This window comes from Eschrichtius robustus, chromosome 7, assembly GCF_028021215.1.
Source record: "Eschrichtius robustus isolate mEscRob2 chromosome 7, mEscRob2.pri, whole genome shotgun sequence".
NCBI lineage: Eukaryota > Metazoa > Chordata > Mammalia > Artiodactyla > Eschrichtiidae > Eschrichtius > Eschrichtius robustus.
The window spans coordinates 75,777,552-75,883,436 of NC_090830.1; the positions used below are offsets into that span (position 1 = coordinate 75,777,552).

The following is a 105,885-nucleotide window of genomic DNA, read 5'->3' on the forward strand; positions in this document are numbered from 1 at the left end:
CCATTTCACAGACGAGGAAACCGAGGCTCAGAGCTAGGATTTCAATCAGGTCTGGCTGACTGTAAAGCCAGGGCTCTCGGCTCACCTTGCTCAGCCCTGCTCTTGACTAAGACACAGATCAGTCACTGCACTTGGGGGCCCAGGGTGCTGTAGTCTGCAAAATGGGTAGATCCAAGGGGCGGAAGATTACTGGGGGCATCAAGACCATCAGGAGAGAAAGGAGACACTCTCTTGGGGCGGGGGTTGGGGGTGGGGGTGGGGGTGGTGCTCACCATCTCCCCATCCAAAGGCAGTGGGACATCCCATCGGCCCAGGAGCTCTGGAAACTGGGCCCTGCAGTCAAGTAAAGGGGGGTGGGGCGGAGGAGCCTAGGAAAGTAAGGGCCATCACTCCTGGGGAGCCCATGAGCCTGAGGGGACACTCGCCCAGGGCGCCCGAAGCCCCAGCTCGGGCTCCGCGTGGCACTTCCGATCCGCGCCCTGCGCCCCGCCCACGGGCGCTCTGCGCCCCCAGCTCCGACCCGCGCCCGGCCCCGCCCCGCCAGTGTGCCCACCCCCGGCCCGCCCCGCGGTCCACTTGCCCGGCTCACGCAGCGTCCCGGAGCGTCAAGGCGCTGGCGGACTGACCCGCCAGCAGTTGGCACTGGGGGCGCTGGCGCGTCGGCCGCTCCGCTCTCCCGCCGGCAACCTCGGGCTCCCGGAGCCAGCGGTCCAGACGGCGACGCCGCGCGTGGGGCCGGGATCGGGCGGCTGGAGGCTGCGAGGCGGGAGGCGGCGGAGGAGGCGAAGGCCGGCCGGAGCCCCGAGCGCGCCCCAGCCTCGCTCGCAGCCCGGAGCTCGGGGCTCGGCGCCCTCCCGGCCCGCGTGCCCGCGCGGCCACATGGCTCCTCTCCGCGCGCGGCTGTCCTTCCTGCTGCTCTTGCACTGTGCGCTCTGCGCCAACGCGGGCAGCAGGACCCCAGGTGCGTGCGGGAAGGGCGCGCAGGGGCGCGCGGGGTCCGGGGTGCACGCGGGTCAGGGTGGCCCGAGGGTGCCCGAGGAGCCTGGCAGCTTTCGAGGGGGTGGGAGGCTGTGCGCACGCTGGGTCCGAGCTCTCTTTTCTTACCCCAGTGCCACCGATGCTGTCCGGGGATTTCTCTCCCTTTCTGGCACAAGACTAGGGAGAGACCCCAGGAGAGCACTTGAGGATAGGAGCCTTTTCTTAGAAGCTGTGTATCTGTCTCTTGGTCTCTGTGTTTCTCTCTCACTCTCTGTCTTCGCTCCTGTGTGTCTTTCTCTCAGTGTCTTCTCTGTCTCCAGCTTGTACGCATGTGTGCACATATGTGTGTACATGTGTGCAAGTATCTGTCACACACAAAGAATCAGGCTGGCAGGTGGCTGCCCCACCCCCCAGTGAACACCGGGCACTCACACTCCTGCACAGAAACACACATGCATCCCTCTCCCCCAGCATTCTCACACTCTGTGCTGTGCAGACAGCCTCTCACACGCAGATCACACACCCTCCACCCTCACTTTGCAGTGTGAGGTGCCCTCCTGGTGGCTCTCAGCATGGGGAGGGGGATCTGGTCATTTCCAGGCAGGGTGCCTGCTTGTCTTTGAGCTCTGTTCATGGACCAAACAGGATCCCCCTAGCTAAAGTCTTGGGGGTGTTCTGCTGCAAAGGGTAAAACCAGAGGAAAGTTCGTCATCTCCCTCCCCGCCCTCCAATAACTGCCTTGGGCAGGAGGGATTTTCAGGGCACATCATTTTCTAGGTTTTATCAGTGCCGTGAAGGGGGCTGGGGACACAAGAGATAGAGCTGTGTGGAAATGAAAATTCCTCCCTAACTCCTATCCATGAATCACTAGGCCTAGAAGCCAGGGAGCTGTCATTCCTGCCCGGCCTGGCTGGGCTTAGCGAGAGCTGTGTGAGGACGGGCTGCTGGCATGCAGCCTGGAGCATGGGGCCATGACCTCACACTTAATTCAGTCCGAGTGGGCAGGTCACCCCTGCGTCTCCTTTTATTTTTGAAGATCTATATTTACCCAGCTTGGGGCTGGGCCATGTTGAAATCTCGGCAGCCACTGTGCTGCTTAAAAAAGTTTTCTTTCTAAACTTGGAAAAATGTAGAACCTGTATTCCCTCCCTTCCCTCTCCAGCTCCTCTTTTCTCCTTGACACGTGCCCAGGAGGCCCTGAGTTTCTAGGTGTGTTTGTTTTGCCAGCTGTGTTCCAGGAGCTTGGTGACGAGGGCCCTACCCCGGGGTGGGCTGGTGACTTCAGGGCACTGGGGAGTTTGGGCACATCCAGCCATCCCTCTTTGCCCTGGGGGCTTTCGGGGAATTTCCACTGTAGTGCCCAAGCTTGGAAGGTTTGTTGCTAGAGTGACAGGACTCTGTTTGGCATCATTTGTTTTCCTCCGCTAGCTGTAACAAGGGCCTGGGGACTATGGGGTGCAATGTGTGTCTAGCAGTTTACAAACTTGAACACCGATCATCCAAGTGCAGAGATCCAGGGGCTCTGGAAGCACTGGATGAGAAATAGATGAACTTGGGCTAAGGGGTTCCTCCAAGGTGACGATCAAGGTTGCAGAGCCCTTCCTGCCCCCATGGGATTTCCAGCTTCCCCAGCTTAGCTCTGCCCAGATGGCACCGAAGTAACTCTTTCTTTATTTCCAACAGAGTTGCGCTTCTCAAGAAAGCTCAGTGACTATGGTGTGACAGTGCCCTGCAGCACAGATTCTCAGGGACGCTTCCTCTCCCACGTGGTATCTGGGCCACCAGCAGCCTCCTCAGGGAGTACAGAGGTGGACGGACCACCGGCACCACTGTCACACTCTGGTCACCTGCGGGTGGCTCGAAGCCCACTGCGCCCCAAAGGAGTGACCTTGCAGCCTGGCAGGGGGGGACGCTCCTCCCTCTACTTCAACGTCACTGTTTCTGGGGAGGAACTGCACTTACACCTGCGGCCCAACCGGCGGCTGGTGGTGCCCGGAGCCTCGGTGGAGTGGCAGGAGGATTTTCGGGAGCTGTTCCGTCAGCCCTTGCAGAGGGAGTGTGTCTACACCGGGGGTGTCACGGGCATGCCAGGGGCAGCTGTCGCCATCAGCAACTGCGACGGATTGGTAAGGGACAAGGCTTTCATCAAGCAGCACCCCCCATCCTCCCCCTTTCCTCCCCGTCGCCCTCACCGAGCCAGACCGACATGGTTTTCTCCTTGGCTCCTGTGTGTTTGGGATTCCTGTGGGCACAGCCTGCAGTCTGGGCCAAGTCAGGGGCTGCGCCGCTTTCCAGAGAGAGCCCCGCGTGCCCCTTTGGCCACCAGGTTCATACTGTGCCAGCTGTAAAGTGGCTGAGATAGGATGATACCTTATCCTGTTCATCCCCTCACCATCTACTGACACACCGGGACCACAGCTCACCTGTCAGGGGTCTGAGTGCAGACACACGCAGGCGTGAGGAGGGCAGGCTCTGCTGGGGTTGAGTCCTGGCTGTGCCGCTTGCTGGCCATGTCACTTTGGATAAGTTACTTGCCCTCTTGTGGTCCTTTCCCTTACCCATGAAGTGGGATTTATTCATTCTGCACGTATTTACTGTGCGCGCTCCACGTGCCAGTCGGGTGCTGGGGCTACGGCAGTGCCTGAGACAGACACAGTCCCCTGCCCTCCTGGAGCTGGTGTGCTGGTGATGAAAATATGACCTACCTCACCAGGCAGCACGGCCAGTGGTTGGCACCTGCTTGGCACATGGTCAGGGCTGTCGGTATCAGCTGCTGTTATTATTTTTACTGCTGTGTCCTTCCTCGTGCCCCACTGTCTCTGGTCCCGAAGCCAGCCTGCTCTTCCGTGGCTCTCTGATCTGAGTTCCCTTTCTCAGGACCTGCTCCCTCCTCCCAGGCACAGGGAACCCCCTGCCATGTTGCAAACCAGAAAGCCACAGGTGGCTTCTCTCCTTCTTGTGCTCAACTCAGGCTGGATCCCACTCCCCTTGCTGCCCCGTCTGCTGTGTATCAGGCCCTTGTGAGCCTGCGTGGCAGCTCCAGGGCCTTGATGGGCACTGTTTTCATGGTCTCTGCTTTGCCAGGCACGAGCTGATATGTCCAGGAAAGGACCTGCTTGCTCCTCTGCCTTTGAGCTTTAAGAGAGGGATGAGTCAGATGGGGGGATGGTAAGGGGAGGGGTCCTTCCTTACTGGCAGGGCTGGGAACACTTCTTACCATCTTCCCATCCTTACGAGGTGTCTTCCTGCTGAATGTCATGGCTGCCTTTGTCTAGACCAGGGTTTCTCAATCTATTTTTCGTTATCATCCCCCTGGGGAGCCTTTTAGACATTTTTTTCTCTAATTGCTCCCCAATGAAACCTTAATACCACAGCTATACTGAATATCTGTTTTTAAACTCTATGTATATCTGTGCTTTATATATGAAAAGAGTAAATTTTTTGCCTCCCGAAGAACCAATTTTTGCCCCATTGGAGGCACTAGAGCCCCCATTGAGAGGCATGGTCTAGGCAGTGGTTGGTTTTCAGAGTTGAGTGTGCACCAGAATCACCTGGAATGCGAGGGTTCTGTGGAGCGGACTTTGAGGAACCCAGATTGTAAGGATAGCTGGAGAAGGCTGAGACCTTGTCCTGGTGCCAGGGTGAGCCTTGGCCGCCATCCTGCCCTGGCTCAGCAGTCCTGGGACTCTCCTCAGCCTGTGACTAGCGCTATGCTGTAGCCACAAGTTTTGGTTGAAAATCCAAAGTGACGTGAGGAATCACCTAGAGATCCAGTGTCTGTGCAGACAGAGAGATAGAAAGCACCAGTGCACATCAGTGGCTTGGGCTGAATGACATGGTGACCTGAAGTCATCAGCCAAATGGGCTGTAAGCTGTTCAGTGACAGAGCTGTTCTCCCGTTTCCTTGACTACCTCCATAAATGTCCACGGGGACCTAAACAAAGGCATGAGTGGATGATCATCGCCATGAATATGTAACTGCCCACACCCTTTGCACCCGGGAAACCTTCTTATCATTGAACCAGCTCAGCAGCCATTGACAAGTGGTCACTGGATGCTCAGCTGACGTTGCTGACTTTCGGTGGCCTCTGAGTAAACGTTCTCATCGGCTGTGTGACCTGGGCAAGTCACTTCCCCTCTCTGGGCTTTACTCTTCTCATTTGTCCAAAGAGGGGCTGCACTCACTCCTCCCTGGCAGACAGAAATCGATTCTACGTGTCATTTGCAGAAGCTGGGTCAGGTCTCGGAGGCTCCATGGATGAGCTTCTGGAAGCCTGTTCTGCAGTGGAACTGAGGCTCCGGGAGTGGCTTGCCTGGTCCCTGCGTTTGGTGAGAGGCAGAATTGGACCTCCTGGGCTGGGCCCCTTCTTGTGCCCTGGGCTCCAGAGTCCAGTCCCTAAGGCCAGTTCTCAGGGGTCTCCCTGACCTGGTCCCTGACAGGGACCACAGCCCAGCACAGAGGCTCTCTGTCCAGGGCAGGGATTTCCTCACTTCCAGCCCACTCCAGAAAACTGCCCTGTGTCCCGTGAGAGCAAGGGCTGTTCACTGTCACCCAGCTGAGCCACCTTTGGATTCAAAGGCCACAGTGTAGCCCTTCTGATGATAAGATTTAACTCTGCATCTTTATGTGGACTCTGAGTTTTAACCCCATCTTCTTCCATGTCTCAAATGCTGAAGTCATTCAGTCCAAAAAAATACGTACTGAGCACTGGCCATGGGCAAGGTCTCCACAGGGAGATGTAAGCAAGTGAAAGTGACACAAATAATAACAGCAACAGTCACGAGCCATAGCCATAGCCCAGGCACAGCACACATACTGTCATGTGCATTCATTAACTTCATCCATCGTGTAAGTGGGGAAACTGAGTCATGGGGAGGAGATGTGAAGATAATATCAATACATATAGCTTCTGTTGGCACAGGACTTTATAGTTTATAAAGCCCTTCAGTTGTATGAGTGCGTACACAGATATTGTTGTAACCCTGCTTTGCAGAGAGTCAGGTCTCTGTCCTCAAGGAACTTGGGTGCTAAGCAGGGGGTACCCCACAAATAGTTTCAACAGTAACTTTTTGGTTTTCCGTAGCACAGCAGGGATGGCTACTTGGTAAATGGGAGTGATTATTATCTTTGTCTTAGAGAAGATAATATTTGAACTGGGTCTTGAAGGATGAATAGAAGTTTGTTGGGGCCAGAGGGTGGGTAGGGCGTTCTGGGCAGAAGAAAGAGCTTGCCAGTGAGGGAGCACCATGCTGGACGGGGCCGGGGAGGTGATCCTAGAAGACACTGGGCAGGTGGGCCTTGGTCTGCCCTTGAAGGAAGGGCAGGATAGGAGACGGGGCCCAGGGCAGGGAAGCAGCAGCCTGTTATCTGAGAAGAGTCTGGGCTGGGAGTTGGGAGCCATGACTGTGTGACCCTGGGCAAGGTGCCCTCCTTCTCTGGGCCTCCCTTGCCTCCTGGGTGTATCATGGAGCCTGTAATGGATGAGCTCAGAGCACCTTCTAGCTCTGGCATTGGTACTTTGTGACACAGGGCAGGCCTTGCTGGAGGAGCTTGAAGCCAGGCCACTGTAAATCTGTAGTTGACTGCCCCTTCCTGGCGGGTCCTGGGTCTGCTCCTGCCAGGCCTGGGCGGGGCTGCAGGTGCAGAGAGGAAAGACACCAATCCTGAGCTTGGCCCTCATGGCTTAGCAGACCTTCCAGTTGGAAGACGGTCTGAACAAACCCTCTTCTGTGTGGACAGACTTGCAGCCGTTTGGACTTTAGCTGCTCTGGTGAGAAGTGCTGTGTCTAAACTGAGGACTCGATCCTCCTTTCCAGCTGGAACCTGCAGTGGGAGCAGTGACCATGATCTCTTCCACTTCTCCTGCCATCCCACAGAGTCAGTCACCGCGGGCACCGGGACAGACACTGGGCGGGTTCTGTGCACGGTGGTTAATTCATGCCTGACACTGAGGAATGGGCACTTTATCTCACTTCCCACCTGCTCTGCTGGAAGGCCTGGTGTGTCGTAGTCGGGGAGGGGGTCGGGGGGTGGGTGGGAACCAGGAATGAGGAAGCCAGGACCCCTGCCCTAGATGAGTCTGGAGGATAATGGGAAACCAGACATAAAAGCAGACAGATTACAATCCTGTGTGAGGCAGCATCGGGAGGACCCGTTTGTTTTGGTTAGGGCATCAGGGAAGGCTCCTGGAGGAGGTGGCATTGGCTCAAAATTGTTCAGACATTATAAACATGAAAGAAAGTGCCAGGCCCTTCGCCAGCAGAGAGAACTACTGACCCAGAGCAGGCTTGTGGGTGTTTGGGGGAAGGAAATAGGCGATGTGGGGAGGCCCAGTCGTACCTGCAGAGTGTTTCCTCTGGGGTTGGGGGCAGCTGTCAGACACTGGGGTCCCAGATTGGGAATGCACCCAGGCAGCAGTGGCAGCCTGCTGGTCTACTCTGCAGAGCCTCCCTTGGGGATCCCGGCCGATCAACGTGGCAGTCCCCGCAATGTTCCTGTGACCTGAAACCTCAGGGCCTGCGGGCAGGGAGGGCCTGGGTCATCTCAGGTCCCCTGGCTGGGGCCAGGAGCAGAACAGACTCTCTGCTAGCAGTTGTGGTTTGAAGTCCTGAGAGGCACATGGAGGCCTGGGCTGGGAGGGCACTACTTTGTGGGTCCTGGAGGGGTTGTGGGGTGCAGGAATGAGATCAGCAGTGTGGGACCCCTGCATACCATCAGGAGCCCAGGCTGCCAGCCTCCTGAAGGCCACTTGCCCCGCTTCTACCTCTGTCTCCCGGGCTCCTGGGCCTCGCTGCCCCTGCACTGGGGTCACGGGGGCTGGGAGGCGTCACGTCCCCCCCTCTTTGCCCTCAGTGCCTCTGTGAGTCACGGGCCTGGCGTGGAAGTAGCCGCACGTGTAAGATTTGTCACCATCTGGTTCTGTTTTCCACCCTCTGCAGAACGTGCATTTTGAACGGGTTACGGAGTAGACCCCTGGCAGGCGGTATGGGGAGAGGGCAGGGGAGGCTGCGTCCCAGCTCAGCTTCCTAGCCTCTGCCCAATGGTGTGCAAGTCCCAGCGGCTCTCTGAGCCTCAGTCCTTTTGTCTTTAAAATGGAATTAAGATGCCAGGTGGCGGGCGTGTGTGTTGGGGACTGACAGTTTAAATGGCCCGGGGTTTCTCTGTGGGGTGATGAAACGTCCTAAAGTTGATTGCGGTGGTGGTTGCACAGCTTTATGCAGAGACAAAAAGCCATTACATTCTGCACTTTATTTTTTTTTTAATTTAAAAAAGAAATCTTTTTATTGGAGTAGAGTTGATTTACAATGTTGTGTTTCAGGTGTACAGCAAAGTGAATCAGTTATACATATACATATACAAACATTCTGCACTTTAAATGGGTGAATTGTATGGTACATGAATTATGTTTCAGTAAAGCTGTTACCAGTAGGGCCTGGCCCATAGAAAGCCCCGTGACAGGCATTTTTAGTCATAATTAGGAAACAGTCTAGGCTGGCAGAAATTGTGGAGTCTCTCTACTCTAGTACAGAGTAGCTGTGTGACCTTGAATAAGTTTCTAAATCTCTCTGTGCTTGGGATTCCTCATCTGTAAGGAGGAGAGGAGAACAACCATCTATGGGGCTGTTCAGAGGATTAAATAAGAAAATGTAAAAAAGTGAAGGGTCTGGTATATGGTGGGGCCTTAAAAAATGGGGATTATTAATAGTAATATTTATTACTTTTTTATAGTAATTACTATAGTAATTACAGTTATCATTAATGGTGAGAAATACTAAAAGTATTGCTGGAGTCCCTTGTACTGCAACAGTACGTAGATTATCAGTGCTCTCTGATGTGAGCCCGAGGCCACCTCTGGTTCCCGGGTTGGCCAGGCCCTGCCCCCCCCTCTGCTTTGGCAGCTTTCTCTGCAGAATGGGCCAAATGGTGCTTGCTCAGTGCACGGGAGTGTATTACGACTGGTCTGTAATAACCCCACATTCCTTCCAGGGCAGGAGGGTACTGAGAGGTGCCAAATGGAGCATTCTGTTAACAATCTGTGGGCACCTTCCCCCAGCCAGGCCCTTGACCAGCTCCTGGGGATGCAGGGTTGAAACTCACCCCTCTCTCCCTGTGCTCCAGAACCCACGGTTTAAAGAAGGCCGGTATGCACAGTAGACAGCATGAAACAAGACTGATCACACTAAATGTCAGTGTTGTGTAGGAATGCAGGGAAGCATAATGCACTTGGTAGGTGGCCTGGAGGTGCGTACTGAGAAGGAGAGGTGCTCAGGGAAGGCTTCCCAGCGGAGAGGACATTTGGGCTGGGTATAAAAGCATCAATAGGAGGTTTTAAAGCCAAGAGGTAGGAATTTTAGGCATTCACAGGGAAGGATATCCTATGTCTTTGCAGGATTCAGGAAATGGCAAATCATCTCAGCTCTCCACGGGAAAGGGGGGCGATGAAAATGTAGTTTGGAGAAGCTCTGCCTCACTGTGGACTTAGATTTGCCCCTGTGGCCATAGGGAGCCATGGGAGGTTTGTAAGCAGGAGTCACTTTAGTATTTGGGGAAGATGCTAATCCTTCCAGCTGCATGCTGGCGCAGTGCTATTGTAGCAGATTTGTCTGGGGCTCATCGGTGTCTTTGTGCCAATATCTGTCCTTGCCCCGGGGTTGCTCCGTGATGTCTAGGGAGCGAGTGGGCTTTCCTGGCAGCTCCTTGGCAAGCACCCGGCTCTGCCTTGCTGTCTGTGCCTGCCCTGGGATGTGGAGTGTGAGGCCTGGAGTTTCAGAAGTGCCCTCACCCAACTGCCCGGCAGGCCTGTCCCCATACATCATGGACTGCGGGCTGCCTGCCCTTACACATCTGTGCCGACAACCCTGGGAGGGGCGGGGGATGTCTGGCCCCGCATTGGTGCAGAGCTCGTCTCCTTGCTCCACCTGCCTCTTCAGCCTCAATGGTGGATCCTGCCCTGCAGACCCTTACCCCTCCCCAGCCAGCCTGGTGTGTTTGCACCTCACTTTGCAGCCCATGCCTTTGCTCATGCTGTTCACACCTCCCACGGTGCCTTCCCTTCCCTCTGCTTGAGGCATCCCCCATCTTGGCCACCCAGTTCCCAGAAGTCAGGAACTGTCTTAAATTTTTGCATTTCTCTGCATGCCTAGCACAGGGCTGGGTTCGCGGTACACAGGAGGTCGGGACTTCAGCTGCCTCTAGGAGCAGGGATTAGCTCAAGGGAAGAGGGCCAGGTACTAGGGGAGAGGTGGGACAGCGGCAAATTCCTGTTTAAAGGGACTGCCAATCTGGTATCGCATTTGAGAATTTTAAGAGAGAAATCAGAAATATGGATTTTTAAGCAAAGTGTTCTATTTTTTAAGACAGTGTGTGGGCCCAAAGCAGCAGGGCTCTTAGCTGGAGGCCTTAGCTTGCCAGTGAGCAGTGCAGGGGATGAGAGCATGACCCCTGCAACCAGACTGCCTGGGTTGAAATCCCAGCCTTGGCTTTTTCATGCTGTGTGGCCTTGGGCAATTACTAAGCCTCTCTGTGCTTCAGTTTCCTCATCTGTAAAGTGGGGATAATATCAGTCACTTCATAAGAGTTGTTATGTGTGCAAAGGGCTTTATTAGCACAGTACCCGATATGCTTCAACCGTCGCTATTAAATGGTGTGGATTTATTGGTTGAGTCCACTGGGTCTGAGGGGATGGGAGCGGGAAAGAAGAGGAGAGGAAGTCAAGAGCACACCAGCTTTCTGCTTTACAATCCCAGAGGGGTCTCTGGGCCTTTAGCTGGGCAGGCAGAGCCCATTCCTCCCAACCTCCTCCAGGCCTGTTCATTTTTTTCTCAGGCTGCAACTTGCTTCTCACCCCCGTTTGCATTCTTCCCCTGGAACATTCCCATTGGGCTCTCAAAGGGCAGGATCTGAGCTTAGTCACCTGTGTGTCTCTATGACCCCGGCACCTGCCACAGGGCAGGCCCTCAGTGGATGTTGGGTGAGCTGACGGACCGGGAGAGGGAACGTGGAGGGCTCCCTTTCAGAGGCGGCATAAAGCTCACGTTTGCATCTTCTCACCTCTGTCAGATGGGGAGGGACAGCGGGCCTGTCCTTCTCTCTGTGGCTGTCTGTCTGCTCCTAGGCCAGCGATGGATGACACATGGCACTCGCAGTGCCACTTGGCCTCCTGCACGCCCGGCAAGCCCTGCAGGTCAGCTGCGCACGCTGCCCCCGAGTGCGTGTCCCAGTGTGTGCTCCAGGCACCCATGCCCCGTGGGCCTGAGCCGGTGGGTGAGGCGAGACTGTTTGCTTTCCTGCCCTCAGTGTGCCCTTTACTGGCGAGTTTCTGTCTCCAGAGCTCGCGTCCTCTGCGAGGGTGCAACCAGCTTCATCACGTTTGCTATTCAGGTAACCCAGTTCCCTGAGAAGCCCTCAGTCCTTTGTAGAATTTATGTTCCTATAACGAAAACAAGAAATTGTCTTTTTGGAGAAAAAGGGAGCTTCTGACCTGCCACACCAGGGTGACTGTGGGTCTTCAGGTAGAAAGTGGCCTGCAGCCCTTCTTACACTTCATAGAGTATGTCCTCCGTGGTCACTTCCTGCTTGTGGGGCTGCGGTCTGGGGGCTGCAGGCAGGGGCAGCAGTCAGCACGGGGTGCCTTGACCCCAACCAGATCCCAGGAGGCGGGAGCACAGGTTTTCCTGGGGAGATAGGCAGTGTGGGGAAACTGAGTGACTGTATCAGTTATCCACATCTGTGAAACAGACCAGCCTAAAACTGCTGAACTTAAAACAACAGCATATTTTTTCCACAATTCTGTTGGTTGGCTGGGTGATTCCTCTGCCGGTTGCTCCCTGGACAGTTGGCGAGGCTGGAAGGTACAGGCTAACCTCATTCACACATCCGGCATTGGTGCTGGCTGTTGGCTGGGCAGCCTCAGTTCTCCTGTCTGTGGCCTCACATCCTCCAGTAGGTAAGACCAGCTTCTTTTACGGCAGTCTCAGGGTAGCATTCCAAGAGGGTAAAAGTGGGAGCTGCAAGATCTCGTAAGGAAGATCTTCTAGTCTTGGAAGTTGCATAATGTTGCTTCTGTGCATTCTATTGGTCAAAGCGAGACACAAGGCCAGACTAGATTTTCCAAGAGTGGAGGAATGGACCCTACCTCATTTCAAAGAGGCATGGGAGCAGAGACAGGAGGAATTGTTGCAGCCATCTTTGCAATCGTTCTCCCATACTGACCCTAGGCAAGTGGCTCGACCTCTCTGAGCCTCAGTTTCTGTATCTGTAAAGTGGGTGTTCCTACCTTGTAGTTTTGTTGATTAGAAATCAGGCACTTAAAAGTGCTGCCACAGTGTCCAGAACAATAAATGGTAGCATTTGCTGTTATTATTGTTATCTCTTGGAATAAATATAGAAACTGAGGCAGGTTCCACAGTGGGTTTGTTTCCAGACCCCTGGACACCCATTCTAGTGCTCTTGCTTCCCAGAAGGCCCCATCGCATCAGGGCCTCAGTCTGAGTGGCCCAGGGTCTGGATCCTGGGTGGTTTTCCAGTCTTCGAGGCGGTCTGATCTTGCAGTTTCACTTCCCTAGTTTCCCCACGGCTGTGCCTTGCTGTCTGCTCTGGGTTAATAACTTATTTATGATATGGAATAGAAGCCAGACATCACCTCACTGCTGCTCCCTCCGAGCAGAGCCGGCCTCCCATTCCAGGGAGGGCTGGTCTAGGAGCTGGTTTTAGTTTACTTCCCTGGCATCTTCGGGCTGGCTGGAGGGAGGGTGGCCTCTGGGCTGCTCCGTGGGCTGGTGAGTGGGGTGGGGGCTGTGCTTGCCTTCCACCTGCCTTCCAGCCTCAGTGCGGTCCAGGGCTGGGGGTGGGCTTTTGGTGAGGACCTGGGGAATTTCCACATTCCCCGGACCTTGCAGTGGAAAGTTCCCAAATCATCCGCCAGGCCCTGCCTTCTGTTTTCAGCATGTGGGCCTTTTCCTGCCTTTAAAGCCTTAGAAACAACAAGAACAACAATAAGAAGAACAACAGCAGCAGTACTATTGATAGGCTGCCTCATCCCTGGCAGCGCCAGGGAGCTCCGTATCAGCACAAATAACCCTCCTGTTATGAACACCTCCGGCGGTGAATCTCAGCTCAGCATCACTGCCAAAGTTCACCCTAACTCAGCTATGACTGGAAGAGGTTTTGGGGGCCTCTCCGTCCCCTTCTCACTTTCCAGACAAGGAAGCTGAGGCTCACGGAAGGGAAAAGACTCACCCAGGGTCACACAGTGGGCGACTGTCAGGGCCAGTGGGGTCCAGGTCCCTGACTCCCAGTCCAGTGCTCCCCCCACAATCCCGTGCAGCTTCTCCTGAGTTACTAGACGGGAATCGTTCCTCGAGGTCATAAACCCTGTAACGGCCAGGGCCTCGGTGGCCATGGCAACGACTTCAGAGCACAAACACTGAAGGGATTGGTCCATCAGTTGCCTCGTTAGGGGCATCCTGGGAGTCCTTGGGCCTGGGTGCCGAGTGGAGGTGTTTACGAGGCTGGACAGCTCAACTTCTGCGTGTCGATGTCCTCCTGAAGACTGGGAAACCTGGAAAGAGAAAACAAATGCCAGCCTCCCAGTGAGCAGGATTTGAAGCTCAAATGAAACCTTCTGGTGCTTCTCAGCTCCAAGTCACCATTGCTGCTGTTTTATCCATTTTCAGAATTTTGCAGGGCAGTGGGTTGCCGTTATGCACACATCACTTGACATGGAACATTAAAACCCTGCACTCTCCTTTTCTTCTGCTTTCCATGACACAGCTGAGGGGGCAGTAGATCAGGCCCTTTTAGAGAAACCTCTGAATGTGGGAGTGTTTGTTAGGACCTGGGCGCTCTGAATGCAAACCCTGTTCCCAACGGGTTGCTTGAAGCCCTTTGTCAGTTTTTGCTTTTAAGCCAGCCAAATATTTATACCTTTGATGTGTCCAGAAAACATTCGTACCCCCAGGCCACCACGCCCCACAGCAGAAGTTAATTTCCGCCCCTTGCTGTTGGCAGGAGCCCACACTCTGAATTCGCTCCTCCAGCCCAAAGAGGGCTTGTTGAGTGCTTGATATTTTGTCACCTCATAAGTCACAGTCCCGAGGCTGTCCCCTAAGCCACAGCAGTGTTTTGTGGGAGAGGACTCTCATTAAGGGTGGTATGCCCAAGGGGGTTCATTTTGGACACTTGGACCTGAGGATGTTGGCCGAAGGTGCTTTTGTTCCGAAGTTGGTCCTGTGTTGTGGATCGGTACTTGTCCTCTTGTGGAGAAGCTCGCATCTGGAAGAGGGACAGACAGACATATGTGAGCGGGATAGAGCACCCGCCAGAACCACTGGGGGCGTGGAGGAGGGGGCGGTGATGGGGTGACATTTGAGCTGGGCTGGAAGGGCATCCCGCAGAGCTCTCCGCAGGGCAAAGGCGTGGAGGCCCGCGTGCACAGGTGTGGCTTTCCAGCCAATGTGGTTTTGTCCACTTGTCCCCAGTGTGCAGAGGAGGGCAGCGATGCCTGGAGGGATATGTGTTGTCAGGACCCCCATGTGGGGTTAAACCTGGGCCCGGCACAGGGGTTCAGGCGTCTAGGTCCACTCATCTTTCCATTCTCCTGTGCTCACCTGCCTTCTGCAGGGCCCTCTGGGGGCAGGCTGATGTCAGGATGGATCAGAGGGGAGCCCTGGCTGGGACAATGGACCTGCTGGGGGCCAGCCCTCCGCTGCAGGCAGGACTGGCCTCACCCTTTCCTGGAGCCACCCCACTGTCCTCTGGCTTGCTTCTGAGCTGTAGGGTTCAGGCCTTGAGGCGGGGAACCGTTCCCCAGCTCGGGGCCTGGCAGCTACACCGCCTCCTGGCGTTTGAGGGCTGCTTCCTGTCTCCTTGTCTTGAAGCCTCCGCTGCTGCCAGGACTTTGGGCCAAGCAGGGAGCCAGGTGGAGCTCCCAGCCCAAGCTTGGTGGGCCGTCCGTGGTGGTGACTGAGGGGGGAAGCCTCAGAGCCACTTGGCTCCTGGGCGTGGGGAATGGAAATTAATGGTGGCTGCCAGCCTGGCAAGGTCTGCCCTTGACTCTGGCTGGGCTCCAGGGTGGGGGCTGGCGGCACAGGGGGACTCTCTGAGCACCTGCATGTGAGGCCCCGCCCTGCCGCTGGGCCAGGACCCCTGCCACTGGGCAGGGAGGGGTGTCATAAAAAGCAAGCACCCTTCCTTTAAGAACATTTGCCAAGCCTGAAGAAGGGCTGCGGGAAGACCTAAGCAGCTCTGTTCCCCGCAGAGCCAGAGGACAGACTCGCTCGCCGCCTGCAGCAGCCGCAGCGTAGAGGTGTCGCTCTAAATTGTCCTCACTCTCTGCACGGTGGGCTCCCAGCTGGGAGGGCTGTGACATCATTGCCCACTGGCCGCCCAGTAGATCACAGCCTCCCTCCCCACCTCTCGGACCCACCCAGCTCAGGGCAATTTTGGCGAATTCCTCTTCACTCACAGTGGAGTGGCACCTTAAGGGCAGGGGGTGGCTAGGTTCTAAGATAGCACCTAAGATAGCACAAATCACGTGTGGTCCGGGTGATCCTTGGTCATGCTCAGCCCGGGGAGATGCTCACAGTGTAAGAGGTGTGCAGTCACCTGGCCTGTCCGGACTCCCCTTCCCCACCCCCGCGGCCCCTTGGTCAGGGTGTGTACTCACTGTCCCCTTGTCCCCTCTCTGTCTTTCTTGCCCATTTCCTGTATTATGACAGACTAATTCTGGTCGAACACCCGATGCTGATACTTCTGTCTTTGTGAAACATGGATGATCACTTAAACATTCCATTTAGTACCATTACACCATTTGGAAGCTTCTAGAATTGAGACCAGGGATTCCTAGCCCTGGATGCACATGAGAATCACCCGGGCAGCTTTGAGACAATACTGATGCTCACTCCGCCCCCGCCGCCCCATCTCCCTGGATGTGATTCATTTGTCTGGGGTGTGGCCTGGGCGTCAGTCGGTCTGCAGATTCCCCAGGTGATCCTAATGGACATCTAGGGGTAAGACCCACTGCTGTAGCCTCCTGGAAAAGTCTACTTTGTGTTTGACGGAAAAGTTGGGGGACCAGGAGAGCCAGTCCGAAGAAAGAAAGGAAAAGGCCACACACCTGCTGTGGGCCAGGCCTCAGCAGGGGGCATTTCCCCTTCATTATGTAATTTCATTTCGTTTCAGGCACGGAAACTGAGGCTTGGAGAGTGTCACCCAGCTGGGAAGGGTCCAGGCTGGGACAGAGCCCCAGGTATTTCACTCCCAAGTGTAGCTGCTACATCACTTTGCAGGGAGGTTGGATGACAGAAAAGGAGGGTTACATTGGGTTTGTTTCCTTCTTTTAAACTTTGTCTTAAAATCATTGTTATACAATTTTTTCTTGCTCATTGTAGCAGGCAGACATTCTGTGCAGAATCAGGTTTCCTTTTCAGATAGGGGAATCATAGAGAAGTTAGAAAACACCTAAATGCTTAAAGAGAAGGAAGTTGCCTACAAGTTCACACCCAGGTGGTGCATTTCCACCAGCCTTTGGTTTGCCCGTGTTCTTTCTCACATTGACAATTCCTGTGAATCAGTCTTTTCTTGGTAAGGACTTTTCCCCTTAAGGATGCTTAACCACTGGTACTTTTTTCTCAGGGATTTCTTCCCGAGTACAGACAGGGGATCTGAGCAGGTCAAAGCCAGGTTGCAGTGGAGCCAGGACTTAGGGGCAAACCATCCATGGTTCCAGAATGTTGCTCCCAGCACTCCCTTCGTGAGCCACTGGCACACTTTGAATTTTGGTCGTGATAATCACGGCAGCAAACTCAGACACTTACACAGCGCTTGCTGCCAGCTCTCGGTGCTCTGTGTATGTTTCTCCGAGCAACCCACAAGATCAGTACCCTTATAACCTGAAGCACAGGGATGTTTAGTAACTTGTCCAAGATTCCATGGTTTGAGAGTAGCAGGACCCAGGGATTCTGGCTTTAGGGTCTCTGCATTTACCCAACACACGCCCCATGCTGCTTCTCCCCTGAGAAGGATCTTTGCTACAAAGGGCCCCCACCAAAGCCCCAGTAGCCTTTCACCCAGTACCTCCCAGGGTGTGGGGCCTGCAGAGGTCATGACCCTGGGAAGTGGGCTGAGCCAGCAAGCATTCATCCCAGGTAACTGCCTCCAGCTGGTGGAGGCTCTCCACTTCCCGTGCTGCTTCTGAGCCTCAGGGCCTTCTGGGATTTCTGCTGCGCCCGTGTGGGGTGTCTGTTGCCCTTTGAGGACAAACCTGGCGGTTCTCGGCTCCGTCCTCCGAGGGCTCCTTCCTCCTGCCGGTCCCCAAGGCTGCAGCTCGGCATGAATCAGCTTTCGGACTCTCCTTGGCTTGGGCCCAGGCCTTGGCAGCCCAGCCTCCAGCAGAGCTCCTGTGGCTTGGGGCTTCCACATCAGGTTTGAATTATGTGGAATCTCAGCGTCCGCAGGCTTTCATCCCAGCCGTGCTGACTCACGCTTCCATGGTAGCGGGCAGCCTGTGCGCCTCATGCGTGTGTGTCGTCTGAGTGCATGTGTGTTGTCTGCCTGCTTGTGTGTTGTCTGTGTGTGTGTCATCCCTTTGTGTGTCATCTGGGTGCATGTGTGTCTCTTGTTCCTGTGCATATGTGCCATCTCCGTGCCTATCTCTTATCTCCCTGGGTGTGTGTCATCTAACAGCTTTATTGAGATTCACATACCATGGAAGTCACCCATTTAGAGTGTGCGATTCAGTGGATTTTTATTATATGCCCAGAGTTGTGTAATTATCACCATGTTCAATTTTAGAACATTTTCACTCTCTCAGAAAGAAGCTCTGTGTCCTTTAGCTATCGCCGCCGCCTCTCTCCGCCCCCTCTCTCCACCCCCTCTCGCCATCCCCCAGCTGGGATCCATTACTCCAGCCCCCGGCAACCGCTAATCTATCTTCTGTCTCTATAAATTGCCCTATTCTAGAGTTTCAAATGAATGGAATTGTATAATATGTGGCCTTTTGTGACTGGCTTCTTTCACTTAGCATAATGTTTTCAAGATTCACCTATGTTGTAGTATTTTTCAGCCTTTCTTTCTTTTTTATGGCTAAATAACGTTCCACTGTATGGATACACCACATTTTGTTTATCCATTCATCTGCTGATGGGCATTTGGGTTGTTTCCACTTCTTGGCTGCTGTAAGTAATGCTGCAGTGAACATTTGTGTAAAGGTTTTTGTGTAGACTTATGTTTTCATTTCTCTTGAGTTTATACAAAGTGGAATTGCTGGCTCATATGGAAACTCTGTTTAATATTTTGTGGAACTGCCAGACTGTTTTCCTAAGTAGCTGCATCATTTTACATTCCCACCAGCAATGTATGAGGGTTCCAATTTCTCCACATCCCTGTCAACACTTGTTAGTGTCTGACTCTTTGATTCTAGCCATCCTTGTGGGTATGAGGGATATCTCATTGTGGTTTTGATTTGCATTTCCCTAATGACTAATGATGTTGAGCACCTTTTCATGTGCTTATTGGCCATTTGTATATCTTCCTTGGAGAAATGTGTACTCAGATTCTTTCCCCATTTTTAACTTGGGTTGTCTTCTTCTTATTGAGCAGTGAGAGTTCTTTACCTATATTAGATGCAAGTCCCTCACTAGGAGAGCAGAGGCTGGTTTCATATCTTTTTGCACCCCCCTCCCCCAAGCCCAGCACGCAGTAGATGCTTCGTAAAGACCTACTGAGAGAGGGAACGATGGTCTCAGGCTATGGGGGTGTGTGGGGTGGCGCTGGCCCCCTCACGTTCGTCGTGAATCAGAGGCAATGGCCCACGATGATCCCTCAGAGGGTCTGGTCCCTGCAGGTTATGTTGGGTGTGTCTTTCAGTTGAACTGACTTAACCACTGGGGAGGTGGAAGGACTTGAAAAAAACCTAATCCCTGGGCCCACCCCTCCCCTTGATTTTTGGCTTGAGTAACTGGGAAAAAGATAGTGTCATTTGCTGAGATGGGGGAGCATGGGGAGGAGGAGCAAGTCTGCTTTAAAGTTTGTGTTGCCCAGCAGAAGCCCAGGGTCTCTATCAAGGAGGCTGTTGGACAGTCTTACGTGGAATTTCGGGAGGGGTCAGAGCTGAGGATGTAATTTTGGAGTTACCTGCAAATACATAGTCCCCATAGGATTGGGAGAAATCCCCAGGGAGCATGGGTGTGGCTGGAGGAGCTGAGTGAGACCAGGACAAAGAAGTGATTTCTGGCTCTGGCCACATGAGTTCACAGGTGACTGTGATGAGAGCAGTTTCCAGGAAGTGGTGGTTCTAGAAGCCCCTGTGGTGTGGATAGAGGCGAGGCATGGAGGTGCAGGCGGTGAGTGTGGACAACTCTTTCTGCTGTGGAGGGAAGCAGAGACCCTGGCAGTAGCTGGACAGGGCTGGGAGGGAATTTCACAGATGGGAGATCCTCAAGTGCACTTATCAATACATGTCAAGGAGACTGAACCAGGAGAGAGGGAGGGCCTGGTGATGCCAGAAAGAGGGATGCTAATTGCAGGAGTTAAGTCTTGAGGCGGTGAGAAGGGGGTGGCCCTGAGCACAGGGCACGGCTATGGGAGTTCATGTGGTGGTGGGAGAGCCTGCCTGATGGTGGCTGTTTTCTCCTTGAAAACAGGAGAGGGTGGGGGCGGGACCAGTGTTAGATGTCCAAGCCAATGGGAAAACGGGAACACAGGTGTAACGGGGCAGTGCTGCAGAATCCGCTGCCTGCATCGTGCTCACGTGAGAGCTCTGGACACTGATTCCAAGGGAGACCAGTGGGCACCGTGTGCATTTTCTCCATCAGTGTGCAGACGTGGAGTGGGTGGCGGCTTGGGTTGAACCAGGGCAGAGGCTTATCTGGGAGAGTAGGATGCAGGGAAAGGCAGGAGAGAGTTATGGGTGTTTGCACAAGAACTATTATGTGTCTGGATCGAGAAGTCCAAGGTGGTGAGAGGAGAAGTGAGGACTTGGAGGGGGGATTGACAGTGCTGGAGTGGTGGGGCCATGTGTTGGAGGTCTTGATGAAGTTTAATCGTAGCTGGAGCCAGCGTGCTAGAGTTAGGTGAGCAGGATGGTGGGGGGAGAGAAGGAGACACCCGCAGTCAAGGTTTCTGAGGTTGTAGCAGGTGATGTGATCTCGGGGGCAGCCTGGCTGGCAGTGGCTGGGGATAGAAGTAGGTGGCCCTGTTGGGGGCGAGCCTAGTGGAAGCCACTTGTGACTCTCATGCCATTCCCAGTGTGTGCATCACCCAGCCTCCACTTGCTGGGTTTACTTTTGTTTCCTCCAGTGGAGCAGTTTCCATCTGAATTTGCTGGAAGCCTAGAACCTGAGACAGCACAGCTGGCAGTAAAACCCTCGTAATGGAATTTCCAGAACAAGTTCAGGCCCGAGAATGCACTCTCCTTGGGAGGTGGCAGGATGGTAGGGTTGGCGGTGGCCTGCTCTGCTTCTTTCCCTGCTGGGGAGGCCCCACATAGGCCGGCCTTGGAAGGAGAAGGAAGGGGAGACCTGGCCCACATCTCAGCTGGCTCCACTGCAGCCGCCATCTTGAAATGGGCCCTCCTTCTGGGCATTTGACAAAGGTTGGCCAATCTGAGGGGGCAGCAAGGGGGCTCGGGATTCCCCTTTCCCAGAGGGCCTGCAGCTGTCCCCTCAGAACCAAACCGTTGGCCCCGCGGGGACCCCAGGCTGGGTCCTTGCTCATTGTCTCTGCACCTGACTCAACACAGATGGACCCCTGCCCTTGTCCAAGTCTGGACTTCTGCACTGTCCAAGGTGTCCTTTGGAATCTCGATCTCTGGCCTCCCTGGAGATCTGTTTGTTGGCTCATTTTACCTGTGCCTCCCAGTTTACATGCAAGTACATGCAATTTTAGAATAAACACGTTTATATATACACACACTCCCACATACATACGAATTTCAAAATAGTATGACCTCAGTTATCTGCTGAAATATTTGGGACCTCACCCTGATGACAGACAGCTGCTGGTAACCAACTGAACTCTTCGATTATGACCCACGGCAGGACACAGGTGATTTCTAAGGCAGCAGTCACCTACCCTGTCCTCACCTGTCTCCTTCAGGTGCCCTGGAATTACACTCTGGATTTGGGGTTTTTGCCTGAGGGGAAGCTGGACTGGAAAAGCTTAGTTAGCATGGCCTGAAGGCCTGTGGATGAAGACGCAGAAGAAGCTGTCACCTTTGCAACCAAAACAGTGTCACAGCCATGTTGGAAAATTCAAACAGGCCCCTCCCTCAGCCACACACCTTCCAGGAAGGAGCCCTCAGGAGCAGCCGCATTAAAGGGTCTAGAGCAGGGCTGAGGGGGCCAGGCTTGCCCACTGGTGGGTTTCCATTCGGAGAAATTGCCTGAAGGCCTATATAGTCTGTGGCTCAATTGGATATAATCAGCTGTTTGTTGTTGTTTTTATCGCACGAAGGATCTTTCTGGAATATATTTCCTACTTATTTACTGTTTCCAGAAGAATAAGTTATGGGTGAAAACAGACACAGCTGACGTTTATTTTCCATTCCACCAGAACTTATTTTCTCCCCCTTTCTTGATTTCTTATACAGAAATTTGATTTGATTTTAGTGCTTAAAATTAGCCACCACTTGTCAGAAATATAAACATCTCATAAACTGAGAGACGGGAGTAATTTGGTGAGGAGGCAGAGAGCCAGAAGGTTCCCGTTGCCAGTGTGTCTGCCCTGAGCGGTGCCTGGTTTCCTGGCCAGGGCAGCGCTGGAGGGGAGCATGGGCCAAACCTCTCCTGGTGCAGACGGGGAAACGGAGGGCCGCGGGGAGGAACTGGCCGGGCCTGCCTTGCCATGCCTTCTCCAGGAGGAGGGTCTCGGAGGCCAAGAGGGAGCCCAGACGTGGCCCAGAGCTGCCAAGGCCTGGACATGATGCCCTAAATAGATGAGGATGATCACTAGGGAGGTTCTGATCTGGATGCCAGTGGGGGGCGGTGGAGAGGGTGGAGGTGGGGCTGGTGGGATCTGCAGTTACAAAGAGGTTTGAAACTTATTTCCTAGTTTTGAAACTTATTTCCTAGCCCTTGCATATGACAGGGCTTGGGTCTTTGCCCTAAACAGTTCACTGGGTGGAAAAATAGGGGTTCTTTTAACTCTTCCCTGGGGAGAGGGCTGAGGGTATGGGGGCTAGACCAGTCCCAGGAATCCCAGGGCTTCCAGGTCTGGCGGAGGAGAGCCGGTGTGTGCGGTGTGCGGTGAGAATCCTTTCAGGTGTGTGCGTGGAGGGTGGTCAGCAGGCAGTGGGAGGGGTCTCCTCCTAAGGCCGTGTGCTGAAGTTTCTCCTCATCCTCACGTCGGTGGTGGGAGGTGGACCGGCTTCCATCGAACGTTTTCGTCCAGAGGTGGGAAATGAATATCCTGCTTGCTCTGCAAGGCCAGACCAGGAGGCCCAGGGACTTGCAGTCGGGACTACGAAAGAATGTTTCCTTTGAAACATTCCTATGAAAGAATGCTTCAAGTGGGCCCCCAGGGCAGGAGCAGGGCCCGAGTGGCCTGAGGTAATAGAGCCTAGTGGTTCTAGGCTGGGCAGAGCCTAGAGCTGGGCTGGGCTGTTGTTCTAGTGCTGTCCCTTACTTGCTGGGTGACTCTGGGCAAGTTACTTAACCATTCTGAACCTCTGTTTCCTCATTCATGAGATGAGTCTAATATTAGTGCCTATCTCATAGGGTTGTCGTAAAGGTGAATTAAGATGTGTAAATGTAAGTGGCAGGTACTGTTATTAATAGCAGTGGTAATAAGACTGTTCATAAAGGGCGGAATGTAGAGAAGTGGGTTTCAACTCAGTAAGCCATTACGAGTGTCCCCACACAGAATAGGTTACATCTTGGGAAAGGGAGCTCCCTGTCACTGGAGGCATCCAAGCAAATGTCAGAGGTCCCCTGACTGGGGATGTTGTCAGGGTATTGAAGCCTCAGACTGGGGCAGGCATGGCCATCTTGAAAGGGAGGGGTGGGCTGGAAGGTAGTGCCTTGCAGCCCAGCGCTATGCTGTGCGCATCATTCTGGAACCTGCATCCCTCATATGAGGCACTGAGGCCTGGCGGCCACAGGGACCCAGTGGGTGATGAGGCAGGGAATGCGAGATTCTGAAGAATCCTCCTGTGTAGTGGGTTAACCAAGTCCCAGAACGGGGGAGGCTGTGATCAAGTGACCCAGTGTCGGGGGCGGGGGGCGGTAGCTGAATGGAGTCTCCTGCCCCCTGGTCTGGAGAATTCTCTGCCAGGCTGTTTCCAGAGGTGTGATGGGCAGAGAGAAACAGAGCAGCTACAGCCCTCAGTGAGCCTGGGTTTGTGTGCGTTTGGCCTGGGTGAAGCACAGGTTGTCTGACTTGTGCTGTGAGGGTCTCTTGCTTTGCTTGGTCCAGGGGGGCTTCGGTGGGGGTGGCAACAGTGCCCTTGGGTATCAGACAGGGGTACAGAAGTTGGGATGGGATGGATGGGCGTGGGGCTTGGCAGAGAGTCTCTCTTGGCAGCCGAGCTGCAGTAGCTTTGGGGGGAATGCCCTGGGCCCTCCCATCCTGCAGCCCTGTGCACCCTGGAAGACGGCTTCCTTCGGGGGGCTCTGCGGGTCCACAGTGGCAGAGGCCCTTCGACTTGACCATCACTTATGCAGGTTTGGCTCAGCCTCTGCCCATGAGCCTGAATGCGTCCCCAGCCCCACACTGCCCTTCCTGCTTGCACACCTGTGCCCGGGTCCCCTACCTGCTGTGCCCTTTCCAGCTCACGTAGGTTTCTTTTGCCACCCTGTCACTTTCTCCCTTCTTCTGATGCACTGATTACCCTTCCGCTGGCCATGGAGGTCGAGCGGAGACTGCCAGTCCCAGGGTGACCCTGTGACTCAGGCCGGACCAACCACAGTCTCCCTTGGGCTGTTCCAGATGGGACTATGCCAGGAAAGCCTGCTTGTCTGTGGTGTCAGAGCAGAGATGTGCCTCTAAGAACATAGCCTTGTCCGGGAGAATGAAGCTGATGCAGAGCGGCCCATGAGGAGGGTGGAGAGGGAGCCGAGGGCACTGGGCCCCTCCCTTCCAGTGCCTGCACCTGCCATGGTTTGTCCAGGGGCCAACACGCTCCCCTTTGGTCCAAGGGGGTTCAAGTTGAATTTCTGCCCCTTACAACCGAGAGCCTGATGGATACCTGTCCCTCGGGTATATCCGCCAGTGCGCCGAGCCCAAAAATTTGGTCACCCTCTGCTCCTCTGTGGGCCCCTCCATCCAGACAATGAGCCACTCACAGCCAAAGGCTGGGCCTTATTTATCTGTTTCTCCCTGCCCTGGGCACATGGCAGGTGCAAAAGTAAAAAAAGGAAAAGCGCTTTAAATGAAAGGACGTGTGCTTAATATAGAGTTTGACATTGTCATTTTAGTAAGCAGACCAGAACTTTTGCAGACAATTGAGTGTCACCTGATAAAATGGTTACCTTGGGAAGCCCCAAACTTATTCGGGTAATGCTGGCTATTTTCCCTAGAATGTTTTTTGGCCTCCTGATTGGAGCAGAAGTCCATCTTGGATTTGATCCAAAATGGTGTTTGCAGTTTGATGGAGAGACATAGCAGGAAGGGACGGAAGAAGATGGGCTGCTGCTGGGAGTTCGGTGTTGTGTGCTCAGGACGCCTTGAAGGGGGTTCCCTAAGAAGCCAGCTCAAAACAGGTTGAGGTGGGACAATTGGTGGAATTTTGTTGCGCACAGTAGTGGCTACTTTAAAAAGAGGCAGCTCCTATTCAAATGGGAAGGTTTATAAAAATGGTTCCTTCATTCCCTGTTTTGTGTTCACAGCTGCGTTCCCAGTGTCTGGCGCAGGGCTGGTATGTAGTAGGCACTCCGTAGGTATTTGTTGAATGAGTGAAGGAATTCAACAAGTATATATTTTTTAAGGTTTGCCTCCTATTTTCCAGGCACCATGATGGGTGTCTCTTACTGCTTTATAGAGCTGATGTGTGGGTGGTAGGTAGGGGACCTGTACCACGTCTATTCACACACATCCAGTTACATGTTTCATTGGCCCCTGTGAATATTGCCTTCATTGGGACCTAATAGTTGGCTGGGCTTGGCCAAGGTTATATTTTTATGTTTTTATTTCTAAGGCCAACACTTCATTTTTTTTTTTAGGGACCTGTTTTGATGCAGGCGAAAAATTAGAGTAAAAACAGAGCACACACTCCTGGGGCACTGTCCTGGCTCATTTATCGTCAGCAAACACGAGCTGCCCTCCCTGGTGTGTATGCACACATGCTTTAAATCTGAAATAACAGCGCTTTGTACTGGAGTTGGGGTCCAGTGCCCACCTTAGGTAGGGATAATTAACCTTTACTGATAGGACTTTCCCTTCTTGTCTGTCTGTAGATAAAGGCAAATCCGCAGGATAGTGATAGCACTTTGGGGTGCTTTGGTGTGTGTACCTAGTCCCTGTGACAGTGACCTGCCATTTTAAGCCCTGGAACCCTTTGTTTAAATGAAATGTTACGTGGAACCCCGTGAGTGTACAACACAGTGGAAGTGGATCTGCTCTGCTTGCAATGGGCATGTTGCAATGGGCACCCCCTCCCATGTCCCTGCTGGCATCCCAGGGCCCCCCAAGCCCCTAGAGGAAGAGTCTGTACTCGTGTAGTCACACTCGTTTGCGGTCACACACGCTCACCCGTTCTGCCGTGTGTTCACATCTCTTCTCTCTCCCCCTCTTTCCTCCTGCGCGCTGTGCCCCTGGTTCAGGCGGGCCTCATCCGCACAGACAGCACTGACTACTTCATTGAGCCCCTGGAGCGGGGGCAGCAGGAGACGGAGGCCGGCGGGAGGATGCACGTGGTGTACCGCCGGGAAGTCATCCAGCAGGCGTGGACAGAGCCTCTCGGGGACCTTCACAATGAAGGTAGGCTGTGGGCGGGGCCCCCAGCTCTACCTCCGTCCACACCTCGGGGGTGTTTTTAGGTAACTTCTGGCCTGAACTTCTCAACTCCTGGCCTCAGTCTTCTCAGCTGTGTAATGGGACTGGGCCATGTAGACCTACTGCACCGACAGAGAAATGCCACTGGGTTTTAGGGGCTACCATAACAGGCTGGAGTTGGGGGCCAGAAGGGTACTTGAGTCCCCTGAACTGTAGTCCTTGGGACTCCAGAGTCTCTGAGGGGCTCAGTGTTGCTTTGCAAGGCTGTTTCTCTGCCAAGGCAGAAGGTGGAATGAGTGTGGTTAGCTCTTCCCCCTGAAAATCATCTCAGCCCCTGGGAACCACGGGAAGGAGGTTCTTAGGGCACTTGTAGGGAGACTGCCTGGGGTCAGGCCACCAGGATCAGCTCTGTGTCCAGCAGACCATTTAAAAATCCTACCTCCAACACTGTCTACTGTGTGACCCCAACAAGTTACTTAACATCTCTGAGCCTCTTTTTTCTAGTCTGTAAAGTGGGGGCGATCATTGTTACCTCTAAGGCTGTGTGTATTATAGTGTGTATAGAAATCCCAGCATGGAGCTTAGCATGTAGTAGGTGTTTGATGAATGGTTGCTCTTATCACAGTCTTGTTATTAAGGTAACTGCTGCCATGTTAGGGTGAGAGCCCTGAGAGGGGCATCTCTGCACCCCAGTGATCAGCACCGGAGCCTGCATACCGGCCTGCACACCTACTCAGGACGCGTGGTTGAGCGAATGAAGCAGTGGATGCGACCTGTGCTGGTCCTGGGCCCGTGCCGACTTCATAGTCTGACTGAGCTTTGTCTCGAAGCCCCTTTGGCCACTAGGACATGAGACCCTGGGTGGAATCTGGCCATGAGTCACCACACCCTCCTTCCTGGGCCCTGGCGGGGTTGGGCCCAGTGTGAAGGAATGCCTGGAAACCAGTTGTCCCCACGTATAATGCCTCCTCTGAAGCCCCAGCTGCTCTCCCCCTGTTGCTCATAAGTGATGCTGCACGTATGTTGCGAGGTGGAGGGCTCTGCAGGCCTGGGGGGCGGGAGGGGGGAGCTGAGGGACTGGGCGGAGCCTCGGGGGCTGGGGAGGGTTTCAGGAGCAGGTGGTGACCATTCCCACCACCATGGCTGGGAGGAATGACAAGTCTCCCTGGGGCTCCATTTTACCTGAGGCCGTTCGGAATCAAAAAACCATAAATCCTCCCTTCTGGGGAGAGACCTTGGGGAAGTCCTACTCCAGGGCTGTGAGCCTGGAACTGACCACACAGTCCACCACCACGGTCATTGGCTGGGAGGCCGAGACCGCTGAGCTCAGGGTGGGATTCAGGCCCCGAATGCTGCTTTGACTCCCTTTCATCAGGCTGCCCGGCTGAACCTCCTGTGGGCCTGTGGGTGGCGTCATGCCCTTGGCCCATGTGGGTCCTCCCTTAGAAAGACAAGGGTGATAGGGGACTTTCTTGAAAACCTGTGACTCACTCACTCTGTTAATTTAAGGCCAGCATTGCATCTGAGCCCAGTTTGTGAAGTGTTTCTGGATGCGGCTGTCTCCATTTAACATCTCGGTTAAGATGAAAGGTTTGACCTTGGAGGCTGTGCCCTGGACGTTCCCATGCTCCTAATGCTGTCCTTTCCTCAGTCCTGCTCTGTAGCCCCCTTCCGACCCTCAGTCCTGCTCTGTAGCCGCCTTCCCACCATCCAGGTCCCTGGGGCCTGGATGCCAACAGGCCATATGTGCCTGTTGCCAGAGTTCTGGCTCCTCGGCTGGGGGCCAGGGCTGCCAGACGCCAGGGCAGCTTATCCCCTGGCCAGGCTGGGGCTTAAGGCTGCTGCTGCTTTTTTTTAATCGAGAGAAAATCCATCATAACATATACAATTCAGTTTGGGTTTTTTTTTTTTTTTTTTTTTTTTTTTTTTTTACTATATTCACAATTTTGTGGGACCATCACCATTATCTAATTCTAGAACACCTCCATCACTCCCATAAAAAACCTGATACCCATGAATTAGCTGTCACTCCCGTTTTCCTCTCCTCAACCCCCTGGCAACCACCAATCGATCTTCTCTCTCTGGAGATTTGTCTCTTCTAGACATCCCCTATAGATGGAATCATAAGGTCTGTGGCCTTTGTGACTGGCTTTCTTTCGCTTAGCGTGTAGGGTTCATCTGTGCTGGAGCATGTATCAGTACTTCACTCCTTTTTATGGCAGGGTAATAGTCCATCCTGTGGAGAGACCACATTTTGTTTATCTGTTCATCTGTCGGTGGACATTTGGGTTGTTTCCATTTTTTGGCTATTATGATAATGCTGCTATGAACATTCTTGTACAAGGTTTTGTGTGAACATATGTTTTCAGTTCTTTTGCATATATACCTAAGAGTGGATTGCTAGGTCCTATGACTACACTGTGTTTAACTTTTGGGGGAACTGCCAAACTGTTTTTCAAAGCAGCTGCACCACTTTACATTCTCATGGGGCTTCTTGGGTGGGCTCATTGAAAGTTCCCAGTGACCTGCTGCCCTCACCCCTCCTCGCTTTGAGGATTCCCTATGTCTGGCCCGAAGGATGAGAGACACATAAAAGAGGGTGTGACTGGAACATCTCCAAGGTCTATAGCTGATGTCAGCAGGCCCTCCCCAATGCCCCTTGCTGTTTTTGTTGAGAGAGAAACCTGGGTGGACCCAGTTAGGGTGTGATAATGGGGAGTGGCAGGTCTGGGTTTACATTCTGGCCTTTTGCCATGAACTTGCTGTATGACCTGAGATGAGTCAGGTAACCTCTCTGAGCCTCCCTTTGACAGGCCTGGCAGGGAGAGTTGTGAGGGGTCCAGTTCCCCGTTTCACTTGCAGTGCTGAAATCTCCAGGCACTGCTCGTGTGTTGGAAGTGGCTGTTATATTCTACTCACTCCATGGAGAGAGCCCTTGCCCCTCCTCCTCCCCTTCTGGGGGTCTTCTCCCCTCCCAGGAATTTGTCTCTGGGCTGCTGCACTCACTGTTGGACTCAGACAGCAGGGCCACCAGGAGCTCTGGTGCAGTGTCACCTGCAGGGAGAGAGGCATTGGCCTCAGGGGCAGTGAGGGTGGGCACCAGCCTGAGCCCTGCTCACCAGGCTGTGCATTGTTCAGAGGGCCGGCTGCCCACTTCTGGTTCTCCACTAGGCCAGTGGCCATTCATTTTCCCAACTCTTTTTTTTTTTTTCCCATAAATTTATTTATTTATTTATTTTTGGCTGCGTTTGGGTCTTCGTTGCTGCGCGCGGGCTTTCTCTAGTTGCAGCGAGCAGGGTCTACTCTTTGTTGTGGTGCACGGGCTTCTCATTGCGGTGGCTTCTCTTGTTGAGGAGCACGGGCTCTAGGCACATGTGCTCAGTAGTTGTGGCGCACGGGCTTAGTTGCTCCACGGCATGTGTGATCTTCCCGGACCAGGGCTTGAACCTGTGTCTCCTGCATTGGCAGGCAGATTCTTAACCACTGCACCACCAGGGAAGCCCGGCATGCGGACTCTTAGTTGTGGCATGCAGACTCTTAGTTGTGGCATGCGTGTGGGATCTAGTTCCCCAACCAGGGATTGAACCCGGGCCCCCTGTATTGGGAGCGCAGAGTCTTACCCACTGGACCACCAGGGAGGTCCCCATTTTCCCAACTCTTAAATCTAGTGCTTTCCTTCCTTTGCACGATAGCACTACTAACCAAAGGGAAAACAGAAACAGTAACATGGAGCCCTGTGGTTCCCTGTTGCCCTGTGCTCAGATTTCAGTCCCTGAAGTACCCATGTGCATGGAGGCTTAGAGGCAGAACTTGGGTGTCCGTTGATTCATTCCTGAGGGTCACCCGCACTGTGGGCGGTGTCTCCTTATACTCGCAATAGATCCTGCAGGTGCAGCTCCCTCTGCTCGGGGCCCTGTGTTCCCCGTGCTCCAGCAGGTTGTCTCCTGCTCCCCGCCAGCCAGCTCAGCTGTGCCCTTCTCCAGAAGCCTTCCCCAGCTCCCCAGTCCCGGTTTGGGTCTCGGTGTGGAAGCCTGCCCTAGTCAGTCCTACTATAGCCCTTGACGTTACTCTATTGATACCATCTGGTTTCTTATCTGTCATCTGCACTAGGCAGGGGGACTCAAGGACAGGGCCCTGACTTCATCACCCACCCACCCTCCCTCAACCCTTCTAGTAAGTGTGGGGACCCTCCTGCAGCCACACCTCTGGATACATGCTGGGATTGTAGTGGTGGCATCTTTACAGCCTCAGCCCCTGGCCCAGTCTTGGGGGTGGGGGGGGTTCTCAAATAACAGTGGATAAATGAATAGTCTTAGAAATCAGTGCACAAGTATCAGAGCTTCAGGGTAGGATGGCAGGAAAGTCATTAAATTCAGTTGAAGCTTTCTCGAGGGACCCCAGCCTCCTGTCCTGCTTTCATAGCTTTCCCTATGGTGTCCTCATGCACCCTCACTCCACTGCCCCAACAGATATTGCTCCAGTCCTTATTCAGGCTATGGTGTAAATGACTGATAACTGCTTGAGGTGTTACCTTTCTAAGTAGCAGTATGTTTCAAAGCAAGGCCTTTGGATTCAGACAGACATGGACACACTACTTTGAACCTTAGTTTGTTTGCCTGTATAATGGGGTCGATAACCTGACAGAGTTGCTGTAAGGACTGGATTGGATTGGATTGGATTAGATTAAGGGTCAGAAACTAAGGTCCATGGGCCAAATGTGGCCTACCACTTGTTTTTGTAAATAAAGTTTTATTGGGACCTAGATAGACTCATTTGTTTACGTATTGACTGTAGCTGCTTTTATGCTCCAACAGTCGAATTGAAGGGCTGAGACAGAGACCAGAAGGCCCACAAAACCTAAAATATTTACTATCTGATCCTTTACAGAAGAAGTTCGACAACTCCTAGATAACATCATACAAGTTAATAAATGCTGGTTAAAGAAATAAATATTTTGCTTTTAGCCAAAAGGCCAAAGCTGTGATGGTGAAATTTGGAGTTGCTGGCGGTGATTGGGAGGGATTTGAGGGGCACAGGGCATGCTCCAGGGGTCCTTAAAATGCCCCGCATAGGCCACGGTAACATCACAATTTTTTTCCTTTATTAAGATGTTTACACCCAGTGCCACCTTTGATTTTTACAGCAAGCTTGTGGGGCAAGAGATCAAGGATTATCCCTCCCCATGTCACAGCAGGGGAGGGGAGCCTGGAGCAGCGGCGGGGCTTGGGCTAGGATGCACAGGGTGATGAGACCCAGTAGGAACTGGAACCCGGGCCAGTTCTCGCCTCTCTGCTCTTCATTGCCTCACGGTGTCCTCACGCCAGGGAAAGGGCTCATGCCCCCCAGTTACCTGGTATGGCACAAACCCTCATGCTGCCTTGGCTTTCAGAGGCAGGGAAAGGAGCACACGTGACGGGGGCCGCGTCATGGTGACAGTCCCTTATATGGGTTTGACCTCGGTTTCTTCCCGTCCCGGTTCCAGCTTTTGGCCTGGGTGACCTTCCCAACCTGCTGGGCCTGGTGGGGGACCGGCTGGGAGAAGCAGAGCGGAAGCGGCGACATGCCAAGCCGGGCAGCTACAGCATGGAGGTGCTGCTGGCGGTGGACGACTCGGTGGTGCGCTTCCACGGGAAGGAGCACGTGCAGAACTACGTCCTCACCCTCATGAACATCGTGAGTGTCCCCGAGTCCCAGGGCTGGGGGCAGGGGCTGGGGTGGGGGCCACCGGCGCTGGTCAGATGGACAGTTTCTCCTGGGCCTGGTGTTTTCTGGGCAGACCCGGGGAAGTCACTGCCTGCTCCTTAGTCCAGAGGGACAGCGGTTTCCGTGGTGAGATGGGCCTGAGCAGGCACGACGTCCATCCCAGGCCGCAGCGTGGTCTCAGCTGTGCATGCCTGTGCTGAGGTGCCTACAGGCAAACCAGAGCCCGTGGCCAGTGGCTTCTGGGCTTGGACACATTCAGAGCCTGGGTCGGGCATGGCCGGGGGCCTCACTTGCCTTAGAGTTGAAGGGACTTCCCTGAGATTCATCATCTGGAGAAAATGCCCAATCCCAGGCTGGGGAGACTGGCTAGTGAGCTGTCAATCTGCTAGGGGGGATCCGAGGCCCCCAGTATGGGCCTTGGGTGTTCACAGAGATCAGACGGGCAGGGAAAATGAGGGTCATGGGCAAATTTTGAGACTGTGAAGCAGAGAGGCCATGCACTGTCCAAAGTGGGTGGTCACTGCTCAGCTGCCACGGGAGGCTCTCATGCCGAGATGCAGGGCTCTCGTCACAGAAAGGCCAGTTTTTTAAAGAAAAGTCAGAAATGCAGACAGTTTTGTTTTTTTAAAAAACTTTTTATATGGAAAATTTAAATTGAGGTATCTAAGTGAAACACCCAATTTTTAAAAATGCTAAAATAAAAAAACCCACTGAGAATGCTGAATAAAACCTATTTACACACCACATTTGGCCTGTGGGCTACAGTTGGGCACCTCTGACCTAAAGGGGCAGAGACGAGGGAGACCAGGGGAAAGGAGGGTGAAAGCGTCAGGGGTGGGCTTGCACTGTTTCTCTTCCAGCAAGAGGCCTTTGTCAGAGGCGCCTGCGGCTGTGGCTCTGGGAGGATGGGGACCGGTCTAGGCGCAAGTGGGACCTACGGTGGAAACTGCTCAGGCCTCTGCCAGATGCTGGGGAGACGGGGCAGGACCTCAGGCCCTCCTTTATGAAGCCAGGTGGAGGGGTGACGTGGGGGTCAGGCCCCAGCTCAGAATACTAGGGTGCTGTGGAGTTCAGGCAGGAGGAGGCAAGCACCCCATCAACAGGAAACAACAGGGCAGGGCCTTCACCTTGGAGTCTGCAGGGGACCCAGCTCGACGGCTCATCATAAACATTTATCCGGAATGTAAGAGCTGAGAAGGAAAACATACATACATGGTGGGACCTCTTTATTTTTTATTTTATTTAAAAAAATTTTTTATTGGAGTATAGTTGATTTACAATGTTGTGTTAGTTTCAGGTGTACAGCAAAGTGAATCAGTTATACGTGTACATATATCCACTGTTTTTTAGATTCTTTTCCCACATAGGCCATCACAGAGTATTGAGTAGAGTTCCCTGTGCTATACAGTAGGTCCTTATTAGTTATCTATTTTATATATAGTAGTGTGTATATGTCAATCCCATTCTCCCAATTTATCCCTCCCTCCCCCTTCCCCCCTGGTAACCATAAGTTTGTTTTCTACATCTGTGACTCAATTTCTGTTTTGTAAATAAGTTCATTTGTACCAGGTGGGGCCTCTTTAGAAAGCCAAAGTTTCTAGCCCCTGCATGGGCCTCCACTGGCCTTAAGGTTAGGGTCCTCTCACCTGAGGCCTGTAAGAAAGTTGGCTGGCTGCATTCTCATGTAGACCAAAAGGTGACTGCAGGGGGGCCAGGGCTGCGATAGGATCAACTTAGACTCAGTCTAACATGGAAGGTTCTTGGAGGCTGTGACGGACGTGCAGCCAATCACAATGATCACAGTACTGCATGGGGAGGAACGTTAGTGGATTGGCCAAGAACGTGGGCTTTGAAATCAACCAGTCTGGCTCTGCCCCTTCCTGTCTTTTGACCTTCGGGGCAAGTCAAAACCCCAAAACACCAACCCTCTCGAGTGTCCCTTTTTTGGGGGCTTCAGGTCTTATTTGCGGCATGTGGGTTCTTTCATTGCGGCGCGTGGACTTCTGTCTAGTTGTGGCGCGTGGGCTCTAGAGCGCATGGGGTCTGTAGTTTGCGGCACGCGGGCTCTCTAGTTGATGCGCACGGGCTTAGTTGCCCCGTGGCATGTGGGATCTTAGTTCCCCGACCAGGGGTTGAACCTGTGTCCCCTGCATTGGAAGGTGGATTCTTTACCACTGGACCACCAGGGAAGTCCCTCCCCACTTTTAAAACAGCATTACCTGGGGACTTCCCTGGCGGTCCAGTGGTTGGGACTTCACTTTCCAGTGCAGGTGGTGTGGGTTCTATCCCTGGTCAGGGAGCTAAGATCCCACATGACTCGTGGGCAAAAAACCAAAATGTAAAACAGAAGCAATATTGTAACAAACTCAATAAAGACTTTAAAAATGGTCCACGTTAAAAACAAAAACAAAAAACCAAAAAAACAAAATAAAACAAAAAAACCCCAGCACTACCAATACTTACTACGCAAGGGTTTGGGGAGATTAAATGAGGCGCATAGCACATAGCATGATACCTCGCATGGCATAAGCTCCCAGTAAGTGGTTGGTAATAATAATATGGCTTTCATGAGGGAAGTGGTAACACATTTCTGGGAACTAAACAGTTGATGAGCAGAAGTGTCAACTCCATGGTCATGCCAATCCCCCTGGCAACATTTGTGGGAAAATAAAATGCTGCCTGTGCTGTCTGGGGTCCATAATCCAGCCACACGGCAGGCGAGGTGGCTCTTAGGAGGGCATGCAGCCAGCCCCTTGTAAGCTGTGTGACCTTAGGCAAGGGACCTGTATTCTTCGGAATGTGTAGCTTGTAAGTGATGGAAAATGAATTCAAGCTAGGTTAAGAAAAACAGGCCTAAAAGAAATAGGCCAGGTTGTGGAAGGGACGGGATGGAGCTGGCTATAAGTGTAATTGATACTAGAGGCTTACATGGACTCTGTTTTTAGGTTCCCTTCTCTCTGTGTGACATCCTAATTCTCTTTGACCAACAACTCTATAAGACAGATTCTGGCTATTAGCATCATGAAGCTCTTTTTTTTTTTTTTTTTTTTTCAGTGTTTTTATTAAAGTATAGTTGATTTACAATGTTGTGTTAATTTCTGCTGTACAGCATAGTGATTCAGTTATACATATATGTACATTTTTTTAAAAATATTCTTTTCCATTGTGATTTATCATAGAATATTGAATATAGTTATCTGTGCTAGACAGTAAGACCTTATTGTTTATCCATTCTAGATATAAAAGCTTACATCTGCTCACCCCAACCTCCCACTCCATCCCTCCCCCAGCCCCCTCCCCCTTGGCAACCACCAGTCTGTTCTCTATGTCCGTGATTCTGTTTCTGTTTCATAGATAGGTTCATTTGTGCCATATTTTACATTCCACATAGAGGTGATATCATATGGTATTTGTCTTTCTCTTTCTGACTTACTTCACTTAGTATGATCATCTCTAGTTGTATCCATGTTGCTGCAAATGGCATTATTTCGTTCTTTTTTATGGCTGAGTAGTATTCCATTGTATATATGTACCACATCTTCTTTATCCATTCATCTATCCATGGACATTTAGGTTGTTTCCATGTCTTGGCTATTGTGAATAGTGCTGGTATAAACATAGGGGTACCTGTATCTTTTTGAATTAGAGTTTTGTCTGGCTATATGCCCAGGAGTGGGATTGCTGGATCATATGGTAATTCTATTTTTAGTTTTCTGAGGAACCTCCATACTGTTTTCCACAGTGGCTGCACCAACTTACATTCCCACCAACAGTGTAGGAGGGTTCCCTTTTCTCCACACCCTCTCCAGCATTTATTGTTTTGTAGACTTTTAAAAAAATTTTATTTATTTTATTTTATTTATTTTTGGCTGCATTGGGTCTTCGTTGCTGCACTCAGGCTTTCTCTAGTTGCGGCGAGCGGGGGCTACTCTTCGTTGCCGTGCACGGGCTTCTCATTGTGGTGGCTTCTCCTGTCGTGGACCACGGGCTCTAGGCGCGCGGGCTTCAGTAGTTGTGGCTCACGGGCTTTAGGGCGCAGGCTCAGTAGTTGTGGCGCACAGGCCTAGCTGTTCCACAGCATGTGGGATCTTCCCGGGCCAGAGATTGAACCCATGTCCCCTGCATTGGCAGGTGGATTCCTAACCACTGCGCCACCAGGAAAGCCCTGTAGACTTTTTAATCATGGCCATTCTGACCAGTGTAAGGTGGTGCCTCATGGTAGTTTTGATTTGCATTTCTCTAATAATTAGTGATGTTGAGCATCTTTTCAGTGAAGCTGACTCTTATTTTGCCATAGCTCCCTGGCCAGAGACAAAAGAAGTTTCCCCTGGAGTTCCCAGGCAAAAGTTCCTGGGGCTGGACTCTGATTGGTCTAAGTCTGGGTCACATGACCACACTTTGGACCAATCACTATATGTTGGAGAAGGAGATAGAGTTTCCCAAAGGAGGAGAGGGACTGGACATAGGCATGGCCACTGGAGAAATTGTTCTGAGCTCACCAGACACCCCAATCTGTGTCTGTTATACTATTTAATCCCTGAGAGCCTCCGTTTTTCAAAATAGTGTCTGCTCTTGGGTTGAATATGTGTAAAGTATTTAGCACATACCTGGTACATAGAGAGTACTCAAGCAATGTGTTCTGCGTTCTTATAGCTGTATTGTCTTTGTGTGTGTGTATATGTGGTTCTTTGTCTAAGTCTCTGAAGGTGGGGTCCTTGAGGGTGAGAACTTTGACTTAGGCTTTTTTGAAACCCAACAGCACACACCATAGGTGTCTAGTACAACACCAGATAGGTGATCGGTAAATGTGGAAGTGAATGGTGTCTATGGGAGAAGCAGGGAGCCAGCATGGGAAAAGGGGAAAACAGCGGATTTCTGTCTACAATGCCAGCATTAAGAGAAGGGCAGGGGTAGAAATCAGCTCCAACTACAGGAGCCCCAGGGAGGGGACGGGTGCCAGAAAGTCTGCCCCTTGCCACCTCTTTGTTTGGATACTAATTCTTTTATCCCTGAAGTAGCATGTGGTTTGCCACTCAAAAAGCAAAGGCTACCATGTGCAGCCATTTGAGAAAGAGAGGGAGGGCGGGAGGGAGGGAGGGTGGGTGACTCTGCCTATGAACACACCCACCTCACTGGAGCACTTGACCACCCACCCAGACTCTATAAATTGCTAGCCCAACCTAAGACCACACAGCTGAGTACTAATCCCGTTAATGGCAGAGCCAGGTTGGCCCCTGGAGCCAGCAGGTGGAGAACAGGAGGGAGAGCGGGAGGGGGGCAGGGGGCAGGGGAGACCTTAGGAAGCGCTCGGTGCTGGGACCCTCGGTCCTGGATCCTGAAGACCCCAGGAGTGTGAGCTGGGCTCTATTCACAGCCCCAGAGTGTGCTAAAAGATAATTCTCAGAAAAAGGTAAAATCATGACTCTTCACACAGAAATAAAAGCAGGCGTTGTGTTAAAGGTTTTACTCTACTCACTGATCAGTGAGGGAACCAGACAGATGTTACAAGCCATTCAAAAGAGAACCCAAAGAACAGAGACATTTATAGATCAGGAATTTTGAAATGAAAACGTGCAAATAGAGACAAAATTGGCTTTTTCACAGGGTGGAAGGGAAGACAGAATTTACATGTCTGCAGACAAGAGTTTTGCATTGCTATCAGTTAACCTAACACTGCTGTCAGTTGTAAAGTAGCTTCTGTAGCATCAGATTCAGATAAGGCCAATAGGTGTGCTGTGGACAGTGCATAGTTTTCATGGAAGTACACATTTTTATTCCCTGAGTTTGCGGCCTGGACTGGGTCGCAGGTAGAGAGCCCTTTCCATGGACGGCGGGGAGTCTGGTGGCGCATCTGAGTTATGAGCTGCATCCTCCCTCCTGGAGCTAGAGGAGTGGCAGATTCCCTCAGGACACAAGGGCACACCCTGGATTCTGGCTGTGTGACAGGACTAAGCAACCAAATGGTGGGACCTTCCCCCCCCATACCTCCCTAAGAGCTGACCTGCCAACGCCCCTCCCTTTCTGGATTCCGGTTGGGAAGTAGGGTGTGGAGAGAAGGCCTAGAGTTAGGAGTGCTTGAGAGTGGGTAGTCTGAGGAAGACCATAGAGCTCTCTTTTCCTGGGCCACGTGCTCCGTTCTCTCTCGCATCTCTCAGAGAAAGCTTCCTGTCTGGGCCCCTGCATTAAGGATTGTGTTGCTCGGCTTCTCTTTAAATGTCTCTTGGTTGAACTGAAGTGTGAGCACGGCAGCAGGTCCTGGAAGGGTAGAACAGACTTGCTGGAGCCCCACTCCCCAGCTGGCCTCAACCCCAGTCTGAGCTGTCATTCATTCATTTGTTCAGAGCCAGGTGCTACGCCGCCTCAGTGGGCCTCCCCTATGCTAGGCATTTGGCAAGATGGGGGTGGGTGTGATCTGGGCCTTTATGGTCATAAGTGACAGAAACCCAGCTCACACTAGCTTAAGCCAAAGAAGGGATTTATGGGACAGGGCAGCTCCAGGGACTCGGGCCTCAGGTCCATTAGGATGCTATCTCCTCCCTCTCCTCCCTGCTTGTCTGCTTGGTGATATAAGCCAGCAGGAGCCAGGCTTTCTCTCTGTGGCAGGAAGGAGGACCACTGGCAACCCCAGATTCTCACACTTCCTGCTCTTAGGACCCTAAGGCAAAGGGATCCTTTCTGCCCTCCTAGGGAGGATTAGCCTGGGTTGGGTCACATGGTCATCCCGGACTAATTGCGGTGATTGGAGCGTTGGCTTGGGCCCCCAGGTCTACTGCTGCGAATGCAGTCAGGTGGAGCAGTATATCTTCCTAGAAATCAAGCAGTGAAGCCTGCATGAGAGAAGAACAGCTTCCACAGTGGAGGGCTCAGATAGAGTGGAAAATGTATGTAGTCCCTTCCCTCAGAGCACGTAAACTGTTGTATGTCCACAAACAATGGCCAATTGGGGACTTTCCTGGTGGTCCAGTGGTTAGGACTCCACACTTCCACTGCAGGGGGCCCAGGTTCGATCCCTGGTCGGGGAACTAAGATCCTGCATGCTGTACGGCACGGCCAAAAAGAATAAATTAAGAATAAAAATAAATAAATAAGACACCATAGTGAAAGCCTTCATTTATTCATTAAAAATACATTAAAAAGACAATTGCAAATTACATAATTTTAGAAGTCATTAGAATCATTTTTGAGCAACCACCGGGAGCCAGGCTCTTTATAAACGTGACCTCGTTTACTCAGGTCTCCCAATAACCCTGTGAGAGGTCTGAGTATCCCTGATGTCCTTACACGGAAACCGAGGCGCAGAGAGCTGGCTGTAACCTTTTGGTCTCCCATCTGGTTGGGTACGGGGCTGAGATCTGAGTGACTCTCTGTCGACTTCAGAGCCACCCTCTTCCCACGGCCTCTGCAGAGGTCTGTAGCCTCAGCCAAGTGGTGCTGTCCATGGCTGGTGACCCAGATGTCAGGGAAGAAACAACTTTTCCTCTACCCTCTTAGGTTCAGTACCTGGAGACATGCAATTTGAACTGACAAAAGACAGATTAGCAAGAGAAAAAGAAAGTTTGTTTACGTGTGCAACGTGCATGTCCGTGCAAGTGCTCAGTGATGAGTAACTCACAAAAGGGTGGTTAGAATTTGGGGCTTATATGCCTAACTTAATAAATGGACGAGAGGGGAGAAGAGGCTCTATGGGAAGGGCAAATAGGTTTCTTTAGGAAAGATAAATGGGCTTTAGGAGAACAACTGGGAAATAAGAAAGTTTGTGATAATATATGTTTATGCAGGTGCAAGTGGGCTTTCTGCCTTTTTTTTTTTTTTTTTTTAATGACCATGAAATTCCCCTGGGGAGGGGATTTATAGTAGCTCATTTTCCCAGAAGTTGCTGCTTTGTCAGAGGAGGGAATTTCTGAGATGGTTTCTTTCTGCATCTGTTGAATCTCAAATGTCTTCAGCTTAAAATAATATTTATACCAACTCTGCAGTTCTGAGTGGGTCCCCACCCAGGCCAGGAGTGGGACCCCGGGAGTGACCCCAGGAAGTGAGTGATTATATGTGTGTGTGTCCTGGAGGGACCAGGGCCCTGTGCCAGTCCCTGAGGTCCCCGCTTAGGGTAGAAACCCACATGTTGTGGGTTCTGCGCCACTGTGTGCCCTTGGCAAGGCCCCTACGGGACACACACCACTGAAGACCGTGCCAGGAGGGCCTGCTTTGGAGGCCTATTTCCATAGTCTTGGTTCTACCTTCCTTCTCACAACCTACCAGAAAGTAGGTGAGGAGGAGAGTAAATGTCTTCTCAGAGGTTCTGGAGGGCTGTTTGAGGCTGGTTCCTTGCTCACTGCTGCCTTGCCCTTGTGGGTGTGGGAACAGAGGTGTGCAGCTGAGACAGAGCTTCCCTCGAGGGCCTGTTCCTCTGGGGAAGAGAGGCTCACAGCGCTGAGATGGGCCACGCCTAAGGAGCTGCTGCCTTGCAAACCTGCGGCTGCCCCAGGGGGAAAGTGAGGTTTTGGGGTTCTGACTTTCCCAGGTGCAGTGGACAGCCAGCCAGAGTTCCTCCTGTGGCAGTGAGTGGAGGGGCTGCCGACAACCTCTCCCTCCCAGGGGACCAGCAGCACATCCTGTCCATTGTGTGGGAACCTGTATTTGGCTGGAATGCTTGAAGCGCTAATTCCCTTAGGGATTTCATGAAACCGGTAAAAAGGGTGTCCCTTTGCTCTTCCCTCGCGGCACCTGCCTGCCTGTGACCGTTTCTGATCCTGGTTTCCAGGGCCAGGGCTGGCCTGGTGGGATCAGAGAGAGATCTGGTTCCCAGGATGGATGGTCTCATTGTGCTAACCCAGGGAGGAGGGGACAAAGCCCTTAGAGGAACTCGGAATGATCTGATCAGGCCATCAGGCCCCAGTCACTGCAGCTCTCAGGGGCATCTTGCCTCTCACTTTACTTTTGCATTAACCTGGGCATGTGCTATAAATATTCATGCAGCTCCAGATGGTGGGCAAGGACTCCTCCTCAGCTCTCCCTCACATGCTGCTGGGCCCTAGATGGACTTGGCTTTCCAAGCTGTTCCTCGCTTTACCCATCTGTAGTGGGTCTCTTTCCTTAAGGCTCCTTCAAATCTCAGGGCAAGGGAACCATTTAAAAAAAAATTTTATTGGAGTATAGTTGATTTACAATGTTGTGTTAGTTCCAGGTGTACAGCAAAGTGAATCAGTTATACATATACATATATTCATTCTTTTTCAGACTCTTTTCCCATATAGGTTATTACAGAATATTGAGTAGAGTTCCCTGTGCTATACAGTAGGTCCTTGTTGGTTATCTATTTCATATATAGTAGTGTGTGTATGTTAATCCCAAGCTCCTAATTTATCCCTCCACTCCATGTTTCCCCTTTGGTAACCATAAGTTTGTTTTTGAAATCTGTGAGTCTGTTTCTATTTTATAAATAAGTTCATATACATCATTTTTTAAAACTAGATTCCACATGAGTGATATCATATGATATTTGTCTTTCTCTTTCTGACTTCACTTAGTATGATAATCTCTGGGTCCATCCATGTTGCTGCAAATAGCATTTTTTCATTCTTTTTTATGGTTGAGTAATATTTCATTGTATATATGTACCACATCTTCTGTATCCATTTCTCTGTCAGTGGACATTTAGGTTGCTTCCATGACCTGGCTATTGTACATAGTGCTGCAATGAACATTGGGGTGCATGTATCTTTTTGAATTATGGTTTTCTTCAGACATATGCCCAGGAGTGGGATTGCTGGGTCATATGGTAGTTCATATGGTAGTTTAAGGAGCCTCCATACTGTTCTCCATAGTAGTTGTACCACTTTACATTCCCACCAACAGTATAAGAGGGTTCCCTTTTCTCCACACCCTCTCCAGCATTTATTGTTTGTAGACTTTTTGATGATAGCCATTCTGACCTATGTGAGGTGATACCTCATTGTAGTTTTGATTTGCATTTCTCTGATAATTAGTGATGTTGAACTTCTTTTCATGTGCTTTTTGGCCATCTGTATGTCTTCTTTGGAGAAATGTCTATTTACATATTTATTTATTTATTTATTTTTTTTTGGCCACACTGCACGGCTTGCAAGACCTTAGTTCCCCGACCAGGGAATGAACCTGTAGCCCCTGCAGTGGAAGTACGGAGTCCTAACCACTGAACCACCAGGGAATTCCCAAGGAATGTCTATTTTGATCTTCTGCCCATTTTTTGATTGGGTTGTTTGTTTTTTTCTGACATAGAGCTGCATGAGCTGTTTGTATATTTTGAAGATTAATCCCTTGTCGGTTGCTTTGTTTACAAATATTTTCTCCCATTCTGTGGGTTGTCTTTTTGTTTAGTTTATGGTTTCCTTGCTGTGCAAAAGCTTTTAAGTTAAATTAGGTCCCATTTGTTTATTTTTATTTTTATTTTCATTACTGTAGGAGGTGGATCAAAAAAGATATTGCTGTGATTTATGTCAAAGAGTGTTCTGCCTATGTTTTCCTCTAAGAGTTTTATAGTGTCTGGCCTTATATTTAGGTCTTTGATCCATTTTGAGTTTATTTTTGTGTATGGTGTTAGAGAATGTTCTTTTTTTTTTTTTTTTAATTTAATTAATTTATTTTTGGCTGTGTTGGGTCCTCGTTGCTGCACGCGGGCCCCCTCCACTTGTGGTGAGTGGGGGCCACTCCTCGTCACGGTGCGCGGGCTTCTCATTGTGGTGGCCTCTCCTGTTGTGGAGCATGGGCTCCAGGAGTATCGGCTTCAATAGTTGTGGCTTGTGGGCTCCAGGGCGCAGGCCCAGCAGCTGTGGCGCACGGGCTCAGCTGCTCTGAGGCATGTGGGATCCTCCCGGACCAGGGATCGAACCTGTGTCCCCTGCATTGGCAGGCAGACTCCAAACTACTGCACCACCAGGGAAACCCAGAGAATGTTCTAATTTCATTCTTTTACATGTATCTGTCCAGTTTTCCCAGCACCACTTATTGAAAAGACTGTCTTTTCTCCATTGTATATCCTTGCTTCCTTTGTCATAGATTAATTGACCTTAGGTGTGTGTGTTTATTTCTGGGTTTTCTATCCTGTTCCATTGATCTATATTTCTGTTTTTGCGCCACTACCATACTGTTTTGATGACTGTAGCTTTGTAGTATAGTCTGAAGTCAGGGAGCCAGATTCCTCCAGCTCCCTTTTTCTTTCTCAGGATTGCTTTGACCAAGGGAAACATTTGAAACATAAGGGGCAATCTTCAGCATTTAGTGAGTGCCTGGTGTGTACCTAGTATGACAGACAAACTCCTGTTCTAGGGGACCTTTGAGGGCAGTGCTGAAGGAGGTGGTATCCCTGTGGACTCGGAGAGAGAGGAGAGCTTTCTGGATGAGGTTGGTGCTGAGCTAACCTTGGTGGGGAGGGGTCTGGCAAGGTGAAGAGCATACAGGCCAAGTGTGGTGGCAGCCGGGCAGCACAGCCCTGGTGTGCAAGGGAGGTGACAGAGGCCTGAAGAGAACTCTCGGTAGTATAGCTGTGGCAGGATGGTCCATCAGGCAGTAGCGTGGGCTCTTGAGTGGAGAGAATGCATGAAGAACATTGCCTGATGGTGGCACCCAGGTGGATCGAGGGCAGGAGAGGATGGATGCCAGAGGCCAGCTGAGGCTGTGATGGAGCAGCAGAAAGACCCAGGTTGCAGGGACTCCGAACTATCCTGAATATCTCAAATATCACAGTGTCATTCCAGTACCTACCGCATATCAGGCACAGAGCTGAGGACTTTACAGGCAGGCTCCTTGAATCCTCACTGCTGCCTTATGCAGGCAACGTTCTGCGGTTCTGAGAAGCTAAGTGGCTTGCTCAGAATCTACACAGCTAACAAGTGGCAGAGCTGGGATTCGAACTCATACCTGTCTGATTCCAAAGTTTGCACTTTCCTTCCACTACTGCTGTGGCAGAACTTGAGGAGGGAGAAGCAGGGTCGCCGGACTCCCGGCCCAGGAGGTGGGAAGAACGTTGCCCCTTTGCAGAAGGAGCCTCTTCCTGAGATGGGTCTCCCTAGCAGAGTCAGGATCCTGAAGCTTCACCCTGGGGCACGTTTCCTGCTCTTGGCTCCTGGTTGTGGCCAGGCCTGCTGGTGCCGGCAGGAGCCCTCTCCTTGCCTGGGGTGACGCACCGAATCTTCTCTGGGATGAAGAATCCCTTTGATGTGAGGATATGGGGATCCTCCTCAGGCCTGGAGCCAGGGCAGAGGGAGGTGAGAAGAGCAAAGAGGCCCTTTCATTGGTCCTCACCAAGCCAGCCTGCAGCCAGACCCCTCTTGGCATCCCACCTGTCTGGGTGGTAGACCCTTTGCCCACCCTGCTCCTTACCTGCCCCACTCGGCTGACACTACGAAGGTGTTGAGCACCTCTTAGATGGCCTGCTAGGAAAAGCTTGACTCCCCTTCTAGATCCAGGAGGTTTGGCTGTCAGACCTGGACCTTGGTGGCCTCAGCCTGGGAGCGTGGCTTTCTGTTGTCACTAAACGTGTTAGCTATTCATCATAACAGCTGGTTTGGAACACCACGAAAACTGCTTTCCTGCTGACAGAGTGTTGCTTTGCCAGATTTCTTCCTTTCGGGGATATGTGAGCAGTTCAGCCTCCCTGCTCATTGGAAGGATGCAAATCCCCCTCCTCCCTCTCCTTTTGGTCCTTTCTCTTTTTTTTTGTCTCTCCCCTGGAAACTTTCCACTGCTTTCATGACACTCAGAGGCCACCCCCCAAAAAGGAAAAGCAAAAATTCATTTACTTTAAGGTAGTGTTTCTTAACCGGGGGCAATTTTGCTCCCCAGGGGACACTTGGGAAGGTTTGGGGATATATCTTGGTTGTCACAGCTGGAGGGGCTGGGGTGCTTCTGGCGTCTAATGGGCAGGGCTCAGGGATGCTGCCAAACACCTTCCAGGGCACAGGACGCCCCCACGAGAGAGAATCGTCAGTGTCAAAGCGTCCCTCGTGACCACGTGTGACCCCCGCCCTAAGGTATAAGCTCCTGAGTTCCCTGGCAGTCCAGTGGTTAGGACTCAGTGCTTTCACTGCCAAGGGCCCGGGTTCAATCCCTGGTCGGGGCACTAAGATCCCGTAAGCCACGTGGCACGGGCCAAACAAAAAAAAAGGTATAAGCTCCTGTTGCCCCACGCAGGCGAGCCCGCCGGGAAGAGAACAGGCCCGGTGCTGGGGTTCCCGGCAGACATTCCTGGCAGGAGAGCCGTGGTAACAAGCAGCACCCTTCGGGGGTGAAGACAGCCTGACGACTCACCAAGGGCTCTCGTATCCGGCTTCTCCCTCGCAGGCGTGGAGGTCAGACTCCTGACTGCTTCTAGGGTGATCTCATGGGCCGCTCCTCAGCCGCCACAGTGGGAGGTATAAGTTTTAAACCAACTAGCCATTGCTCTTGGTTGAGCGCAGGCCGTGTACCAGGCCCTGTTCCAAACGCTTGACCTCTGCCTCGCCTGCTGTCCCCAGGCCTCCACAGGCTCAGAGGAGGGTCGGCGCAGGGTGAGATCACGTGCAGAGCGCGGGTCTTTCCAGGCCTCCTCACTGCCTCTCTTCACACACAAGCAGGCTGACCTGGGCTGTAACTGCTCCTGCATTTTGGAAATAGGTCACGGGGGATAAATGCTGACTATTGTGGACTCATGAAAGGAACTCTGTTGGGCTGGGAGGCCTGGCCCTGAGCACTCTGGAACCAGGCTGCACGAACAGCCTGGGTGTGAGGTGGGCTGAGTGGCCAGGCCCAGGAGGACGGCACAGGCCAGCCTGCAGGCTCTGGGAGCCCCGGGGACAGCCGCACCTGAAGATGTGTGCTGCTTAGAGGCCGCTTAAGTGCTGGCCTGTAGCCCACACCAGCCCGTGACTGAACTCGCGGGGAGGGGACGGAGTAGCTGAGCCTGTGGCAGCTGAGAAAGGAACCGGGAGATTCAGCGTCCTCCTCGCACCACCCAGAGAGCAGCCTCATATTCAAGATCTCACTGGTGACCTCAACGGCAGGGCCTGCCAACGTGGCATATAAGTCAGCATGACTCCCTGGTGAGGCCTCAGTGTCCCAGCCCAGGGGACAGCAGGGCCCAGCTCTGGCTCCTGCGTGGGTCAGCGCCCAGGGCCTGGGGAGAGCAGGGACCCCAGGCTGTAGGCAGCAGTATTTTGCTGACATACATCCGCACGTGTGCATGCAGGCATGTGTACAGTACATGTGTTTACACACGTGCATCTACATATGCCCACATCTATCTGTGTGACATGGATACATGCACATGTGCACACACAGATGAGTTCAGACGTGTGTGAACACATATTTACCACATTTCATGAAATCTAAGACCCCATCAATCGTCAGATGCTCTGTTATTTCACGGACTTGAGAAAGAGAAAAAATGCTACCGATTAAATTCTGATATGATGTTTTCTTATCACTTAGCATTTGTATTTGTACTTATTGGAAGAGCTCTTTAGCCTTGTTTAGGCTTAGATTTTGATCATATATTACTCTTGTATGTACACAGATGTGACAAAGTGGGGAACTAAGGTATTCCCATAACTTCCTCACATTCAGAGTATTACTTGTCCAAATCACTTTCAGCACAGAGTCATCAAAATCTGTGCTTTTCCACACAGTATTGTCCCCTGTGCCATCAGGAGCCTGGGTGATGATGCAGGAACGCTCCTCTCTTCCTCTGGGGTGTCATCCAATCCACGGACACCCATTCTGCAAGCTCACATGCGGTGCCTTCTTGATCCTTCCTGAAGGTGGCAGTGGAGGTTTTTAGACACCCATGATTCACATTCCTTCCTCAGATAGTTCCTAAACGGTTCACTGCCTGAAATGTTGAGGGATTGCGGTATCCTGTGAAGCCACCAGGAATAACAAGAGGGTCTTGCTTGCACAGGCAGCGGCAACACACCTGAACTGCCACCTGGCCTCCTGCAATCATAAACAAGGGGAAGGAAGAGCGTCCTGGCCTCATGAGATGCAGGGTGCATTGGAGCGCCTGGTCTGCAGAGTCGCCGTGTCCCATGTTGCTAGAAGGGTCAGGGATTGGAGACAGTAGGACTGGCCCCAGAGCCCAGTATTGAGAAAGGGCTGGAGAAGTCATTGTAGCCATTCCCCGACCTTCAAGCAATGCTGCCCGCATTCTGTTCAGGTTCAGAGGCACTGAGTGACCAGGGAAGGCACATGAGCGGAGGCTGCGCTTGAACGCCAGCTGTGGTTGCTGTCTCTAGATGAGCGCTTCCATCACTTTGGGCCAGCTTTTCTGGCCGTGAAAACAGAGGTAACATACCATGCTCCTTGGAGCTCCTTAGAGGAGTGGCTGACTGTAGAGCTGGCGCAGGGAATGCCCAAGATGAGCGTCTTGTAATGTCAGAAAGTAAGGAAGTACCCCCCCAAGACCCCCAAGCCAAAAACGATGGGAGTGTGTTAAAAGGACAGGAGCCAACTGAAAGAGCTAAAGCTGGGACAGTTTGAGCAATAAAATAAATAATGAGGTATTGGATTATGACCCAGAGTATAAAATAAATATCCACGAGTCCATACTGATAAATGAATGATTGAATACATAAATAAATGGGGAAGAAGAAACAAATCTCTGCAGAAGAATTTCAAATAAATGACGTAGGTCCTTGGCCCTCAAGGAGGTGGATTTTAACTCCCCACTCCTGAAGTGGGGGGCTGTGCATAGTGACATCCTTCTAAAGAGCAGAGCATGGAAGCCAGGGCCGGGTGGCGGGGGGAGGTGGTAACTTTACAGTGGAGGAAACTGGCAGGCAGCCTCTCTTGCAGGTGATCAAGGTCAACATCACCAGTGATGTGATGTTGGTAGCACGCACTCCTTTTTTTTTTTGTTTTTTTTGGCCACGCCGCATGGCATGCGGAATCTTAGTTCCCTGACCAGGGGTCGAACCCGCACCCCCTGCAGTGGAAGCGCGGAGTCTTAACCCCTGGACCGCCAGGGAAGTCCCACAGCACGCACTCTTGACATGATGTGATGAAGGCGCTCACCTCTGTGTTCTTCCTCCCTAAACCCGTAACCTCAGTCTAACCATGAGGAAAACAACAGACATACCCAAATTGAAGGACGGCCTGCAAAATACTTAACCAGTATTCCTCGAAACTGTTTAGGTCATCAAAACCCAGGAAAGTCTGAGGGCCATCGGAGAGGATAAACAGCCTGGAGCAGTCGAAGGAGATAGGATAACTAAATGTAATGTGCTGACCCAGATGCGATCCCGTAGCCAAAAAATGGGACAATACCCCTACATTAAGGAAATCTGAAAAAATATGGACTTTAGTAAGTACTAATGTGTCCGTATTGGTTCATGCATTGTGACAAATGTACCATGGTAATGGCAGATATTAATAACAGGGACCTCTGTACTATCCTGGCTGCTTTTCTGAAAATCTAAAGCTAAAATTGAAAGTATATTGATTAAAAAGGAAAGAAGGGCAATGACTTCCTTGCGAGCAGGTTGCTGGGAGGATTCTGTGAGGTGCTGCTGGGAGGTGTGGGCTGTGCCAGCCCTTAGGTGGCAGTGAGTACCCTCTCCTGTTTGAGTGAGGGGCGGGCTTAAGACCCCAGGGTCTGGCTTCCTCCGCACTGCCCCTCCCTGTGGAGCCCTGCTGAACCCGGCTGGACATTCTGCTCCGTAGCCCCTCAGAAGCAACATTCCCTAGGGAGTGAGGGAAGTTGGGGTTGGTGGGGGACCATTCTCTGCTGGAAGCAAGAAGGAGAAGCCAATCTTGGCTTGGTCCAGAAGGGAAGGCTGCCAGCTGCCCTCGCATGGGCTCCCTGGGGCCTAGCTCTCCCCCCGCCAGCCGTGGGCTGAAGCCTGGGCATTGCTGCTGCAGGTGCCCAGATTCTGACCCTCCTTTGGGCAGGAGAACAGATTCAGAGCTCCCACCCCAGTAGACCCCCTTTCCCTTCTTCCTCTCCCTGGGCTTGACCACAAGGCCCCCGGGAGGCCTGGCCACACAGGGTTACAGGAGAAGAGGGAAAGCGTTCTTATAACAATCCCTAACTGGCCGAGTTGCTGTTCACTGGACATGGAATCCCACTCCCCTCATCTTCTCTTCCAGGCCAGAGAAAGCCCACCCCAGCCAGCCTGCCACAGAAGCTGGTTCTGGAGAGCAGCTGTGTGTAGTGGCTAAGACTCACGGAGATCTGAGTTCAAATCCCAGCCCTCCCACTTTCCAGCTGGGTAGCCTTGGGCAAGTTACTTAACCTCTCTGAGCCTCGGATTTCTCACATATGAAACAGGAATAGGTCCTCCCTCCATAAGGTTGCGTGAGGTTGCATCAAAGCCCTCAGCACAGTGCCTGGTACGTTGTAGGTGTTCAGTGACTAGCAGTCACCCTCCAACACTAGTGCTCTCTAGCCATCCTCTCGCTTCTGCTGTTTTGTCTCCCCTTGGCCAGAGGGAGTCCTGACCTGTGCTTGTTTTTCTGGTACACATCCAAGAGCCATCCCAGGCCAATATGTTATGTGGAACTCCAACCTGGTCTTGAACTTGGCTGAGGTTGGGAGAGTAGGGAGACCAGACACAGTGTTCTTTTCTGCCCCGTGGGTGTGTCTTGCAGCAATCATGCTTTTGCCCACAACCATGGGAAGTGATTCTTGATCTCCCCTGAGCTGGTGAGCTGGCCTCACCTCTGGCATTTGGGTGACAGCCGTGGGGGGCAGAGGCTGACAGAGCCAGGCTTTGAGTGCACAGCCAGGCTGGAGCCTGTCAGGGAGCAGCTCTGTGTTTATTCCAGAGGGCTGGGGTCCTGGGTCTCTCAGGCAGCCTCACCTCCTTGCTGGGGCACCAGTTCAGGGCTGTGGGTGGAACCCATGTGCCCACGGCCTCTGTGGTTCTGTTGGACACGGCAGCCCTGTCCAGCCCCCTCCTTGGCCTGTGCAGAGTGTCAGGGTAGCTCCAGCTGAATCAAAGCCACTGAGGTCCCCACTCAAGGGCTAATAGGGGTGTGTACAGATGAGCCAGGGCCCCAGAGACAGACCAGACCCCTGGAGTGGCAGGGCCAACCCTACTTTTGCGGGGGCGGAATATGGGAGAAAATTTAACTACTTCATTTTCATTATCCTTATTTAATATAAGAAGAGACCAGACTATCTCATTGTGGAACCCTGCTCCTATCACAGCCTCAAAACTATTCATCCATTCTCGTATTTAGGCTGCCTTCCATCTTCTTTACCTGCAGATCCTTTAGTGGGTCCGTGTGCCTGTCGCAGTTTTCTTTCACTCAATAATGTCTTTATTTCATTATGGTTCTTAAAAGATGGTTTGCTGGGTCCAGGATTCTAGGTTGATGGTTTCTTTGTCATGGTGCTTTAATGGTGTTACTTCAGGGTCTCCCTTGTTACTGTTGAAAACCTACTCCCAACGCAATGGTCCTTCCTTGGTGAGTGATCTGTCTTCTGTCTTGCTGCCTGTAAGACGTTCTCTTTGACTGATGTGAGCTTAGAGAGAAGTCCCTGGGAGTCAGTGGTGACCATCTGTCTCCAGGAATGGAGCCGATGCGCTCGATGAAACTTCAAGAGGGAGACTTGAGGCCAGTGGGGGAGGTGGGCAGGAAGGCCGAATGGGGCTCATGGCACAGAGAGCTTTCTAATGGCCAAGAGTGCCCTGTTGCTGGAGGTGTGCGGGCATGGGCTGGGAAGAAACTCCCCGTCACATGGGGATTGGCCTCAGTTACCTTGATTGCCAGTGACCTTGGGGCTCTCTTGGTGGCTCCACATGGTTCCCGCATTCCTCTCTCCTGCATCAAGCCTCTGCCCGTCTCCAAAGGGTCAATGACCTTCTAAGTCAAGGATCATTCTGGCTCCTCCAGTAAGACCTGCCTGACCCTCCTTCCCACAAGCACCCTCTTTCTCTCCCCTGACCCCTGGGGTGGGGCACGAGGGGTCTGCGCCACAGAGATTGATACACCAGTGACCGGAAGCCTTTGGTGTCCAGATTATTTCAGAGCGCTGAGTGGTCTCTCCAGATGGTATGTCCCTTTCTGCTTGCTCAGTATTTGCGTTTAGGCCCGTTACCTGGGAGTGGGAGTTGGTGTCAGGAGGCCCCACTCAACCCCCTACCTGTATTGGACACTCAGGCTCTGATTCTTCCTCCTGCTCAGAGAGCAGCAGCCCCTGTTCCAGTTCTGTGAGGACCTCCCAGTGACCCGGCCTGGAGATGCAGTGCGGAGCAGGGGTCACTGCAGCCCTTGAAGAGTGGGTTTGGCCTGCAGAGTGTGGGACAGAAATGAGTAATGCGGCAGGATTCTGGCAGCAATCTGCCTGCTCCACTTTGGAGAGCGAGGAGGGCAGGAAGGCCATGGCCTGGGTACTCTAGATGGCCAGAGGCCCTGCAGACGCCCCACCCGTGTACCCAGTGACCACTCCCTTCCCCTGCCCTGGGGTCACTGGTGGGTTTACACATGTATACAAGGTGCACAGATGTGGCTGTGTGGAGCATGCATTGCTTGTGACCCCATCCTTGGTCTGCACTCTTATAGGGCACCATCAGGGAGGTCTGAGACACTGGCCACACCCTTGTGTAGAAGGAAGGCCACGTACTGGTGTTGGAGGGGCTGAGATGTTGGGCTTATTTGAGTCATCCTACTGCAGATCAAGTGTCGTTTCAGTGGGTCAGCAAAGAGTACTCAGGTTGGAATTCTGTGAGGGAGAAAATGTGTGCGTGTTCTCCTAGGATGAGTCGGGGCAGGCGGGTGGAGAAGGACATCATCTATTTATGCATTTGGCCACTTTGCTCCCATGATGTCTTTGCTCCTGCAGGAGACGGGAGGAGGGTGGAGGGAGGTGCCCCCACCCATCGGACTTTCCACTGTTATGTGTGATGGGGTTTGTGGGGCCTGCTGTCCCCTAGCAGGCACTGGTCTCTGGTCTCAGTTGGGGTCAGACATGGGTGCCAGGCAGGCCCTTGGGGGAAGCCTGGTGCTGGCTGCTCTGGAGTCTGCACGCTCACGGGTTGGGGCAACTGCCAGGTGTGGGAGAGTAGGCTGGGGCTCTGTTCTTGTGTCCCAGGAGGGGTGCGTCAGCACAGGAGCAGACCTCTGGTCCCCCTGCTGGCCTTCCCCTCCCCATGGGACTCTCATATGTAGGGTTGGCCACACTGTCCCTCTCCATCGGGTAGACAGCAGTCCCTTTGTGGGTTGTAGGCTGGTTCCTTTGCTCATGAGCTGAAGGGCTTGGAGAGGTAAAATGGTGAGAACAGGGTCATGCACGAATCTGCATCCCCGCTCCCGGGAAGCCATGTGGGCAGGAGTCAGAGGCTGGTTCCACTTCTGCCTCCATCACTGACCGTGCCCGTGGGCCTCTCTGCCTGTGGGGCTCACTCATAATCCCCAGATGTTGAGTTGGCATGAGAATCCACGTGCCAGCCCCACGACAGCCATTATGATCCCCAGTCTACAGAAACAGAGGTTCTGAGGAGCTACCTGTTGTGCCCCAAGCCACCCAGCTCTTAAGAGGCAATGCTGGGGTTTGAACCCAGGACTCTGGCTCCTGGCAGCTACACTGCTGTGTACTGACACTGACTTGCTGACCACGTCGTTTCTCCTCCTGGACAAGTCACTTCTCCTAGGGGAGTAGTTATGTAAGTGACGGCCCATCACGTGTAGACATGAGAGGTGATGCTTTTAAATCCACAGAATGATGTTTCAGGAAATAAGAAAAATACAAACAGTATATTCAGCATGATTCCAATTTTGTAAAATCACACACACACACACACACACACACACACAGACACGTACACGGCAGGAAGCTGTGTTAACCATGGTTATTATATATCTGGCTAATATATAATAGGAGACAACTTTTTTTTCTTTTTTCTTTTCATAACTTGGGAGCTTTTTTTTTTTAATTGAAGTGTAGTTGATTTACAATGTTGTGTTAATTTCTGCTGTTCAGCAAAGTGATTCAGTTATACATATATACATTCATTTTTAATATTCTTTCCCATTATGGTTTCTCATAGGATACTCAGTATAGTTCTCTGTGCTATGCAGTAGGACCTTGTTGTTTATCCATTCCATATTATAATAGCTTACATCTGCTAACACCAACCTCCCAGTTCATCCCTCCCCCAACCCCCTCCCCCTTGGCAACTACAAGTCTGTTCTCTGTATCTGTGAGTCTGTTTCTGTTTTGTAGATAGGTTCATTTGTGTCATATTTTAGATTCCATATATAAGTGATATCATATGGTATTTGTCTTTCTCTTTCTGACGTACCTCACTTAGTATGGTAATCTCTAGTTGCATTCATGTTGCTGCAAATGGCATTATTTTGTTCTTTTTTATAGCTGAGTAGTATTCCATTGTATATATGTACCACATCTTCTTTATCCATTCATGTGTCGATGGACATTTAGTTGTTTCCACATCTTGGCTATTGTGAATAGTGCCTCTGTGAACATAAGGGTGCATGTATCTTTTTGGATTAGAGTCTTGTCTGGATATATGCCAAGGAGTGAGATTGCTGGATCATATGTAATTCTATTTTTAGTTTTCTGAGGAACCTCCATACTGTTTTCCACAGTGGCTGCACCAACTTACATTCCTACCAACAGTGTAGGAGGGTTCCCTTTTCTCCACACCCTCTCCAACATTTATTGTTTCTAGACTTTTTAATGATGGCCATTCTGACTGGTGTGAAGTGGTACCTCACTGTAGTTTTGAACTGCATTTCTCTAATAATTAGCTATGTTGAGCATGTTTTCATGTGCCTATTGGCTATTTGTATTTCTTCTTTGGAGAAATGTCTATTTAGGTCTTCTGCCCATATTTCTATTGGGTTGTTTGTTTTTTTGTTGTTGAGTTGTATGAGCTGTTGGTGTATTTTGGAAATTAAGCCGTGTCGGTCATATTGTTTGCAAATATTTTCTCCCATTCTGTAGGTTGTCTTTTTATTTTTTTATGGTTTCCTTTGCTGTGCAAAAGCTTTAAGTATGACTAGGTCCCATTTGTTTATTTTTGTTTTTATTTGTATTGCCTTGGGAGACTGACCTAAGGAAACATTGCTATGATTTATGTTAGAGAATGTTTTGCCTAGGATCTCTTCTAGGAGTTTTATGGCGTCATGTCTTATGTTTAAATCTTTGAGCCATTTTGAGTTTATTTTTGTGTATGGTGTGAGGGTGTGTTCTAACTTCATTGATTTACATGCAGCTGTCCAGCTTTCCCAACTCCACTTGCTGAAGAGACTCTTTTTCCCATTGTATATTCTGGCCTCCTTTGTTGAAGATTAATTGACCATAGGTGTGTGGGTTTATTTCTGGGTTCTCTGTTCTGTTCCACTGATCCATATGTCTGTTTTTGTGCCAATACCATGCTGTTTTGATTACTGTAGCTTTGTAGTATTGTCTGGAGTCTGGGAGGGTTATGCCTTCTGCTTTGTTCTTTTTCTCCAGGATTGCTTTGGCAATTTTGGGTCTTTTATGGTTCCATATAAGTTTTAAGATTATTTGTTCTAGTTCTGTGAAAAATGTCTTGTGTAATTTGATAGAGATTGCATTAAAAATCTGTAGATTGCTTTGGGTAGTATGGCCATTTTAACAATATTAATTCTTCTTATACAAGAGCATGGATGTCTTTCCGTTTCTTTGAATCATCTTCAGTTTCCTTTATTAATGATTTATAGTTGTCAGCATATAAGTCTTTCACCTCCTTGGTCAGGTTTATTCCTAAGTATTTTATTTTGGGGGTTGTGATTTTGAAAGGTATTGTTTTTTTACATTCCTTTTCTGATATTTCATTGTTAGTGTAAAGAAATGGAACCAATTTCTGTATGTTAATCTTGTATCCTGCTACCTTGCTGAATTCATTTATCAGTTCTAGTAGTTTTTGTGTGGAGTCTTTAGGGTTGTCTATATATAGAATCACGTCATCTGCCTATAATGACAATTTTACCTCTTCCCTTCCAATTTGGATACCTTTTATTTCTTTTTCTTGTCTGATTGCTGTGGCTAGGATTTCCAATACTATGTTGAATAGAAGAGGTGAGAGTGGGCATCCTTGTCTTGTTCCAGATTTTAGTGGGAAGGCTATCAGCTTGTCACCATTGAGTATTATATTGGCTGTGGGTTTGTCACAAATAGCTTTTATTATGTTGAGATATGTTCCGTCTGTAACCACTTTGGTAAGAATTTTTATCATAAATGGATGTTGAATTTTGTCAAATGCTTTTTCTTCATCTATTGAGATGATCATGTGGTTTTTGTCTTTTCTTTTGTTTATGTGACGTATCACATTGACTGATTTGCATATGTTGAACCATCCTTGTGAACTTGGGATGAATCACACTTGGTCGTGGTGTGTGATTATTTTTATGTGTTGTTGGATTCAGTTTGCTAATATTTTGTTGAGACTTTTTGCATCTATATTCACCAATAATATTGGCCTGTAATTTTCTTTTTTGGTGGTGTCTTTGTCTGGTTTTGGTATCAGGGTGATGGTGGCTTCATAGAATGTCTTTGGGAGTGTTCCCTCCTCTTCAATTTTTTGGAAGAGTTTGAGAAGGATCAGTATAAATTCTTTTTTGTATGTTTGGAAGAATTCGCCTATGAAGCCATCTAGTCCTGGACTTTTATTTGTAGGGAGTTTTTAAATTACAGATTCTATTTCAGCTCTAGTGATTGGTCTGTTCAAATTATCTGTTTCTTCTTGATTCAGTTTTGGTGGGCTGTATGTTTCTAGATCCTTGTCCATTTCTTCTAGGTTGTCAAATTTGTTGGCATATAAATTTTTGTAGTATTCCCTTATGGTTTTTTGTATTTCTGTGGTATTCATTGTTATGTCTCCTTTTTCATTTCTTATTTTATTTATTTGGGTTCTCTCTCTTTTCTTCTTGGTGAACCTGGCCAGAGGTTTGGCAGTCTTCTTTACCCTTTCAAAGAACCAGCTCTTGACTTTATTGATTTTTTCTATTTAAAAAAAAAATATTTATTTATTTACTTGTGCTGCGTCTTAGTTGCAGCAGGTGGGTTCCTTAGTTGTGGCTCGCAGGCTCCTTAGTTGCGGCTCGTGGGCTCCTTAGTTGGGGCATGCGTGTGAGATCTAGTTTCCTGACCAGGGATTGAACCTGGACCCCCTGCACTGGGAGCGCGGAGTCTTAACCACTGCACCACCAGGGAAGTCCCTCTATTGTTTTTTAAATCTATTTTATTTTTTTCCCCTCTGATCTTTATTATTTCCTTCCTTCTGCTGACTTTAGGTTTTGTTTGTTCTTATCCTTCTAATTCTTTTTTTGTTTGTTTATAAATTTATTTATTTTTGGCTGAGTTGGGTCTTTGTTGCTGCGCGCGGGCTTTCAGTAGTTGCGGTGAGCGGGGTCTACTCTTCGTTTCGGCGCTCAGGCTTCTCATTACGGTGGCTTCTCTTGCTGTGGAGCACGGGCTCTAGGTACGTGGGCTTCAGTAGTTGTGGCTCGCGGGCTCTAGAGCGCAGGCTCAGTAGTCGTGGTGCCCTGGCTTATTTGCTCCGTGGCATGTGGGATCTTCCCAGACCAGGGCTTGAACCCGTGTCCCCTGCATTGGCAGGCGGATTCTTAACTACTGCGCCACCAGGGAAGCCCTCGTTCTAATTCTTTTAAGTGGTAGGTTAGGTTGTTTATTTGAGATTTTTCTTGTTTTTTGAGGAAGGCCTGTATCGCTATGAACTTCCCTCTAAGAACTACTTTTGCAGCATCCCATAGATTTTGCATGGTTGTGTTTTCATTGTCATTTGTCTCAAGGTGTTTTTTAATTTCCTCTTTGATTTCATTGTTGACCCATTGGTTTTTTAGTAGCATGTTGTTTAGTTTCCATGTAATTGTTTTTTTCTCATTTCTTTTTTTGTAGTTGATTTCTAGTTTCATGCTGTTGTGGTCAGAAAAGATGCTTGAGATAATTTCCATATTCTTAAATTTGTTGAGGCTTGTTTTATGCCCTAGTATATGGTCAATCCTAGAGAATGTTCCATGTGCACTTGAAAAGAATGTGTATTCTGGTTATTTTGGATGTAATGTCCTGAAAATATCAATTAAGTCTTAACTGTTCTGTCGTATCATTTAGGATCTCTGTTGCCTTATAGATTGTCTAGAAGATCTGTCCATTGATGTGAGTGTGGTGTTAAAGTCTCCTACTATTATTGCATTCTTGTCAGTTTCTCCCTTAATGTCTATTAGTATTTGTTTTATTTATTTGGGTGCTCCTACATTAGGTGCATTAATGCTGACAAGTGTAAAATCCTCTTCTTGTATTAATCCTTTTATCATTATATAGTGTCCTTCTTTACCTTTCTTTATGGCCTGTGTTTTAAAGTCTATTTTGGCTGATATGAGTACTGTGACCCCCACTTTCTCTTCATTTCTGTTTGCATGAAATATCTTTTTCCATCCCCTCACTTTCAATCTATGTGTGTCTTTTGCCCTAAAGTGGGTCTTTTGTAGGTAACATATTGTAGGCTCTTGTTTTTTTTGTTTTTTTTTTTATCCAATCTGCCACTCTGTGTCTTTCGATTGGAGCATTTAGTCCATTGACATTTAAGGTACTTATTAATAGATATGTATTTATTGCCATTTTAACCTTGTTTTCCTGTTGATTTTATATTTCTTCTCTGTCTCTTTCTTTTTCTTTTTGTTTTTCCTTTTGTTGTTTGATGATTTTCTTTTGTGTTATGCTTATGTTCTCTTCTTTTTGGTTTTTGTGAATCTCTTGTATGTTTTTGATTTGTGGTTACCCTATTTTTCAAGTATGTTAACCCCATCCTGTTTCTACTTGCCTTAGACTGGTAATCGTATAGACTCAAACACATTCTAGGAAATGAAAAAAAAATCTACATTTTCCTACTCTCCTCCCCTGCTCTTTATGATTTTGATGTCCTTTTACATCTTTGTGTTCATCCTTTTGCTGTTCATTGTGGTTATCACTTTCACAGAAATTTTTTGATTTTTTTTTTAATCTGTGGACTGGCTTATTTAGGTGATTTGCTTTCCAATTGTGATTTTCTCTTTCCTATATATTCTTACTTCTTTTCTATTTAGAGATGACCTTTCAACATTTCCTTCAGGATAGGTTTTATATTTCTGTATTCTTTTAGTTTTTGCTTGTCTGAGAAATACTTTCTCTCTCCTTCTATTCTAAATGATAATCTTGCTGGTTAGAGTATCCTAGGTTGCAGATTTTTCCCTTTCAGGACTTTGAATATATCTTGCCACTCTTTTCTGGCCTGCAATGTTTCTGTAGAGAAATCAGCTGATACCCTTATGGGGGTTCCCTTATAATTAACTCTTTGTTTTTCTCTTGCTGCCTTTAGAACCCTCTCTTTAACTTTTGTCATTTTTATTATAATATGTCTTGGTGTACGTGTGTTTGGGTTTATCTTGTTTGGAACCCTCTGTGCTTCCTGTACCTGGATATCTGTTTCCTTCTTTAAGTTTGGGAAGTTTTCAGTCATAATTTCTTCAAATACATTTTCGATCCCCTTTTGTCTTTCTTCCCCTTCTGGAATCCCTATTATGCATAGATTGGCACACTTTATAATATCCCATAGGATATGATATTATCCCATAGGATATTATCGCATATCCCATATGCGTAGATTGGCACACTTTATATAATTCCTTTATATTATCCCATAGGCACACTTTATATCATCCCATTGGCACACTTTATATTATCCCATAGGTGGATTGGCACACTTTATATTATCCTATAATATATTATCCCATATAATATATTATCTTATATTGCTTTCATTTTTTTTTCATTTGACTTTCTGTCTGCTATCCTGATTGGGTGATTTCCATTGTTCTATCTTCCAGGGCACTTATTCATTCTTCTGCATAATTTATTCTGCTATTTATTGCCTTTAGTTGCCTTTTCGTCTTGGCAAATGAGTTTTCTAATTTTTCTTGGTTCCCCTTTATAGTTTCTAGTTCCTTTTTACAGTACTCTGCATTTCTGTAGACAGCCTTTCTTAATTCCTCCAGTATTTTCATTATCTCCTGTTTGAAATCGGTGTCTATTAGAGTGAAGAGGTCTGTTTCATTGTTTGTTCTTTCAGGGGAATTCCCTTGGTCTTTCAACTGGGAGTGGTTCCTCTGCTTCTTCATTTTACTTATATTTCTCTTAATTCTGTGAGTTTAGGAGAAACAATTATCTACTGTGGTCTTGAAGGGCTATTTATATGTGGGAGTGTCCCTGTGTAGCTTGTGTGTGTTTAATATTTTTGGTGCGAGGGCTGTTTTTAGTATGGATGCATGTCGCCTCTTTCCTCAGCGTGTGCTGGCCGTTATCCCCTTGATATAGGGTGTGCCGATGCAGCGGCTGGTGCCTAGTCGTGGGGTTTTTGGCAGCGGTGGCAGCTCACGCGCACCCTTGGAGCACGCCGTGGGAGCAGAGGCAGCTCGCGACCGCTCTTGGATCCCGTGTAGGCAGTGCCCTGCTGCCTGAGAGCTCACACAGGGAAAAAGGCTGGAATAGCAGGTCCTGCCCCTGCCCGCACACACCACCCACGCAGTGGTGCTTGGCCTCTAAGGCGGCCCAGGCTTCCTCTGTGTACACCCCCAGTTGTGGTCGCACCAGACTCCAGCCCCTCAGGGTGTTTCCACGCAGCCCACCCCAGTCCTCTCCCCGGTCTGATCTCTGAAGCCCAAGCTTCCACACCCAGCCCCCGTCCACACTGGTGGCCACGTGTCTCAGGCTGGGGAGTGCAGAGCGATGGCACTGACCATCTGTGCAGGTTTCTCTGCATTCTAGCTGCTGCAGACCCGTTGCTGAGTTCTCCTCCGAGGCTCTGAAGCCCCACTCTGTCCCTGCTGATCTCCCCACCAGTGAGGGGACTCCCCAGGGTGCAGGAACATTTCCTCTTTGACAGCTCCCTCCCAGGGGCACAGGTCCTGTTCTGATTCCTTTTTCACTTGCCTTTTTTCTTTTGTCCTACCCAGTTATATGGAGATTTTCTTGCCCTTTCAGAGCTCTGAGCTCTTCTGCCGGCGTTCAGTAGATATTCTATGAGAATCATTCCACGTGTAGATGTATTTTTGATGTATTTGTGGGAGGAGGTGAGCTTCACGTCTTACTATTCCGCCATCTTGATCACCTCTGACATTTTTCTTTTACTTTTTTGGGGTATTTTTCAGAGTTTTTAGAGTGAAATATTTTATATCCAGGAATAAAAGTTGTTTAAAACAAAAAAAGATGGACTTGTCCAGTGGGACCACTCAGGAGATAGGCGTCTTCAGGAGCGGGTGAACTGCCTGTCCTTGGGGGTGGGCAGGCAGAGGCGGTGTCCATCTGTTATGGACACAGTTCCGGGACTTCCTGAACAGGGGAGTGGCTGGGGGCTGTGTTCTTCGATGAACTGTGCCATGACTGCCCCAAAGGTCCCTGAGCCTGTGGGAGAAGGGAATAATCCAATGCACTGCTCCTCTCCTTGAACTTGACCGTGCCTGAGAATCACTGGGGATCCCGTTCTAACTCAGACTCTGACTCAGGAGGCGGGCCCAAGACTCTGCATTTTTAACGAGCTCCAAGTGATGGTGGTGCTGCTGCTGGTCCGAGGCCCTAGAGCCACTTTCCTCCTGGATTTGCCCTGGAGGAGTGCCCAGGCACTGCAGAGCAGACGGATGGTTCCAGAGGCAATTGGAAAGGTACACAGGGCTGTGAGGATGAGTGACCTGAGCTGGGTGACATTTCTGGAAGGACTCTTCAGAGATATAAAAAGACAAGATTCCATCCGAGTTGTTGGGTTTGAGACCAGGTCCCCTCATGCTTTGGCTTCGTGGAAAGAGCTGAGTGTTGGAATTTGGTGGGCCAGGATTTGAAAACCAGTTGTGCAGCTTGTTAGCTGTGTGTCCTTGGGCAAGTCATCTCGCCTCCCTCTGCCTCAGTTTCTTCCTCTGAGGATAGGAATGCCTGCCAGAGAAGGCCGTGGTGAGGATGAAGTCTGATAAGGTGTCAGATACCTGGCATGCAGTGGGCCTTTAATGAACTCTTGCTTCCCCTAACACCACACGCTCTTCTCTTCTTGAAGGTGGATGAGATTTACCACGATGAGTCCCTGGGGGTCCACATAAACATCGCCCTTGTCCGCTTGATCGTGGTTGGCTACCGACAGGTAAACCCCCGTGTCAACAGGCAGTGTTTGGAGGGAGAAGGGGTGGGGGGCCAGAGCATCAGACCAGCTGAGGTATCGGGGAGGGACAACAGCATCTAGGAAACATTTTGTTTCCAAAACTAGAACCCCAAAACCATTAGAATTGAGGTTTCAGTGGCAGAGGCATCTGGGGTTGGTAAGCGGGGACTTATGAATTCCCTCCAATCAGGTAAATGGACAGACCTCAACCCCTACAGCTGGAGGTCCTGCTCCATGAATCGGTGGGGAAAGTGGGGCTTAGAGGGGGGACAGTGACCGAGACAAGTCCTGCTAGGGTTGTGGCCGGGGTTTCTGGGCTCCGTTGCTTGTTTTCCCCCATACGGCAGTAAAAACAGAACTCTCCTCCGGGGGCTGTTGTGGAGATCGATGACAATGAATGCATAGAGGAGATGCTCAGCACAGCACCTGCCTGTGGGTTACTTGAGGAATTAGCAACAATGTGAGTTCTCAGCAGACAGGTGCCCCAGCACAGGGCTTGGCACAGGAACGTTCCCTAAAACGGAACGGGGCTGTGTGCCGGTGGCAGCCGGAGCCGGGACAGCGGTGACCTTGGGGTAGGCCCTGCCGTCCTGTGGGCCTCGGTGTCCCCTGCTGCCGGGAGCACAGCGCTGGGTGCCTCCTGCAGTCCGTGGGCTCCGACCGGCACTCTGCTCTCTGGCCCCCCAGTCCCTGAGCCTGATCGAGCGCGGGAACCCTTCTCGCAGCCTGGAGCAGGTGTGTCGCTGGGCGCACTCTCAGCAGCGCCAGGACCCCGGCCACGCGGAGCACCACGACCACGTCGTCTTCCTCACCCGGCAGGACTTTGGGCCCTCAGGTACGCAAGGTACTGTATTTGCCGTGGCCAGGTGTGTGCGGCTGCAGGGCGGAGGCCAAGGCTGTCTCTGGCGCCAGGTCTTCTGGCAACAAAAAGATCCTTGGGACTTTGGAGACAGGACCTGGCCGGACAGGTAGGCGAGCTTTGGAATGGTTTCTCGGGAGCCAGGGGAAGTGAAGGGGCCCCGCTCTGGTCCCTGCTGCCTTGGTTGAGCCTGCAGGTCGCTGTGAGTCAGGCCCTAGGCCCTGTGATCACCATCCCGGAGCCTGGCTGCTCGAAGACCTCAGTGATCTTCAAGATGCTTCTGCCCACATTGTATCCTTCTGTCCTCACTGCAGGCCGTGGGGCACCTAGGGCGGGGCTGGTGTGGACTTCAGAAAGGAAGGCCCTGCTCTACCCGCAGATCCATGCCTCTCCAGCCTAGTGATCCAAACTCATTCATCTCCTGAGATTCTCCCAACTGTGGAATGGGAGAAACAGTAGTATTTGCCTTCCTCCATTCCCGGGCTGCTAAAAGGGCTGAGGGATGCATCCAATGTCTGTGACAGAGGATGGCTGAAAGCGCTCTGCAGACACAGGAAGCTTTGATCACCCCCAGGTTTCTGTATGGGGAAACCGAGGCACAGAGTGGCAACGAGGCTGGCCTAGGCCTCACAGCAGAGAGGAGACAAAGCTGAAACTCAGACTGGATCTCCAGGCTCCAAGTTGAGGGCTTTGTAGTGTTTTCTGGTTTGATGCTAAAAGAGAGTCGGCCTCTACCAAAAGGACTGCTTGTCTGAATCCCTGAAGCCCCAAAGGCAGGCTTGTACACACACAAACAGATTTACACACATACACACATACAGACACACACGTGTACAGACACATGCATACTCATGCACAGACACACATGTACAGACACACAGACACACGTACACGTGTGTACTTGCATGCCCTGTAGAGCACATCCAGACCTCCAGGACAATCGGGACCCAAGAAGCCTTCTCACCACAGCTTCTCGTTACACCCCCAAAGCCATCTCAAATAAGAGAGGATTTCAGCAATTCCGAAGACAGGGAATAGCTATCTGGTCATGGTTGGCTGAAAGCCCGAGGCAGGGAGTGCTCTCTACCATCTCCCCCTCCTCAGATGTCTTCCCCAGCCCAGGCTGCCCTCCCAGCTGATTACGGGCCCTGGGGAGGCGGGGAAGCAGCCCCCGTAGATCACGGGCCTCGCACACAAAGCTGCTCACTCAGTGCCACGCGCCAGCCCCCTGCACTGCCCGCGGCTCCTGAGGCCTGCGCAGCTGTGTCTGCACCTTGCCCGTGCCCTCCCCTCCACCTGCCCGCCCCCCACCTCCCCAGAGTCTCCCCAGAGTGCTCCAGGCCCAGCTCTAGGCCCCCATAAGTCATTCCCCGGTCCCACTCAACCCCTCGGTCAGAGCCATTCCCTTCCAGCCACCCTGCACACCCCTCTGTGCTCCTTGAACTCCGGCACAGCACAGCACGAGGTCACCTGACCTCGTGACCCCTAGTCTCCCTGCTAAGCCATCTGCCCCTCCAGTGTGTGGGTGTGCTGGGGGGCTGCGGGCTCGCGCCTGATTCCTGTTTTCCCCGTAGTCTCTAACACGGTGCCAACTGCTACCCCACGTAGACACATTTGGAGCTTGTTTGTTGACTCACCAGCCGACTGACTCCCTGGCGGGATGCAGCTCGGAAGTCGGCCGTATGCAGGCTCGGGGCCGACAGGCACAGAGAGCTGCAGGCCAGGAGGGAGGGCGGCAAGCCTTAGGATGTGGGGGCAGCTTGGCCCAGGAGCTGTACCGCGGGTGCATACACATGGGGGGCGCGTTGGAAGGATCCTTCTTCCTCCAGGGACCCTCCGGTGGTGACCAGGTCCAGACGTCCCTGCGGTGGCTGGCTCGGCACAGACCTCGTCGAGTCCTACCTCACCTGCACGTGACCTCTCTCTCTGCCCTCTCTCCCTCTCCCTGGCAGGGTATGCGCCTGTTACTGGCATGTGCCACCCCCTGAGAAGCTGTGCCCTTAACCACGAAGATGGCTTCTCCTCGGCCTTCGTGGTGGCCCACGAGACCGGCCACGTGTAAGTGGCACCGAGGGGCGAGCTGTGCCTTGAGCTCTGAGGAGGTCTGCGGGTGTGGGAGGCTTCGCCCCAGTTTGGACTCCCTTCCCAGTGTCCAGGGAGATGCCAGAGGAGCTGCCCCGACGGGGAGGGAGCCCTGGGGCCCAGACAGCAATTCTGGGCCTGCTTTGGGCCCAGCCCCAAATCCAGGGCCTTGGGAGGCCAGATGTGGCCCTGCCTTTGGCAGGTCAGTAGCAGTGTTGCCTTATAGGCAGTGCTCTGCTCTCTGGGTGGCCTCTATTCCTCCATCTCAGCCACACCTCAGGGCCCTCCCAGTGCTCTGCGATGGAGCCCTGGCCTGAGTCCATCGTAAACAGGGGCACTTAGACCCAGGCCTCGGGCCAAGCGGGTGGCGGGCTTGTGTGATCCTCGGGCCCGGATTTGGTTGAGAGCATGTTCATTCATTCATTCAACCAGTATTTCTTGAGCACCTGCGGTGTGCCAGACCCTGTTCTAGAACCAGGGCTGCAGTGGAGAATGGGACAGAAAAGCACGCAGGAAGCCACGTGCTGGGAGAAAACAAATAATCCACCATCCAGTGTCTGGTGGTGACATAGACCTGTCACAGTCACGTCTCCTGGCCTTGTCTGTCCACAAGGGCAGAGCTACAGGACCCGCCCCCAGCTTGCCCGCCCCCAGCCCACACGCAGAGTGAGGACTGTTTTCTGCAGCTGGAAGGACATGGGCAGGAGAGCAGTGGGCCAGTCCCGAGGGCGAGCCTGCCATCCGTGGTTGGCCATGCCCCTCTCTGCATCTGCCTGCCCCTGCGATTTCATCCCAGCCTTGCCCCTCACTGGGTGGGTAGCACCTCCTCTCTGGGGCCTCCGTTTCCTCATCTGCAACACGGAGGCTGACACCAGGGAAACCTCTGAGGGCCCTTCCTGCCCTGGCAGCAAAGCTTCCACATATTCTGGAGCTAGGAGTTTGTCTTCCTGTATGTGCGGGGCAGGGCGTGTCCACTTTTCACTCACAGAGCCCCTCCCTATGGAGAGACAAGGTCAAGCTTAGAGGCCCATGTGTCTCTCTAGTGGTCAAGGCCAGATGCAGACACCTGGGAGTGTTTAAGAATTTAGAACCTTTGGGCTTTGGTGTTAAATACTAACTATAAAGAGCAAACTTCTACATTTAAACTATCATCATGGCAGGTAGGTACCACACACAAAGCTCTGTGCTGGGTACCGCGGGGTCTAGGAGAAGCTAAAGAGGCTGGCACCCAGGGAGGGCGCAGTAAGGGAGATCGAACTGAACAGAATGAAACTGGTCCTTGCACGTGAGACCTTGGGTCTGGAGGGAAGACAGTGCATGGCGTGTGAGTTGTTAACGGTGGTACAGGCGTTCCCTGCTGTGGGAGGGCAGCGCACAGGTAGGGCGGCCAGGAAAGGTGTCCTGGGGCCAGAGTGGGGCTGGAGCTGACCTCGGAAACTGTGAGGACGTGGGTAGGGTTTGAGGAGGGGGCAGGAGGGCAGAATGAGTCCAGCCCCATTGGGGGGCCAGGCGGGGTCTCAGCTTCCATCCAGAGGGGTGGCCCTCTCCACTGCATGGTGGGGAAACTGAGGCCAAAAGTCACAGTCTGAAGCCTGGTCAGGGCAGGGTCTCAGGCCCACCTGCTCACCTTCCCAGGGGTGGGCTCCCTGGGCACGACTGAGGGCTCCCCTCTGTCCTCCCCCACCCTCTAGGCTCGGCATGGAGCACGATGGTCAGGGGAACGGCTGCGCGGATGAGACCAGCCTGGGCAGCGTCATGGCGCCCCTGGTGCAGGCTGCCTTCCACCGCTTCCACTGGTCCCACTGCAGCAAGCTGGAACTCAGCCGCTACCTCCCGTAGGTCACCTCCACCCTCTGGGCCGGGATGGGGAGCAAGCGGCCTGCCACTCTGTCTCCCCCAAGTCATCTCCCCTCCTAACACCATCCTACTCCTGACACATGCTCAATTCTGGGTTTGCTGGTCAGCTCCTGGGGCTCCGGGGACGTGGAGGCCCAGGACGAGCATTAGACTCAGGAGCTCAAGGCCGAGAATGGGCGCAGAGTGGATTTGGGTGGGACGGCTGCCGGCAGAGATACTGTCACTAACCTCATGCAGCAGCCGGCCGGCGCCCAGTGTACGTCCTGCACGGCGGGCTGACTTGTCTTCTTCTCTCAGTGCAGTGAGCCCTCAAATTGTCCACAAACCAACCCTTAATCTGGGCCATGATGTGTCTCTGTAATGCGGGCAAAACAGGCCCCATAAGAAAGCCACAAGCTGAGTGCCTAACCGCAGTCCTGGGTGCCCTTGCCCTGGAGGTCCCAGACATGGTCGTGGGTGGAAGCGAGGGGAGGGCAGGGCAGCCCGTCCTCCCTGGACAACACAGCTCCTGGCACAGGGCAGCGGGGGCTGATTCCTGCAGGCCTTCCTTGCTTGCTTAACACCCCCTCCTCTGGGAAGGGAGAGCTTGGGCATTCCTGTCCCCACCGTGCTCACCTCCCTGCCTCTGCCGGCAGCTCCTATGACTGCCTCCTTGATGATCCCTTTGCGCCTGCCTGGCCCCGGCCCCCGGAGCTGCCCGGCATTGACTACTCCATGGACGAGCAATGCCGCTTTGACTTCGGCACTGGGTACCACACCTGCTCAGCGGTGAGTTCCCACGGCCTCTGCCAGCTGGATGCCAGGTCAGGTCCTCCTGGGATGCAGGCTGGTCATTCACAGAGCACCTTAGCCCAGGCAGGGTGACCAGGGCCCAGGCCCTGCCACTTTTTGCCATATCCCCGCCCCACGCAGTCCCACTGAGGGGTGGGGGGCCAGAGTGTGTGGTGGCTGGAGAATGCCTGGAAAGATGGGAACAGAGAGAACAGAGAGGGTGGGCCACCGCTGGGATCCTGGCTGGGCTGGTCACTGGGGGAGTTTATCTGTCAGGTGGCCCATGTGTCAGATCAGGTGCTGGGCTCTGGCCCGGTGGAGAAATACTTGCCACCCTCTGCTCTTTGGGCATTTGGCGGGATGTTTTGGGCAGACTTCCCACACTGGTAAAGTTCTCCTGTGCCCCATATAACCTCTCTCCAAGGGGTCAATTGCATGCTTCCCCAGCCCTCCCCCACCCCCATCCCGTACTTGAGGAGATAGATACAAGGGAGCAGAGAGCCCTGTCCCTACTCTGCAGGACAGGGCAGGGGAGAGCCTGGAGCCTGGCGATCAGCTAGAGCCACCTAGGAGAGAATTGAACAGCTGCTAACCAGGGCCCAGGCGGAGGCTCAGAGACGCGGACATCCCAGGGCAGGGGGCTCTCTGAGGGGTCAGGCCTTGGTGCCTCGAGTACCTCAAACCACCCCCATCCAGGAACGCAGCCGCCTCCTCAGCTCTGCAGGACCAGAAGGCCCTGTGTGTGGCCACCTTGCCCACTGCCCAGGCCACACTGGAACACCTGGTCTCTGCTTTGGGAGTGGAGAAACATCTGGGATATGGGATTTCAGTGCCCAGATGCTGTGTTTGTAGGACATTAGTCTGGCCAGCAGGGGATGATAGGAGAGAAAAGGAAATTGGGGCTTTCCTGGATAGTCTGAAACAGAAGGGTGCCAACCTCTGGTGTGGCTGGGTGAGATCAGAGGGAGGTGGGAGTCCTGACCTTGCCTGGGTGCTGCAGGGCCTGGGCTAGACTGGCAGCCCTCTCAAAGCCCCCCACAGGCACTGAGCTCAGTGGGTATCAGTGGACCCAGCCTCCCCAGAGCCTCAAGCCCTGGTCCCTGCTCAGTCACAGAGTGGCCTCTGCAAAGGCAGGGAGGGAGGCCTGCGGAGGGAGACCAGAGGCGTGTGGGCTGTGGCTGGTGCCTTCTCCTCGGTGCCCTGTTGGAGAGAGGAGGGGTCGCCGAGGCCAGTGGCGCTTGGGGTGGGGTCGAGCTTCTGTGCGCACGGGGCTCTGGCTGGACGGGCCCCTCCTGCCTCCCTCGCAGTGTTCTGGCCCCAATGCCCACCACACCCTCCCCTCTCTCTGTCACTGTCCTTTGCCCCCTGGACAACTCGTCAGAGCTGGGGAGCTAGGCCGGCCCAGTGACCCCGTTGCCCTTGCCGCGCAGTTCAGGACCTTCGAGGCCTGCAAGCAGCTGTGGTGCAGCCACCCTGACAACCCTTACTTCTGCAAGACCAAGAAGGGGCCCCCGCTGGACGGGACGGAGTGCGCGCCAGGCAAGGTACCTGCGGGCCGGGGGCTGCAGCAGGAGCGCCTTCCCGGGGCGCAGGCCCCACGGGAGACCCGCCTCGCCGCTGAGTGTGGTTATGAATGCGTGGCGGGGGGCTGGGGGAGGGCTGAGGACAGGAGCCAGCCTCGCGTGCGGGCAGATGGGCAGGGAGTCCTCGCGAGAACTCACACACACGCCCTCTCCTCTCCGGCACCGCAGTCCTTGGCTTCTACAGCAGCAGAGTTTGTCCTTGTCTCCCAGCCCATCGGCAGGAATGCTTACTGCCATTTGAGGAGAATGCAGCCCAGGCAGGTTAGGGAACTTGTGGAGGTCAGACAGAGGGTGATTGGCTGAGAAGGGGTGAAGGGAAGATTCCAGGTGTTCTGCCTCCTCCCCCCGCCCACCATGCTGTTTCTTGCCCCTCCCCCCCAAACCTGCCCTTTCATGTACTTCCTGGGGTGTGTTTGCACCCTCTTGTGTGTGTGGGTGTCAGGAGGACCCCGGATCTGAGAGCCCTGAGCTGAGGTCTGATGCCCACCTCTGCTCTATCGCTGGCCCTGCCCCCCCCCCATCTCTGTGTGGTGACCTTGGACCATTCACTGACCCCTGCTGAGCCCTGACCAAACATCCTTCCCACTCCTCAGGTTGTTGTGAAGTTGTGAGTCACGTCAAAGCAAATGCGAGGGCTTGGAAGAAGCAGGGTGCTGCCCCCAGCAGCCTGTCCTCTGCCCTCCACCCTCTGCCCTCATCTGCTCTTCCCATTCTCATCTATAAATGGTCTGTCCCTTCACAGATGTGTGGGGCTTCCCATGGCCTTGTACAGGCCCTGTGGGCTCCAAACCTGGAGGGCTATTATCCTGGAGCCTCGGGTCTACCTGCTCCAGGTGTGTTCGAGTTTCCAGGCCCTCTCCTATCACAATTTCACATAAGAGTTAATCAGTGGCTCTCAGTTTTGTCTGCATATTAGAACCATCTGGGGAGCTTTAAAATCCCCCACACCCCAGAACAGGGAGTGACTGCAAATGGGCACAAGATATCTCTTACGATGGTGGAAATGTTCCAAAATTGGATTGTGGTGATGGTTGCCAAATGCTGTAAATTTATGAAAAGTCATTGAATTGTACACTTGAAATGAGTGAAGTTTATGGCCTGTAAATTTCAGTTGACCCTTGAATAACACAGGTTAGGACTGCATGGATCTGCTTATATGCGGATTTTTTTTTTCAACGGTAAATACCACAATACTACCAATCTGTGGTTGGTTGAATCTGTGGATGCAGAACCATGGATATGGAGGACCGACTATAAGCTATATGTAGATTTTCAGCTGCAGAGGGCAGGCACCCCTAACCCCTGAGTTGTTCAATGGTCAACTGTATAGTGCTTCTTCTAAAAATTGCCACTTCTTTTAAAAATCCCTACCTCTAGAGAGTCTGACTCAGTCTGGGGTGAAGCTGAGGCATCCAGAGTTCTTAAATGTTCCCCAAGTGACTCCAAGGCTGAGAACTACTGAGTTATCTCTTGAAAAAGACCCAGAGCTTTGCTGTATTTCTTACCTATGGCCCTACAGGAAAAGGGAAGGGGGTTAACTTTGGTTGAGCCCTCCTTTGTGCCTGGGCTTGTGCTGAGGGCTTTGTAAGTGTTGCTGCTTTCAGTTCTTAGAACAGTCCCATTTAACAGGCAAGTACACTGAGGCTCAGCAAGGTGAAGCTATGCCAAAACCACACATAGCTAGTAGTGGCCGAGCTGGGATTCAAACCCAGGCCTCTTGGACTTGAGGCATATGCTCCCTCCACTGCATGGATGGACCTCCCGGGTGGCTGGCTTCCCTCCCATGAACGTACCTGCCTGGGGCCCCTGGATGGTGATTTCAAGGTACAGAGCCAAGATCAACTCTAGATTGTGTGGGAAGATTGTGTCTTCTCTCCTTTATCAGCCCTTTGTTTCTCTGGGGGTGGTAAACCAAATAATTCCACAGTTACTGTCATCATTAATAATACCATCTGCCGTTTTTGGAGGGCTGTGTGTGCCAGGTGTTATCTCATTGAATGCTCACAGCAGCCCTGTGGGCAGGTGCTGTTATCGCCATGGTACAGTTGAGGAATAGGATTAGAAAGGGGAGCCCTTTGTTGAAGGTCCCTCAGCGCACGGTAGGGGTGGGATTCTGTGTGACCCTGAGGCTCGTGCTCTTAACCTTCCTTTTTCTGGGCTCACCCGTGGTGCCTGCCAGCTGTGCCGTGTGCCCGGTTGGGCACTTTCTATGGCAGGCTAGGCAGCGGTGGCCCTAGGGTGACCTCGCACCCTCTGCTCCATCCCAGTGGTGCTTCAAAGGTCACTGCATCTGGAAGTCGCCGGAGCAGACTTATGGCCAGGATGGAGGCTGGAGCTCCTGGACTAAGTTCGGGTCATGTTCACGGTCGTGTGGGGGCGGGGTTCGATCCCGTAGCCGGAGCTGTGACAATCCCCCGTGAGTGCACTTGGCTGAGGTGGGCAGGGCAGGGGCCCGAGGGGGTTGGAGAGGGAGTCTCTGGGGGGCAGGGCACAAGAAAGAAGGTCCCCTGCAGGTGGCTGTGTTTGTAGATGACGGCCCAGAATTGCTGGGGGCGCCAAATCACTTCCACCTGGGTCTGACATCTCCCTTTGTGTCTGACTGACATCTGAGAATGGGTCCGAACCAGTGATTCTCAGATTCTCGTCTGCGGAGAATCTGGGTGGGCCCAAGGCTTGGCCAGTTTAACAAGCCCTCCTGTGACCCTGATCCTCCAGCTAAACTTTGAGAAAACACTGATCTAAATGTTCACTAGCCATGTCTTGGGAGGATAAATTCCCCAAGTTTGTTTCCTACTACATGAAGCAAAACTTCCTTCAATTTTTCTTAACTTATCTCTTTCTGACATCAAGTGCCCCCCTCACTACCCCCTACCCATATGTCAGCATTCTGGGGGAATAATCTATTTCTCCCATTTACCCCCTCTGTGGGGATCCCCTCCCATGGTTTTGGAACCGATGAGCACCAGCTTTTTATGGCTTTCGTCTCCCAAGCTGAAGCAGCCTGCTTAGAACAGCTTCATGAGAGATGGGGGCTGGCTGGGGCCGGCTGTGTGGGTCAGCTGTCTCCACGTTCAGTGATTGTGAACCTCTGTGGGGCAGGGCCGGTCCCCCCCCCCCCCCCGCCCCTCACAGTGCTGAGTGATGCGATGGGGACCTCAGAACGGCAGGGTCCTAGGATCACAGAGGCTCGGTGGTGGTCACCCTCCCTCCAGCGTCCTCGGGAGTGGTCCTTCGTACTCTGCTGTGTACCTCCAGGGACGGGACGCTCAGTGCCCCCTGGAGCAGCGTATTCCTGTGACTGACCCTTTACAAATATGAGCCAAAATGGACAGCCTTGTAACTTCAACCTGTTGGGGGTATGAAAGCCAGGTTAAAGAAAGGCACGGTGATGCCCACTCTGGATAAACCACCTCCCAGTCATGACAGATAGTTATCCCCTTGATCAAAGCTCCCATTTATTGAACTCGTCTATGATAATAACTATTTTTATTTTATGAGGCTTAAATGAAGTATAATCTGTGCACTGTCAACACCATGCCCAGCACAGATTAATAGACAGCTGCTGTTATAATTACTCCAGTGTATGGAGCACTTGCTCTGTGCCAGGTGGGGTGCTAAGCACTTCCATGCGTAAACCCACGTAATCCTCCCAGCACCTCTGAGCAGAGTTCCAGTAACCTTGTTCACTTGGGTACTTTGTATCCATAATCTTACCGCGAATCCTTTTAATTTAATGGGGAAGAGAGTACAGATTTAAATACACTTTTTAAAATTTATTCTTCACAGACACACCAGGAGGTAGGTAAAATAAGAGGCGTTGCGGTCCCTCCTTTAAAGCAGAAATTAAGGCACAGCAAGACTTGGGGTTAGATCTAGCCAGGTCTTCTTACTCCAAATCCAAGTCTCTTTTACCACTCCTCAGTTTATTATGATATTAAATGGAAGTGGATGCAAATAGGAGCAGTTGAGTCATTTATTGAGGGCCTACCATATGTCAGGAGCTGTGTAATGGTTGGAAGAATATACAAAGATGAATCAGATTGATTTCTCTTCTAGCCCAGTTGGAGGGGGTTAGTCGTTCCCGCCTGTCTTCCTCCCTCTCCCTCCCCCCATCTTTTGCCCCCTTTCTTTTGCTCATTCTCTCCTCTCCCCCATCACACACACACACAATAGGTGGCACATGCCTGAAGGGACCAAAAGGCTCTGAGCTCAGCAGTGCTCACAGTGGGAGTTCCTCTCTAGTTTGTTAAGTTAGTGGAGCCCCTTTTTATGTTACTCCAAAAGGCTGGGCTACCCCAGGTCACCATGTGGGAAGCCTGGCCCCATCTCCAGCCTTTCCAGCCAGCACGGTCTCTCTGCGCTTGCCCCAGCCCAGCCTATGGAGGCCGCCTGTGCTCGGGGCCCATGTTCCAGTACCAGGTCTGCAACGGCGAGGAGTGTCCGGGGCCCTACGAGGACTTCCGGGCCCAGCAGTGCGCCAAGCGCAACTCCTATTACGTCCACCAGAACGCCAAGCACAGCTGGATCCCCTACGAGCCAGACGACGGTGAGTGGAGCCCTGCTCCCCACGCCCACCCCATGGCCTTGGGCATCTGCTGGGCCCATGTCTTCCCAGGCAGGGCTTCCCATGCCTGGCCCACCAGTGAAGGTGGAGGGACAGTGGTGGCACCAAAAGGGATATTGCAGTCAGCAAGTTTGCCATACGCCTTTGTGCAGGCCTTTGCACCGTGTGCGTTGGGGGAGCCACAATCCTCATCACAACCATCCTTGGTTTGTATGCTTATGCTGACCGTTTTCTGTCAGATGCAAGGACAATGTCTTGAGCAAGGGTTACTTGGCCCAGAGGTACCGGCTGGCAGCAGTGCTGGCTGTCGGGGTTGGTGCCTTTTGGACATGTCCTTACCTGTGCGGAAGGCCCGGTACAGGTGCGGGTGCCCCTCGCTTTGCATAACCGGCTTCCTGAGAAACTTTGTCCTGTTACATACCATGTTTTTAGGTTTTACTGATTGTGCTACTGTTTCAGTAGTTAATGAAAATGATTTGAAAGTCAGGCCAATGAGAGTCTGTGGGATCCTCCTACTGACCCCCTACAGGCTACCCTGGACACAGGTCTCAGGACTCACGCGGAGGGTCTGAGTTTTGGGGCCAAGCCAGTGCCTATCTGTTTTGGAGCATTTCTAGTGATGGCTCTCGTAGCAGCAGAGAGAACCCAGTGAAGGGCTGGATTAATGCCCTCAGGCTGGAAGGGCCTTTAACAGTCCTCTCAGTCTACTTTCCCCTGCCGGCCTCTCCATGGTCCTTCCATAGCCTGATGCTTACCCCCTACCATGTAGCCCTCGGCATCAGATGGCGCCGATCAGAATGGCCTTTCCTGAGCCCAGGGCCACCTCTTCGTAGCCCTGGTTCCAGAGTATCAATTGCAAGACCCTCCATCTTCAGCTCCCATTTAGAATGACAGTCTTCAAGTTGGAAGGGACCTTGGAGGCCTGTGTATTGCCTGCCAGTGCACAGACCCCTCCAGAACATGCTTGTAGGGAGTGTCTTCTCCCTGCTTAGACTCCTCCTAGTCTGGGGAGCTCACCACTCCCGTGCCACTGTCGGCTGGCTTCCAGGGCTGCCCAGAAACCCACCTGCCTGGGGTGCACTGGTCAGGGTCCTGCCTGTCTTCGGGAGGGATGCAGCCCCCCACCCCTTAGCCCCTGGCCCAGGTCCCACCAGGAATATGACTCCCCCTCTGCATGAAATCCAAAGTAGTATTGGATGTTGTGGCTCTGGACTTGAGTCCTGGGTGCTGGGGCAAGATGTCACCAGGTATCCTGGGAGCCCAGGCATGAGGAGCAGGGAGCCAGATGGTTCCTTACAGATTTTGCTTTGGAAGCCTTGCACATCCATCCAGACACACACAAGCTGCTGCAACACGTGGTGGAGAAGGGCTGCAAGGCCACTGGGGCATCTGGACTTTGGGTTTTCCCAGGACTTTTAGACAAATTCCAGGAAGTTAGCTAAGCCCCAACCTCCCTTTTTCTAAGAAACACAGCAAGTGTTTATATGTTCTCCGGAACCTACTTTTGTAGGACGTTAGTAGCCTTGATTTGATTGTTAGAACTAGAAAGGATCTCCCTCCTTCCCTCACTGCTGCTCTGTTTTGTAAACCCAAACACAGACCACTGTTCTGCCTTACTTTCATGCAGCCTTCTAATGTTCACAAGCATGGTAAGATTCACCATCATATGTGTGACTGGTGATGTGTATGTAGAGGTCAGAGCAGGACTCAAGCCAGACTGCCTGGGTTAGAATCCTGGCTCTGCCACTTACTGGGTGGCCGTATGGCCTTGAGCAAATTCCTTAACCTCTCTGGTCCTTGGTTTCCTCCTCTGTAATGCTACTTCCTTGGGGGTATTGAGAGGCTTAACTAAGTTAATTCACGAAAAGCATTTAAAGTTGTACAGTAAGGATGTAAAAAGGTTTTAGAAGTCTGGCACATAGTAAGCTTTCATTAAGTGTTGGCTTATTATTATTGTTATTATTATTTTATCACTTGGTGTTTCTTAACAACGTGATGTGGCATTTTACTGATCAGGCGTAATAAATAAGGAACTGAGGCTCAGAGAGGTCAGATCATTTGCCCAAGGTCACATGGCTCATAAGTGACACAGCAAGGATTTTAAGCCCAGCTCCACACCTAGCTCTCCCCCCCATTGCCCAGAGCTGGCCCCTGGAACTTCCTGTTCAGGCCAAGCGTTAATGTCGGTCTAGGCCAACCCACTTTCTCCGAGCCCAGCGGGCTCAGTGTGGTCCCTTTCCCCACAGACGCCCAGAAGTGTGAGCTGATCTGCCAGTCAGAGGACACAGGGGACGTGGTCTTCATGAACCAGGTGGTCCACGACGGGACTCGCTGCAGCTACCGGGACCCGTACAGCGTCTGTGCCCGCGGCGAGTGTGTGGTAGGTGCCCCCCTCCTGGCCGCCCACCCTCTGCCTGCCCCGGGAGAATGGGGGGGGCTGCACTGCCTCCTCCTGCTCCCTGGGAAGACAGGCTTCGCCTCCCCTTCCTCACCCATGACACCCCTTGGTCCTCAATATGACCCTGGGATGCTGGAAAGGGGTTACTGCCCAGCCCCATTCGAGGGGAGAGGCGTGGCCAGGTCTAAGACCTTAACCGTGTCACGCGACGAGTCCAAGAACACCTCTCGGTCCAGGGTCCTCTCCTGTCAGGGCCTGGGGACTGAGGAGGAGGCCAGGGGCTGCCGACCCGGGGGTGGTGGTGGGGCACGGAAGCCTCTTCCCGCTGACCCCATGTCTGGCTTCAGCCCGTCGGCTGTGACAAGGAGGTGGGGTCCATGAAGGCAGATGACAAGTGTGGGGTCTGTGGCGGCGACAACTCCCACTGCAGGACTGTGAAGGGGACTCTGGGCAAGGCCTCCAAGCAGGCAGGTGAGCAGGTTAGGGCTGGGGGACCACCGGGAGGGGCTGGGGTTCTGGCCCAGCTAGCGTCCCTAGAGCCCGAACCATCCCTTAGGTGGGCCCTCCCTCCTTGAGCCGGGCCACAGTTCAGGGTGGGGAGGGGGGGGCCCTGGAGTCTGTCTCAGACCACAGCTGCCCCCGGCTGTGGTCCCTCATCTTCCAGGCGTGCTGCGCCTGCGCTTGGGCTCAGGAGCTCAGAAGCATTTCCTGCTTGGCACTGTGTTGTCCTAGGAGCTCAGCCATCTCTTTGGCCTGGAGCTGTTAGTGGGAGTGAGGGTCCAGACAGGAATGTAGATGAGGCCCAGGCTGGACTGGTAATTTCCTTTTCGCTCTTCTCTCTCACTTTTTTTTTTTTTTTTTTTTTTTTTTTTTAACTGAAGTGCTTCCTGCTTTGAACTCTTGGTACCTTAGAGTTCCTTGACTTCCCTCCCCACCTCCAATCTGGACACACTTGCTGTTGAAAAGGGCCAGATATTAGTCCTTTACACTTTAGTATGAACTAGATTTATTTCCCCTTGGGGCGTGTTTCAGCTTTGCCATGCCTCTCCTTGTTGGGGGAAAGTTGATTGCTCTGAGAAAGGTTAGTTTTCAGGCCTCGGATTGGGAGGATCATGGGGGCCCCCCCATGCTGGATCTTCATGGCCTATTTCATCTAAATCTCTACAGTGGCTTAAAGTGTGAGAAGAAAGAGGGGAGGGAAAGTCAGGAGAGAAAAGGAGGGTCAAGAAAGTGGCAAATAATAGGAACTAACACACACACAGAGCCCAGTAGTATTTACAGAGCGTTTTAAGCTGTATGAACTGTGGTCCTCTCGGCACCTTATGGAGAAGGGCCCATTCCTATTTTACAGACAAGGAAACTGAGGTTCCTGGGTATCTGTGAGGAGAGGGGGTGATGGGGGATGCTGGGCAGTGGGGCCACCAGCTCAGGATGCTCATGGTTTTTCTGGATCCTCCTCTGTGGCAGGAGCTCTCAAGCTGGTGCAGATCCCAGCAGGTGCCAGGCACATCCAGGTTGAGGAGCTGGAGAAGGTCCCCCACCACATTGGTGAGCGCTGGGGTGCCAGGAGATGGGCAGCCAGGCCCCGGGACCTGCCCTCGGGTGTGGGGGAGCTGGGAGGGCAGGGGAGAGGATTCTAATGCAGAGGGCGTTCCGTGAGTTCGAATGATGGGAGAGAACCCTTTTTTATTGATTGATTGATTTCTATTCATGTTGAAATGGCAACCTGCTCCACGTTCAAATATCAGAAGGTATGAAAGGAGATCCAGTGAAGATTCCCTCCCAGCCCACAGACCCCATGGTCAGTTTCCTTCCAGGGGCAACCACTGGTAATTTCTTGTGCACATAGGCACGTAGGTACCCTTTAAGGGTAAACCATTTCCATAGAATGTATTAGTTAAGTTTTGCTGTATAACGGTATAACATAGCATCCCCAAACTTAGCAGTTGCACACGGCAAGTGCTTGTTTGTTTATTTATTATTTATTTATTTATTTTTGGCTCCACTGGGTCTTCGTAGCTGCGCCCGGGCTTTCTCTAGTCGCGGCGAGCGGGGGCTACTCTTCGTTGCAGTGTGCGGGCTTCTCATTGCGGTGACTTCTCTTGTTGTCACGGGCTCTCGGCGCATGGGCTTCAGTAGTTGTGGCATGAGGGTAATTGTGTCATTGTGGCTCACGTGCCCTAGAGCACAGGCTCAGTAGCTGGGGCTCATGGGCTTAGCTGCTCCACGGCACGTGGGATCTTCCCGGGCCAGGGCTTGAACCCGTGTCCCCTGCATTGGCAGGCAGACTCTTAACCACTGTGCCACCAAGGAAGTCTGACACAGCAAGTGTTTATTAGCTCCAGGTCTGTGGGCCACCAGTCTGAGCTGGGCTCAGCTAGGTGCTTCTTCATACTCATCTGCCTGGACTCACTCATGCAAATGCAGTCAGCTGGTGGGTCTGTAGGGACCTGGTTGGTCCTGGCTGTCAGCTGGGTTCACAGGGGTGATAGTCTGTCACATGGTCCTCAGGAGTAGCAAGAGCGGGCAAACGCTGGTGTGCAAGCACTTTGCAAGTCTCTGCTTATGTCCTGCTTTCTCATGTCCCAATGGCCCAAACAAGTCTCTTGGCCAAGCCTAGACTCGAGAGGTAGAAACAGACTGTCTCTTGATGGGAAATGTGGTATGTCACAGTGCAAAGAGGTGAGCATACAGGAATAGGAGGAATTTGTAGCCATTTTTGCAGTCTACCACAGGGACCCTTCAACTATTCTTATTGTAATGATACTTGAGCATGTAGTCTCTAAGCTAGATGCCTACCCGTTATACATATAGCAGTTATATAGTTATAAAGCCAAGACATTAAACATGAGAGCCCCCAAATCAATCAATAGTGTTCAAATTAAGAACATAAATATAATGGGGGAGATTTTTGTGTGCTTCTTTGCTCTGTTGTGTTTTTGCTGAAACTAAACTGGCCCTCAAAAAATGAACATGTCCAGAATAGGCGAATCCATTGAGACAGAAAGTAGATTAATGGTTGTCAGGGGCTGGAGGGAGAGGGAAATGGGAGTGACTGCAAACGGGTCTCAGATTTCTTTCGGGGGTGACGAAAATGTTCTGGAATTAGACAGTGGTGGTGATTGCACAGTCACTGAATTGCATACTTTGAAAGGCAGAATGGTTTGGTATGTGAGCTATATCTCAATTTAAAACACGTGAGCATGGTTTGGAGGAGGCTCCTGGCGAGCAGGTGGGCAGAAGGCCGCTGCCCGCACGTTGGGCTGTGGCTGGGTTCCCCCACACTCGTCTGTGCTCAGGCTCCTTACCGAGGGCATGTGGGCTGTGATGTCACTGGGCCTCGGCATGTCCCAGAGGCCGCTCTTACCCACTGTGCCCACCAAGTCACCCTGCTTGTCACCAGCTCGTCATAAACACGAACCCAAAACCTGACATCTCTGGGCAAGCTTGTATATTACAGAAGTGCTGACTTTTCATATTTTTAGGTTATTATTAAAATAATACAAAACATTTTTAAAGTCTCCTGGAGAACTTGCACTCCCTGGAGAATACATCTGCATTAGCACAGCTGTAAAAATTCCTAACCTGCTCTGGAGGGCACCTGAGTGTAGCCCAAGCAGGCATAAGGCACAAGGGGAAACTGATGCCCAGAGTGGCTTGTGGGCCCTCTGTGCGCCCTCATTCACTTGCGGGGTGAGCCAGTCTGGGCCTGGGTCTCCCATCTTCTAGCCTCGTGCCCCTGCCAGCTGCACCTCTGCACGGGGGGTGTGAGACGGGAGGGCTTTGGCTTGGCCGCCTCCCTGCCCACTTGCCTGTCTGGCTGTGAGAATTACGCCTGCACAGGGGCAAGGAGAGAAGGTCATTTACCCCTGGAAGAGGGTGGTTGCTTACAGACACTGCTACTGCACCCCTACAGATGATTCCATAATGTCAGCAGCCCCTTGGGCCCCTGGCCAGCCCCTTCCACCCACGGCCCCCCCCCACCCCGCTCATATGTCCAGCCCTTCCAAGGAGCTAGATGGGCTTGTAGGCAGCAGATGGGCTTCCGTGGAGGTCGGGGCAGAGGCTCCTAGCACCTGCGGCAGGCTCTGGGCGGGCACACTTGCTGTGTGTTTATGGGGTGAGGGTTAGAGCTCTCCAGGAGCCCGGCGGGGAGGGAAGCAGAACTGAGACCTGTCATCGTCACAGGTTGTGTGATTATACGTGTGTGAGATCCGCAGCGGCCCTGGTGTAAATGTGCAGAATACGTATGTGGGCGTGAGTGTGTGTGTGACCGTGTGTGTGCACACGCGCGCTAACAGGGTATGTACTCTCTGGAGAAGCCCGGGACAGGTGGCAGCCTTGGCAGTGAAGGCCAAGGCCCTGTCCAAATGTGTCAGGCGCTCCTGGAATTTGGGGGCATGGACTCTGAAAGGAAGTGAAGGGAAGAGAAGCCGTGCTGTTAATATCCACCGTGTGTGGGGCTTTGAGCTGGCACTTTTCATTCGTTATCTCGTTGGAGCCTCACGATAACCCTCTTGTTATCCCATTTTGCAGTTGAGGAAATTGAGGCTCCGAGAAATTAAGAGAGTTGCTGGAGGTACCGAGTGGGTCAGTGGTAGGATCTGGGCTCAGAGCTGGTAGGAGGTGGTGGAGATTCCAGCCCGCCAACCCCAGGAAGGCGGGGTGTACATCCAGGGACCAGGGACAGCAGTGGTCGTGAGCTGTGGAGGCAGACAAGGGCCTGAGGAGATGCTCAGCTCTAGCGGGGAGGGTCTGGTGATTCTGGGGGCTGACAGAGATCAGGTCGCGGGAAGGGAGGGGGCGTCTCTCCTCCCACTCAGCAGGGAGGCTGGCCCTCCGGAGAGCTGGGCTACCGGCCTCTGTGTGTCCAGGACAAACCCTTGCCCCTCTCAGGGCCTCTGATTCCCCATCTGGATTAATAACAGCACCAACCTCAGGATGCGCGTGAGGATCCCACTGAGGAGGGAGCAGAGTGACCGGCATGTGGTTCATGCCCTGGATCCTTAGCTCTTATGTTATAATGACACCAGGTGGGGACACCCCGGGGCTCCAGAGCCTTTGCCATCCCCACCTGGCTGGGGGCTCGGGTCCCAGGGTGCAGCCATCCTCTGACCCCTGATGCCTCCAGGTGAATGAGGCTGTGACTCGGGGGCCTTTGCTGGGGTGTCTGCACTGCACACCTTCCGCCCGCCGGTCACCCAGCGCCTTTCAGTTACAACTTGTGAGTCACTCGCTGACTGGGACTTTAAGGGGGAAAAATGGACAGATATTTTTTATACTCCCGCTCTGTGCCAGGCCCTGTGCTGGGCCAAGGACACTGAGATGGAGGAGATACACTGACAGGCTATGGGAGAGACAGGATGTCTGTAATTGCAACAGTGCTAAAAGTCAGGTGCTGATTTGATGACAGTAATAGTGCCTACCATTTATTAAGTGCCAACTGCATGCCATGCACTCTGCCTAGTTCTTTATATATATGAACTCCTTTAATTGTCCCAAGAGCCCCATGGCAGGGTAGGTGGGCAAGGGATACTGCGATTATCCTCATGGGGCAGCAGCCCTATGAGCTAGGTAGAATTATCATTCCCATTTTACAGATGGTAAAACTGAGGCAACACAGGGAGGCTAAGTAACTTTCCCAGATCAATCTGGCTCCAGAGCCTGTACTCTCAGCCTCTATGCTCTGCTGTCGAAGTTGTAGGGAGGGCAAATCCCTGAGGACTGGACAATCAAAGAAGGCTTCCTGGAGGAGGGGAGAATTGTGCTGAGCCTTAAGTGTGGGTGGAGATTAGTCAGGCAGGAAGAAGGGGAGACAAGGTGAGAGGAATGGTGTGCGCCAGGGTCCAGAGGCAGGGGTGCTATGTGGGGGCAGTGGGATGACCCATCCGACGGGGGAAAGGCTCAGGTGGGAAGGAGTGACAGGTGGGCAGGGAGCCCCTAGGGGCCCACTGGGACGGCCTTGAAACCCCTGAGGTGTGGCTGGTGCTCCTGTGGAGGGGAATAGAAATCTGTGTGACCCTCTCCCCACGGCCAGCGGTGAAGAACCAGGTCACAGGCAGCTTCATCCTCAACCCCAAGGGCAAGGAAGCCACGAGCCGGACCTTCACTGCAATGGGCCTGGAGTGGGAGTACGTGGTGGAGGACGCCAAGGAGAGCCTCAAGACCAGTGGGCCCCTGCCGGAAGCCATTGCCGTCCTGGTGAGTCCCCACCCTGCATGGTGGCCCCTGCCCACCCCCGCTTGCTGCCCCAGCCCAATCCCCTAGCTCACCGTCTCTGCTGCTGAGCCAGTGCAGGCCTGGTGGAAATCCTCCTGTTCTGGTGTCTTCAGGAGCCTGGGCAAGGCCAAGATGCCCTCTGTGCTTCGAGGCTGGCAGGATGGCAAGTGAGGAGGAAAAAAGAAATGGTTGTCTCACTGTCTGATCAGAGATGCCCCACACAGGGAGTCTGTTCTCCTTAACACAGGGTCAGAAATAGGGCCCAGGAGGAGCTGGAGGGACCTGGGTTGGTTCCCCCATCGTTCTGCCATCATCCAGTATCCAGTTGCATTATGGCTTTGCCAGCAAGTGAGTCCAGGAGTCCAGTGGCCTGTGGCCCAGGGGTGGTGTCTGGCACAGCCAGCCTCCTGAGAGGGGGATGGGGCCACTGTCCCAGCTGAGGCCCACCTCTGCCCACACCCCCCCTTCCTAGACTATAAGCCAGGGCTTACGGAGCAGGGATTGTTAACTCAGGAGACCAGACCGGGAGGGGCTCTGTTGGCACTGGCTGGTGGCAGGGAGACCTTCTACAGGCTTTGTTCCTGGTGCTACCCTCGTTAGTCAGGGAGGCCCCTAGAGGGCAGGGTCTGAAGCCTATTGATGTCAGCATATTAATTCAATCCAGCACGTGCTTTCTACTCACCCTATATTTGTTGTCCACCCATACACCCATGGCTGATTAATTTTCAACGAGAGTACCAAGACCGTTCAGTGGGAAAAGAGGAATCTCTTCAACTAATGGTGCTGGGACAACTGGATATGCACATGCAGAAGAATGAAGTTGAAGCCCTGCCTCACACCATATACCAAAATCAGCTCAAGATAGAGCAAAGCCCCAAGTACAAGAGCTAAAAACCATAGAACTCTTGGAGAAAAGAGAGGGATAAATCTCGTGATCTTGGATTCTTAGATATGATACCAAAAGCATGAGCAACAAAAGAAAAAAAGAGATAAATTGGTCTTCATGGAAATTGAAAGCTTTTGTACATCAAAAAAGACGTTTTTAAGAAAGTGAGAAGATAACCTGAACAGACTGGGAGAAAATATTGGCAATCCTATATCTGATAAGAGTCTCTATTGTAGACCATCTTCCAGAGTCAGGCAGTGTGGGTGCTCTGGTGAGTAGGACAGACCAGCAGACATGGTTCCTGCCTTCATTGGAACTTAGGTGTGTGGGAAGGAGAATCACCAATGGACACACAGGCTGTTCTCAGGCCTGGCACACAGTAGCTGCTTAGCTTGAGTTTTTTTTTGTTGTTGTTAAACATCTTTATTAGAGTATAATTGCTTTACAATGTTGTGTCAGTTTCTGCTTTATAACAAAGTGAATCAGTTATACATATACATATGTTCGCATATCTCTTCCCTCTTGCACCTCCCTCCCTCCCACCCTCCCTATCCCACCCCTCTAGGTGGTCACAAAGCACCGAGCTGATCTCTGTGCTATGTGGCTGCTTCCCACTAGCTATCTATTTTACGTTTGGTAGCGTATATATGTCCATGCCACTCTCTCACTTTGTCCCAGCTTACCCTTCCCCCTCCCTGTATCCTCAAGTCCATTCTCTAGTAGGTCTGCATCTTTATTCCCGTCTTGCCCCTAGGTTCTTCTGACCATTTTCTTTTCTTTTTTTTTTTTTTTAAAGATTCCATATATATGTGTTAGCATACGGTATTTGTTTTTCTCTTTCTGACTTACTTCACTCTGTATGACAGTCTCTAGGTCCATCCACCTCACTACAAATAACTCAGTTTCATTCCTTTTTATGGCTGAGTAATTATTCCACTGTATATATGTGCCACATCTTCTTTATCCATTCATCTGTTGATGGACGCTTAGGTTGCTTCCATGTCCTGGCTATTGTAAATAGAGCTGCAATGAACATTTTGGTACGTGACTCTTTTTGAATTATGGTTTTCTCAGCGTGTATGCCCAGTAGTGGGATTGCTGGGTCGTATGGTAGTTCTATTTGTAGTTTTTTAAGGAACCTCCATACTGTTCTCCATAGTGGCTGTATCAATTTACATTCCCACCAACAGTGCAAGTGGGTTCCCTTTTCTCCACACCCTCTCCAGCATTTGTTTGTAGATTTTTTGATGATGGCCATTCTGACTGGTGTGAGATGATATCTCATTGTAGTTTTGATTTGCATTTCTCTAATGATTAATGATGTTGAGCATTGTTTCATGTGTCTGTTGGCAATCTGAATATCTTCTTTGGAGAAATGTCTATTTAGGTCTTTTGCCCATTTTTGGATTGGGTTGTTCGTTTTTTGATATTGAGCTGCATGAGTTGCTTGTATTAGCCTGAGTTTTGCCATGTGGCTACGGGTCTGAAAGGCCTCGCCAGTGTGTGCTCAGTGCTGCCCCCTCCTGGCTCTCACTGGTTCTGCTTCTGACCCCACATCCTCCCCTTTGACCCCTCCTCCCCGGTCCCCCTATGCTGGCCTTGCTTCCCTGCTCTCCAGTCCTTTGCCACCTCGTATGTCTCCCCTCAGGTGCTCCCCCCAGCTGAGGGCGGCCCCCGCAGCAGCCTGGCCTACAAGTACGTCATCCACGAGGACCTGCTGCCCCTTATCGGGAGCAACAATGTGCTCCTGGAGGAGACGGACACCTACGAGTGGGCACTCAAGAACTGGGCACCCTGCACCAAGGCCTGCGGAGGAGGTACTGGCTTGCCTGACCGCAGACGCCTTGTGGGAGGAGCGGGAGGGGTCGGGGGCCTGACATCGTCTCCACTTGGCGTGTCCCCAGCTCGTGCCTCAGTTTCTCTTGAAGGTCTCTGGAGCGTGGCAGGGTGCCTGGGCAGGGCCTTGGGGCTGGGCTGGGGGTGCCAGAGCAGTATCCGGGGCAGGACCTCTGCCCTGTAAGAGCTCACCAGCTGCGTGCAGAGACAGCAGCCCACGTCCCCACCTGTGCTATACCAGTGACACCTGAGATGGGCTGACCAAGGAAGCCTTCTTCAGAAAGTGACTTGGGGAGGGGAAGGTGCAGAGGCACAGAGGGAGGGGGGATCGGCTGCAGTCTCTCCGGAGCTCACTGTCCCTGAGGCTCTGGGCAGGACAGTGGGGGCCTGGTGAGACTGACCCCCACGGCAGGCTGTCCTCCCTTCAGGGATCCAGTTCACCAAGTACGGCTGCCGGCGCCGACGAGACCACCACCTGGTCCAGCGGCACCTGTGCGACCACAGGAAGAGGCCCAAGCCCATCCGCCGGCGCTGCAACCAGCACCCGTGTGCCCAGCCTGAGTGAGTGCTTCTGGGGGAGGGACGAGGAGGCTGACCGCAGACCCTCTCTCTGCCCTGACGCCAGGACGAGGGGCTGGTGAGCCTGCTTCCGCCAGCGCTGGAGGGTGGAGGCACGTAGCCCCCGCAGCCGGGACCTCCCGAGCAGAGAGCGCCCACACGCCAGCCTCTGCCCATGGCCAGCGCTGCCTTCCTTGCCCGTCCATCCCCTCTGGGATTTCTGCATTAACTTTCACTCCCAGAAGGCGGAAGATGCTGCCTTTGTTCTGCCCCTCCCAGCATTATTTTACAGATGGGGAAGCTGAGGCCCGATCTGGGGACAAGCTTTCCCTCAATGATCCAGGGGGTCCATGCAGGCGAAGAGGATTTCAGTGTTTCCAGGCCTAGGCCAGGACGCTGTCTACCAGTTCCTCTCTGCCCAGTCGTCTGGGGCCCAGGGATGCGGTCTGGCCTTCCAGCCCCCAGCTGTGGTCTAGCCCTTGATTGGGATTCCCTGGCCTGAGGACACAGGCTCCATTTGAGCCCAAGGTCGTGTTCTTGGGGTTACTTGGAGGTGGCTTTGGGGAGAGGAAAGAGCTGTAATTTGTGGAGGATCGATGTCTGGTCTCTGAACGTGTTGCCCAGCGCCTCCTCAGCCCCAGCAGGCTTGTCTAGCGGCCCCCAGGTAGGGCCGAGGGTGGCTGGCCAGTAGGAAACCATGAAGAGCTGAGTCCATCCTCCTGCCTCCCAGGAGTCCTCCCAGGGTTGGGGGGTTCCAACTCGGCCTTGCTGATCCACAGCAGCTCTGATCCCACAGGGTGGAGGGACCTCAGAGCCAGGGCGGGAGCTGGTGACCGGTGCTAGAGCCTGCCATGGCCTCCCTGTGCCCGGCCCAGGCCACGATCCCCAGCCCCCTGGCTCTCCATGGTTCTTTTTTATGCGTTACTTTTTATTCAGGCCACTTTGCCCACAAACATCTGTGATCACAGAGCATGCGGGGCTATCTCTGCCATGACCCCTAGCAGGTCACCCCACCCCGGCTTGTCTCCTTATCTGTAAAATGCCAAATGAAGTTTCGGGGCTTTTTGTTTTGTTTGTTAGGGGAAGGGGTTGGCTAAAGCCGTGGTTTACTAAATGATGCCTCAGGAAACAGAGGGGAGTGGGAGTTGGGGGCTGCCCCTCCCTCCACCCCACCAGAGCAGTTTTGCTTTTGTCTAACTCTTCCAGTGGGCGCCTGCTTAAGATGCTGCTGGAAGTTGCTCTGTGGCTAAAAGATGCTTGGAGACTAGCAGCTTAGCTGATCAGCACCAAAGCTCTGCAGGCACTGACGGTGATAATAATAGTGCCTGCATTTATGACATGCCTACTGCATGCCATGCACTCTGCCATGTGCTTTACATATACAGGTCCTTTAATTGTCCCAAGAGCCCCATGGTAGGGGCTTCTACTCTGCAAGCTGTGATTTTCATCTGTTTTGTGCTCGGCTGAATGTCAGTACCTAGGACAGTGCTTGCACGTGATAGACTCGCAAATATTTATGAAGCATTGAAAGAATCCTGATGTAAAGATGGGGTAACTGAGGCTTAGAGGGGTTAATAGCTTGTCCAAGGACCTGCAGGGTGTCAGGATTTAAATATCCATTATACCCATTTTTCAGATGAGGAAACAGAGGAGAGAATACGTGACCTCCCTAAGGCCACACACCTGACAGCTGCAGAGCCACATGGATGGTTGGCTTGGCCCCCAAGCATTCTGAAGCCCAAACCCTCTCTGTGGCTCCTGCCTTTGGTGGTTCAGGGGGTGGGAGTGGCCCTGGGAGGAAGTGTCCCATAGTCCCGCCTTTCCTCCACCTTTCTCCCTGTCTGTCTCCAGGTGGGTGACGGAGGAGTGGGGCGCCTGCAGCCGGAGTTGTGGGAAGCTGGGGGTGCAGACTCGGGGAGTGCAGTGCCTGCTGCCCCTCTCCAACGGTACCCACAAGGCCATGCCGGCCAAGGCCTGCCCCGGGGACCGGCCCGAGGCCCGCCGGCCCTGCCACCGCGTGCCCTGTCCAGCCCAGTGGCGGACGGGAGCCTGGTCCCAGGTGAGCTGTCCTCAGGGCATGGGAGGGGCTGGGCCGCCAGGCACCTTCCTTGCAAAGTCAAGGAAGAGGAGGGTCTGGGTGGAGGAGCTGCAGAGAGATCTGGTGCTCCCTGCAGGCGGAGTGTTTCTGGCTGAATTCCTCTCCCCACATCTGATCTGATTTTTCTCAAAACTAAGTCCAGCAGTATGCTGGGCCATGGTTTTGGGCTTGGCCTTTATATTCATTCACTATCAGCTTTGACGTTCACAGAGTTATTTAGGAGGCCTGGGCTAATATCCCTGTGTTACAGATGAGCAAATTGAAAGACATTCTTGTATTAAGAAATATTTACTGGGACTCCCCTGGCTGTCCAGTGGTTAAGACTCCGCACTTCCACTGCAGGGGGCACGGGTTCAATCCCTGGTCGGGAAACTAAGGTGCCAGCTACGTTCCAGGCACACTGTACTAAGAACGCCTGGAGCCCATTACCAGCCAGACAGACCTGATTCTTGTCCTCGGGGTGCTTACAGTCCAGTGAGGGAGACATAAGAGACAAGTACCGACAACAAAAGCATTTACAGGTTGCAGTTGGAGCTGAGCAGAAGTAAACAGGGTAACATATCAGGGAGGGCCTCTCTGAGGAGGTGACATTCCAGCTGAGACCTGAGGTGTGAGCCATATGAAGACCCTGAGGCAAGAACAACCTTGCCATGTGCCAGAAACCTGAAGGACATTGGGACTAGAGCTTAATGAGAGGGGCAGGGGTTACACGAAATCTTTGGAGAGTGGGCAGGGGGTCAAATCCTGCAGGGCTTTATGAGGAGTTAGAGTTATTCTAAAGAGCAGTGGGAAACTTGAAAGGTTTTAACGTGTATGTCACCAGCTCTGATTTCAGGTTTAAAGATCACTCTGGCAGCTCTGTAGCAAGTTCATTGCTGGGAGGCCAGGGAAGAAAAAGGCAAGCAGTAAGAAGGTTGTGGAATAGTCCAGGGGCCACAGGGAAGTTTTTTCAAGTTTTGGGTTTTCTCTTAAAAATTCGTTTGATATGAACCTTGAAGACATCATGTAGAGTGAAATAAGCCAGACACAAAATGACAAATAGTGTATGATTCCACTTATGCGAGATACCTAGAGCAGTCAAATTCATAGAGAGAGAAAGTAGAAGTGTGGTTGGCAGGGACCAGGGGAGAGGGGAATGGGAAGTTAATGTTTAATGGGCACACAGTTTCAGCTTGGGAAGAAGAAACAGTTCTAGAGATGGATGGTGGTGATGGTTACACAGTAATGTGAATGTACTTAATGCCACTGAACTGTACACTTAAAAATGGTTATGATGTAAATTTTATGATCTGTATATTTGATTACAATTTTTAAAACCTCATTCGATCATGGAAATAAGCACAATGATGTTTATTGTAATAGCAAGATATCAGGAAATTTTCTAAATATCCATCCATAGGAAATTGGACCCCCCCCCCCAAAAAAGACCGATGGGTCTATTCATGTAATAAAATACTATACAGCAAGAAAAATGAATAAGCTTGAACTGTACTTGTCAATATAGATAAACCTCAGAAAAACAGGTGAGAAAAAGCACTGAAGTATGCAGAAAAAAGCACTACCAGTGGGGATACCATTTACTTAAAGTTTAAAAAGGCACAACACAATATCTGAAAATGCGCCAGAATACTGATTTATTAAAGTTGCTAGTGGGGGTGTTTGAACAGGCGTTCATGACCAACTTCCTCATACTCTCCTGTAGGCTTGAAATATTGCATTAATACAGAGTATTTTAAATAACTAAAAATCCCCACACAACCTGTGCAGATTTTATATTCTTCTCCATAATATATAGCTCTATTTGTTTGAATATAAACCAGAAAGACTGCTGGTCCATAAAGGGCCCCTTACATAAAACAGAGAGGTGACAGCTGGTGGAAGATAGTTGCCCCTGTAAGATGGGCAGAGCATTCCAGAGCTATTGCTGTTTGTAATTATTCCTCCTGGGAAGACGAGCCGTCTTTGTCCCCCTGTTCTGTGTGGCATGTGACCCTTGTGTCTCCCTTGCTCATCACCTGCCCTGGTATGAGAAGTGGACCTCTGCAAGTCCTTCCCATCCCGCTAGGAGAGGCTGTGCTCAGTGCCTACAAACCCAGTGACCTGGTCACGTGGGGCACCCTTGCTTTTCCTGAAGCCACCCCACTCCTTTATCAGAGTATGTGGGTTCCAGGGAATGATGTGTGTGGCAGCCCTTTCAAATGGCCTTCTGTTCCTTGTACCCACACCTTTCCCTCTTAGAGAAGAAGACACTTTTGAGCATGTCTCTGCAAGCTGAGTGTTGGAAACAAAGTCATTCAGTGTCAGAGCTAGAGGGGTCCGTGGTGACCCCATCACCCAGCTCTCTCAGCTTAGCCATTGTTACAATCTGGGTTCCTGCATCCCCTTAACAAGGTATCATCAAGTGCATGGACCTGCCTCAGGTCCCTTGGGCTAGTGGATGGCAGCAGGGTGATACACAAAATATTTTAAGGAGCCAGGCACAGGCCAGACAGAGTGGACACAAGCAGTAGTGCCGGAATGGGGTCCCACAGGCCCCCTCCAGATGGTAGGAAGGTTCAGGGGGCTCTAAGATCAGGGCAGTGGCTCTTTCCCACCTGGTACAGGAGTATTTGACAGTTGCTGTGCTGTCCTGAGAGGCTGTTGAGAGCAGTCCTTGCATGTCCCTCTGGTCCAGCAGAGACTTGGCACCCTTCTCTGTCCCCTTTCTGTCCTGGGCACTGGCTGGACTTCGGAGCTCACCGCCTCCTTCCTCTGTCTCTCCACACCCCCCACCCCTGTCTCCCCACGGCAGTGCTCCGTCACTTGCGGAGAGGGCGTCCAGCTGCGGCAGGTGGTGTGCCGGGCCAACGCCAGCAGTCTGGGGCAGTGTGAGGGGGACAAGCCGGACACGGTCCAGGTCTGCAGCCTGCCCGCCTGCGGAGGTGAGCCGGGTAGGATCGGGGGGCCAGCCCAGCTCCTCTGGCCTAGACCTGAGGCCCAGCTTGGCTGGCTTCCCAGCCCAAATACTAGAGCTGCTTTTCCCCCTCACAGGAAATCTCCAGAACTCCACAGTGAGGGCAGACGTCCGGGAACTTGTGACCGCAGAGGGGGAGTGGATGCCACAATCTGGGCCCCTAGATCCCATCAACAAGATATCATCAAGTAAGTGTATCTCTGGACCCCACCCCCTCCCCAGTCTTCCAGTGTTCACGGCATCGTGGGCATGGGCCGTGCAGTGGAGTGGACCCAGGTTCCAGTCTGTCCACGTGACCTTAGCCTCTTGGAGCCTTGGATTCCTCAGCTGTGAGGTGGGGATGATGCTTATATTGGTCCATGATTCCTTATCTGCAGTTCCAAAATATTGAAAGCTGCAAGTGTCTCCCTAAATTTGGTGCAGACTAACTGGGCAGCAAAATCTGAACTGAACTAACAAGAGATTAGTTATTTTTTTGCTGCGGAAACATTGCCGTATTTGGTTGCAAGGTGACCTCCAGTCTCCACTGGGGACATTATATAATATGAATACACTGAATATTACTCTTCTAACCTCAAAAGTTCTGAATTATGAACCACATCTGGTTCCAAGATTTCTGGATAAGCAGTTGTAGTTCTGAGCTCTCTTTATAGGGCTGTTGAGAGAATTAAATGAGATAATGCATGCATTCCTGCGTAGCAGTCAGCCAACAACAAATATAGTAGCAGTCATTTCTCTCTGCTTCATGATCAGGAGCCCACCAGCTCACCCACTCATCTTTCCATCCATCCGCCCATCCATCTAACCACCCATCCATCCATTAATAAATATTAACTAAGCACCTACTATATACCAGGCTCTATGTTCTGTGCTTCCTTCCTAGGTTCCTTCTCTGTTTCCCTTTCTTACCTTCCCAAGGACCAGGGTCTGACAAGATGAGTAGCAGAAAGATCCCAGACCCTAACTCCTAGTTAGAGGATCAGTTGGCTGTGTGACCTTGTACAAATTTGTGAAACTCTCTGAGCTCAGTGACCTCATCTGTAAAATAGAGGGGTCTGATTAAATGTCCTCAAAGGAGCTTCTGGCTCCAGTCTTGCTGCTGCTCTGCTCCTGTGCTGAGGCTCAGGCTGTTCAAGTGCTTGGGTTTCCTTTCCTTTTCCTCTGGGAGCAAAGGGGAGCTCTGATTCTGATCCTAGAATTCTGGCGCCATCTAGAGGCCACTGGCTTTCCATTTTCTCTAGTCTCTCTCCTGGTCCCCTAAGCCAGCACCCTACATTTTCTCTCTTCTCTTTCTCTCCCTCTCCCTCTATCTCTCCCCCTCCTCTCCTCTTCCCTGTCCCCCTCCTTTTCTCTTTCCCTGGCAAAAATTAATAGAAAGCAAAGCTCCTGCCTTCACATTGTCTGGAGAGACCTACCTGAAGTTATCACAGAAATGCAAAAACATTTTTAGATGACATTTGAACGAAAGCAAACAAAACTAATATAATGAGCATCCCTCTATGCCAGGAACTTTACAGATGTTATTTACAATAATAATATTATTATTCATTGGTAAATGTCAGCATTATCCCCATTTCACAGAAGAAACTGAGTGTTGGAGAGTTTAAATGACTTGCCCGAAGCCTTGCAGCTTTAAAGTGATAGAGCCTTGATCAGAACCTAGACCTGCTTGATTCCAAATTTATTGGTGGGGGGCTTACTGTTCCAAATGCGTGCCCACCAGGGGCAGGATGTTTAAGCTGCTTGTCACAGTGTGAGTAACCCGGGCATCTGCCTGGCCCTGGCCAGAGTGGATCGGATTCCTTTGGGTTGATTGGGAGGTGGTGAGGGCGGGAGACGGAGGGCTGAGTGGGAGTTGTAACCTGGCTGATGGGCGTCCTCCAGCATCGGTCCTTGTGCTGTGTGCGCAGCGGAGCCCTGTGTGGAGGACAGGTCCATCTTCTGCCAGATGGAAGTGCTTGATCGCTACTGTTCCATCCCCGGCTACCACCGGCTGTGCTGTGAGTCCTGTACCAAGAAGGCCTCGGGCCCTGACGCGAGCCCGGACCCCAGCCTGGCCTCACCACCACCCTTCTCCACTCCTGGGAGCCCCTTCCAAGGACCCAAGTCCCCTCCAGAGGCTGTGGAGCCTGCTGTGGGACCAGCGGGATCAGACGACCATCAGCATGGCCGACCCACACAGCTCCCAGGACCTCTGGGCACAAGCTCCCCAGTGAGCCAGCGCCGCTTTGCTGCCCAGAAACTGAACCCTACAGTATTCTGGGGCACGTCCCCTAGTGCCCCCCGGGGACTGCCCTGGGGCTGGGCTGGGGCCCCTACACCAGTCTCTGAGGATAAAGGGCAGCTCAGGGAAGACCCGAAGCATCCAGGCACCAGCCTTCCCACCACCTCCCCGGGGACATGAGCCGAGCCTCGCCCATCCCGCCAGTCAAGTTTACACTCTCTGTGCTGCCCCGGACATCCCGGCTCAGAGGACACACAGCGGGGCCGGGGCAAGCACGGACTGCCTTTTAAATTATTTGCCTTCTTATTGTTCTAGTTTGGGGCTGTGACACTTTTCAGCCCATGAAGTGGGTCTATGAGGAAGAAAAAGATCAGGGAAAGCCCTAACCGGAGATACCTCAGCAAGCAGCCCAGGTGACCGAATCGAACCTCTCAGGGGCTCCTGTCTGTCTCTCCTGCCAGGACTGAGGGCCAGCTAACTCCCCCCAACACACACACGCACACGCACGCGCACGCGCACGCGCGCACGCACGCACGCACACACACACGCACACACACACACACACACACACACACCACCGGGCCTCACACCGCCTCCCTTTGCCAGAAATTGTGGGGACCCCTGTGGAGGCCCCGTGTGCCAGGCCCCTCTGCCAAGAGGGGCAGAACAGGGCCGGGGAAGGTCGGGGGAGCACTCACAGGGTGGTCCAAGAGGAAGCGGGCCGGGGCCGAATGTGGTCGTGAGGCTGCAGGGCTAGGGTGGGTGGGAGGCCGGTTCATCTCAGACCCAGCTCTTCGTAGCGAGAGCTCCAGGCAGCGCCTCTGGGAAGGCCAAGGCGCAAAGTCCACCTTGCATTCGCTGGCTGGAGGGCATTGTTGGTGGCCACCTCTGCCCCTGAAGATGGCACTTCCTACTACTTCTGGTGCCTCCAGTTTACAGGTGGGCCTTTTAACCTCACCCCAGCCCACCTGAGAAGGGGGCTCTGGACACTCTGGAACATGTGTCCTCATCATCCAGGGGGTTCCCAGCTGGTGCCAGGCCCCCTGGCTGGACCAGGAATGGCAACTGTGGTCATCACTCTGGCGCGTGAAGAGAGCACGGCCTGGAAGGTGACTCTGTGGGGCACAGAGGAGACGTGAGTTCTCAGGCTGAGCCCTGCCAATCATTGCCCTCTACCAAAGACCGCTCCTGCTGGAGTCATGGGTCTTCTTCTCCCACCTGGCTTAAGCTGGACCAGAGTCCACTCGTAGCCGGGTCCTGGGGGTGACAAGGGCCAAGTGCCCCAGGGCAGGACGTGAGCCTCTGCCCCTCGTGCGGGTGGGGAGGAGACAGCACTGTGGGGCCTCAGCTGCACCCACGTTACCTCCGAGGGCAGGTAACTTCCCTGGGCCCTCTGGCTCTCAGGAAGCCGCCCGGTTCCCAGGACCTCTCCCAGGGGTCCTCACTCTAAGTCATGCAGAGGGTCTCCCAGACTCCTCAGCAGGCCGTAGAGGTGCTGGCTAGTTCTTCTGTTCCCAGGGCGAGGGGGCCACTCTGAGCCAGGCTAGAGGAGTAGGAGCAGTGGGCCCCGGGCGGCAACCCCCGGAGAATGGAGGCCCTAGAGGGGCTCCCCAGGTGCCCCCTCCACCCGCTGCCTGCCCCCTCCCGACAAGGCTGGGGCACACACTGAACCATTCCTGCGCGACCCAGCCTGCCTCTGTTAAGTGCCTTTGAGATCCAGATCCTTACAATTTTATGTATTTATTAACATTGTCCTTGGTGTTTGTTTTGGACCCCAGAACATTGTGCTGTGTTTTTCTTTTTCTCTCTGTTTTAGTGGAAAGGGCCAGCAAAGCCAGAGCTCTAATGTGCTGGGCTGGTAAGATGATTGGGGTTGGGGGTGGACAGGGAGGGGACAGAGCCACGAGAAGACTCGGCCCCCAGCCTCCCCGCCGTGGCCCCGCTTGCTCTGGGGCTCCTCTGAACAGCACCTCAGGGTGGAGAGGCAAGAACGGGCCTGGGGGCCTGGGGGTCCTACTTAGACTCCTCCACCAAGTAGCTGTGTGGCCTTGGGCAAGTCACTGTCCAGAACTTGGTCCAAAGGGTGGAAGAACCTGGGAGGTCGGCATAGGGAAGGACGTTCTAATGAACTTTCAAACACACAGGGGGTGTCTCCCTTGGAAGGTGGTGAGTGCTGTTTCCCTGGAAAAGTCCGTGCAGGATGTGGATGCCAGACAGGAGGTGGAAGGAATGTGCTGCATCTTACTGGGCAGGGAGGGCCAACATGCAAGGTGCTGTATAATTTAAAACTACCCCTTGCCCATAACAGACATCATTAATCCTTACCACACCCTTGCAACGAGTGTATCACAGGCCCCTCCCTGACATTTGTGGGGCCCAGGGCAAGAGGAGACCCCCTCCAGGGACCTCACACGCCTGTGTGTGTCTAGGCCTCAAGTCCAAGCTCCATTTACATCCCTGTGCAAACAGCTTCCCCTTGGAAACTGCCCCTTCTAAACAGCTACCACTTGGGCCTAGGGGTGCCTACATGGTGACCCAGTCACACCTTAGGGGGACTGACCTAGGGAGATGCTACCACAGGCCCTAGATTTGGGACTGTTCGGGCAGGGCATTCTGTGGGCCATTGTACTCATAGTGTAGCCTGCAAGGAGGGAGATCGTGGACCCCGGGTGGGCACATGCCCTTGGTGCAGTGCAGTCCTTGCCATGGTGGGTAGTATGAGTGGAGTGGGGCCCTCTAAGAGCCCCAGCACCCCAGCTCTGACAGCAGTCCTGGCACATTTCACGGGGCAGGGATAACACATGGAAACGCATGCCGATGCTTCCCCGTCTCTTGCCCATGGCAGACATTGCCAATCCATCCATGCATTCTCCCCCTAAGAGTCCTTCACAAAGTGCTCCAGGTACTGACCTCTGATCAGCTGCCATCACCAGGACAAGGAATCCTAATAAATAAGATAATACTTGGCTGTCTGTGCCACTCATGAAGATGGCAGGGTGATCATAAATGGAAACATCTTTGGTTTTGATGAGGCTTCCAGCAACAGGGAAATAACATTCTTGGGGGCACAAAACCAGACATACAAACAGCAAGCACCACCACAGACACTTACAGCATTTCTTTTGGTAGTTCTGCCATTTGCTGCGTGAATTGTCATAGTGGGTAATGAGCTGTGACTCAAGGAAACCTCAGCTGGGGGGTGGCCCTGATGAAGTGCAGAGGATTGGGAAGCAGCTAAGTAAGAGGGTTTTTATCTTCTTTTCTACAATTTAAAGTATTATAACTAACAAAGCTACACAATTTTTTTTTGTATGAGAAAACCAGGTTTATCTGCTGTGTCAATTCTAGAGTATTGCAAACAACAAGAGCATAGATTTAAAAAAAAAAAAAAAAAAAGGACAGCTCATCTGGCCGTGCCACAGGAGTGGGCCAGAGTCAGGGTTTGGGCTCCTCTAAGCCCCCAGGCCTCCACCTGTGGAATCCTGCCCCTTTTCCAGTCTCCTGGTGGCCCTCCCATCCCCGAGGGGACTGTGGCCTTGGAAGCCCAGGCCACAGCCCTGACCAAAAGTTACCTACACCCTGCTTAGGATGCAGAAAGCTACAAGAAGATATCAGTCCTATCCTAACAATAAGAAGAAGCTAATAATCTACAAAGTCATACCTCTTAGCCCCAGGTGGATTAAATTTCAGAGGGTGACAAGTCCCTAGAAGAGAGACGGCCCATGTGCTCTTCCACCTCTGGCAGAACATGGAAGAGCATGGAAGAAAGTGGTCAACAGAGAAGCAGAAAATGCAACTGAAATTTTAACAGATTTTTAAAGGTTACGGTGACAATCTGGAATCATAGGGAGCCCCGTGCGCAGGGGAGTCTACACCTACTTGTCCCCTCTGCAGGCCTCCTCTGGATGCACGAGGAAGATCTGGGGCAGGACAGGAGAGCCTTGAGAGCATCCCCTGGGGCTCCAACCAAGTTTGAGAGTGCAAATTAAGAAAACAATACCTGTTCACAGTGCATTAGGACATAAAATACCTGTACATGAAAAACTATAACGCCTTGCTGAGAGAAACATACGAATATCTAAAAGAAGCCTCAGTATTGTTAAGATGTCAAATTCTCCCCAAAATGATCTATAAATTTAATGTTATTCCACTCAAAATCCCAGCAGACTGGGTGTTTTTTAGAAGTTGGCAAACTGATTATAAAGTTTTTATGGCAATAAAGATCTAGAATATCCAAAACAATTCTGAAAAAGACCAAAGTGGGAGGATTTACACTACCTGATTTCTAGGCTTACTGTGAAGCTTTAGTAACCAAGACAGTAAGGCTTTGGTGTAACAATAGATGCATAGAACAATGGAACAGAATAGAAAATCCAGAAATAGACTCACACAACCATGGTTGGTTCTCAACAAAGTGCCAAGGTAGTTCAATCAGGACAGGATAGTCTTCTCAATAAATGATGCTGGAAAAATGGAAGATCCGCATGGAAAAAAATAAATCTCAACTTTCACCTCGTATCATGTGCGAAAATTGACTCAGTCAAAATGGATAATCAACTTAAAGGTAAGAACTAAAACCATAAAACTTACCGAGGAAAAACATTTTTAAAAATCTTTGTGACCTTGGGTTAGACAAAGATGGCACGAAAAGTATAAGCCATAAAAGAAAAGCTTGACAAATTGGACTTGGTCAAGACTAAAAACTTCTACTCTTCAAAAGACAGTGGTGAAAAAAATGAGAAGGCAAAAAACAGAAAAGAACGAAACCCCACAAGCTGGGAGAAGATATTTTCACATCATATACCTGATATTGAACTTGTATCCAGAATATATAAAGAGTTCTTAACCCCCCAAAGAATGGGCAAAAGATTTGGACACTTTACTAAAGATATACAATGACAAATAGATACAGGAAAAGATGCTCAACATCATTGGTTATTAGGGAAAGGCCAATTAAAACCACAAAGAGATCCTACTTCCTACCCATTAGAACAGCTAAAAGTAACAAGATTGACCACATCAAGTATTGGGAGGATGCTGGGCAACTGGAACTCTCATACATTTGGGTGGGAGTGCAAAGTGGTAGAGCCGCTTAGGAAAACATCTGGACTGCTTCTTATAAAGTTGAACGATACACTTACCTACAACTCAGCAACGACTGCCCTATGTACTCACACAAGGGAAATGAAAACTTTTGTCCACAAAGCAACCTGTATGCAAATGTCCATTAACAACTTTATTCAAAATAGCCTTCAACTGGAAACAACCCAAATGTATACCAAATAGTGAATGGATAAATAAACTGTGGCATATCCATACAACGGAACACTACTCAACAATAAAAAGGCGTGAGCCACTCACACGTACGTGCACGCATCAACACACACACATATTCACAGCGTTCTGCGAAGTGAAAGAGCCAGGCCCCAAAAGACTACGCAACAGGTGAGTCCCTTCACAGGAGATTTTGGAAAAGATAAAACCCTGAGGACAGAAAACAGGTAACTAGCTGCCAGAGCTGGGGGTGGGAAGGAGACTGGGAGTGAGCATGAGGGAACTTTGTGGAGAGCTGGAGATGCTCTGTATCTTGATTCTGGTGGTGGTTACACACATTTGTCACACACATTTTCCTGTGTGCAAATTATATCTCAGTTAAAAAATAATAATTTTTAATCACATAACCAGGGTAATGGGAGACCTCTGTCACCCAAGATCTCTGCGAAAACACTGCACTGTTTTCCTGGGGAAAACTGCTCCCCTCTCCCAATTGGACAGGGATTCTTTTGACTCCCAGCATCACCATTTACCAGCTGGGTGGAATTGGAAAATTATTTTACCTCTCTGATCCTTAGACTCTCATCTGTAAAATGGGCATACTTTTTCCCTATCAGAATTGCTGATCACTCCTTGAGCTGCTGAGTGCAGTGTCTCTGCCTCCCTAGGCTGTAGGCTGCTGGAGGAGAGGCATGATTCTTTTCTTATTTGTATCTTTCTCTCTCCACCCCCTGCCTCCCAAAAGGCCTCAGCAGAGGCCCCCGGGACTCCTGGCTGCGTGCTGCTGGAAGAAATGTGCACGGACAGCCAGAGGCGCCCCGGCAAACCCTCCGCTGCTGGGCGAAGGCCCTGTTCCTGCTGCCAGGACTCCCTGGGAGGGGCTGACCACCAGGGCTGGCAGTGCCTCATCGCTCTTGGAGAGGTGGAGGCAGCAGGGTGCCCGCCAAGCTCAGAGTCCCCCTGGGACAGGCTCAGGGATGCAGGGGGCCTGGCTCCACACCAGCTCTTGGCCCCACGTGCAGCCTGCCCGGCCACCGCCTCCCTTCCAGCCTCAGCTCCCTTATTTGCAAAATGGGAATATGGAACGACTCACAAGGTTGGTTTAGAGCAAAGGAGAAAGTGTTTATGAAAGTGCTTAGCAAGTGAGGAATTACTATTGTTCCTAAAAATCTGATGATGAATAATAACATTAAAGAGATCTGGGGGTGCGGGTTTCAGTTCTGCCTCACAGGGGCCCTGCCAAAAGCCATCCAGTGGCTTCCATTGCCCTTAGGGAGAAGGCCAAAATCCTTCCCGCAGCGGCCGAGGCCCTGCCGGTCTTCCTCAGAGGATTTTTCTCCAACCTCTGCTTCAGAGAACTTGGTGCACTTGTGAGTTGATCTCCGTGGTGACTGAATAAGGCCTGTCTGCCCCCTAGACCGTGAACCCATGACGGCGGGACTTGCCCTTAATAAATGCAGCATTTGCAGGATAAACAGGAACGCACAGAGGTGGTGGGTTCCCTGCCTCCCTTCAAAGTCCCACAGGGCTCCCTAGATTCTTCCTGGGGACCAGGCCCTGGAAACCAAGAGGCAGCTGGAAGCCAGGAGAGGGGGTGAAGAGCCCACTGGGCCTTGCAGCTGGAGGTCGAGTCTCCTAGGAGGAGCCTATCACTGGCTGGATCGGTAAGAGGACAACTTAGGCCTTCAGTTCATACAAGATTAGCAGCAGGAGAATGTGTAGAAATGTCTGACCCCCTTGTGCAAAGGGGGAAACTGAGGCCCAGAGAGACCAAATGACTATGCCCAAACCAAACCAGTGGTGGCAGCGTCCAGGCCAGGAGTTAAGATTTGCCTATGCTCATGCAATATGTTCCTGACAGATCTCACATCTCCTCTTAGGCCAGTGGTTTCCCACCCTCTGTTCCATCTAAGCTCCAGGTGTTACCATGTGGGTTGGGAGGAGTATAGGCCCTGGTGAGGGAGACGATGCGGGTATGGGCTCAGAAGCGTCCTGTGGAAAAGAGCAGAGACCAGATTGCCTGGCTTCCAGTTCTGACTCCATCACTCACTGTGTGATCTTTGGCGAGTTACTTAACCTCTCTGAGCCTCAGTTTCTTCATCTATAAAATGGAAATAATACATATGTCACAGGATTAGTGTGAGGATTAAGTGGTTTATTTTTGCATGCGTTGCATACATATTTGTGGTACGTGAAAAGCCCTTAGGAGAGTGTGTGCACATGCTAAGTGCTACGTAAGTGTTAGCTGCCATTTCCATTCTATTCCTACCTCCCCCAGCTATTCCTACAGCCTCTCAAGGGGAGAGTGGTGGTGAGGGTCACATACAGCAGATGCAGGGGGTCTGGGGATGGCTGAGGGGACAGGAACGTCTCCAGCATTCTGTCCTGCTCTAGGCTACTGAAGTTCAGGAAGTCCGTGTGCGGCCAGGGAGACTCTGAGCGGAGGTGGCCGCGTCCCCCAGGGAGGGCTGGGGGTGGGCACAGGCCAGGTCACACTGTGGAGGCTGAGAGGGTAGAAGGAGGGCGCAGCTGAGAGAGGGTTTCAGCCACGCAGGGATGCTGGGTGGGCACCCATCCCGGGCAAAGGGAGCTGGAGGAGTCGTTCATCCATCTCTGGGCAGTTGGGTGAGCCCTTGGTGACGCCCCTTGGGGGGATGCTGATTCAAGGCAAGGGTCCCCTAGTACAAAGACTGCCGAAGGCTGGGGGCGACGGTTTGTGAGCAAGGGTATTATCTGGGGGCTTCCGTGAGAGCTGAGTGGGAGGTGGCAGTGGGTGGAGAGAGATGGGGAAAGGGGGAGTGGTGGTTGAATGCCAGCGGCTAACAGCAGAGCTCTTCCCTGGGACCCACCCACACAACTCCTGCAAAATCTCCAGAAATCCCAAATGCTCATGATGACTGGATTCCTCCTGACAGTTTGTGCAGGAGCCAAATTCTGCATCTGGGTTGATATGAGGGGCAGAGCTGGGGCCACAGGCAGTGGGCCCCCAAGTCTCTATGTTTGCAGGAGCCCCAGAAATCTTCAAACTATGGGAACTGGGAGGGTTCAAGGATTTCTCACCTGGAATGCCATGGGCAGGGGGACGGAGGGTCACAGAGCCACAGGGGACTAAATACTGGGCAGGAGCCCTGAACCAGGAGCCTGGGATGATTTTTTTTGCTAATATATACTGTACTTGGGTCTGACACTGGCATTGGGCCAGTTTGCAAGGTGCTTTCACTAAATAATCTCATTCTGTGTTTCATTATTCCACCTTACAGATGTGGCCACTGAGGCACTGAGAATAAAGAGACCTGTCCAAGGGAGGCATCCAGAGCTGGAAGGTGAGCCCCAGTGGGGGTTCAGCCCCAGAGCGTCTGGGCCCTGCCCCTAGGAGGCCGGTGAGTGAAGGGACTTAGCCCTAAGTCCCCGGGCCAGGCCGAGACAGGCAAGGGGCATTTGCTGGGTAAGTGGTGAGGAGAGGGGGTGCCTCCCGCCTGCAGCCCCTCCAGCTAGCTCCCCAGGTTCCCGGGGCACCCTCTGCTGCAGGGGGGCAGAGCTGGGTGGGGGAGAAGAGGGATGTTGGGGGCAGCCTTGCACCCCGGTTCGGGAGGGCTGGGGCTCCAGGGTGCGCGGGACCCACCTCGCTGTCCTGGGGAAGGGTGTTCCTCCTGTGGCCCCTTGACCTTCCCACCCACACCGGGCACTGCCAGACTGGCACGAGGCTTCCACCAGGTTGCGGGGTAATAAATCTCACGCTTCCCTGAGGCCCGAATTGCATTACTGCACTTTATCTCAGCGTTGTGCTGTGGGAAAGAAAAAGAAAATCTTTGGGATTCAAATGTATGAAAATCTCATCCTGTTCTAAACGTAACTAGGGGAGCTCACTAAAGAAATCTCAGGAGGCTTTGATAGAGCAATCACCACTGACGAAAGAAATGTCACTGAAAGCAAATGACTGGAACCACTCTTGCCTTCTAAGTGAGCGGCAGAATTTGTATCACCGATAAGTGGGTCTGCACTGCTGGGGGCGCTGAGAAAAGTGAGGCTGCATAAGGGGCCCCTTGTAACCACGGAGAGCACCCTTAATGCGGAGAGAAAATGGTTGTGGAGACAGGGTGGGGGGAGCCACAAAGACAGAGATGGCAGCGGGGGCAGGTGGGAGCGGCTGGGGGCTTTTTAGGATGCAATTTGCCTAATACGTCTAATACTTAATTGTTCTGGCGTGGCTGTCCCCTCAGTCCTTTGGGAATGTCCAAATTAAGGGCTTTGCGTGAGTCAGGATTTTTGTTTATTTCGGTGGAAATTGAGAGAAATGAACTGATGCATGGGTGAGGATAAAGGAGCGAGCACAGCCCTGGAAATGGGAGGGCAGGAATGAGGAGCTGAGCAGGCAGTCCCCCCCACGCACACACACACTCCAGGAAGTCACAGAAATACTGAGGAGGGCGCCAAGCTCTGCGCAGAGAGTCTGGCCAGTTGAGGACCTCAAGGAGCAGGAACCCCGCACTGACGTCTGGGTTTCAGTAGAGAAATCGCCTCTGCTTTAGCGACTTTGTTGACATGGCACGGATTTGTGTTGGGATAGTTGGGGTAGTGCCCGTCTGCAAGCGTACCCCACTTCTCTCCCATGGAGTCAGAGCCTGTCTGGACTTGGAAGGAGCCTGAAAAATTTCTGGACCCTCAACTTTACAGAATGGGGAGATGGGCCCAGGGAGGAAGTACGTACATTCTCGGGGTCACACAGTGGGCTATGGCAGAGCTAGGTGGCTCCTTTTGTCAAGTGGGTCTCAAACCCAGAGTGAGGAAGAGGCTGGAGTGGCAGGGGCAGGAGAGACACACTGGGGGCAGGGAGGCGACAGGGCCTGGCTGGTGATGGGGGTGGGGGAACTGGCCAGCCACTGCCAGGGTTTCCCGCAGGCTCTGCCCGGAGGTGCCCGGGGGAGCTGGGCAGGAGTGAGGAGACCAGCTCTGGACGTTGCCTGGAGGGAGAAGGGCAGAAAGAAGGCACCATCGCACACCCACAGTCCCTAGCCCCGGCTCTACCACCCCACGCGTCAGCAGAGCATGATGTTCTTCCGTGGGGAGGTGGGTTGCAGCCAGCAGAGTCCCCTCCACCACCACCACTCGGACCCCATGTCGGGGAAGCCCAAATGCCGAGCTCCTGGGTAAGTCCTCACCGTCTGCTCAGAGCCCCTGCCCACCAGCCTATTCTAGGCCTGGAACCTTTGGTTCTGGTGGGGCAACACCCACCTGGAGGTGTCTCTGGTCCCCACAGTAAAGGGAGAGTAAAGGGAGAGGGAAAGAGTGTGGTCCTCCTGGGCCAGCACCTCATGGGTCAGGCCCCACCAAGGCCATGGCAACGGAGCCTCCAGGGCTGCCAGCACCCACCGAACACCTTCTGAGAGGCAAACACCAGAGCCCAGCCTCAGTGAGTCGTGGGGAAGGGTGCAGAGGGTGGGCAGGGGCGTCCTTGGAGGGCTGGCATGGGCATGGATGAGACGCTTACAGAGCCTGTCCAAGTCCTAGGGAGCTGTGAGGATGGAATGACCCATTCTCTCTCCCTTCTACCCAAATGGTAGCTCACAAGGGCATGAAAAGAGGACTTTGGTCTCCCTTCCTGCAGCCAGAGAATCTTAGAATAAGGACATCTTAAAATTTGTGAATCCTAGAATCCTAGAAATACTTGATATTGGGATTCTAGAAATAACTGAAGCATAAGATTTTAAAACACATTTTAATGCACCTTGCTCTTTTATTTACCATCGTATCTTGGAGAATGAGAAAGTATGTGAAAAAAATACTAGTAGTTTTCTTTGGGGTCTTGACTCTATATTTTACTTTTCCCCATTTTCTCTATTCTCCAAACATTTGCAATGAGCATGGATTTTTTTTTTTTTATAATGAAAAATAACAACATTTAAAGATAGCACGGTGCCTCTCATTACCAGAGGTGGTAGGCTCTTAAAACTGAGTGGAGGCTAATAATGTCCTGTTGGCTGGGTCAGTCCTTTTTTTTTTTCCTCACATGCAAAAATATTGAAAAGTAAGATTTTTGTGTGTGTCTTTTTTTTTTTAAATTGGAGTATAGTTGTTTTACAATGTTGTGTTAAAACATAAGATTTTAAAATCAGTTGCTAAAATATAAAAATCTTACACTTGCAGAATCTTAGGAAAAAAGACACCAACCTGCCCAGAGAGGTGAAGCAGCTTAGAACTTTTGGCCAGAGCCTCTCGGAGGACTTCAAAATCACCCGGTCCAGCCCCTCCGTTTATATCTGAGGACTCTAGCGAGAGGGCAGGGACTTGTGTGAGGTCACCTTCTTCTGTGGCTCCCATCTCTTCCAAGGGTGGCAGTGCATCTCCTGGCTAGCAGGCAGGCAGGGGGCCGCGTGATGTTGCCGGCCACTCCTGACCCTTGCCCCAGTGCTGTCTCAGACTGGAGCTGCACCTGAGGGAGACGGGCCAGATCCAAGGTCTGGGGGCCTCCAGCCTTGTCTCCATACAGTGTGTCCCCCTGGCCAGGGGGAGGGGCCAGAGAAGCCCTTGAGAACAGAAGGTCACAGGAAATGCCTGGTATAGGGGAGAAACTAAAACACTGTGTTTTGAATGAATGAATGAATGAGTGTTTGTGATGGTCTTAGTGATTAAGAACCTGGAGTAGGACAGACCTGGGACCTGAGTCTTGGCTGTGCCACTTAAGCACCACGTGGCTAGGTGACGAACCTCCCAGAGACGATACCTGTACCCGTATCACAGGTCTGTGAGGACTAAGTGAGATCCTGCCCGATGCCTGATACACAGCAAGTGCTTGCTGAGTGCTAGCTTCATTGTCATTATCGTGAATATTAGTAACAACAGCAAGCGGCCTTAGGACTAGCACCGAGGGCCAGGCCTCTTTCCATTGCAATGGTGGAAACATCCCTCACTTCTTTTAGCTTGGAAAGGTTGCACAGGAATGATGGAGAGCAGGGTCCGGGTGTCAGGCCGCCTGTCTCTATCCTGGAGGCGGTTCTCAGGGCCCGTGCAACTCCAGGGCTGTGTCCACGCCCGCCCCACGTTTGGCAGAGCCCTGATGGGGTGACCGGATGCTCAGAGTCTGTCAGCCCCCACTCGCTCTCAGAGCCCTTGTCGTGGTGTGCCAAGCTTTCTCTGGCCATGGCCACCTTCCTGCAAGGGGCCACCACAGCTGTCACCTTAGGAGGCCTCCTGGGGCTCTGAGTCTCCTTGCCCTCGGAGCAGTAGGGACAGGTCTGTGTTGGGGCGGGAAGCGTTTTCCTCAGCACTCTTAGGGTTCCTGTCTGGGTCTGAAAATTAAACCGATAAAGACAGATTCATAGGAGAAAAGCACGCAGATTTGTTTGATAGAAGCTTTATGTGTCATAGGAATATGAAGACCTGAAGAAACAAGCCTTAGTGTTTCTCTGCCGGGGGTGATGATGGGTGGGTAGTCGTGCGAGGGTGACGGGTTCAGGACTGTGAGGTGAGTGTAGGAAACTGGGGACACGTAGTAAGTCCTGTGTGTTAGGATTCTTCTCGCTGACCCTTTGTCTTCAGAGATGGAGGCTCCTTTCCTCTGCGTATAAGGGCACCTCTCCCTTGAGGGTTTATGACCTGCTTTAGAGGAGAAGGACGGGGGAAGGGCAGAGTAACCTTCCTGCTTCTGTTGTTTCCTCAGACTCCTTCAGATTAAACTATTCAATATGCCAAGGTGCCATATTTTGGGGCAGCGTTTCTTAAACTCCATCATCTGCATAGATTACCCTCACTCTCTTGCCCACGTGGCCTGGGAGGTCCTCACTATGACTGTCCTCTGTGCCCAGATGGCCTCCTTGGGCCTCCAGCCTGTGACTTCAGTTGGGACTCAGCTGTTGGCCCTGGGGCTCTTGCAGAGAGCGGGAGGGAGATGGGAGGGAGAGGGGGAGGGAGAAGGGAGCGGAGGGAGTGGAGGAGGGAGAGGGGAGGGGAGGGAGAGGGAGAGGGAGAAGGCTAGATCTCAAGGAGGGCAGGAAACTCAGCTTTCCAATCTACTAGGGGAGCAGCCAGAGCCTTGTCATATTCCTGGAAACAGCCAGCCTCCGTGGGGCAGCCTGGCCTCTGGTCCCTTTCTTGCTGGAAACCACCTCCTGGTGGACCTCCAGGCCGTCCACCTGAGATGACCAAGCAGGCAGAGGAAGAGGGGAAGACACAGAGCCTCTTGACCTGGAACTCCGAGGAACACCTGCTCCCTGCATCACTTCAGGTGCCTGAGGACTTGGGGGAAGGGGGAAGTGTGGGTGGAGGTGGAGGTTTAGGGGGTGGGATCACTGCTGGGGAGGAACCCAGCTTCCACTGAGGAGAAATCCCCAAGGCCTGCACCCCAGATCTTTTTCTCCTTGAAAAAATTGTACAAGGCATATAGGCTCATTATTGAAAAAAATCTATAAACCTGCTGAGAAAAAAAAAAATTCGTGTTTCTACTTAGCAGACATATTCAGATATGTGCATTCATGAAGTGCATGTGTAAGGGAAGGTGTTTGTACCCACACACACACACACACAGGATGTTACTATGTGTGCCATCAGTAACTTCTCCCCTCCCTACTGCCCCTGCAACAAGAATGACATCTTTCCATCCTGAAATATGTCAAGCTACATCTCTACTTTTAATGACACATAGTACCCCATTGTATGGCAAATGATCATTTATTTAACCAAATCCCCTAGTACCATAAACTTAGGTTGTTTCTAAATTTTGTTATTGTAAACAGTGATACAAGGTTGATCTTTTCATGTTTACCTCATTTTTATCAGAAGACATTTTCATAAGTTAACTGGAGTGAAAAGTGTACCAAAACCACATTTTGAAGGCACTTGATATATATTTCCCAATGCCTTCCAGAAAGGTTGTTTACATTTTAGTCTCTCCAGTGGTGTAAAAGCACCATAGCCCAAATATTAAAAATTTTGGTTTTCATCATCTTCTCTCAAAAAACTTACAGAAGAAGTCTTGGGCAT

The 105,885-nt window shown here is 52.0% G+C and overlaps 1 protein-coding gene across 3 annotated transcripts; it reads left to right on the plus strand.

Annotated features, from left to right (window-relative positions):
* Positions 1–698: 698 nt before the first annotated feature.
* On the plus strand, positions 699–92,355 carry ADAMTS14 (ADAM metallopeptidase with thrombospondin type 1 motif 14). 3 transcript variants are annotated; one of them, XM_068548871.1, is made up of 22 exons: positions 699–961; positions 2,662–3,104; positions 25,735–25,891; positions 31,389–31,579; positions 60,646–60,729; positions 61,435–61,591; positions 63,559–63,664; positions 65,380–65,523; positions 66,181–66,313; positions 67,747–67,860; positions 70,167–70,315; positions 72,270–72,445; positions 74,710–74,843; positions 75,209–75,332; positions 76,329–76,409; positions 80,899–81,062; positions 83,615–83,783; positions 84,231–84,363; positions 86,212–86,419; positions 89,250–89,379; positions 89,489–89,599; positions 91,322–92,355. In XM_068548871.1, the coding sequence occupies exons 1-22, from the start codon at positions 880–882 to the stop codon at positions 91,813–91,815; spliced, it is 3,684 nt and encodes a 1,227-aa protein (XP_068404972.1). In that variant the 5' UTR covers positions 699–879; the 3' UTR covers positions 91,816–92,355. The 3 variants fall into 3 exon arrangements, with proteins under 3 accessions (XP_068404972.1, XP_068404973.1, XP_068404974.1); XM_068548872.1 differs by having other exon boundaries at positions 61,435–61,582; XM_068548873.1 differs by having other exon boundaries at positions 91,296–91,726.
* The last annotated feature ends 13,530 nt before the right edge of the window (positions 92,356–105,885 follow it).

Bases quoted from the DNA above. Each gene is read 5' to 3' on its own strand.
- ADAMTS14 (XM_068548871.1), top strand. From the start codon at position 880: ATGGCTCCTCTCCGCGCGCGGCTGTCCTTCCTGCTGCTCTTGCACTGT. The intron at 81,063-83,614 runs GTGAGTCCCCAC...GTCTCCCCTCAG, and splicing joins CGGAAGCCATTGCCGTCCTG to GTGCTCCCCCCAGCTGAGGG. The intron at 89,600-91,321 runs GTAAGTGTATCT...CTGTGTGCGCAG, and splicing joins CATCAACAAGATATCATCAA to CGGAGCCCTGTGTGGAGGAC.